The sequence below is a fragment of the Manihot esculenta genome, chromosome 12 (assembly GCF_001659605.2).
Source record: "Manihot esculenta cultivar AM560-2 chromosome 12, M.esculenta_v8, whole genome shotgun sequence".
Classification (NCBI taxonomy): Eukaryota; Viridiplantae; Streptophyta; class Magnoliopsida; order Malpighiales; family Euphorbiaceae; genus Manihot; species Manihot esculenta.
The window spans coordinates 3,327,178-3,428,980 of record NC_035172.2 but is presented as its reverse complement, the minus strand read 5'-3'; the positions used below and the strand labels follow the sequence as shown (position 1 = coordinate 3,428,980).

Genomic DNA, 101,803 nt, shown 5'->3' with positions numbered 1-101,803 from the left:
GGAGTGAAAAAAAAAATGATACGGTTATTTTAGTCCAACAAACATTATTAATGTGCATTTTACGAAATTTATTTTAAATTTTATTAAATTAATAGAAATTAATTTTAATTATAATTAATTTCATAAATTTTGATTTTTATTATCATAAATTTTGAGTCCCGGAGCCAATTCGGTCAAATTATTATTATTAAATAGATTAAAAAAATTAAATTCATCATAAAAAAAAAACCAACCAATTATATTAATTAGTTGGATAAGGAAGAAGAAAAAAAAAACTCTGAGAACGACATCGTTTAACAGCTAACATGAATAAAACGACAGCGTTAATATTGTTTACATCGATCTTCTCTGTTGGTGGTATACTAGTTCTTCGACAATCTTGCCATTTCCTGTAATTCGCGTTTCGAAATCAATCGCAAGCCTCTGCTCTCTCTTACCCGTACGGATTATCACTTCACCAACAGAGTCTAACAGCATCATCTTCCGCAGCAAATCTCAGTTTTCGTCTTCAATTTTATGTTTTTGGGTAGCTCTCTTGTCTCTGTTTCTATCTCCCTTATTTTCCCATTATTTCTTGCGTTTTCTGTGAGAATATTTTAGTCTGGAGTCGTTTCTTTAACTATGTGTTAGTTATATTTTCGCTACAAGTTTTGATGTTTCTTTATGTATAATATCTTGGAATCGCCATTTGGAAAGTTTCCTGTGTGAAGGGCTTGTGGGTTCTTGTTGTATTGAACTTCTGGTTCTTGGGATTTTTTTTTTTTTTGTGTAATTTAGTTCAAGCAATGATTAGTGACAATTTCGGGTTTTGGATTTTCTTTTTGGTTGGATAGATTCTTTCTTGTGTTGAGGTCTGTCCTGGAAAGTTGAGATTCCAACTTTTGACAGAAGATTGGTTGTGCATTTTTATTTACTACTGAAGTTGATAGCTTATGGAGAGCCTGGGAAATGGAATTTATGATCATGGAACGGGAGAAAGCTGATGAAAGCTCTGGTGAAAATAGTGTGGTAATGGAGAATTCAGCTACAATGATTGGCCCAAAAGGCATGATAAAACAGCATGAATTTGTAAGAGTTATAATTCAGAGCCTTTATTCCTTGGGTTACAGAAAGTCCGCTTCTTGTTTGGAATCAGAATCCGGGATTTCATACAAATCTGTGGATTTGGAGTTGCTGGAGTCACAAATACCTGAAGGAAATTGGAATATATGCATTGATACCCTTAATGGAATAAAGGAGTTGGTGGACGAGACACGAGCTTCAGCTTTGTTTCTTGTGTTCAAACAGTGTATGTTAGAGTGTCTGAGTTGTGGAGATGACTCTCTGGCACTGGCTGTTTTGCGGAAAAAGGTTCCTGCATTATTAGGGAGGGAGAATATATGCAATCTTGCTTATAGTCTCCTTAACTTGAAGAAGAAGGACTTGAGTAACTTGGATGAAAATTCCATATTTGAGCAGCGGAGAAGGTTGTTGACAGAGTTGGAAAAATTGCTTCCTCCTCCAACTGTGCTGCCGGAGAGAAGGTTGGAACATCTAGTTGAAACTGCTGTTACAGCTCAAATTGATTCATGTATGTATCACAATTCACAGGAGGAAGTTTCACTTTATGAGGATCATTGCTGTACAAGAGAACAAATACCCACAGAGACCATTCAGGTGTGCTCTTGTTGCCGCTGAAATTTTTATTTCTAAGACGTTGTGCATTTGTACTTTTCATATGAAAACTGAAGCAGCCAATCAATTTGAATATAGACTACAGTTTGTTTGAGTTATTTGGTGTTCTTACATGCAAAATATTTGGTTGCTCTAAGCTTGCATCCATTTCTTAGTTGAGCATTGGACTGTTTTCTGATGGTATCAAAATTTAACTTGTTGACTGACAGTGTTTATAGTTGTCATGGCGAAATAATAATGCTAAATTGCATTCCGTCAACTAAATGTGAAACACTAAAGTAAAATTGATTCATTTGTTCCTATATTTTTAGAATAGAAGTGAGATTGTGAATCTTCTTGAAGATCCATACTTGTTGCCTTAGCTTTTGCATTTGAATGACTGTGGTTCTACACTGCAATATAATTGCAGAAGGAACGCCTATGGATATTAATTGAAGTCAGTTAGTATGTGCTATTAGCTTAACGTTATTGTGGAAAGTGTGTCGACTTTCTCTTTTCCCATGTCTCAGTTTTTAGGTTAAAGGTGTCTTTGTTGTCGTTGAGAAGGAGATTATTGGTTCAGCCATGGGCATGGCAAGAGTAACTGACCAAGAACTTGTGCAGGCAAATTCTGCAGCTTTATTGCGTTCTCCCTGTATACATATGCATTTTTTCGTTACATACTACTAGGAGCTTTTATATGGTGTCAGAAGTTCATCAAGAATATCCTTTTAGCTTTCCTAGTAATGGGTGAGGAGTAACTTAGTAAAACTATATAAATAGATCCCACTCTCTAATGCTCTTCAGATTTTGGATTTTCCTTATTGACCTTTTAGTTTTACTTTGTTCTGATAACACAATTCACTTGTTTTCTGGATTCTTTACCTATGTTTTGCTATTTTATTTGATCAAGAGTTATATGGAGTCCTATTCCCTTTTTTTTTTTTGGCAGATTTTGACTGAGCATGAGAATGAAGTGTGGTTCGTACAATTCTCTAATAATGGAGAGTACTTGGCCTCTTCATCAAGTGATTGTACGGCCATCATATGGAAGGTATTTTTGATATTTATCACATTGAGCTGTATATTAGAAGTATTGGAACTAGTTTATGAATTTCTTTACTTTTACAAAGTTGTATTGCTAAAATAAAATTGAAATGCTGAAAACAATTGTTGCTGGAAATTTGAGTGGAGCTGTGTTCGGCAGTTTCAGAACAACTTGACAAAGTACTTTTGAAGTATCAATCAAGTTTCTAGTTGGTGATTTTGCCAGGAATATTCTCATTTAAAATGGGTGAGATGAAGGGGAGAAAAAGAAGGAAATTTTCACTTTATGAACCTTACTAATGGAAAGTTGATATTGCTATTAGTGTTAACGAGTGCAATGGACTTTGGCTGTACTCATGGACTCATGGCTAGTCTGTCACTAATCATTCTAGTGTTTTAACTTCATATGCTACATTTAATTAATGCTTTAGATTATGTGATTCACATGTTTGCTTATCTGAGTTCATGAATTCATTTGTGGGTGTATGCTTACAAATTTACTGGGGAATTTTAGCTGGTATTAGATTTAAATGATGCGTGAACCAACTTGAAAATTACTTGTTTCACTGTTCTAATTGTGTAACTTTGGATTTCTTTACTAGGTAATGGAAGGCGAGAGGCTAACTTTTAAGCGCACCTTGCGAAGCCACCAAAATCCAGTGTCCTTTGTGGCTTGGAGCCCTGATGATACGAAGTTACTAACATGTGGAAATGTGGAAGTTCTCAAGCTGTGGGACGTGGAAACAGGTACATGCAAGCATACATTTGGAGATCATGGCTTCATTGTCAGCTCATGTGCTTGGTTTCCCGATTCAAAGCGTCTTGTCTGTGGCAGTTCTGACCCTGAAAAAGGCATCTGCATGTATGACTGTGATGGGAATGAGATAAAAGCATGGAGGGGCACAAGGATGCCTAAGGTTTTGGATCTTGCTGTGACGCCAGATGGAGAACACCTTATCAGTGTATTTTCTGATAAGGACATTCGGATATTCAACTTGGTAACCAATGCTGAACGAGTCATATCTGAGGAGCACCCAATCACTTCCCTGTCAGTTTCCATTAACAGCAAGTTCTTTATTGTCAATCTTAATAGCCAAGAGATCCATTTGTGGGATGTTGCTGGAAAATGGGAGAAGGCATTAAGATATAAGGGCCACAAACAACACAAGTATGTCATACGATCCTGCTTTGGTGGGTTGAATAGCTCATTTATTGCCAGTGGCAGTGAGAATTCACAGGTATGCTTCCTTTCCCAGTTCACTGTCCACTGATGCACATCGATCTCATTGGCAGTGACAGAAGATTTTTTTCATTTTCAATCTACTCAAATCAAAACTTACATTAAGGTCAAATGTCTTAGCAGGTCTATATCTGGAATCGGCGAAACCCAAAGCCAATAGAGGTTTTATCTGGCCATTTAATGACAGTGAACTGTGTGAGTTGGAACCCTCGAAGGCATCAAATGCTAGCATCAGCAAGTGATGATCATACGATCCGTATATGGGGGCCAAGCCAATCCAAGAATATACAGCATGAGAAGCTCATTTGAAGGGGAAAAAAAGAAGAGTAATGAGCTTTTAAGCCTTGCATGTATAGCTTATGTTCTCATCAATTTGTTATTCTTTAATAGGCTTTGTAAAGTGGTGACATACTGTTGTCCCTTCTCAATTTTGGAGCACGTTATCCCCTGTAAATCTCCATTCCTTCCAGGTGTTTAGCAGCTTTTTAGTTCCACTAGAGGTTTTGAGAAGGTAGGTCATAAGTCTAATAAAAATTGTAGAACAGCTTGGGATTTGATATTGTTGCTTTTACATGCTATAATATCAAATGTTTTTTGTTCTAGCATTGAGAGACTGGTTGTTCTTGGCAACTTTCTGGTGTGAATCCTACACAGTTTTTCTGGCTAGTGGATAGCTTTCATGGTTGGTTTCTGATGTGAGGACGAACAGGCTGTGGCTTCAATGGATAGGCTTGTTAAAAGCGGAGCTATTATTGAAAATAATAATTTTTTAAATATATTAATTAGAAAATGTAAAAAATTAATTTAGAAATATTTGTTATATACTTTGTTTACGCTAACACAAAAATAACGAGTTCTGTTTTTCTTAACACTAATTTTCCCTTTTTTCCTTTTAAAAGTTACTATTTAATTTTATGGTATAGAAATATTTTAATTAGTCATTTAATTTTTAAAAAATATATTAAAATTTTTTTAAATATTTAATTAGTTTATCTATTAATTATTATTCAGTAATTCATTAATAATTAATTTTTTAATTTTAAAAAATATATTATAATGTCTAAAGTTTTTAAAAAGAAATACTACAAGAATATTTTAAATTTTAAATATTTAATATTTAATAATTAGAATTAATATAAAAATTATTAATATTATCATTAAGCTTACCTTCTAAGGCTAGAAATTAACCTGAGGATAATAACTGTATTATATCTGTATTTAAATTTGGAAGATTTTAAATTTTACTTATTAAATTTATCTTTTAATACGGTAAATAACGTGGTCATAAATAATGTAGAATTTCATTTATAATAATATACTTTTCTTTTTTCAAATTAACTTTTAAAATTGAATTAAACTTAATTTAAATTTAACGCATATATTATTTAAATTCATATTCTCCATTCATATTTTTCGCCACACTGATCAGTTTGTGATTAAACTCTTGAATTTGACATCAAGAGTCAATTTTCTTTTCTGAGATAGAGCTCATATTTATATTATTTATTAAAAGCCTAATAAAGAGGAAAAAATTCCAAATAAAATTCCAATAAAATAATCAATCAATTATCTACAAATGTACAATCATAAAACAATGTTAAAATTTTATTATTCACTTTTATTTTACTTTTATTTATGTGTATTTATAATATATTTCAATTTTTTATTTTAAATAAAATAATTTATTTGAATTATTTTTTAAAAAAATAATCATTTTAAATTAATTCATCTAGTTTTTTTCATTCTTTTGTTTAAAATAAAATTTTTTGTAAAAATTTAATTTAATTTATTTTTTTAATATTTTTTTATTTAAAATAAAAAAAAAAATATTTTGATTCGATGTTTTATTTGTAAGTAAAATTTTTATTTTTATCCGTATTTGTATTTATGTGATGAATTAAAAATTTATTAATATATTTTTATAATGAGATTTATTATAAATTTATTATATAATATTTTTTATTCGTTAGATATATAGTCTTCCTCCTATTATATGGCAATATTCTTTAAGAAAGATTTGAGAGTGTGAAATTGGGTTCAGGACGAGTAATCGATTGATTTAATTTAAAATTAAATTGAATAAATTAAAAATTAAAATTTTAAAATTTGTGAAGATGGAATTAATTTTAGATAAAATTCAATTTAAATCAAATCGATTTAATTTGGTTCAAATTGATTTAATTTTTTTAATAATTTTTTTTATTTTTTATATATTAAATTTAATATTTTAAAATTTAATTAAAATATTTTAATTTTAATTACAGCATAATCTCTATATTATAAAAATAATATATTATTATATTAATATTTTCTGATAAAATTAAATAGGAGTAATAAAAAATTTTAAAATTAAAAATTAAATTAAAATAAAAAAAATTAAATTAAAATTTTAAATTAATTAATTTAACTAATTTTTTTGATTTAATTGAATGCCGAAATCATCGTAAGGATTTTTTTTTCTAATTTCTCATTCTCTTTCCTTATTAAAATTTTATTTTAAACCTTATTATATCAAAATTTGAAACACGTTATTATTCAAATTAAAATTTTTTACCTTATAATATTTATATGAAAATGATTTTTTAATTAATATAAATTAATTATAGAGGTAAAGTTGATATATTTATTTTCTCTGACCTTTTAGTTGAATCGATAAAGACATTATGAATGTAGTGAATTTGACTTTTTAGTTAGTGATTGATATTTAATTTAAATAGAAAAAATCGAAGGAATCGAATTTTAAATTCATTTCGATTCGATTTGTTATTTTAAAAATTTCAGTTATTTCAATTTGATTCGATTTTAATTAAAAAAAATAATCAATTAGTGATAATAATATATTATTTTTAATAATATAGAGAAATTGTATCATATTAAAATTAAATATTTTAAAATATTAAAAATAAAGTGTAAAAATTTTTAAATCAATAAAATCGAAACGAATTTAATCAAACTGATTCGATTTCTAACTAAAATCAATTCGATTTGATTTTTATAAATTCTAAAATTTTAATTTTTAATTTATTCAGTTCGACCGAATGCTACTACTCCTCACTAACACAAACTTAACAATATGATTTATATATTCTTAAAAATTAAAAATATGTTATTAATAAAAATTATCAGCAGTCATATAAAAATATAAATAAACTTTATAATTTAAAATTTTTAACAATACTTTTATATTTATTTATAGCATTTTTATATATAATATTATTTATATAATTATTTATTACATTATATGTCATATTGATATCTAAAAATGTGGCGTTGATATTATTTATTATAGTAAAATTATGTAAAAAATAACATTAAAAATGTGTCTTAATTTGAAATCTAATTTTGTTTTAGTGCATCTCTCTCACACCTATGGAAAAAAAAAATATTTATTAAAAAGCTAAATAATAAGAATAAAAATTGGGCAAGAAAAGCACCGAATGCAGTTGGAAAAGTAGTTCCTTTTCCTTTCTTACACTATCATGAGACGAAAGCAACTGCTACTTTTATATATATAAAAAAATGATTTTACCTTTTTAATTTTATTTTTATTTCATAAAAAATAATTTTTCATAAACTAAATCAAATCAAACATTATTAAAAATTAAATTAAATTGATTGAATATTACTCTCTAATTTAGAGAATAACTATTATGAAATTTTTAAATTAAAAAAAGTTATTAATTTATTTTTATTTGAAAATTTATTTACAAATTAATTTTTTTAATTATTTTATTAAAAAAACTGTTAATTAATTTATCTTACTTTAATTAGAGAAATTAATAATATAAATATATACTTAAAATTATAATGATTATATAATATATAAATAAAATTACAGAAACTAAACAAATTAAATATTTTAGTTAATTAAAAAAATTTTAACCAGAGAATTAAAGAGTTTAATAACTAAAATTTTAAATGTGAATAAACAAATAAATTTTCAAAACTTTAAGAATCTTATAATAATTCTGATAAAAAAAAACTATTTTTTTATTTAATGTAAAGAAAATGGAGAATTGACCAGTCAAAGAAACATTAAAAGATTTATTTAAAAAGGAGAAAAATAAAAAAGAAAGATTAGTTTGAGGGTGACATGTATTGACTAATTGTTTTTCTTTGACCAGAACAGATGAAGACTGAAGAGAGAGAGATACAGGATGAAGAAGAAGAAGAAGAAATCTCAACAATACGATCAGAAAAAATAAAAAATAAATAATGGAGCTCTCTTTCTATAATCAAATTCCAAAGAATATATTGATTAATAGAGATTAAAATCAAGATTGATAAGAACACTAGCTACAGCTAAAAGTTAGCCATGAACTAACTACGAAGAGGAGGAGGAGGAAGAAGAAGGTGGCGGTGGCGGCGGCGGCAGCGAAGAAGAAGACTCAAATTTGTAGTATTTATCAACAGCAACAGAAACATCCCAAGTGCAACTGAGTCCTTTAGGAATGGTGACAAGATCTCCGGCGCCAAACTCCACAAATTCCGATGACCCTTTTGGGTATACTTTCACTTTCCCTTTCAAAAAATAGCATGTCTCTTCTGCATCAAACTTTAGCTGATATCTTCCTGGAGAGCATCCCCATCTTTTTTTTTTTTTTAAATAATTTTCCCCAACACACACCCAGAAAAATAAAATAGGTTAAAACTTTTTGGAAAGATTGAAAAATCCCATATTCTCAAAACCACAAAACCCACAAACATACAATAAAGAAATAGAGAAAGAGGGACTCACTTGGGCCAGCACTTGATGTTTAACTCAGTCAGTTTGGACTCGGATGGATTCTTTTCAACTATGATTCTTAGGTTTTCAGCCATGGTTCAGAAGAAGAAGAGAGGGTTAGAGTGAGGAAATGAAGAAACTGCAGAGCTACTTACAAAGGTTTTTGAGAGTTAATATATAGATAAAGGAGAAGGATTGATCCTCATTATTAACCATTGACTTAATGCTATCAATGCTCTGTCATTATCGCTATATAAGTTAAACCGACCACGCTTCTCCTAATATCTTATTGTTCACTTTTATTTGTGATTTAATATTTTTTTTAGACTGTGAATGTATTTAATATTTTTATATAGTAATTAAAAAAATTATATCACCTAAATTGTAGCAAAATAATATTTAATTTTTGTAATTTATAATATTATTTTGTCCTCATTAATCAAATTCCCATATATAGAGAAAACCATTAATCTACAAATTCCAAAATCATTTTGCAATTTTCGTATCTAAACATTGCAATTTCATATTAATTGTTTGAATATTGAACGGAAGGAAACTAATTATACCAAACGAGGGGAGAGGATTAAAACCCCCAGTCAAAGGGTTGACCGGATTAAAATCTGACAAGAAACAGGTGGCAAAGGGTAATTGGATAGAGAAAATGACAACGTTTGACCAGGTCATCATAACGGTCTTGAAGATACCGACATAGCAATGGCAGGCTTTTATCACTATGATGTTTTCTAAGAATGTCGCACGTGCATATACACGTGCGAAGATTGGATCAGATTTGTCATATCGTCTTCTTCCCATAAATGGTGAAGGATGTTTCATCATCTCTTTTAGTGCATGTGGTAGGTTTTCTTACTCTTATGCCTTATTCCTATTCCGATTATTGAGCTTTTTCTCCATTTAAAAAAAAAAAAAAACATTTAATTTAAAAAGATCAATATATAAAAAAAAATAAATTAAATTTTCATCTTTATTTACTATCAAATAAATTATTTCTAGATACAATTATTGATATAGAAAATGACTTGATGTGGATAGAGCATAATGGAATAATTAAATATCAAAATTAAATTCTAGCCAAAATTTATTATATGAAAAAGATAAATACGAGTTAAATTTTCTGTCAACGACAGAATCGTCTCAATAATTTGATTCTCTTAAAATATTATTTTAAATAAAATTAAAATTAATGATTTAAAATTTTCAGAAAAAATAAAATTTTTGTGTGCATTAAAAAGTTTAGTTTGGAGATGTCATACTTCCCTTTTTTATTCATTTTTTCTTTATTTTTTAGTGATATATAACTGTCACCACATTACAGTGTCACTTATCGCTGTCACACAGAGTCATACGTAGACATATTTATCTGTTCATCCTCATTATGCGGCTATTTAATTTCTTTTTGGTGTTCGTGCTAATAGAGTCACGACATAACTGAGTTTACTCTCATACTTCTTATTACGTCAAATGGCCTCATTTTTTGGGAAGTCCAGTCCCTCAGTCAGTCCAATCTGCCTTAATCGCAGATTGAATAGTTTGTTGATAAATTATTTTACGTAGTGGACTCTAATAAATTTTGGATCTATTTTTTCTTTCAGATCTCAACCTTATTCTGAATACCAGAGGCCTCACAGTCATAAAAATAATAAAAAAATTCAAGACGAATAAATCCTTAAAACATAAGATATATTTGGTAATACGTTCATATCCTTGTATATTATTAAAATTATAGGGTAATATTAAATCGATTTATTAAGAAAATGTTTAGTGTTGTTATTGGGAGGAAAAGTTGAGAAAATATATTTTTATGTGTAGAGTATAAACTAGTTAAAATCTATATATTAGTATCTATATTTTTAAAAATAAGTTATTTAGTTTTTATTATTTTTAAAATTTTTAAAAATTAGTTTTTGTTGTAAAAAGATATAATTAAATCATAATTGTCATATTATTTTTTAATGATTAATTTATTGCATATACTAAAATTATAGGTATTCAATTTTGGAATATATAAAATTTAAGAGATTAATTTTTGAATAGAATAAAGAATTAGTTTTTGTTTTGTAATTTTTCCTGTTTTTTTTTCAAACAATCATACAATAATTGCTATGCATATGAAAAAAAAAAAATCATATGGAACAACTTATTTGTTTATATTATTATTAAAAAAAGTCTTAACATTTAAAAAAATTAAAAAAAAAATCAGTTAAACAAATAAGCCGGCGTAGAATATATATATAAAGAAAAGAAAAGGAGTTTCATGTGTTTATTTTGCTCGTAAATTAATTAATGCAAATTAGGCAGCCAAAAATGTGGAAAAAATGGAGGAATTTCGGAATATATTGATCATTAAATAAGCAAAAGTCCATTGTTTCCAGATTATTTTATTTTACTTTTTTCCAAATCATCACCATCATTTTCCACGTCAACTTTTTACAAAATATAAACATGGGCAATGAATAATAAAATTTTTTAAATTTTTTATATTATTTATAAATTAAATTTATTGTTAATTAATTTAATGCACATGTATGTAATGGAATCGTATGTAATAAAATAAATGAACTACCTGTCGTATTTTCAAAGCATAATAATTAATAAAAATTAATTAAATTGAATTTTTATATATATATTTTTTATTATTGTGTTCATACAGAAATTAATTAATAATTTTTTTTAAATTTTAAAATATTTTTTAAAATTAAAAGATTTATATTATAAAAATTAAATTATGTAAGTAAATTTTAGAGATTTTCGAATCTACTCTATTACTAATTTTTATTTAAAAAGAAAGTTAAATTATTATTTTTTAATTATTATCAATATATGGGCCAGGTGGAAAGAAGCACCTTTCTGCTTGGGTTGAGGAAAGCCCAAAAGGAGCTAGTTAAAGCCCACTGAAGAGCAGAGTGTCAGAAGCCAACCCACCAGGCCGAAACGTTTCTGGTCATCTATCAACATCCACCGGAGAAAACAAGCACTCGACAACAGCTCGTGAAGCTCTCCTATGGACCCAGTCTAAATTCATCGTTTTCCAATATCGTCAATTGGCATTACCAATCCCGGCAACCAAAGTCTCACCATCTTCCGTTACACTCCTTATCTTTTCTCTCTCTTTCTCTTAATCTCTTTTTTCTCTTACCTTCTCATCCATGGCTACTCAGGGTCAGGTTATCACCTGTAAAGGTAATCCCTCTGTTTATGTATTTTGTTCGTCTTTTTTTTTTTTTTTTCTTTTTCTGTTTATAAAGCTCTTGAGATTTGACGAGTTTGATCTGTTTGGATTGCGAATGAAGCCGCGGTTGCTTGGGAGCCCAATAAGCCATTGGTCATAGAGGATGTGCAGGTAGCTCCGCCTCAAGCTGGTGAGGTCCGAATTAAGGTTCTCTTTACTGCTCTTTGTCATACCGATGCTTACACTTGGAGTGGCAAGGTATGGATACGCGTTTACTTACACTCTTTTTATATGTGAACGCTTTTTGTGTGGCTGTTCTTTTATTCTGATTCGTGATAGTGCGATAATATAATTTTATTTTTTACCAATTGAGTCATTTTACCAAGCAAACCTCGCAATGCACGATATGTTTTGATGATTTTATTTATATCTGATCATTGTTAATGATGATGCTGTGTGTGCATCATTGAAAGGAAAAAAGAAAAAGAAAATGGTCTTGAATGTTGATCTGCTGAGATGTCACCTTTGGTGCTAGCTTGAAATGCAATTAAGATAAAGATTTAGCAATTACTTTGCCCTTTGGACCCACTAAAAGCCTATTTCATTTCATTACGGTTTTAATTTTTGGAAAAATTATTACTTAGTTCCCATGGAATGAGAAAAATCACTGTTTAGTCCCTCAATTTTGAAAAATACATTAAAATATCTCTTACGTTTTAAAAAGTCTACTATTTAGTTTCTCCGTTAATTTTGTCGTTAAATATTTTATCATTTAGTTCCTATAGTTTTAAAAAACTTATTAGTTGATCTCTCAGATTTTTAAAATATTTATTAATTAGTCCCTCTATATTATGGACATTTTAGAGTTTTTTGTAATATTTAATGGCTAAAACTAAAGGAGGGGTAATTAGTAAACTTTTTAAAACGTTAGGACGTTTTATATACTTTTCAAAATTGATAGATTAACTAGTGAATTTCTTTATATTATAAGGACTAAATAGTAATTTTTTCTTAATTTTTTGTTAACTTTTTGATTCATTTGTGTTCTAGGATCCTGAGGGCCTCTTCCCCTGTATCCTTGGTCATGAGGCTGCTGGGTATGTGGACCATGTAAATCATTTGGGTATTATACACATTGTATGGCCTTTAGTTAAAAGGGATGTATGATTGAATTATTGTCTCAGGGTTGTAGAAAGCGTTGGTGAAGGGGTGACTGAGGTTCAACCGGGTGATCATGTCATCCCTTGTTACCAGGCGGAATGCAGAGAATGCAAATTTTGCAGATCAGGGAAGACAAACCTTTGTGGCAAGGTTCGTGCAGCTACTGGTGTTGGAGTCATGATGAATGATCGGAAGAGTCGGTTCTCGATAAATGGAAAGCCTATTTACCATTTCATGGGAACCTCAACATTCAGCCAGTACACGGTCGTGCATGATGTTAGTGTTGCAAAGATCGATCCAAAAGCTTCTCTCGAGAAAGTGTGCCTTCTTGGCTGTGGTGTTCCCACTGGTAAAGTTTTTCTGATACTCGCCTAGTTCAGTGAGGTTGTTCAACAACTGTGTTTGACATTCTCAATGGGTTACCAAAACAAACGTCTTTTGTCCTTTAGGTCTTGGAGCAGTTTGGAACACTGCAAAAGTAGAAGCAGGGTCTATTGTTGCTATATTTGGCCTTGGGACAGTTGGCCTAGCAGTAAGTTGTGAATGCGAGTGTCTTGCTTTCTCTTTCTCTATGTTTTGCATGTTTATGTCCGGATATAATAGAACTATCTAGACTTGTCACTGTAATTCAATAGGTTGCAGAGGGAGCAAAAGCAGCTGGTTCTTCACGAATAATTGGCATAGATATTGACAGTAAAAAGTTTGATAGAGGTATATTCTTGTTATTCTTTTCAGTTAATATTGTGCAGTGTTCACATGTAACAGACCTTCCTTTTATCTTAGTTCTTTCCATTATAAAAAGAAAGCGTGCTTGTATCTGCTGCATGCTTGATGTGAAACTTCATAATCCAAATTTATTTTTGAATGATGCTGTTCCTTATTCTGTTTTATTCATTTATTTCCTTTTGTGAGGAGGGTGATGGGGAAAGGTATGAGATTCAGGGAGGTTGCTTATTCAGAAATTCTAATTTATGTTATTTTGTATTGACTACTGATTTATGTAAATTTAACCGTGCAGCAAAGAATTTTGGAGTAACTGAATTTGTGAATCCGAAGGATCATGATAAACCAATTCAGCAGGTCATTATTGACCTCACAGATGGTGGTGTTGACTACAGTTTTGAGTGTATTGGAAATGTTTCTGTAATGAGGTCTGCTTTGGAATGTTGTCACAAGGTACGTAGTGTCTTAACTGGTGCCAACACCATGAGTGGATCTGTTGCACACTTTTGATACGCCTGGAAATTTTCAGGGCTGGGGCACTTCTGTTATTGTGGGTGTTGCAGCATCAGGTCAGGAGATTTCCACTCGTCCTTTCCAATTGGTGACTGGCCGTGTTTGGAAAGGAACTGCGTTTGGTGGTTTCAAGAGCCGTTCACAGGTGCCATGGCTTGTAGACAAATACATGAAAAAGGTGAGCCTGTCTTATGTTGACATAATATGTGTCATCATTCATTCAGATCTCCAACAATGTAGGTCAGAATTAACTACCATTCTGCATGTATTACAGGAAATTAAGGTGGATGAGTACATAACCCATAGTTTGACTCTTGGGGAGATCAACAAGGCATTTGATCTGATGCATGAAGGGGATTGCCTCCGGTGTGTGCTTGATATGCACGTCTGAGGTTATTATCTATCAAGGAATGCTTCAAATCCTTGTATATAAATATAATATGCATAATGTAATTATTGCCCATAAGTATCTTGGAATAAAGTTGGTGCTTTAACCTGTTGAAAAATTGACCTGATTTTGAGGTTTGGCATATGGATGAATCAGGAATAAGTCTATGAGATTTAACAAAATCCTTAAATTAGTAGATTTTTTAAAATATCACGGATGATTTAATACATTTTTTTAAAATTAATCTAACTTATAAAGTTTCTAGAAATTAAATAGTAAATTTTCCTTTTATTTTTTCCCTAGCTTCAATGTTCTCTCCAGTTTTCTCAATTTATTTGGTTGGTTTATGGAGCTACATTTTTTGACTTATTTAATGAAGCTTTATTAGAGACATTACTAGGTATTGAGATTCATTGGTTTTTTTTTTAATTTTTTATTTGGTGGGTATGAATTATATAGTTTTTCACTGGAAAACAAATATAAATGCTCATTTGAAGAGCAGAATGGAGAAGAGTGGCCCAACTTTATGTGATCTACAAGATTATTTCTGTTAAAAAATTTCTTTGACTTTTAGTTTGACTAATGGGAAACTGGAACAAAACTTAACAAAAGAACCCTTTTGTTTAATAAATTTAAAATTGAAGGACTTCATTGTCAATATAAAAATAAAGACTTAATGGTCAATATAAAAAAATAAAGACTTAATTGTCATTCAAACTTAAATGAAGGATTAATATATAGATTTATTAAAATTTAAGGACTTTATTATAAATTATCTTAATAATAATAAATGAATACTTAATAATTTTAATTGCAATTCTCACTAAAACATTTAAATTACTTAATTAAAATTATAATAAAATTTCATATATTTATACTACTGATAATTACTATAATAACAGATATTTTTAAATTACATACGATAAAAATTTTATCGATCAAATGCCCTTTTATTTTTTAATTATTGTTTAAATCATTCCATCTTAAATAAATAATTCTCTAAATTTTAAAAAAAAAAAATTCTAAAAATAAATCATACGATATTTAAGCCGCTCACACTGCAACAACATTCCTTTCAATCCCAAAGAAACAGTTATCAGTGCAAATTCAGAAAGAATTATACTAAGTCATGATTAGACGAGCGACTTCTCCTATTATTATTATTATTATTATTATTATTATTATTATTATTTTAAATTTCTTTTTAAGTCCCAACACTGGTTATCTTGATTAAGAAGGGAGCTGATTTGGTTTGTGGGTGGCTGATATAGTAGCTATGATTTTATTTATTTATCTTTTTATTCTTTTCTTGATTTGGTAATAATATGAAAATAATTGAAACTTGCCTCTTTTGTTTGAGCAGCTGGGATTTTGTTATGATAGATTCCTGCTGTGATATTTACATATTGTTATTCTTTTAATAAAATTAACTCTATTCAAGTCAAATTCAAAATCTCACAAGTTCAAAATACCATTAAATAGAAGAAAAGTATTTAAGACAATTATAAAACGAATAGAGAAAATTATAAAATTCAATGGTTTTAAATAGGCCAATTGTTGTATTTAAGTTGGAAAAGATTGCAATTCACAGGCAAATTAAAAAAGAAAATTCTTGATAAATAAATTAAAATTAATAATAGATTTCATTTAATCAAAATCTATTAACCGGGTCCATGTAATAAATATTTCAATTAAAATTTCCAATATTGAGAAAAATATATATATTTGGAAACTCTGCAATGAACTATTTTCCAGGAATGTGGACCGTAGATTCTTCTGACAACGAATGGATATAACGGCCAGTCTAAAGCCACCTAGAATCTCGTTCCCTATTTAATCAAATCCCACCAAGTTAGAATCTTGAAGGATTGTTTCCCTATGAAATATAAATCTCCACCACCTACCAACTAGCCTAGCTTGTTACGCCGGAGTGGCACTCCCCAAATCCCGATGGCCTCCACCCTCTCCTGCTCCGCCGCCGACCTCCTCCCCCTCCTGGGTCCCGCAGCAAATGCCTCTGCCGCTGCTGAGTTCATCTGCGGCCGCTTTGAGGCAGTTTCCAATAAGTTTGTTGATACAGGCTTTGCACTGGATACCACCTACCTTCTCTTTTCTACGTACTTGGTTTTCGCCATGCAGCTTGGTTTTGCAATGCTCTGTGCTGGCTCAGTCCGGGCAAAGAACACCATGAACATCATGCTCACCAACGTTCTTGACGCTGCCGCCGGTGGCTTCTTTTATTATACGTTTGGTTTTGCCTTTGCATTTGGATCGCCGTCTAATGGGTTCATCGGCCAACATTTCTTTGGGCTGAGTAAGTTCCCATCGCCATCTTTTGATTATAGCTATTTCCTGTTTCAATGGGCTTTTGCCATAGCAGCAGCTGGAATCACCAGCGGATCAATAGCAGAGAGAACCCAATTTATTGCATATTTGGTATACTCTTCTTTTCTGACCGGTTTGGTTTATCCGATTGTTTCCCATTGGTTCTGGTCTTCCAATGGGTGGGCTAGCCCTGGGAGATCAGAAAATCTATTGTTTGGCTCTGGGGTTATTGATTTTGCTGGTTCTGGCGTTGTCCATCTGGTTGGAGGCGTTGCCGGTTTGTGTGGTGCACTGATCGAAGGTCCTCGCATTGGCCGATTTGATGACTCTGGCCGTGCCGTGACGATGCGTGGACACAGTGGCACTTTGGTTGTATTGGGTACTTTCTTATTATGGTTTGGCTGGTATGGGTTCAATCCTGGTTCATTTGTTAATATTTTGAAGAGTTATAATGGAAGTGGTTCATATTATGGGCAATGGAGTGCCGTCGGTAGAACTGCCGTGACCACCACTCTAGCAGGTTGCACAGCTGCATTGACCACTCTCTTTGGGAGGAGGTTACTGGTTGGTCACTGGAATGTAACTGACGTTTGTAATGGTTTGCTTGGTGGGTTTGCAGCCATTACCGGTGGTTGCTCTGTTGTTGACCCGTGGGCTGCGGTGGTTTGTGGCTTTGTTGCTGCATGGGTCCTTATTGGATGCAATAAACTGGCAGAGAAGTTGCATTACGATGATCCATTGGAGGCTGCACAGCTTCATGGAGGCTGTGGTTCTTGGGGGATTATATTCACTGGATTGTTTGCAAAGAAGGCCTACGTAGAGGAGGTTTATCCGGGTCATCCAGGAAGACCGTACGGGTTGTTCATGGGAGGAGGTGGGAGACTATTGGCTGCAAATACTGTGCAGATTCTGGTGATAGTGGCGTGGGTGAGTGTGACTATGGGGACGTTGTTCTTGATTCTGCATAAATTGCAGCTGTTAAGGATCACACCAGAAGAGGAAACAGAAGGAATGGATCTTACAAGCCATGGTGGGCATGCTTATACACTTGCCGATGTTCTTGATGCTCAGAAACAAGCAGCGGCTGCTGCTGTTTGATTATCGAGTTCTTTTGTTGTGTGTTGCTTTGCTTCTTGTAATTTTAGGTTCTTATTATGTATCAAGTTTGATTAAATATGATTACTAATGAAGATCCTTAATGTGAAAAGAACTAGTTTGCTAATTTGTTAATTAGAAAGGTAGCTTGCAGCACAAACATCCATTTACCAGTAAGAGGTTGGACTTCAATACTTCACATTCCTGAACCATTATCTTCATCCATTTAAGCCAAATGTCAACCTCATTATTAATAAATAAAATTCACTTCCAATTGCCAAATACCACAATTTGAAGCGGCTGCCAAGTTGGGAAGAATAAGTTTCAACACTTGCCAAATCATATGTATGAGAACCATACCATAACCATTAGATCCATATAAATATAAGACCAAATAACAGCCATCATCTGTACAAAAATCATTTGCCTCATAATAATTTATACACCAGTGATCTAAGATGAGTGTACACTTTTTAAATCTCCCTTTTTTCAGTTCCTAATAGCAATTATTTTGTCCAATTGAAAAGAGCTGCAGAATAAACCAGCTTTAATACTTCTCAATAAGCGCAATTAGCAATTGTAGCTGCACAGGCCCCAGATCATTCAAAAGGCGTTAAAAATCAAAACAAAGCATACCCGCATCAAAACCAGAGAGCTCAGGAGAAAATGCGTTCAGATCAGCAGGCACACAACCAGCAGAGACCACTGCATCAGACTGACCTAACAACCAGCTCTCGTAATCATGATTCTTCTGGTGTAGGTCAGTGCTTCCAGTAAAATGGGTACTAAACTGCTTGACAGTTGTGGGCTCATTGTTGGACCCTGTACCATGAGGATGAATATTTTCAGCTGAAACTTGGTGATTGCTTTCACTCAAGTTGCTAAACCAATCAGACTCAAGATCAGGAAAAATTGAATTGACAAAATTTTGGCTTTGATTCTGATATATGTTTTCACCATCATTTGACTGCAGAGTAGGCTGACTGTACACATCAGGTTGAAGAGCCACTACGTTTGAAGTGACACTGCCCTGCGTAGGGCTCAGATAAGTGTATGAGTCTGAAGTCATGTACGGTTGATCATCCTGCCAACCAGAAGGATTTTTAGCATTTATCGCGGCCAGTGAAACATTATTCCTAGTGTAGTGAGATGCAGGGGCACAATTCTTGTTGTTTGCAATGCCATACATAGATTGGTTCCTTGAAAAAGGACCCCTGATGATTCCTGCCCTTTTAAACATTGTATTAGAGGATATAATTTGTTGGCCTCTATCTTGTGGAACAGCAGCATTATGTGCGCTGACTGCTTGTTGTGAAACAATGCGGGGCAAGAGTCTATTTCTACTCTGATCACATCCTGGTCGTCTGTTTCTGTTCCGACTTATAATATTTGGCAACCTGGCAGAGGAGCAAGCACGAACTGTAGCAGGCCTGGAAGGCTGACTTTGTGTCCCTAAGTTGGGTGGCAATTGTATAACATCAAAGGATGCAACTTGGTTTAGTTGGGGAAATGCCAAAGGAAGCTGAGCATCAGGAAGTTTTAAAACAGATACTGGAGCATTTTTCCCTAGCCGAAAACTTTCTCGCTGATTTTTCCATATCTCCTGTTTATCAGTGGCGTGACAATGGTCAACATTGGAGATACCTGTACCCCAGTGCACACATGGCGCAATTGAGTCACATACATAACAGTGGCACTGCAGTTCAGGAAAAGATGGAAAGAGTAGGACAATTATAACCATTGGATTGTAAGGAGCAAATGTTGTATGTTTAAGGACCAGGGTTGAAATAAGCAACATTACCAAGTCACAGTGTCTTTCATGTGGGGTTGAACTGAAAGGAAATTTAGCACACAGATGCCGTGGATGAGGATAGTCTCTACATGCAATCTACAACCAAAATAAAATACAATCAGAGTAAGCATCAGAAACATGATTACTATATTTTTCAATACCAAACAAAAGAAAGAAAGAAAGAAGGAACAATATAAAAGAAACTAATAATATAGCCTATGCGAAATAAGGAAAGGTTTAGCATCAATTGTTATAAATCAAAGCATTCATACGCAGTAAGTGCAGTGATTGACCAAGATTAATGTATCTCACCAGTTCAACCTCCACATGGCAATTTCCAATCCATTAAGCATATTACAACATGAATTAAAGTGAATTCTTATCCCTCTTTTTTTTTTTATTATTTTAAAATGATCTAAAGAGGACAAATGATCTAACTCAAGAAAATAGCAAGAAAAATTGCTTCGCAGGCCATATGATCTGCATTTCAAGGATTTATCCTTCCTGTTTGTCATCCAAACTGAACAATGCTACAATTCCACCTAAACAGGTTTAATTTGCCTAGTCACTGAAGAAAATCCAAGAATATTGATGAAACAAACCTGTCACAAGTAGCACCTCATAAATAATTGAATTGCATGGTGCAAATCAGACCATATACCACCATCGTTGCCAAGGAGCCAGATCTAGAAGTACCCAGCAAACCATGGAAACTGAAGGTTTAGCCAAATATCATCCTTGATATCTGGATGCACCATGCAATAGCACGTATGAATGTTGCGTTAAAAAAGGTTCAGGTAAATTAAAAACATCCTGTTTAATTCATTCTCCTACACAAAAAGAAGCAAGAAGTGATACTCAAAAGAAGAAGAAGAAGAGCTTCAGGTAGTAAAAAATTTTCTTGACAGGACACTCAAGGGATCACATTACCAAAAATCATGGAAGAGGACAGCATCAAAGTAGCAGAAATCAACAAGGAGTAGGCTTAACATCTAAACCAAGTTCTCTAACATACATTTCCTGATCTAGCCATACCGACTAATATGCACATGTCATATAGCATAAATAGGAAGATAGATACCCTAAATAACATTCTGAAACACTTCTCAGCAAAACATAGCAAAATCCATGCCAAACAAGCATCATGTTCTCATGCTAAGTTACTTGAAGTTTAAAAAAAATGTGGAAAGGGATGGAGACCTATAATTTGAAATAGAGTAAAGTAAATTACTAAAAGTTCCCTATTTCCCAATATAAATCAAATTTGTTTCTACTCTCTAATTATCTATCAACTAATATACCCGTGTATATAAAATAGACAGGAAGACATATATCCTGAATAGCATTCAGAAACACGCCTCAGCAAAACAAAGCAAAATCCATGCCAAACAAGCTTTACGTTCTCATGCTAAGTTACCTGAAATAGAAAGGTGAAAAGGGCCGGAGACCTATAACTCCACAGCAATCCATTAAAACGTGGCCTTACACTAAAGTTCTAAAAGTTTCCTTATTGCCCAATACAAACACACTTTGTTTCTACTCTGTAATTATCTATCGTCGTAATGAAAAGATGATCAACAAAGTTCAATTTTCCAGTAGTGCACTTTAAGCATCGAAGCTTAACAAAATTCAGTCAGGACAGAAAATGAGCACCACCCAAACACAAAATCGAACATGGTAAACATTTAAAATCCAGTTCATAACTGGCAAATACATACCTGTCCCTTTTGTCCAACAACAAGAACATCATCGCCATCGCTAGTCGCATCATCAACAACACCCACTGGGGTATCTGGGTCGCCATCCAAAACCACACAATCATCATCATCAACATCTTTCGATGGTTTGGAAGACTTAGACTTTGACTTGGGCTTCGGCGGATTATACTCGCCCACTACAACAACCTCATCGGAGTCGGCGGTTTCTCTATCAAAAGTCTGGAGGAGCTCAGTCAACCAATCATGGTCATCATCGCCGCTTCTGGGCTCATCAAATGCCGGCTCCTCATCGGAGCTGATATCAAAAATCACGGGATTCGACTCCATGAGAAATACATAAACCAACAAAGACACTCCAGCTTTATCATGCGGGTTTATGAAGCAGATGAATAATACAATCCCTCGAAAATGAGGAAATAAAATAGGAAATAAACAAGTCTTCAGCAGAAATTGAAGAGACTTTTATTCCGAGGAAAATTCTACAGATCAACAAAAAAAAATATTTCTACGGCTATTAAAAATTAGGGTTCCGAAATGGAAAATAAATTAGGGTCAGTGATGAGAAATTGAGGAGATGGGCGAGACAGTGAGAGCAGGGGCACTGCCCAAACAGGTCATTAATCAGCTGGCTACAGAAGGGATAAAAGTCGGGAAGGATGGGGATGGAATTGTGGAAGGGTATTGATGCTACGAGATCTAGAGGATAGAACTTTGTGTGTGTGAGCTTGATCCTTTTTAGGTACTTCTTTCCTTTTATTTTTGCCATATCTATGTCAGAGGGCATTTGCGCATATCTCCCATGTCTCCTTCTTGGGTGGACCTCTTTCGTATTGGAAAATTACTTTGTAGTCCCTGAGGTTTAACGTAATTAACATTTCTGTCCCTCTATTTTGACGACCCAACACTTAAGTCCCTCACTTTCTTTTCTGTCCAACTTCGTAGTCCTTCCGTCCAAAATAGCCGTTTGGGACACGTAAATTGACAAAATTAACCTTCTTCTTCTTCTTCTTCTTCTTCTTTCTTTTTCTGCAACTTTTTCTTCTTCTTCTTCTTCTTTCTTCTTCTTCTTCTTCTTCCTACTCTTTCTGCAGCAGCTTCTTCTTCTTCTTCTTCTTTCTTCTTCTTCTTCTTCTTCTTCTTCCTACTCTTTCTGCAGCAGCTTCTTCTTCTTCTTCTTCTTCTTCTTCTTCTTCTTCTGCAACTGGAGAGAGAAAGCATGAAAGAGAAAAAAAAAAGGAATTTCACATTAAGAGAAGGGTATTTCTGGAAAAAATTATCACCTCTCACTTTTGACTCTTTGACCAAACGGTTTAAATGGACGGAAGGACTACGAATTTGGACGGAAGAGAAAGTGAGGGACTTAAGTGTTGAGTCGCCAAAATAGAGGGACAGAAGTGTTAATTACGTTAAACTTCAGGGACTAAAAAGTAAATGACTCACAGATGACCCGATCTATCTTTCATATTAGATCTTAGGTTGGAAGCCACTGGGCAGGCCTGTCTAAGGGCGTTCCGAAATCAAGGCCTGATCTACTTTTGTGGGTCCTGATTCAGCCCAAAGGGAGTGCGAGACCCGACGGTTATCAAATGCCCCTTTACCTTCTCAGCAGTTATTACATGACTCATAAGGAGGTAAATATCAAGAACCCATTATGATTGCGTGGCCCGAGGACAGTTTCCATCAAAACGTCTTTTCTCCACTTTACTATTCTCAAAATTCAAATCCTCCCCATCTTCACAGAACCCTTACTCTCCTTTTGCTTTATGCGTGCTCCGTTCGTCCTACCCTTCTGCCTCAATCGTCTCTAAGATATGCTTTTCATCTTGCCATGGATAGCCCAAAACTTCCCAATATCATAAATCTAGAGTCTAATGTCACTCCTTCTTCCCTGGCGAGTTTCTTTTCTCGGGAGTACCTGAATACCCCTCTTTTTCGTATCCGGGCTCCCCTTCGCAACGAGAGAATCGTCCTTCCCAATCCTCCTCCTTTGGGTCTAATTGACCCCCAAAAAGACCGTAGCTTAATTTTTTTCGTCAAACAGCGTGAATATGGCTTAACTTTTCCCTTTTCCCCCTTCTTCGTTGAAGTTTTCCCATACTTCGGAATAACCCCTAGGATGCTCGCTCCCAACTCTATACTTTTCATGTGTTCCTTTGAGTCAATCTGCCTGAGCTGGGGCCTTACACCTATGGCTCGTTTATTTTTAACCTTTTTTTGACTGGTTCGAGCAGTCCAGTGCTTTTACTATTTTATCCCCCGCGGAGGGTTGTCCATCTTCTCGGGTCAGAAAGACTCAATCAAGGGCTAGACAGAGGGATTTGCTGTGGTGGAGCTGAAAGGGAGCTCTGGGGCGTCCTGGCAAGTGGACCTCCCTTGGAGGGAAGTGCCTCAGGGCTGCAATGACCTCCCTCAGCTATCCCTCTCCGAGTAGGTCGCGTTTCTCCGACTGACTTCCATTGAGCAGAAGTATGATGTCGAGAAATGTATGTTTGTGTCCAGTCTTCAAGACTGCAAGGACGCGGGTATTTTATTCCGCTTTTCGTCGCCTTATCCTTCTTTTTATTTTTGGGTTGAATGTTCTCCTGAACTGTTGGGTTTTATTTTTTTAGCTTCCAAGCATCCCATGGACAAGATTAAGCCTCCGAAGAACTTCGTTCTGTCTCGGGAGAGCATGAGGGCGGCTCTAGATGCTTTCCGAGCTGGCTAGTCGGTGGCTGATGTGACTCAGGAGGTCGCCCAAATTATCTCCCTCAGGTCGGCTGGACGGTCTATTCCCCTCGCTCCGGTCTCTTTTCGTGCCCCCCGGCCTAGCTCTAAGGACCCACACCCAAGGGTTTCCAAGTCCTCCATCCGCAGCAAGCCCAGCATTGCCCCTCCATCTCCTACAGCTTCCAGATCTAGGCAGTCCTCAGCTCCGAACTTCCCGGAGCTCACAGTTGTCGAAGAACCATTCGAGGTCGCACAACCTATAAGGACTGAGGTCATTCTAACTGAAAAGAAGACATTTGAGGGTGGAGGTGAAGTCGCTCTGGCAGGCGAGGGTGCCCTAGCTGTTGAAACTGAGGTAGCATCTATGGGTAAAGACACTTCCAAGGATAGGGTCAAGTCCAAGCCCACTGTGGCCCCTCGCCCCAAGAAGGCTGCTGCCAGTGGTGCTGTTGCTCCAAAGGGAGCTACTGGCAAGCGAGCTCTTCCTTCGGAGGTTCCTACTGCAGCTTCGACCTCAAAGAAGGCCCGTGGGTCTCAATAGCCTGCCCCTGCGCTCCCTCCTTTGGAGAAAGAGAAAGCGCCAGTAGGGCTTCTGTCCTCTGCTCTCGATAACGAAGTGCTGAACGCCAAGGAGATCACTCCCCAATCCACCGCAAGCATTGTCGCCGAGTTGCTGCGGGAGAGGATGTTTGGTGGGGTTACTGAAGCCTCGTACCCACGCCTGCTTGCTCTCACCGGTCTTCTGGCCTGCTCTACTTGGGAGCAGGTGGCCTTTCGCTCTCGGACTCAGGAGGAGCTCGGAGACACAATCAGGGAGATGCTCCTTATGGTGAGTTTTCACCTTCAGTTCTAGGTTGTACTTTATTCTCATTTTCTGTCTTGACAGTTTTTCTTTTCTTGTTAGGTGAGCAGGAGCTGAAGAGCCTGACTTTGACTACGGATGGACTGAATCTTCAGAATCAGCAACTTTGTTAGGAGATTAGGGTCTTAGAGGGGAGGTGCTTTGCCCTTCTCGAGGACGCTAAGTTAACTGAAGACAAGGTTCGACTGGCGTGTGAGGAACACCTGCGAGAGTACAAAGAGTCTGTTGAGCTGAAAGCAGAGATCGATCAGGCCTGCCAGAAGTGCTTGCAGGAATATAAGGGCTCTTCAGAGTTGAAGTCTGAGATCGAGCAAGCCTGTGAGGATCGTCTTCAACGTTACAAAGACTCCCCTGAGCTGAAAGCTAAAATTGAAGAGGCCTGTGAGGTGCGGCTTGCGGACTTCAAAGCTTCGGATGTGATGAAGCACGAAATATGGAGCAGAGGCTTCCGCATGTTCGCCTCCGGGTTCAATCAGGGTCTGAAAGAAGTTAAGGATGCCCCCTCCACCCCATTAGCTCGCCTCCGAGTTCCTGAGGTAGATTCTGATGGCGAGGAGGTGCGCTATGGGGAGGATGACAACCCTCTGTCTAAAGGAGCTTATCGCTCAGCAATCGGTCCTCCAGAGGAAGAGGTTGGGTCTGAAGGAGTAGATGGTGGGTCTCTGGGAGAGGGCGTTGTGCCTTTAGGGGGCGAGATCGTGCCCTACGTGGATACTGGGGGGTAGGAGTTGGGGAGTGCTGGGCTCCCAAGGGATGGGGTTACAGATGATGTAAATGATAATGTAATTACTGATATTAGCCCTCTGCGAACTATCTTCCCTCCTGTAATCATAGATGATTAAATAAAGTAGCCTTTTGTACCTTTTTCTATTCTTATTATGTCTTTGCCTTTCTCTTTAACTCTGCACTGTTTGTTAGCTTGAGCTTGTTTCCTAATCAATGTATGTGACTTTATTTCTGTTTGCCCTTTTGTTTATACTGTTCCTCTTTTGTCTTGCTGAGTTTGCCAATCTACTCGTACTTTCCAGTCATGGCCTACTTTATTCTGTTTCTATGCTGACTTGACTTAATCATGAAGACTCTAAACAAATCTCAAATTATTTAATTTTGTTTAACTAGTAATCAGAGTACCTGGGATTATGCTTAGAATTTTTTTTGGGTTGTGTGCTCCAACGAGATGATGGGCTCGGTCTCCTGGGTTCTTTTCTGATTTAGCTAATTGTATTTGGCCGCGAGTCTTCTTGTGTGGAAATCGTTCCTCTTTGGTTCACTTGGTCTTGTCTTGTTTAGTTTGCGTGTTTATGGGTCTGTCTTGTCCTCGGACTCCTTTATTTGGGGAGCTCGTGAGTTCGGTAGTCTTTGCTTCTTTTTGGTCTTACAATTGAGGTCGGACTTCAGCCCTCGTTTATCTTGTCTGTGGTCCTTTCTTTTTCCTCTAGCTCTGCTCTTTCTAGCATTTGATTTTCCCTAAGTTCGGTTTTATGTGGCTCGGCTCGGATTTTAGTTCTTTCAGGTTTGATTTATCTCTTCTGAGTTTTTATTCTTGTTTTGAGATTCAGTCATTTCTTCCTTACTGTGAGCCCGATCATCTACCTCACTGAGGTCTTGAACAAGACTCAGGCTCTTTGGCCTTACTGTCGCTTTGTTGTCCCAGCCGGTTTTGTGGTGCCGGGGTCATTTTGTGAGCCTGGTCACCTACCTCACTGAGGTCTTAAACAAGATTTAGGTTTTTTGGCCTTACTGTCGCTTCGTCATCCCAGCCGGTTTTTGTGGTGCCAGGGTAATTTTGTGAGCCCGGTCACCTACCTCACTGAGGTCTTGAACAGGATTCAAGCTCTTTGGCCTTACTGTCGCTTCGTCATCCCATCCGGTTTTGTGGTGCCGGGGTTATTTCGTGAGCCCGGTCATCTACCTCACTGAGGTCTTGAGCAGGATTCAGGCTCTTTGGTCTTACTGTCGCTTCGTCATCCCAGCCGATTTTGTGGTGCCGGGTTCATTTTGTGAGCCCGGTCACCTACCTTACTGAGGTCTTGAACAGGATTCAGGCTCTTTGGCCTTACTGTCGCTTCGTCATCCCAGCCGGTTTTGTGGTGTCGGGGTCATTTTGTGAGCCCGATCACCTACCTCACTGAGGTTTTGAACAGGATTCAGGCTCTTTGGCCTTACTGTCGCTTTGTCATCCCAGCCGGTTTTATGGTGCCGGGGTCATTTTGTGAGCCCGGTCACCTACCTCACTAAGGTCTTAAACAGGATTCAGGCTCTTTGACCTTACTGTCGCTTCGTTATCCCAGCCGGTTTTTGTGGTGTCGGGGTCATTTTGTGAGCCCGGTCACCTACCTCACTAAGGTCTTGAATAGGGATGTCAGGCGGGCGAGTTTTCACGGGTACTCGATTCGCCCAAACCCTATTAGGACGGATTTGGGTTTTTACAAAACGGATTTGGGCGGGTTTGGGTTTGAAAAATTTTACCCGTCTCGGATTCGGGTAGGGTTCGGGATTAGGTGATCGGATACCCGTTACCCGAACCCGATTAGCTATACTAACAAAACTAACCCTAATCCCTAATTCCTTTTTTCATTTTACTCGAGTCATACTGCTCTCTCTCTCCATCGGTGCCTCTCTCCCCCGCTTCCCTTCCCATAATTCCCAATCGACGCCTCTCTCCCCCACTTCACTGACGACTGCCAGTAGCCCAATCGGCACCGGCGATGTCTCCTTTCTCTCCCCAGCGACGATAAATCTTCTCTCTCCCCAATCAGTGATATCTCCTTCTCTCTCTCCAGTCAGTGACATCTCCCATAGTCCCACTTCGCCTCTCTCCCCCCACTTCACTGACGAGTGTCGGCAGCCCAGTTAGCACCGGCGACGTCTCATTTCTCTCCCCAGTCGACGATAAATCTTCTCTCTCCTGATATCTCCTTCTCTCTCTCCAGTGGCGACGTCTCCCACTTCCCAGTCGGAGACAACTCTTCCCTCTCCTCGGTCGGCATCGACGACATCTCCTTCTCTCTCCCCAGTCGGTGATATCTACTCTTTCCAATTGACGCTTCTCTCCCCCACTTCACTGATGACTGCTGGAGACAACCCTTGCCTCTCCCCAATCGGCGTCGGCGACATCTCCTTTGACTGGAACTCTCTTCAGGTTTGCAATCAAATTTTTTGATAATCAAGATCTTTTATGTGCATGTTGTTAAAGAATTTTTAGTTGCTATTAAAGATTTTTAGAATTTATGGACTATTAATTTGATTATTTGGATACTGTTAATGTAACGACCCGAAAACCGATACCCCTATGTAACGGCCCGAATCGCTATCGGCGCTAGGATCCAGATCGGCTTAAGGCCGCCGGGACCCGTAGCAAGCCAAACATACTTCCTATCACCTGGTCAAATCCCATACATGATCAAAACTTTAACATAAAAACTGTAATATAAGATGTATAGACCGAGCTTGACCTGCATGCGACATAACTGGAAACATAAAGAACCCCCCTACTAGAGCCCTCATCAAAACTCTAGTTGGGTCAACATAACATACATCAAGCTGGAATCACATCCAATGAACCAAAATCTAACTTGTGCATGCATCAAACCACAAACATAAGACCTCCACTAGGGTCCTCATCAAATACTCTAGCGTGGTAAACAACACATGCTACAAGTTTAGGTCAAATACAACTCAACACTAAACATAACATACATCATGTATTAAAAAGGGACTAACCAAGTCTTAGGGCCAAGCACAGTACTAATACATAACACAACTCTACTATACTTGCATTACATTACATTTCATTATCTTACAATCCATTATATCGATTTACAATACATGTCCACACTAAAGATGCTAACCTATTACATAACAAGACTTTAACTCTTGAGACTTTCCAATCTTCCTCAAACCTGCAACACTGGAGTTAGGGGAGAGGGGTGAGCTAAAAAGCCCAGTGAGTAGAAACAGAAAAACAGTTCATTAATTATATGCTTTCATGAAATGCGTTACAACACAAACAATTCACATAACGGATGGACATGACCACCAAAACTCCCTCTGTCTGTAACATATCATGGTGCCCGGCCCTTTGGGCTCCTCAGGACTTCATTATGCCCGGCCCTTCGGGCTCCTCAGGACTTCATTATGCCCGGCCCTCGGTGGGGCTCCTCAGGATTTCATTAACATAACATATCTAGGGCTATTGGGGTCGCCTTGGTCCATCCACATCAACAGTAAATAATGCAATGCGTCATATTCGTATGACTAGTGCAATCAACCTATTACATATAAACATGATGCATGAACATGCTTTAGGCATTTGATTTCGTAAAATAAAATATTAAGTTTAGTTCTACTCACCTCTGGCAGACGCTGGATTGACTCTGCAACAGCTAACACCGATGGCCTCCTCGGTCCCTCGGGTCCAATCCTACACAGGTGGACTCGAATGAGGTGCCAAACACACTCTAAACAACTCATAAACAACTCCCCAAAAACCTCTTAAAACATCCTCAAAACATGCATAGAAAATGCCCATGAAAGGGCTGGACAGGACACTTTCGGCAGCACTTTTGGCGGCCGAATGTCCCTTCCAGAGCCGAAAGCCATGCAGGTTCGGGGGCACCTTCGGCGGCCGAACCCTCTCTCTAGATCCGAAAGTCAGGCACTTTCGGCAGCCGAACATCACTTTCGGCGGCCGAAAGTCTACTCCAGATCTGAAACACAACTTTCGGGGGCAAGGTTAGGCGGCCAAACCATGCATCCACAGGCAGGTTCGGCGGCCGAAACTACCTTCGGCGGCCGAACCTGAGTTCATCAGAACTCAGCCTCTCGTGCATACCAGCCTCCAAAACCTTACCAAACACCCCCAAACAAGCACCCAACCTTAAAAAAACATGCATAAACCCTTAACCATGCACAAAGGAGCTTAAACAAGCTTAAACTCCAACAAAGAACATCATAAAGCATACATAAATAGCTTATGACCCACATAAGCCAAAATCATCAAAACTACTCAAAACCTCACTTGCTCTCTCCCAATCATGCATACACTCTCCCACATGCATAAAGGAGCATAAACTAACATAAATTCCTCAACACAAACATCACATAACATACATTGGGCATAAAACCCACATAAACCTAAAAATGCAAATCTACCCATACTCAACCATCAAAACATCATTAAACTTACTTAAAACTTCATTAAAACACAAGGAAAGCAAAGATCTACACTTACCTCTTGAAGATCGAAGGTTGGTGCGATCCCTAACTCGGAGGTGTGGAGGATCCAAGCTCCAAAAGCCTCCAAGCTCCCAAAACTCCTATTTAAGTTTCAAAACTTCAAAACAAGGGTAGAACTCATGAAAACTTGAGGGATGGGTAGAGAAAGCATGAAAACGACCAAAGGAGAGTATAAACTCACCTGAGCTCGAGAATGGGGAGAAAACTCGCCCATTTCTGATCTGAGGGCTCTTTATAGGTGGCCTGGTCAACGACCTTCGGCAGCCTAACGTGCCCCCTAAACTCATGCATGTTCGGCGGCCGAACTTGAGGTTCGGTGGCCGAACCCTGGTTCGTTCAAACAAAGCTTTCGGAGGCCAAAAGCGCTCCCAAAACCTTCCCATGTTCGGTGGCCGAACTTCATGTTCGGTGGCCGAACTTCATGTTCGGTGGCCGAACTTCACTTTCGGCGGCCGAACCTGTCAAATGCCTCCTTAGTTTTTTCTTTTCAAAACTCAATTCTTTTCTATTTAAAACCATGAAATCAGTAAAAACATTTTTGAAAATACATTTTACCCCTCTAGAAGCCTCTGGCATCTTCAGAATTCCTGATTCCAACGGAGATTCCGCCGGAAGGTAGGGATTCCGATGCCGGAATCTAGCCGGGTATTATGGTTAAAAAATCTAATTATTTGCTATTTAATTACTGTAACACTGTTGATTTTTAGAATTTATGGGCTATTAATATGATGTATGGACTAAAAGTTGCTATTAAAGATTTTTAGAATTTATGGACATTAATATGATTATCTGATTATTAATCTGATTATTTGCCATTTGGTCACTCTTAATATGATAATCAAGATCTTTTTAGTTACTGTTAAAGTATATTAATACTATCAGATCCCATGCTGTTTAAGAAAAATACGTGTTAATTTACTAGAATAATATTTGATGTAGTGAAGAGATTATAAAGCCTAAGTACCATCTATGTAATCCACCTGGTTCGTGTCATTGAGCATTTCTCTAATGTTTCTATTGCTAGGTTGTGCATATCTTATGGATAGTTTTAGTGAAAATTAAGGCAAGTTCTCAGACTTGATTTACAATCTATGTTTTAACTGTTGGTAGTTTATTTGTGAGTTAAATTATTGATATTATCGTTCTTTGTGATGAGTATGAGTGTGTTGACTTAAGTAGAGGTATCTTTGAGCAAATCTTTAGAATTAACTAGGTGAACTGGAGTAGTTATTTTAGTTTGTGGTTATGTATTGACTTAAATAAATTTATTTATTGATTAAGTTACTATATGTTATTTATTCTTATGGTTATGTATTATTTGCTAATACATGTTATTGTTCTTCATATTTATGATATTTAAAATGTCAACGTTTAATAGTTCCGAAGATGTAGCGAGTTGCAAAGCTACTACTGTTTCTCAACCTTCTTCAACCACTCAGCCCGTTAGTAGTTCCACCCATTCTCAATTGGAGCCATTGACACCAATCAATCCCTCTCATTCATTGCCAGCCACTACAAATCCAACTGGAAGTCTTCCTCTAATTAGCAATTTGGGAAAGAAAAGGAAGTTGACATCAACTGTTTGGGATCATTTTGAAAAAGTCCATCATAGTGGGGATGATTGGGTAATTTGTAATCATTGTAAGACAAGCCTCAAAGCTAATAGCAAAAATGGGACTAAGTATTTGCACAATCATATAGAGAAATGTGCAAAAAAAAGGCAATCAAGACATAGTCAAATGTCTAGAGAAGCAAAAGCAGATTTCTACGGATATAAGAAATGATGGAAAAGTGCATTTTGAAAAGTTTACATTTGATCAAGAAAAATCAAGAAGGGAGTTAGCATGTGCTATTATATTACATGAGTATCCACTTCGCATTACTGAACATGTGGGATTTAGAAAGTTTATTGCTAGCCTTCAACCACTCTTCAAAATGGTTTCTCGAAATATCATTAGGAAAGATATTTTGGATATCTAAGATCTTGAGTTCAATAAATTATACAAATCTTTGGGGAAACTCAAGAGTCGAATAGCAATCACCACTGATATGTGGACATCAAATCAAAAGAAAGGCTACACGTCTATCATAGCACATTATATTGATGACTCTTGGGTGCTACAAAATCGGATTTTGCGGTAAATTTCTTCTCTCTATCTTTGTTATTATGAAGATTTGTTTTCAATAAGATTTAACTTGATATTTTATTAATTTTTTCTTATTTTTATTATGTAGATTTGTGTATGTCCCAACACCTCATACTAAGGAGGAGCTTGCCAAATATCTAATGGAGGCTTTTAGCAAGTAGAATATAGAGACCAAAATTTCTACAATCACTGTAGACAATTGCTCTACTAATGATGGTATGGTTTCTATTGTTATTGATAAATTGTTTGGTGATCTTTTATATGATGGAGCTGTATGGCATATGAGGTGTTGTGCACATATTTTAAATCTTATTGTTAAGGATGGGTTAGCCACTATTGAGAGTTCACTTTCAAGGATTAGGGATAGTATAGTATTTTGGGTAGCTTCTCCTCAACGAGTAGAAAAATTTGAAGAAATGGTTAGACAATTAAAGATTACTTGTACAAAAAAGTTGAGTTTAGATTGTAAAACAATATGGAACTCAACATATCATATGCTTCAAACTGCAATTGAGTACAAAGATGTTTTTCCTAGATTGAAAATTAGGGAAAAAAGTTACAAGAATGTGCCTACTTATGATGATTGGGAAATGGCAAAAAGAATTGCAGAAAAATTAGAAACTTTTCACAGCATCACTGAAATATTTTCTGGGAGGAAATATCCAACTTCTAATTGTTTTTTCATTTCCATTTGCCAATTGCGAAATTCAATAGTGGAATGGATGAGTTCTGATGATGATGTTATAAAGTCAATGTCTGCTAGAATGTTTGAAAATTTTGAAAAACATTAGAGTGTGGTTCACATTGTTTTGGTTGTTGCTGTCATATTGGATCCACGATATAAGATAAAAGTGGTGGAATACTATTTTACAATGATTTATGGTGATGATGCATCGAATGAGATTGAGCAAGTTAAGGTTACTTGTTACAACTTACTTAATGATTACCAATCTCGAGCTTTCAAGCCAAAATCTCAAAGTTCATCTTCAGTTTCACCTATTTCAGTTTCAGAAAATTAAGGTTCTTTGAAGAAAGACTTTAGTAATCTAGTTGCATTTCTTAACTCTTCTTCCACTAGTGTTCATGTGAAATCTGAATTAGATCATTATCTTGAAGAGTCTGTTTTGCCATGGATGCAAGAATTTGATATTCTTAATTGGTGGAAGACAAATGGGATAAAATATCATACATTACAAATGATTGCTAGATATTTTTTTGCTGTACCTGTATCTTCAGTTGCATCTGAGTTTGCTTTTAGTACTGGAGGTAGAGTTGTTAGTATTCATAGAAGTAGACTCCATGAAGATACTTTGGAAGCATTGATGTGCTCACAAAATTGGTTATGGTCAGAAATTGAAGGTAATTACAACAATAAACTCTTATTTTTATTTTATTTTATTTTAATGTAAAGCTGATAAATGTTAATAATTTTTTCTATATTACTATATAGCTGGTTGTTCAAATGAGAGTATATCTTGTTTATGGGATGCTAAGGATGATGTGAATTAAATCATGCATTTCACAATTTTAATATGTAAGTTTGATTTTTATATATTTTTTTTATTCTATTATTTTTTATGATAACATGTATTATTTTACAACTCTGATATTCTAATTTTTCTGTATTTGTGTTTTTGAACCTTTTCAAACACAATTTGATATTGGAGATTGAAATGGCAAATTGAATATATTTTATATTTTAATAAACTTTTGGAACATTTTATTTGTTCAAAATTTTATGTTAGATAGATAATTGATTAATGGTTGTGTTATGATGAATTTGTAATATATTTATTTTATTTTAGTATATTTAAATTTTCTAATTCAGGTTTGTTATTTGGGTTATAATATCCAAATCTTTAAATTTTTTGTTATTGAATTGAATTAAAAAAAATTGGGTTTGGGTATTATGGGGGTATTGTTAAACGGATTTGGAACAGGTACGGATAATAAAATTAAAATACTAAACGGGTTTGGGACGGGTTCAGAAATTTTATATATAATCGGGTTCGGGTTTGGGTACTCTCAATTTTGCGAGTACCCTACCCGTTTACATCCCTAGTCTTGAATAGGATTCAGCCTCTTTGGCCTTACTGTCGCTTCGTCATCCTAGCCGATTTTGTGGTGCCGGGGTCATTTTGTGAGTCCGGTCACCTACCTCACTGAGGTCTTCTCTTTACCTTTTTAATGCATGTTCTGTTTTCTTTTAAGGAAAAATAAGGTAAGCAATGATAAAAATGACATGGTCTGATTCGAGTTGCATTTGTCTATTTCACTCACATTGTTTCAGAGTACAAGTATTCGTATTTACATTATCTATATTTCAGGGAAAGTACCTCTTCAGGTGCTGAATGTTCTACGCGTGAGACTCTGGATTTTCTTGCATATCTTCAATTCGATATACGCCTGGTTTGACTACTTTGATTATTCTGAAAGGGCCTTCCCAGGTTGGTGTTAGCTTTCCTATTGCAGCTCTCTTCCTAGTGGCCTCCAACTTTCTTAATGCCAAATCCCCTACCTTCAAGCTCCTCTCTCTGACTCTTTGGTTATAGTAGCAAGCTGCCCTCTGTTGATAGGCGGCGGTGCAAAGTTGGGCTTCTTCTCTGATTTCCTCTAGGGCATCCAAGTTGCTCCTCAGCTTTTCGTCATTGGTGTCTTCACTATTAAACTGTACTCGTTGGGAGAGGACTTGTAACTCGACAGAAACTACGGCTTCAGTGCCGAATGCCAATGCAAAAGATGTTTCCTTTGTTGGTGTCCGGGGAGTGGTCCGGAATGCCCACAAGATGCTGTTAAGTTCGTCCGCCCAATTTTTGCTTGCTCCATCCAGTCGCTTCTTCAGCCCCTATAGGATTGCCCGGTTTGTGACCTCTGTCTGCCCGTTGGTTTGAGTGTGGGCCACTGAGGATAATTTGTGTCATATGCCCATGTTTGTCGTGAACTCCTTGAAGGTCTTGCAGTCGAATTGCTTGTCATTGTCTGATATGAGCACTTGCGGTATCCCAAACCTACATATAATGTTGCCCCAAACAAAGTCTATCATTTTTCTTGCGGTGATGGTGGGGACTGCTTCAGCCTCTGGCCATTTAGAAAAATATTCCACAGTTACTATTACAAACTTCTTCTGGCTCGTAGTCTTGGGGAATGGTCCCAGGATATCAATACCCCATTGTGAGAACGGCCATGGGCTGGATATGCTGGATTGGGGGGTTGCTGGAATGTTGATTGCATTGGCAAATCTTTGGCATACGTCACATTTTTTGACAAGTTCTTCTGTCTCTTTCTTAACCGTGGGCCAGTAATAACCCTGCCTGAAAATTTTGTTCCCCAATGTCCCTGCTCCTTCATGGGCCCCACATATTCCTCGATGTATCTCTTCCATCACCTTGACTGCCTCGTCTGGGCTTACGCATCAGAGTCAGGGAGTGGATTTCCCCCTTCTGTACAAGGTTCCCCCCTTCTGTACAAGGTTCCCCTTCTGTACAAGGTTCCCCTTACTGCTTGGTAGTTGGCTGCTCGGGCTGCAATTTTCTTTGCTTCAGTTTTGTCTTCAGGGAGTTTTCCCTTTTCTAGATATTCCAGGTATGGGGTTATCCAGCTTTGCCCTTCTTCGACCTGCATTACAGTATCTGTTTTATCAAAAGCGGGTATGCTAATGTGTTGTATATATACCTCGTCCGGGAGTTGTTCCAATTCTTCTTCAGATAATCGGCTGAGCAGGTCTGCCTCCTCATTTTCTTCTCGAGGTATTCTCTGATACTTTACAGCAATTCCCTGTTCACCGAGTTCTGCCTCCACAACTTTTACCTTTGCTAGGTACTTTTGCATAGTAGGGTCCCTTGCTTGATATGTCCCTGTTATTTGGTTGACCACCAGCTGGGAGTCGCTATTTATTTCGAGGTCGGTTGCCCCTACCTCCATTGCTATCAGCATCTCATTTATCAGGGCTTCGTACTCTGCCACATTATTAGTAGCCTTGAACTCTAACCGTAAGGCATAACAAACTTTGAACCCTCCTGGTCCTTTTAGCATTACCCCAGCGCCGTTGCCCTTAACGCTGGATGCCCTATCTACGAACAGACTCCAGCTAAATTTTTGTGAGGGTTGTTCATCATTTCCTCCCTCCGTGGGCTCTGTTGGTTTTTCTCTGAATTTCGCTTGCTTCTCATTGAAGGAACACTCTGCGATGAAGTCGGCTAAGGCATGGGATTTGATGGCGGTCCGAGGTCGGTATTTCAGACAATACGGGCCAATCTCAACAGACCAAGTCATCATCTGCCCTGATGTTTCGGGCCTGTGAAGGATCTTCCTTAAAGGCTGGTCCGTCATCACTACTCCTTGATGGCCCTTCTATTTTTAAATACCTAACCTCAGCATCTTTGAGCACTTGCTAACATAAAATATTGGCTTCTGCTCTCCTCCTTCTCTTACTAACATAGCGCCGATGGCTTGTTCTGATGCTGACAAATAGATCAAGAGTTCTTCCCCGGCTAGTGGGCTGCTGAGTAGGTGTGGCGAACTAAGGTACTGTTTGAGCTCCTTGAAGGCTTACTGGCAGTCCTTAGTCCACTCGAAGTTTGAGACTTTCCTAAGTTTCTTGAAGAATGGTAGGCATCTTTTTGCGGATTTTGACATAAATCTATTAAGTGCTATTACTCTTCCTGTAAGTCTCTGCACATCTCTTACGCAAGTCGGTTCGGGCATTCTTAATATGGCTTCTACTTTCTCCGGATTTGGCTCGATTCCCTTTCCGCTGACTATGTATCCCAGGAATTTTCCCCCTCTGATGAAGAAAGCACATTTAGCCGGGTTTAGCCTCATTCTGTACTGTTCCAACACTCTGAATACTTCTTTTAGGTCTGCCATGTGCTGCTGAAAGGTCTGGCTTTTTACCACCATATCATCTATATATACCTCCACATTTTTCCCTGTCTGCCCTTTGAAAATTTTATTCATCAGTCTTTGATATGTTGCTCCAGCATTTTTTAGCCCAAAGGGCATAGCCTTGTAACAATAAGTTCCATCATTCGTTATGAACGAGATTTTCTCCTCATCTAACCTGTCCATGGGTATTTGGTGAAAATCATACATAGCATCTAAAGACGACATATAATCAAAACCGGCCGTGGAATCGACCATTTTATTAATGTCAGGGAGGGGGTAACAATCTTTGGGACAAGCCTGATTCAGGTCGGTGAAGTCTATACACATCCTATACTTGCCATTGGCTTTTTTCACTAGTACAGGATTTGCTAACCATTGTGGGTACATGACTTCCCTAATGAATCCTGCTTCTTCTAACTTCTGTACCTCCTCCCTGGTGGCCTGCTGCTTTTTTTTTCCCATCACTCTCTTCTTCTGTTTAACGGGTTTGGCTTCGGGGAAAACGTTTAGCTTATGGGTCATCACCTTAGGGTCTATTCCCAGCATATCTGATGGCTTCTAGACGAAGCTGGAGGCGTGGCTCCGGATTAAAGCCATTGCTGTCATTTTATGTTCTTCGGTCAGGCCGACATTAAGGTTGAAAACTTTGTCCGTCTCTTCATTTGATAAAGGGAAGGTTTCCAGCTCTCCCACGGGTTCCGTTCTTGCTTCCTTCTTCTCATCCCTTACCTTTATGATTTCTGAGTCGACTTCTTCACTTGTGGAGCCTGGTTCTGTCACAGGGCTAAGTACACTGCTCTTGCCTCCTCTTGGCGTCCCCGAACTACTCCTACACCTGCCTCAATTGGGAATTTCATGGTCAAGTACCTAATGCTGGTCACTGCCTCAAAGTCGTATAGCATTGGCCTTCCCAATATCGCGTTATAACTCAAAGGAAGCTTCACCACCAAGAATACCACATGGTGAGTTCGAGACAGGGGGGTTCTCCCAAGGTTAAAACTACTTTTACTTTCCCTTCCACGGCTGCCGAGGTTCCTTCGATTCCTTTCACAGGGGCTTTGTAACGACCCCAAAATGGACCGTCACCGGCGCTAGGATTCAGGTCGGCTTAAGGCCGCCAGAACCCGTAGCAAGCCTGCTATACTCTCTGTGTACCTGTAAATCTCATACATGATCATACATTTTCTGTGAAAATAAACACTCTTTTCTGAACCAAGGCTTAACCTGTGCATGCACTATCTCTGTACTCTGTACTCTGTACCCCTGACTAGAGCTTGCTCTAGATGGGTTAACTCATACCTGTTAAGCCTGGTATTGCACATACTCTGTAAAACATATACATATACAGATCATGTACATAACAACAGATTTACAACACAAACTACTAAGTCAAGCACATCTGTAATTGAAAACACAACTAGTACAGCTCTTTAATATTACATGTCCACTCTACACTATTACATTTCTCTTTACTCTTTCTATGCTCTGCTGACTTACCCTGTACACTGTATGCTGAACCTGCAAAACTGGGGTTAAGGGAGTGGGATGAGCTCTATAGCCCAGTGAGTAGAGCAGTAAAACAAGTCATTAAAATATGATCTCATGGAATGCGTCATAACACAGATAAACCACATCAAGAGTAAACCTGTCACCACATAGTCCCAGTAACTCTGTGCCAGGGCGTAGAATCGAGCACCTGGTCTTCCTGTCATATATGTATATGTGTATATAACACCTCTGTACTTACCATTGCCAGGGCGTAGTCAAAGGCTCCTGGTCTTTACTATAACTGCCAGGGCGTAGTCAAAGGCTCCTGGTCTTTACTATACCTGCCAGGGCGTAGTCAAAGGCTCCTGGACTTCCTGTCTGCGACTATTGGATCATTCAACATTTACTCACATCAACAACTAACTATGCAATGCAACATATTCGTGGATACTAATGCAATCAACCTATGGCATATTCATGATGCATGAGATATGCTAAAACATTCCATTGTGCAATTAAAAGAGTTAAGGTTAGTTCCACTCGCTTCTGGCTATCTGGACTGACTGACTCTGCAGGCTCTGTAAACTCTAGAGTAGTACTCACTGCTGCTCTCTCTGGTTCCTCTGGTCTGTACCTATACAGATGGACTTAAATGAGGGACCAAACTAGCTTATGAATAACTCTATTAACCTCCCCAAAAATCCCCTTAAACTCACTCAACTAGCCATGCAAAGCATGCAAGAGAAGGCTGGACAGAACACTTTCAGCGGCAGGTTCGGCGGCCGAAAGTCCTCTCCAGAGACGAAACTCAAGCACCTTCGGCGGCCGAACTTCCACTTTCGGCTGCTGAACCCTTTCGGGGGCAAGTTTCGGAGGCCAAAAGGCACTCCAGAGACGAAAGTCTCTAACCTTCGGCAGCACCTTCGGCGGCCGAACTTCCCTCCAGAGCCGAAAGTCCAAAAGCTCGGGGGCAAGCTTGGGCAGCCGAAGCCACCTCCTCACACCTCTTCAGGGGTTCGGCGGCCGAACCTGAGTTCATCAGCAGGGCAGAAACTTGCCCTGCCTCTTCGCCAAATGCACAAAACCCTCTCCAACTCAAACACCTCACTTCCTCCACTTGCATACACTCATGTATATGCTCAAAGGGGTCAAAATCTACCTAAAAACCCCAAACACACAACACAAACAACACAAAAACAAGCTTTATGCACAAAATCATCAAAACCTCTCTTTTTAACCTATTCATGCAACTCTCTCCATAAACCCCATAAAACCTTCAGAAAACATAAAAACAAGCTCAGGATCTTCACTTACCTCTTGAAAACAAGTAGATGAACGATCCTAACGTGGAGTTTTGGAGCAACTTGCCTTCAAACACTCCAAACTTCAAAACTTTGAGTGTTTAGCTTAAAACCTTCAAATAATCATGACAACTAATCAAATCTTTGCATGATTTAATGAAAACATGAAGAAATACTCACAAAGGGCAGAGTTTCACCTCAGCTAGTGAAAGAAACGATGCTCTGACCGCTTCAACCGACTGAGGGCCATTTATAGGTGGCTGGCCAGACCACCTTCGGCGGCCACACGTGAAACCGAAAGCCATGCATGTTCGGCGGCCGAACCTCAACTTCGGCGGCCGAACCTGGCTTTTCTGCCTTGGTTCATTTCACTCAAAAACTCATTTCCTTATGCATAAACCTTGATGAACATATCAAAACATTTAAGAAAAATATAATTCTAATCCTTCTAGAGACGTCCGACATCCCGGACTCCACCGGAAAGTAGAATTCCGATACCAGACTCTAACAGGGTATTACATTCTCCCCCCCTTAAGACCATTCGTCCTCGAATGTTCCTAAAATAAACAAACAAGTAACACATAAAAAAACAGAGGAAAACTAACCTCAAAACAAATATGGATACTGCTGGAGCATAGACTCCCGCGTCTCCCAGGTGCACTCTTTGAGATTATGGTGGTTCCACAGAATTTTCACCATCGGAATTTCCTTGTTCCTTAGCTGTCTGATCTGCGTGTCCAGAACCCGCACTGGCTGCTCTATATAGGTGAGATCTGTATGAATCTCTACCTCAGGCTCACTCAGAACCTGATTCGGATCTGACACAAACTGCCGTAGCATAGAAACATGAAATACCGGGTGAATTCTCTCCATAGAAGCAGGTAAAGCCAGCTTATACGACACATTCCCGATCCTCTGCAAGATCTCAAAGGGTCCAATGTACCGTGGAGCTAACTTACCCTTTTTTCCAAACCGAACCACTCCTTTCATTAGAGACACTTTCAGCAATACCATATTACCCTCCTGAAACTCTAACTGTTTTCTGCGAACGTCTGCATAACTTTTCTGTCTGCTCTACGCTGTTCTGATTCTCTCTCTGATCATGGGCACCACTCTACTGGTAATCTCTACTAAGTCTGGCCCTGCAAGAGCCTTCTCTCCTATCTCTTCCCAGCAAACAGGGGATCTGCACTTCCTCCCATACAAAGCTTCATAAGGAGCCATCCCTATGCTAGCATGATGGCTGTTATTGTAGGCAAACTCCACCAAAGGTAGATGCTGCCTCCAAGAACCGCCAAAGTCTAACACACACAGTCGAAGCATATCCTCGATGGTCTGGATGGTCCTCTCTGACTGTCCATCAGTCTGTGGGTGGAAAGCAGTGTTAAACTCTAATCTCGTGCCCATCGCACTCTGCAGACTTCGCCAAAATCTGGAGGTAAACTCAGGTCCTCTATCTGAAACTATCGACACTGGAACACCATGTAATCTCACTATCTCGTCCAGATAGACCTGTGCCAACTTATCCACAGAATAGTTACTCCGAACTGGAAGAAAATGAGTAGATTTCGTGAGTCTGTCCACAATCACCCATATAGAGTCTATCCGGTTGGACGTAGCTGGTAAACCCACTACAAAATCCATGGCTATGTTCTCCCATTTCCACTCTGGAATCGGTAATGGGTTAAGCATTCCGGCTGGTTTCTGATGCTCTAGTTTCACCCTCTGGCAAACCTCACAGGCTGTCACAAACTGCGCTACTTCTTTCTTCATGGCTGGCCACCAATACACTCTTTTCAGATCTTGATACATCTTGGTGGCTCCTGGGTGCACAAAAACAAGTAGATGAACGATCCTAACGTGGAGTTTTGGAGCAACTTGCCTTCAAACACTCCAAACTTCAAAACTTTGAGTGTTTAGCTTAAAACCTTCAAATAATCATGACAACTAATCAAATCTTTGCATGATTTAATGAAAACATGAAGAAATACTCATAAAGGGCAGAGTTTCACCTCAGCCAGTGAAAGAAACGATGCTCTGACCGCTTCAACCGACTGAGGGCCATTTATAGGTGGCTGGCCAGACCACCTTCGGCGGCCACACGTGAAACCGAAAGCCATGCATGTTCGGCGGCCGAACCTCAACTTCGGCGGCCGAACCTGGCTTTTCTGCCTTGGTTCATTTCACTCAAAAACTCATTTCCTTATGCATAAACCTTGATGAACATATCAAAACATTTAAGAAAAACATAATTCTAATCCTTCTAGAGACGTCCCACATCCTGGACTCCACCGGAAAGTAGAATTCCGATGCCGGACTCTAACAGGGTATTACAGGCTTGATCCTTCACCAATTGTTCTTTTGGTATCCCCATCTGCTGGAAAACCCTGTATGGCAGCAGATTTACCTTGCTTCTATCGTCGACTAGGATTTTTCAGACTCAAAAATTGTGGATGATGGCCTCAATGACAAGAGCGTCATCGTGAGGCATCTGAATGCCATGGGCATCTTCAGAGGAGAAAGATATGGTGGTAGAGGAGTGTTCTACCACCTGTAGAACGTCGCTGCTGCTCCTCTCCTCATCTATGCCCCTCTTTTTTCCTCTCTTGCTCATTCGTCCTCCAGTTCCTCCAACAATAATATTAATGGTTCCGCTGGAACCATCATTCACCTGTCTTGCTCCCAATCTCCGAGGCCTTTCTGCTACGAGATTCTGTTGAGGTCTCTCTCCTTTGGATTTTTTCACAAAGTTCCGGAGATGTCCTCTTTTTATTAGCCTTTCGATTTCATTGATCAGCTGGTAGCAATCATTGGTATCATGGCCATGGGTTCGGTGATATTGACAATACTTGTCAGGATCTCTTTGGCTTGCCTCCGCTCTCATGGGCTTGGGCCACTGGAGGAGCTCTTTATCTTGGACTGCGACGAGCACCTCGGCTCTGGAGGCATTGAGGGGTGTGATTGCTTCTGGGACCCAAGGTGGCGGTGGCCTTTGCTCCCTTCTATCCCAAGGTTGTTTGTATACCTCTGGAGCTCTCCCTCTGTCTGTTGCTTTTTTAGCAAACCTACTGGTTGTCAAGGCATCATCCTGCCTTGTATATTTTTCCGCTCTTTTCATCAGTTCTTGACAGTGCGGTTGTCGAAGCCGGTCAAAAATAACCTTCTTGGTTATCAACAATTTACAACTGCAGATAGTGGTGAAGGATCGAATCCACAGAGAATTAATTACCTATTTATTTTTCTCAATCAAGACCAAGAGAACTAATGGAAAACACAAGAGAAAACAAGTAAATCAAAAGTTGAATGAAAGTAAAGTGCAATAAAAGTAAAAAGGGGGGTTTTGAGATTGATTTGTCTAACAACTATTGAAAGCAATTAAAACAGCAAGTAATCAAAATAAAAGAGGAAATCAATATGAGAAAAGTCTAGTTAAAGATATGGATCCACTTTGGTTGTTTGGGGTTGATCATTGAAACTTAGGTTATCTTAATTGATTCAATAGATTAGTTATGGGGGTGAAAAACGCTTCTCACCACCATGTCTCTCCTTATGATTAAATCAATTAGAGAACGTCCTCTAATCAATTACTAATTAACAAATTGCCAAGGAACGTCCTTGGGCCTTAGGCATCAAAACAATTGTCAATTGCATAAAGAATGAGAGAGATCTAACCCTAGCTACTCAAACGCATGAGATGTTGCTAGATCATGCAATTCCCTAGTTTTTACACCAAGTGTTCTTAGGTCAGAATATTTCCAGCAATTACGGACTAACAAATATCCTAACCAACAATCAATTAACTTTGCAATCAAGAATCAAGTGGCCAATTTGATCAAAACAACAAAGCAATCTTAGAATTAAGCACAATTGCATGAATATTGAATAAACCAAAATCAAACACTTTATGTTTAGATCTCACAACCTTTTAAACAACCTTAGTTTCAACCAAACTTCAACTAGAATAAGGGTTTCAGCCACTCATGGCTGAACCAAAATAGAAAATAAAAGAAAAGAAAGCAAGAAGATGAAGAACTAAGGGAAAGAACCCTTGGAGAAGCCTTGCCAATTCCTTGGAGGAGAGGTGTATGAAATCTGCCTCTTCATGTCTTTTTGAGGCCTTTAAATAGATGTTGAGAGGCTGCCTAGGGTTTCTTGGGTGTCCATGCATCTTTGTAGAGATTGCCCAAAGTGCCCTTGAGTCTTCTATGTGTATGTGTGGAGTTGCAAGCCCTTTTTGGTCTTTTGATTGATGCCCAAGTGTGTTCAAGAAGCCTTCTTCACATTATTCATGCACTAAAGAGGAAGGTGGAGCCTTGATTTGAATTTTGAATGTGCATGACACTAAGTGGGAAACATGTGATCTTGGCTTCTTAAATAAGGAGGAGACTGTTCGGGGGCACTTTCGGCCGCCTAAGATGAGTTTCGGAGGCTGGACTTTCGGCTCTGGATGCAAGGTTCGACGGCCGAAGGTGGGTGACTTTCGCCTCTGGACTGGACTTTTGGCTTCCGAAAGTGCTTTCGAAAGTGGGTGACTTTCGGCTTCCGAAAGTGCTTCCGAAGGTGCTTCCGAAGGTGCTTGAGTTTCGGCTTCCAAAAGTGCTTCCGAAGGTGGTTAAGTTTTTGGCACTTTTTGGCATTTTTAAGAGCATTTTCTCCAAATTGTTCCTTTACACCTAATATCTGTAAAACATTATTAAAACTACAAAATTAGGTAGAATAGGTGCAAATAAACATCAATAAGATCATGATAATATGGGTTAAAATATGCTCTATCAGTTCTGCCAGGGAGGTTGGTGGCTTTCTGCATAGGGAACCAAAGAATTCCGGGGAAGTGGTCCCTTTCTGCATGGCTTCTACAGCCCGGCTCTCATCTAGCTCCGGGATCTACAAGGCCTTCGTGTTGAAACAGGCTACGTATTTTCTCAGGGACTCATTCCTCCTTTGTCTGACTGTCTCCAAGTAGCTGGTTTTTCTGTCAGCTGGTACCCCTGCTATGAACCGACTGACGAAGATGTTGGCCAGGTCACCAAAACTTTTGATGCTGTCTGCCTCTAGGTTGTTGAACCAAGCTCTTGCTGGGCATGTGAGCATCGTTGGGAATACCTTGCACATCAAGGCATTCGATAGGGTCTATAACTCCATAAAGGTTTGTAGTTGAGGATGTGCTCTCTCAGGTTTCCCACCCCATTATATGTCGCCATTGGGGACATCATGAATTTTTTAGGGATGGTTTCCTGCTGAATCCATCCCAAAAACGGTGACGATGAAGGCAGAAGAGTCTGGCCATGGTCTTTCGCCCCCAGCTCTGCAAGCAGCTGTTCTTTCATCCTCTGCAGCTTTTGATCTACGTCTTCCTCCTCCTGTCCAGGCCTTTTTTCCTGGCGATACCCTCCCCTCCATTCTTCACTTCTAGTTTTTCCGATTGTTCCCATAAAATAGCTTTCCGCTTCATCATTTTCTGTAAGCTCTCTCACCCTTCTTCCGTGAGCTCTGGCCATCGGTTCTCCTTCCCTATCGGCTCTTCTATCCCTTTCTCCTGTCTCCCTACTATTTTGCCGAGGGACTAGTTGGTTGAAAGTTAGTTGGGGTTCATTGGTTTGAATCCCTTCGACTATGGGTGACACGTTTGACGGGGTATTGAGACCCCTCTGCTGTATTATTTGCCCTAGCCATTGGGCAGTGTTTTGTAGCTGAAGAGCGAAGGTTTGAAGGTCTTGGTTAGACATGGCGGCTACAGGTGCATTCCCTGCCGAGCTTGGCGAGGGATTGAATAATATCGGTGGTTGATTTGTGGGGCTAGAGAAAGAGAACTACTGCCCTTCTTGAGCAGAGTTCAGGTCATTTGGGGCGTGGGTAGTGTAGTTTTCATTGTGGTTAGCCATTGTGGATCTTAGTGGGTGTAGTGAGAGTGGAACTTCGGCGACGAAAAGATCTCCTTCATTCCCACAGACTGCGCCAGTTGATGTTTTGAGATCCAGAGAATATGACTTTTGTGTGTGTGTAAGCTTGATCCTTTTAGGGGGGTACTCCTTTCCTTTTATTTCTTTCCTTCTTGCTTGGCAGTTGCGCCTAACGGCCTCTCTGCTACAGTGACGTCTGTCTTTGTCAGGCGGGCCCGTACCATCAGTTGTCATACTTATGTCAGGCGGTCATTTAATTTTTTCCAGTGCGCATGCGAATAGGGCTGCGAAAGGACGGGGCTTGCTCATTTCTCCCTATGTCTCCTTCTTGGGTCGGCCTCTTCCTTACTGGGCTTAGGCTCACAGACGACCCAGGATATCTATACTAGATCTTGGGTTGGAAGTCACTGGGCAAGCCTGCCTAAGGGCGTTTCGAACTCAAGACCTGGTTTATTTTTGTGGGCCCTGATTCAGCCCAAAGGGGTGCGAGACCCGACGATTATCAGGTATATAGGGAAAATTAGATGGGATGCTGGTGAGGAAGGAGGGAAAAGATACGTAATCAGGTAGGCGATAAGATACATGCTCACGGTGTACGACGGAAGAGAGACTCCTTGGGAGAAAGAGAGTAACTCGAAGGTAGATAGTCGCGTCTTTTTAGTTGGCGATTGGAAATCTCGATTTTCCCTTTTGCTCAATGTTGTCTAATTTTTTGTGTTCAGCCGGTCCTGTCTTGGAAGTCTAACTTTTGAATCTGAGATTGATTTTTTTGATTTGCCGTTCAATGGTGAGGTTTTTATTGAATTTTGATTTATGTTGTTTTAGTTTGTGTTTCTGGCTCCACTCATATTTGGCTGTACTCAATGGACACTGGTCGATAACTCTTCGACACTGAAATCTAGTAAGACTTTAATGGCTTTATGGCTATAACGTACTAAGCTATGGGCAAGCCGTTTCTCTTCGGATAGTTAACAGTGAAAACTTAGAGCCTTTAATCTCTGTCAGTAGAGGGTGGATTTGGCAGCTACATTTTCATACAACTAGTGCATATGAATTTTTGCTAGTTTGTTCTCTCCTCGTTGGTTGGGACTATTCTTATTGACTTCATTGTATTTGCTCTTAACTTACACGTCGACACGATTGGGTGAGTTGGTTGAAGCTATTCTTATGGACTTCATTGTATTTGCTCTTATCTTATACGTCAACACAACTGAGTGATTTGACAATGGTTATCGGATATCTTATAGATTTTTGAATCGTCGGCTGATCCATTCATCTTTTTTCGCGGAATACATGTTTTGGCGATGCTGAAATTCGCGGATGTCGGTCAATAAGTAATGCAGGAATTTGTGGCTGTCCAGAGTTCTCATTGAGCTTCATTAGGCTGGATTGAGCTTTGGATTGGTCTTTTGTCCCATGGTGCTATGGGCTAGTTGTGTGTTAGCTTTGTTTTCTTGTTTTCATCTACATATGAGTTGTAATCCAATAAACTTTTAAATGTAGATGACAAGTGACACTGATGGATCTTTTTCTAGCGCGAGATGACGGTTATAATAGTTATCGTTTTTATAATTTTGCGTGATGTAATATGATATATTCCTTTACTATGTATGGAATTATTAAAAAAAATTATAATTTACCGTAACTAATTAAACTATATCTAAAATTTTAAAGTTATATTAAAATATTTTCTTTTTATTTTATTAAGAAAAATAAGCATTTGATTTTTTTTTTTTTGAAATAGGAATTGGGGGAGTCGAACCTTAGACCTCTCAGATCTATCAGAATGCACTTTCTACCAGGTTAAGTCTCGGAGTGCAAAAATAAGTATTTGATTAATTTCTATTTTATAGTGTTGCTGTGTTCTGACTATTAAAATACCTCAAGAGTTTTAGATTTATATTAAAATATTGATATATTTTTATTGTATTAACCAAAAAAAATACTTTTTATTTTGTATTTATTTGTATGGTTAATTTATTAATTAAAATTAAAAAAAAAATTATATCTTTTCTCTCTATAACATACTCTCTCGTACATACTCTTGTATTTCACTCATTTTTCTCTTAAAAATTTATAACCAATAATAAAATATTGATAATATAAATGATCACGTTGATAAGGCTAGTAAATAGTAAGTTTTATTTAAATATAAATTTTGATTAATAGAAATTATCAAGTGGCTTTTTTAATTAATAAAATAAAAATATAATAATATTTTAATATAATTTTAAACTATATAATATCTTAATTAATTATGTCAAACTATATTGATATAATTTTATTTTTTTAAAAAAATATATACTAACAGTAAAATAAATAGAAATTAATAGATATTCTTTTTAATTGATAAAATAAAAATATAAAAATATTTTAAACTACATAGACATGTAGTAATTATTTTAAAAAAAAATTAAAAAATAATTATATTATGAATATTTATTATTTATTTTAATACTCTAATTTTGTTGAATATAGTTATTTTTTTTTTCAACAATCAATAATTTCATCATAAATCATTTTAACAGTAATATGAATAATCGTCATATTTAAAATAACGAAATATTTATATTCTCTTTTATTATAATAATAATAGTCATTAGTATTATAATTTTAACCATAGATTATGGTATCCTTATTATTAAGGATAATTTCCGATTACGTAGCTTTTTTATTATATGTTTTAATGATAACAGTAATAAGCATTCACACAGATTTAATCTGACGATAAGTATATTTAAATAAATTTAAAAGATATTAAATTTTATTTTTTCGATCTCTATTTAAAAATAAAAAAGAAATGAGCACAGTGATAAATAATAATAATCTTTTTTTTTCAATTAGATTTTAAATCGTAAAATATTATAATAATTCACTGAGTTTTTGTGAATGTAATCAAACTTCAGTTTTATTCCTCTTAAATTATTTAAAAAAATTTCAAAGTAATTTATCATCTAACTTATTAATATATACTTAAAAAATAAAATATATGCTAATTATATTATTTAATTTATGATATTTAATAAAAAAATTATATTTTTTAATATATGTGAAAAAATAAACTATACAAAAAATTATAAAAAATAATTACTTATTTACAAATGGTATAAAGTGTCATCATTAAATTTTTAATTTTATAAAAATGTAACAAAAAAGTTAGGGTAACAAAAAAGTTAGGGCGTGTCTAATTATGGTCATATATAAGTTAAATAAAGAATATACATATGGGTGGGATGATTTTTATTTAGAATTTTGTTTATTAATTTGAAATTTCTTATATTAAATTAATTTTTTATATTAATTTTTAATGAAAATATAAATGAGAGTACTCTTATTAAAAAATTATTAATATAAGTTATTTTTATTAAAAAAAAATTAAAGGTATATTTATAAAAAAAGCTATTTACATGAAAAATTAAAATTTTTTACTATTTTATAATTTAATTTAAAATTCTAAAAATTATTAAAATTGTTTAAAATTATAAATTTTATTACAATTATATCTAAATTTAAAACTTGGGAGAATATGTTTTGGTGAACTGATAAGATTATTTAGATTATTTTATTATACTCATATATCACGTAAATAAATGCTATTGATATAAAAAATTTTTAAATTTTTAATTATTTTATAATTTAATTTAAAAGTTTAAAAATTAGTATATTTCAACTTAAAATTTTTAAATTTATCTTTTTTTTAATATTAAATTTCTTGAATCCTATTATTATACTTAATTTCTATTTATTTAGTGCAAGAAATTATAACGAAACTTCTTTCTATTTTTTAATTTTAATTCTCTTAATTTAATTTAATTATATCTACTCTTATACAATATCTCTACTTATACCTTTAAATACTAGCTTATATTATTAGGCCGTAAAGAAATATTAATAGTATAATTATAAATAATAAGATTATAATTTTTATTTTTTATTATATTGATATAATTTTTTTATAATAAGTATAATAAAATTTATTATGACAGAATTTTAATAAGGTATTTAAAAAATAAAAAAATTAATAAATATGAGATTTATTATAATTTTTATTGAAATTAATAATAAATAAAAAATTAAAGTTATGATTTTTTATGAGAATAAAAATAAATAAATTTAGAAATTTTTAATCGAATTTAAAAATTTAAATTAAATTATAAAATAATTAAAAATTTTAAAATTTTTCATGGATAATATTTATTTATAAATATAATAAAATAATTCACTTGGACTCGTAAGAAACACGTTTCCATTTAAATTTTAAATTTAAATATAATTATAATAAAATTTAAATTTTAAATAATTTTATTAATTTTTAAAATTTTAAATTAATTTACAAAATAATTTTTTTTTAATTTTTTATATAAATAAACCTTATAAAAAATATAAAATTTAGAATTTTTATGTACATTTCTCCATGTATTAAGGATACTTTTGGAAGTACGGGAGAACATTTATTTTTGTGGAATTTATGTGAATCCCAAGAAGTTGGAGGAGAATAAGAATTTATTTATTTTATAAATCGTTGGGATGGACGCAAGAGAGACTATTTTTGAGGGAAAGCTGAGTTGTATTTTCCATTTTTCTGCTATGTTGAAAGGCAGAGTTTGCTCAAACACATCTCTCCTTTTATGCAACTTCCCACTCTCTTCTATTTTTAGCAACTCTCTCTCTATCTGCACAACACCCACAAAACATCCAAAAAGAAAGAGACCAAGACAAAGAACAAGAACAAGGTACCGCATATTATTGCCAGAATTTCAACAATTTCTTCTCTTATTTTGGCATTTCATTTCTCCAAATGTTTTCCAATGTTAATCTCGGTTATATTTTACCTTTTTGAATGATACGAGTTGTTGACTTGTTTAAAATTCTTGATTTGCCACCTTTACTTTCTGCATTTAATGTGTTTGTCTTTTGACCCTTTACACTATTTTTTTTTTCTAACAGGTGTTTATGCATGCATGTTAGAGCTATCATAATCAGATTTCGAAGTTTATGAATCAGATTTTGAAGCTTATGTGATAAAGATATTGCTTTTTTTTGGGTTTCCTGTTTTAATGATATAAACGTTTTGAACGTACAAATGATTCAAAATTTAAGGCTACAATAGAATTCGAGGAATCCCAGGAACGGTTAAGAGGAGACCCATTTCATATATCCGGTGTTATATACGTTAATCTTTGTTTGGATGTTGGGAATGGTGTGAATATGTAATTCTGCTTTGGAGCTTTTATTTGTTCTGGCTTAAAAGGTTGAAATGTACACGATGAGCTGAGTGTTTAAGGAGATGGACACAAAGGAAGATGCTGAATCTCAAGAGGATCGGTCACCAGAAGACCAGCCATCATCCCCAAATGCGGTGTCACAGAATGTATCTGGGATTATGGCTGGTGAGGCAGTGCATAATGCCTCCAAAGGCAATCCAACTCCTCAGTCATTGCCCCCTCTGTCACGGAATGTATCTGAGAACATTGTTGGTGAGGCAGTGCATAATGCCTCCAAAGGTAATCCAACGCCTCAGCCATTACCCCCTGTTCATAGACGATGTCAAAGTGAAATCGTAACCCCAGCACACGCACGTAACAGTAGTTTTCAGAGATTGAAATCTCAGATGCAAAAGGCATGGAGGTGGGGTGGCAATTCACGGGAACAAGATTACAGTTTCAATCCTGAGGTCTTGGCAAACCAGAAACGTCAGTGGTATCAGCTTCATTCCCAAACTCTGGTACTTTATCTATTCTTTTTTGGTTTCTTTGTATTTTTCCAGTTTAAAACTTAATCTATGTTATTGTGTTTAAAGCAATAATTTCCATGTGCAAGTCCTCAAAATAATGCATTTGCCCTTAAATTATTCAGAACATCTGCACTTTCCTGCAGCGTTTATTAGTTGTCAACTTTTCTAAAATGTGCATACCATAATCTTTTGGTTTGTACCAAAGCTAATAAGTGATTACATTAGATTATTTGAAGTTAAGATAGACAAAATAATGCATTCTATAGAAAAAGAAATTTAACTTTGAATTGGAGATAATTGTGTGCTATGTTGGACGAATATCATTAGTTCTCTATGTTTAATTGCAATGTGACTAGTCCTGAGTTGGTGAATCTACATGAATCTTCTTATTTATTTAATTTTAAAACCAGCTAGGTTGCAGTATATGATTTTTAATCACTGCCTACACGGAGGATGTTCATTCTTATGAGCCAAACAGTTCTGTGCTTTTTTTTATGCTTGTTTTTGACATACTTAACATTTCAAGATTCCAAATTAATCCATAATTTTGGACAAAATTTTCGAAGATTTCTGTTTATACTTTATACAAGTATTAATATGAAAAATTTATGGAAACCAAGTCCTGAAAGAATTTCAATGTTCCGTTAGTTTTTGGCTCTAGGATTAAGAGCATTCTTCAAGTAAAGCATCAGATGCTACTGACCTTTCATCCTAAGATGATTGCGTTTCTCTATGAGTAGTTACATCTTTTGACCAAAATTACAGCTGCCTATACTGTTAGATGGTGAGGAGGTAGGCATAACTTTAATATATTTTAGGGAGGTTAAGGGAGAATGCTAATTTTACAGATGTGATAAACTACAATATATGAATAGATCCAAGCATTTGATCACAGTATTTGGTTTCAGAAACAGAGGGCAATCACCAACCATATCATTTTATTTTCTTTATTGGCAATAAAATTTTTTTACCTGGATTGTCAATAACAGAACTTGACAGACACTCAATATTGTCCATTTTGTGCTTAACACTATAGGAGCAGGATGTCAGTATATTTTTTAGAAAAGGACTATAGTGTAAAGGTTTCAAATTACCATTATACATCATGGTTGTTACTGTTGCATAATAGCCTTTAATAAAGAAATTGATAGTCAGTCACACAGTGGCCAGTATGCTTTAATATGCCATTATCTGTATCACCTTTTTTCTGTTTTCCTCCCTGTAACTTTTTTTCTATACTCTTGCACAATACTATTGGTTCCATGTTCATTTTTATTTTATTATTTTTATGTTTAGTATTTGGTAAAGTTTGAACATAAAAGGGTTATGATATTTGAATAAAAAACCTCAGTAAAAGCATTTGTTTTTTAACGTTTGCTAATCTTCTTGCAAATTTTGGTGCATTAGATCCAATTTACTGGTCTAAAAGTAAAATTGTTTTCATGGTAACTGCAACTGCAATTGTTACTGAATTCTAAGTAGGCCTGTTTTTGCAACGATACTGAAAACAACCACATTTGTGATTAAAAACTTTGCTTTTTTTTTTTTTACGTTTATATGTTTAATCTGTATAATCTGTATCTTTCCTTACCACAAAAGAGCAAAGAAGTCCATTTTGTCCAATTTCTTATGGTTAGCAAGAAGAAAGCCATGTGAAGTTAAACCTTTATCACAAAATAGGAAGAAAAAAAACTGTAAGTTGTGTTAAAGCTAAAACATGTACTCGGCATGAATGTGAAGTTATATATATGTTTAACTAATGCAATGTCATTGCAAATTAGAAGTTTATTATGTGCTCTGCTGCAGTCTGACTTTGAAGTACACCTATTTGGAGGTCCTTCTACATTGTTAGTGAAGATTTTTGGAAGAATATTGAGTATTCTTGTATTTCCCTCTTGATTTGTACAATATGTCTACATGGCTATTTATACACAAAGAATCATATCTAAACAGGAAGCAAATAATCAAATAATAATTACAAAGATAATTAAGGATCCTAATCAAATCAAATCAAATCCCTAGAATCAATTAGGATTAGCAAATAAGTCAACACTCCCCCTCAAGTTGGTGCAAAGATGTCACACATGCCCAACTTGCAAATCAGATTATGATAGATCTTGTTGTTAAGCCCTTTAGTAAACACATCCGCAAGTTGCTCAGTAGAAGTCACATGAACTAGGCTCAAGACACCGTCTGTTAATTTTTCTTTAATGAAGTGCCGATCAATTTCAATGTGCTTCGTTCGGTCATGTTGGACTGGGTTTTGTGCTATACTTATAGCAGCTTTATTGTCACAATACAAGGTTATCTTGTCTCTCTCGGACAATCTCAACTCTTCCAATAACTTCTGCAACCATAAGAGTTCACACACTCCTTGGGCCATTGCTCTGTATTCTGCTTCCGCACTTGACCGAGCAACAACACTTTGTTTTTTGCTCCTCCAAGTGACAAGGTTTCCCCCCACAACTGTGCAGTAGCCAGATGTGGATCTCCTGTCATCGAGAGATCCTGCCCAATCTGCATCTGTAAAACTTTCAATTCGGAGATGACCATGTTTGGAATAAAGAAGCCCTTTCCCTGGCGCAGACTTTAGGTATCTCAAGATGCGAAGTACAGCTTGCATATGAGTCTCGCGAGGGTCATGCATGAATTGGCTGACTAAGCTAACAGCATAGGCTATATCCGGTCGAGTGTGTGAGAGATAAATCAACCTTCCTACCAATCTCTGATATCTTCCAATATCCACGGACTCACCAGTTCCTGCTTTCAGCTTGTGGTTACTTTCAATGGGAGATTCTGCTGGCTTACACCCCATCATACCAGTTTCTTTCAAAAGATCCAGAATGTACTTTCTTTGAGAGATGAAAATTCCTTTTTCTGATCTGGCCACCTCGATACCTAGAAAATATTGCAGTTTTCCCAAATCTTTGATTTCAAATTCCTGAGCTAACAACCTCTTTAGTTGAGCCATTTCCTCTTTGTCATCACCTGTCACCACTATATCATCAACATACACAATAAGAAGGGTGATCTTACCCTTATGATGTTTGATAAACAGAGTGTGATCAGCATTGCTTTGTTGGTAACCGAAGGACATCATGGCTCTGCTAAACCTGTCAAACCAAGCTCTGGGAGATTGTTTTAGCCCATACAAAGCCTTTTTTAACTTGCACACCTTTCCTTGTGTCTTCTCATCAGCGAACCCAGGAGGAATTTCCATGAATACTTCTTCCTCTAAATCTCCATGGAGGAAAGCATTCTTCACATCAAACTGTTGCAAGTCCCAGTCCAAGTTGGCCGCGCAAGATAACAGAACTCTGATTGAATTCATTTTTGCAACTGGGGCAAATGTCTCTTGATAATCCACTCCATAGGTTTGGGTGAAACCTTTAGCAACCAATCTGGCCTTAAATCGTTGAATTGTGCCATCAGCTTTATGTTTCACTGTGAATACCCATTTACAGCCAACGAGTTTCTTCTCAGGTGGAAGAGTGACAAGTTCCCAAGTTTCATTTTTAGCCAATGCTTTCATCTCTTCAATCATTGCTTTCTTCCATTTAGGATCTGCAAGAGCTTTCTTCCAATCCTGTGGAATAGACACAGAGGAAATAGACAAGGCAAAGGCTCTATAGGAAGGTGATAAAGATTCATAAGAAACAAAGTTAGAAATAGGGTGTTTAGTGCAAGATCTGACCCCTTTTCTTTGTGCAATAGGTTTATCTAAGTCATTGAAACATTCAAGAGTTGTGGGTAACTCACCAGAAGAAAGAGTTGTGGGTAACTCACCAGAAGAAGATTCATGACTAGGTAACTCACCAGGAGAAGATTCTTGACTCTGAGTAGACTGCATAATGGCTTCTTCTGCCTTGTCTCTCCTTGAATACCTTCTCAAATCTGGCTTGTCCAAACGACCAGTTCTCTCTCCCTGATTGGACATCTCCCCCTGTCTACTAGAACTCAAACTTTCTGGTTGAACCATATCACTCAAAATCACAGAATTCGGGATCACCTCTTCTTGCTCATTATTCTCCCCCTGAAGAGGTGAGGGGTTGGTACTGAAGTAGGGTTCAGTTTCTCGGAAGGTAACATCCATACTAACGAAGTATTTCCTAGAGGGAGGATGATAACACTTGTATCCTTTCTGTGTTGGAGAATATCCAACAAACACACATTTAAGGGCCTTGGGATCCAGTTTTCCTGCCGTCCTAGTATGGACAAAGCAAACACACCCAAATACTTTTGGTGGAACAACGTATGAATTCTTCCCTTGTAAAACCGCCAAAGGACTCATAAAGTCAAGGTTCTTGAGAGGCATTCTATTGATAAGATAAGCAGATGCAAGAATTGCATCTCCCCAATATGCTTTGGGTAGATTCATGGTGAACATAAGAGATCGAGCTACCTCCAATAGATGCCTATTTTTCCTCTCAGCAACGCCATTTTGAGCACTAGTATAAGGACAACTAGTCTAAGGACAACTAGTCTGGTGTATTATCCCATTATTCTCCAAATAAGCAGAAAAGCTACTATCCATGTATTCTCTTCCATTGTCAGTTCTCAAAATTTTCACCTTAGTATTAAATTGAGTACAAACCATCTTATGAAAGGATTGAAAACAAGAAAAGACATCACTTTTAGCTTTAATCAAATAGACCCAAGTCATTCGAGTACAACAATCAATAAAGGTGACAAACCATCGATTACCAGACAATGAGACAGTTTGAGTAGGCCCCCAAACATCAGAATGAATAGTCGCAAAAGGAATTTGACTTTTATTATGACTCAAAGGATAGGATGTTCTAGTGTGTTTAGCATACTCACAAGCATCACAAAATAGAGAATCAAACTGAGTTCTAGCAAACAAATTAGGATAAAGTTTTTCTAAGGCAAAGAATGATGGATGTCCTAACCGTCTGTGCCACTGTATTATTTCCTGATTGACATCTTTATTTTCTCCAAAACAGGCTTGAGATATCGAAGAACCTGGATCACCCTCCAACATATATAAGCCATCATGCAGTCTACCATTGCCAATCCTCTTTCCTGTGTGAAGATCCTGAATAACACAATGATCAGGAAAGAATTCAATTTTACAATTAAGGGCATTGGTGATAGCACTAACAGATAAAAGGTTGACAGGAAAGTGGGGAACATGGAGGACAGATGATAATTTAATATTGGATGTGCAAATAACAGAACCTGTTCCGGATATGGGAGTAAAAGAGTCATTAGCAATTTTGACACTATCTTTGGTTAGGGAAGGAAAATAATTGAGAAGGCCTTTAGACGAACCTGTCATGTGTCTATTCGCACCAGAATCGATAATCCATGGAATATTATGGAGAGATGAAGTATTACCTGACTTTACAACGTCAGATGTGGCACTAAAGAATGAGGAATCAGAGTTAGGAATCGAGATTCTTGTACCTTCTGCTATCGACACCCTTTTACCTTCTGCCATTGACACCCTTTTACCTTCTGTCATGGTAAAGGTTTATAAACGGTGACAGAATAGGAGGTATTCAAGGGTGTACACACAAGAGAGCCCAATCGATTCACCAAAAGGACCGGGTAGCAGCACGGGAAGGCCGGAAAGATGATCGGAATCGTCGCCGGAGTGATCGGAGCAGCAAAGCAGTGGCAGATGATGGGTCACGCGCCGGGAAGCGCCGGGTCACGCGCCGGGAAGAGGTGGCGCGTGAGCCTCACGCGCAAGCTTTTCCGGCGTCGGGGCTGGTCGATCGGCCGGCGGCAGTCCGGCGGTTCTTCTGGTGCCGGCGGTGAGAGAGTGAAGGGCTCCTAAATGGGTTAGTACAAAAAAAGTAAATTTAGGGTTTTGAAACCCTGAAGAGGAAAAATTGAATTTGAACCCAAAAAATCAGGAAAAAGGCTCTGATACCATGAAGATTTTTGGAAGAATATTGAGTATTCTTGTATTTCCCTCTTGATTTGTACAATATGTCTACATGGCTATTTATACACAAAGAATCATATCTAAACATGAAGCAAATAATCAAATAATAATTACAGAGATAATTAAGGATCCTAATCAAATCAAATCAAATCCCTAGAATCAATTAGGATTAGCAAATAAGTCAACAGTTAGAATATATCTTTTCGTCTGACTTGGAAGTACACCTATTTGGAGGTCCTTCTACATTGTTAGAATATGTGTTTTCAAACATTTGTTTCTTTTATATTTTACATGTTTGTTAGCTCCATCTATGTTTTCACAGAATTGCTTGAAATTTGTCAAGTGTTATTTGGTTGCAGTATATATTTTAAATAAGGCAATGTCAGTTTAATTCATGTTGAGCATCCTTGTAATTGGTCAACTACTATATTTTTCTCAGCATCTTCCCTGTTCCTTTCTGTTTTCCTTGATGTATCAGTGTGATTGTTATTGAAATAACATTGAGCCTTGTCTTTCCTCTAGCTATTTTCCTGTCTTGCAGGTTGATTGACTTGATTCTTGGAATAACCTTAATTAAGGAATTATAGAGAAGATAGTCAGAGGGATATGGTCTTGCTAGCTTTACTGTCTTTGCAATTTTGTTATCGATGAATTGCAAATTGATTATTTGTCCTTTTTTATATTTCTGAAACCTGAAGTTAATATTGATGGTCATTTTTAGTTGACATTTTCACATGTTCTTTTATATTTTATTTTTTTTAATGATGCTATTTTAATGAGATTATTTATCCGTCAAATTATAGTAAATGAGCAATGGAGGATGTTGTTGTAGGATCATACAAAATTTAAGGAGCCCACCGCACTATTTGAACACTTAGTCATTGTGGGGCTTCATCCTAATGCCAATCTTGAGGCTGTGGAGGATGTATTTGCAAGAAGGAAGAAATGGGAGAGAGAGGCAGCAAAATCTGATGTAACAGCATATAAAAGGATGCAGTGTTGGGGGCCTGCATATCCTTCAATGGATCCCCAGGTTAACTGACTGTTAGTTTAATAAAGCTCTTTTTTATTGTCAAGAGTATCATATGTTACTCCAATGCCAGTTGTATTTCTGCATAGGTTTACAAAAAGTGGCAGTTCTCTTCACTACCTTTTGGAGTTTTTAGTCTGTTCAGCTTTGCATTCTATATTGCTGCCTTGTCCTTGTCAATGATTAGGCATTTTGTGTTCTGCCATGACTCAGTCTTCATATTTTAGAGGGATATTGCCCGATTCCCATTTCAATAGTTGGGAATTTTTTGAGTGGCATAATAATAAAGACTTTAACCGCAATGGTAATTTGTTTTCTGTTTCTCACTTAAATCTTGTCCGCTTTCCATATTATCTGACATTATAACTGTTTTCTCTTCTGCAGATACTTTTTAAATATCCTCCTGGGAGGAGATTACCTATGCGCCTAAAGGATTTAGGTTCCTTCTGTTTTCCTGAAGGTGTTAAGGTTTGAAGCCATTGATTTTTGATAGTTTTATGTAGTTATTTAGAATTCAACTGCTATTTGTATAACAATGGGAGAGGATTTGTCTAAAGCAGTTTCCAATTCTGGTAATCATAAGTTACTCTACATTCCATTGGTTAGTTTCACAGATGTACTGTCAACTTATCATTTACAATACCTAAACTGTATAAAGAAAAATAAAAGTTTTATGATATCATTAGAAGCACATTATGGTTAACAGTTGCCTGATTTCTGACTTGGCAACTTACCTGATGTCAGCCTCATTGGAAGAGGGAGGAGAGAGGAAGTAGAGTTAGCTATGAATGGTCCATTTTCACATCTCTTGGTTTCTGTAAAATAGCTTTTGTAGACTGTCCAATCAGCACAGGGAGTTGTTGCTAGAATATGGCTCACTGAAATGAAATTATATTTTAGTATTGTTGGCACATATGAAGAATATTGCTGTATCTGAATTTTAGCACAATGTTTAAGGAATAGCTTTAATCCTAAGAAATTTAGTATCTCCTAATATATGATTGTACTTTAAATGGACTAGTGGCTATTACGTGTATTTTGAAAGAATTTTCTTCTATTTTTTTTTTTCAAATTTTAATTGAACTTCATGATAGGTTGATGAGGGCTTAACATACCCTGTGTTCTTATGGCTGTTTGAAAAGGCTGAAGAGGCTCTTTTTATTTGTGTTATATATGTTAATCACCTTTGAAAAAAAAATTGTATATCTATTATATACATGAAGGTGTTGACGTATATGTATGACTATGAAGGGTTCATTTGGTATGGACTGTTGGAGTTGATATGGAAGATTTTTCTACTACACCAAGGATTAGCGGCCTTTATCTTTTTGTTTTGGTGATGGATGAGTTTATGACACATCCAAGAGGATGCTCTGTGTATGACGTTTGCCAATAACATAGTTTTAGTAGGTGAAACACATCTTGATGTTAAAAAAAAGTTGGACCGGTAGAATCTCAAGTAAAAACTGAAGCAGAGTAGTATTTTGCTGCAGAAAAGATGGGGCATGTTTAGCCATAAGTTTAAAGTAGGATGGTAAAGTGGAGATGTGCAATAGGAAGTCCTATGTTCTCATAAACTACTTGAAAAGTTGAAGGTAAAGTTTTAGAGGAATGTGATTCGACGAGCTAAGGTATGATAACAAGGGTTGGATGGTATAGAAACAACACATTCTTAGGCTTGGAACGGAAGAAATGGGAATGATAAGGTGGATGTATAAAATACAAGGATAAAATAGATAAGAATGAATGTATTTGTAAGTAGGTGGAAGTGGCATGTATCAAGGAAAATTTGAAAGAAGATTAAGTTAATTATAGATTAGCAAATGCACTAGTATGGAAGGTAAAGCACGTTGAAGTTGTAAGAAATAGAAAGGGAGGGGTAAGTCTAGGTCCCTAGGATGACGCAGGAAAGTAGTGGGAAAGGATTAAGTGGCTGAGTGTAATGGTGGAAATGAATCAACATATGCCAACCTCAATTAGTTTGGGATTAGGGCTTAGTTGAGTTCCAGTTGAGAAATTTTACTATGTGGTTAATAGTTTGCATTTGCTAGTTGATATATTGAATATGTTCCACTTGTTAATGCTCTCAGTTCCTATTCTGGTTCCAATTATCATTCATGGTCTCATTTATGGACTTCCCATTTACAGACACGATTATTGGAGAGGACACCATCATTAAGTGAACTAAATGAACTCATTTATGGACAGGTATGTGAACTAAACTTTTCACTTTTCTGTCCTATGATACAAGTAATTTTTCTGTTTGGAGGATCTAATAATTCCTTTAGGCCTCTTCATTGTTAACAATTCTTATTGTTTGTGGGCTAGAGAGCTTATTCACTTTTTTTAATTATCCATGCTTGATGAGCTATCTAACTATGAGAAAATAACAAGTGGTTCAATAGTTGTATCATTTTTCTCTTTATTCTTTTTCATCTTCTTCTGTTGCATACACTAATCAACTCATTTCTCTGAGGGAAAGATGATTGTTTGCTAAATGGTACATAAACCAAAGAAGTCAAAGTTGCTAACGTTGTCAGGTTATAAGGAAGTGTAAAATGATTTGCCACGTTTAACAGCTTCAAACCTGCATATATATATATATATATATATATATATATATATATATATATATATATATATATATCATTTTCTTCGATAAGATTGTAGTACAAATGCATTGGTGGCTTGGTGGGGAACCAACCAATTTGCTAGTGCAGTCAACACTCGAGTCCCAATTCTACCTTGTCTGGATTTCAAAACACTGACTTCCCTGGATTTGTTAAATTTAGAATAATAAAAAAGAGAGGAGACAATAACACAAAAAAATTTACGTGGTTTGGCTACGAGAGCCTACATCCACGGACACAAAACCTCAAAGGACTAAATTTTTATTGAATTTAGTTATCTTATTAATACAAAAGGTTTCTTATTAAATAATAGAAGATCCAAGACATATATAGTATGATATTAATGAAGGGATTCTCCAACTATAATAGAAATATATCAAATGTCATAATCATAGGAATATATAGACATAATTATTCTATCTATTTAGGAATACAAATCCTATATTAAATAGATTTGTAACAAGATAAGGAATAATTGGGTAATTTCAGTATTTTTTTTCATTGAAGTAAGTGGTATATATACAGATTACAAGGCCTTGTTAAGACAACCTCTAATAATTTTCTATCAATCAATTAGCTTATGATTACGTAATCTCCTATAATTATGTACAGATTATGTTCACACTCTAACACTCCCCCTCGAGTTGGATCATAGATATTTATCATACCCAACTTGTTAGAAAGATATTCTATTCGAGGCCCATTTAAAGTTTTGGTAAGTAGATCACCCAGTTGCTCTCCTGTCTTCACATAATTGGTGGAGATTAAATTTACTTGAATCTTCTCACGAATGAAATGACAATCAACTTCAATATGTTTAGTCCGTTCATGGTATACTGGATTGGAAGCAATGTGAAGAGCAACCTGATTATCACACCAAAGTTTCGCGGGTGACACAACATCCATACCAACTTCCTTCAGCAGATGATTTATCCACATAATCTCATAAGTGGATTGAGCCATGGCCCTGTATTCTGACTCAGCACTGGATCTGGATACCACATTTTGCTTCTTACTTTTCCAAGACACTAGGTTTCCTCCAACAAATACGCAGTAGCCTGTAGTCGACCTTCTATCTCTTTTGGATTCTGCCCAGTCAGCATCAGAAAAACACTCAAGTGCAGTATGCCCATGATCTCTATAGAGTATACCGAGTCTAGGAGTCTCTTTTAGATAACATAGAATTTGTTCTAGAGCGGCCCAATGTATCATCGTAGGTGCAGACATGAACTGGCTTACAATGCTTACTGCAAAAGCAATATCTGGCCGAGTCATCACCATAAGGTAGTTCAGTTTTCCAACCAATCTCCTGTACCTCTCTGAATCATCATAAGGGTCTCCATCATCTTTTGTAAGACATATATTAGGAATCATTGGTGTGCTACATGGTTTAGCTCCCATCTTCCCAGTTTTTGCAAGTAAATCAAGGTTATACTTCATTTGAGACAGGAAAATGCCCTTTTTACTCCTCAAGACTTTGACTCTTAAGGAATACTTAAGCTGCCCCAAGTCTTTAGTATGCAAACTTACATGTAAGTAGTTTTTGAGAGAAGAGATCCCTGTACTATCATTTCCTGTAATGACAATATCATCAACATATACAACAAGGAGAATAATACTAGTATCTGAATTTCTATAGAAGACTAAATGGTCACACTTGCTTTTTTTCAACCCAAATTTTTGAACAACTTCACTGAACTTGCCAAACCATGCACAGGGACTCTACTTCAAACCATATAAAGATTTCTTCAAATGGCAGATTTTTCCATACTCCCCCTGAGCAACAAACCCTGGTGGTTGCTCCATATACACCTCCTCCTGGAGGTCACCATGTAAAAATGCATTCTTGATATCTAATTGGTATAAAGGCCAATGTTGAGAAGCAGCTAGGGAGTTGAATAAGCGAACTGAGGTCATTTTTGCCATAGGAGAAAAAGTGTTAGAATAGTCAACGCCATAGGATTAGGCATAACCTTTGGCGACAAGACGGGCCTTAAGCCTCACTATGGAGCCATTTGGATTGACTTTGATGGTAAAAACTCATTTACAGCCCACAACCTTCTTGCTAGAGGGTAAATCAACTAGTTCCCAAGTATGATTTTCATCTAGAGCCTTGATCTCCTCAAACATTGCATCACGCCATCTAGAATGAGTCAGGACCTCTTTAACTGTCTTAGGCAAAGAAATGGAATCTAGAGAGACAATTAAGGAGGTAGAAGAAGGAGACAGGTGATCATAAGATAGAAAATTAGCAACAGAATAGATAGATTTACATTGTCGTTTACCTTTACGAAAACTGATAGGATGGTCAAGGTCACTCGGTAGTGGATTTGATGACGAAGAAGATTTTGGTGCAGGACATGTATCATCAAGTAGGGGTGAGCAGTATTCGGTTCAAACCGAAAAAACCGACCGAACCGAACCGATTTGAAAATTTGGTTCGGTTTTTTATACATTTCGATTCGGTTCGATTTTTAATTTTAGAAATTTCGATTATTTCAGTTCGGTTTGGTTTTGATCAGAAAAAAACCGAACCGAACCAATTAGTGATAATAATATATTTTTTCAATAATATAGAGAAATTAAATCATATTAAAATTAAAATATTTTAATTAAAATTTAAAATATTAAAAATAAAGTGTAAAAAATAAAAAAATATTAAAAATCAAAATCGATCAAACCGAACCGAATCGAACCGAATCAGACCGGTTCGGGTCGATTCGGTTTCTGACCAAAATCGGTTCGGTTTTCATAAACACTAAAATTTCGATTTTCGGTTTATTCGGTTCGGTTCGATTTTGAACCGAACCGACCGAATGCTCACCCCTATCATCAAGTACTAGTCTCCGAGAGTAAACTTGAACAGATGACGGTTTAACAGGAGGCTGAGTATTAGGAGGAATGTTACTATCAGATTGTACATCAGAAGGCATACTCAAAGAGGTCCCACCATCAGATATGATTCTATAGATGAGCCACTCATCATCATCCTCTTGATCAGGAGAGGTTTGTGCAACAGGATAAAAAGGAACTTGCTCGGAAAAGACTACGTCTGTTGAGACCAGATACTTGTTGAGGTCTAGAGAGTAACACCGATACCCCTTCTGAATGCGAGAATATCCCAAGAAAACACACTTCAAAACTTTATGATCAAGTTTAGTTACATGAGGTCTGACATCCCGAACATAGCAAGTATTGCCAAACAGTCATGGTTCGAGAGGAAATAATAGCTTCTTAGAAAAGATGATATTATAAGGAGTATTGCCGTTTAGTACTGTGGAGGGCATGCAATTAATGAGAAAGCATGAAGTAGAGAGCATCAGCCCAAAATTGCTTAGGAACTTGCATTTGAAACAACAGAGCTCTAGCAGTCTCAAGGAGATGTCGATTCTTCCTTTCAGCTACCCCATTTTGAGCGGGTGTATCAACACATAATGATTGGTGAAGAATACCATATTGAGTCATATAAGCCTAGAATGATTCTGACATATATTCTTTAGCATTGTCGCTCCGCAAAATTTTCATAGAAACATTAAATTGAATCTTGATTTCAGCACAAAAGGCAAAAAAATGAGAAAACACTTCTGAACTATGCTTCATAAAATAAATACAAGTCATTCTAGAGTAACCATCCACAAAAGTAATAAAATATCTGAATCAGTCTTAGATCCAATTAGACATGGGCCCCAAACATCTGAATAAACTAATTCAAAAGTAGACTCAGCTCGTTTATTGACTCTAGGACTTAAAGAGGTTTGATGATGTTTTGCAAAATGACATGACTCACATTCCAGTAAAGATACCTCATGAAATTGAGGGCATAACTTCTTCAAAACCGGTAAAGAAGGGTGTCCCAACCGACAATGTGCTTCAAATAGAGACACGACATTGGAGCAAGCAACAGATTGAGATACTCATACATCCAAAATGTAGAGACCCCCAGATACATGTCCTTTACCAATAATCTGTTTCGTCACAAGATCCTGAATGAGACAATGATCAGGAAAAAAAAGAAACACAACAATTTAGGTTTTTAGTAAGTTTACTCACAAAGATTAAATTAAAGGCAATATTAGGTAAACTTAGCACAGATGACAGGGTAATAGAAGTAGTAGGTTTAACAGTCCCAGAATCCTCAACATTATTGGTTGACCCATCAGCTATAATAACAGGAGAAGGTGCTTTATGAGACCGAAAGCTAGTAAAAATATGAGGATTACCTGTCATGTGATCCGTAACATCAGAATCAATGACCCATTTATATGAAGAGGAAATAAGACTTGTTTTACTTGTCTCAGCCGCTACTGAAGACGTTGAGATAGTTTTAATAATATGGGTCTTACAGTCAAAAACCATTTCAACCAAAACTCTATACTCCTATACCTTCAAACGAATTAAAGGAAGATAACAAAACCTAATCCAGTGAACAATAAAAAAAAAAGCCTCCACCCTACACCCAAACGGCAAACAAACCACAGATCTGACAAGGAGGCTGCAAGGCAACTTCGGGGTCTTCCTTAGGTGGATGGTGAGAGACAAACATTACCCTAGATGGGTAGCACAAAAGAACAGGAGTTCTAAGTCTCCAAAAATTTAAAACTTGACGAGAGAGAAAACCAATTGAAATAGCCCAGCCCAAACTGACCCAAATAACTTTTGGACCCACTTTCCACTTGGCCCAAAATGGTTAATCCAAGTTATTTAGTAGTTTCGTGTTAGCTATTATATACAATTCGGATTTTCTGTAAACCGCCGATGTGGGACGCAGTACAAGCTGCTGAGTCTCACACTCTCCCATGCTAAATTTGCGACGTCCTCGTCGCAATTGAATCGGATATAATTGCTAAATCAGGACCGAACCTTTGGGTATTGTGGTTCACTAGTACCTCGGGCGGGTCCACCTCGTCTCACACGAATAGTCCTTTCCTCGCAGGTCCACTAGCTCCGCACAATTTTTCTGATCCAGGGTGGCTCTGATACCAATTGAAAATAGCTCGGCCCAAACTAACCCAAATAACTTTTGGACCCACTTTTCACTTGGCCCAAAATAGTTAACCCAAGTTATTAATTTCGTTCTAGCTATTATATACAATTTAGATTTTTCATAGTCCACCGATGTGGGATGGAAGCATATGAATATCACACTCTCCTCTGCTAAACTTATGACGAGGACGTCGCAACTGAATCGGGTATAATTGGTTTAATCGCAACTGAATCGGGTACAATTGCTAAACCAGGACTGAACCCCTCGGGTGTTGTGGTTCGCTAGTACCTCAGGCGGCTCCACCTCGTCTCACATGGGTAGCCCTTTCCTCACAAGTCCACTAGCTCTGCACAATTTTTCTTATCTAGGGTGGCTCTGATACCAAGTAACAAGATAAGGAATAATTGGGTAATTTCAGTATTTTTTTCCATTGAAGTAAGTGGGTATATATACAGATTACAAGGTCTTGTTAAGACAACCCCTAATAATCCCCTATCAATCAATTAGTCTATGATTACATAATCTCCTATAATTATGTACAAATTATGTTCACACTCTAACAAGATTCAACTTTCTAGAACATTCTCTCTTAATTATAGCTTGGAAGCTCATCAATTCTAACACTCCCTTGATGAGATTCTATGTAGATTGTAGAAGCTAAATTGGCTTCTAACCAGCATCTATGAGCACATTCAAAAATACTCGCACAAAAGCACTCGCACAAAATACCAAAATATAAAATAATCCTTAGAATTGCACTTTTGCAATACTAGCGAGGAAACCTCAACACAAAATCTCTCTCTAAAGGTAATACCGGCGAGAAAATATCACTACAAAACAACTCTTAGGATTGAACAAACCATACCAATCATGGTTTTAAATCACGGTCACGGTCGCAGTCGCGGGTAACAGAAATAGGCTTATAATGGCTGTAACGTAACGATAACGATATGGCACTACGCAAATTTTTCAAAAAAATTTGCAAAGTTCATAAATAAAATGATATTGATTAGATTTAATTCAGAACAATGTATACGAATGCATAATAAATATAAATATATAAAATATAGATTATTTAACTTAAGTTAAACATCTTGTAGTTTAAAATAAGCAAAACCAATATAATCTTTATAAATCGAGTAAATTAATAGCTCAAATACAATTTTAACACAAAAGTAACACTTTAATCCATCAAAATTTTTTTAAAAAACAGAAAAAATAACAACTAAAAACTAAGTTAAACATCATGTAGTTTAAAATAAGCAAAACCAATATAATCTTTATTCGAGTAAACTAATAGCTCAAAATACAATTTTAACACAAAACTAACACTTTAATCCACAAAAGTTTTTTAAAAAAGAGAAAAAATAACAACTAAAAACTAAAATAGATAAAATTTAACCAACTTTTTAGAAGAAATAAGTTTGAAAATAGAGTAGTTTATGATGGATTTAAGCTTATATGAGAAATATGCAAGAAAGATTGAAATTTGAAAGAGAAAGGTAAGAGAAAACTTTAAAAATATAGCTCTTGAAACTGCTAAAAAGTGTTATGTAAGGACTGTTACTTTGCAAATCAGGGGGCGTTATACAGGATAATGGGTAATGGCCCCCCAAAATCTGTTACATAACAGCCGTTATGTTACCATTATTTAAAACCATGGTACCAATCGAATACAAATATAGGTGTAAACAGTAAATAGTGCCTATAAACAGTGATGATGAACAATACTAATGAACCGTACCAAAATAAAAATTTCAAAAATTTGAAAACTCTAATATCATACTAAATTTAGAATAATAAAAGAGGGAGAAGATAATAACACAAGAAGGTTTACGTAATTCGGTTACGAGAGACTATATCTACGGACACAAAACCTCAAAGGGCTACATCTTTATTGAATTGGGTTATCTCACTAAAAGGTCTTTGTTTATAATGGAAGATCCAAGACATATATGATATGATACCATAAATGAAGAGATTCTCGAACTATAACAGGAATATATCAATTCCCATAATCATAGAAATATATAGACATAATTATTCTATCTATTTAGGAATACAAATCCTATATTAAATAGATTCAACTTTCTATAACATTCCCCTTAATTGTAGCTTGAAATCTCATCAATTCTAACTGGATTCCAGGGAGATAGCTTATGGTGAAGCTTCTTATTTCTTGGTAATGCTTACAACACTACTTGCTGACATTATGAGTCATAGTCTTTCACTTTATTCACCTCAGCACCTAATTAAAGATTGATTTCCATGTGCACCCCCTTAGTGTGTTTTCCTCAATTCAGAAAGCTTTTCTTTTTCACTTTCCATTGGATTGATTAAAGAGTACAATTATTAAACACAAATTTTGTTTTGATCTAAAAGGATGAAACAGGTTTTCTTTTATTTTTCTTGGTCAATAACTACAAAAATTAGAGATTCCAACTATAGATTTGATTGATTGATGAGAATTGCATCGCGACTTAATTTGGATTGAAAATCTATTAATATATCTTTGATTCTATCTATAATTATTTTGAAAAAAAAAATAAATTAGAAAGCCTTTTAGAGAAAGGATGAGACTAGTACAATAGTTGTAGATATATTAATTAATTTACAGCTCTTTGGGTAATGGGCTTTCAGCAACATTTTCAGTACTGCATATTTTTTGCAGGTGCATGTGGGCAGGGATGATCAAGCATTCACATTTTCACTTAAGGTAAATGTTCTTTTGTTTCTTCAACTCATGTACATTTCATATCCGTAATTCCATGTCTTCCTTTATAGAATGCTTTTGAGCTGGATTTTGTAGAGAATTGTATTGCTGATGTATTTCAATATAGAAGAACATTACATATTTATATACAAGAGTCATAACTAAAAAAGGAATATAAATTCCTAAAATCAAGCTTGAGATCGAGTCTAAGATCAAGCCTATGTATATACAATATCTACCATAGTTGAACATATTCTATTTTCTATAACAGATTTGAATCGCAATAAATGGAATTATAACTAATTGTGGTTTGATAAACTTATCCAAACTTGCAGTTTATCTTTAGATTCTAATATTAAGGAATTAATTTACTCTTTGCACATAATTGATGTTTGACTAAAATGTGGTTTGGCTTTGCAATCATTTTATCATAGATGAAAATTTTTGCAGTATTTCTGCTTCAAACAATATTTATTTAAACTTTTAAATTTAACATGGTTTGAGTGCTGTTTCCATCTTGGGTTCAGAGGAACACTGAAACAGAATGGTTTCATGTTCCTTCTTCAATTGGTCAGTCCTCTTCATTGATATTGCTTTTTCAAATTTCTGCGCTGTCTCCTCTGGTTGAACCCTGTCCGGTAGATTTTCTGTTTCACTAATCTCCCTGATCAGTTGTTGGATCAGGATGAAATTACCTAGGCTTCTATGAATAATAATAAATTGTTTATTATCCAATTACTTTTAAATTCGGCTCCTAATTAAAATAAATAATTTGGAACAATGTGCTTGGAGACCATAAAAAAACAACACCATTTGGACGAAGGTGCAAGTTTGTGTGGTGGTGACCATCCATCCTGTCCCATCTTGATTCAACTCTATTTGTATGTTGTCAACCATGTTAGTTTCACGTGAGTTCCTGATCTGACCTTGTTCTTCCTTTCATGAATGGATGCATGTTTAATGCCAAGGCCCATTGGCTAAATTCTCTTTCAAGCTATCTTCTGTTTCTCTTTGCTGTGAACTGTTGTGCCCCTCCTTTTGGAATTTTCAACCTCTCCCGTACCAGAGCGCCCTAAAAATTGATTACCCATTTTTTTAACTAAGAGAAGCTTAAGCCACTTTATGTATCTGAATTTTTTCATACATGAATTTCTTTGTCTAATTTCTTTCATTTTTCATCTGTTTTTAAATGAAATTTCTCAGCAATAGAAGTGTTTATGCTCTCCACTTCTTTGCATGACTTCCATTTAAATTTTTGTAATTACAAAAATGGATCTCTAATCTTATTTGTATATTGGAATTTTCTCTCTGAGATTCAAGAAGTAGAGTAATACTCAATGAATATTCTATTGTTCCCTTGATCAGGTTGCAGATAATGACACACTTTATGGGGTTTGCTTACATGTAACAGAAATTGTTCAAAGGCCACCTGGTATTTTAGGCTCCATGTCGCCCCTTTCACGATTGTCTGGACGGTGCTCCCGCTTTTTGGTTTCTGCACCTCGCTGCTACTGTGTGCTGACTAGAGTTCCTTTCTTTGAGTTACATTATGAGATGCTGAACAGGTTAATTTTAGTTTTGTTCAACTTGTAAAAATCAGTAGTTTCTCAATTGCGGAGGGGAAAATTTTGATGTTTTAAGCATTGCTCCAGTAAAATTTACTGTGTTTATTTGCTTGGATGCAGTATCATTGCACAAGAGCGTTTGAATCGGATAACACAATTTGTTACTGAAGTATCACTGAGTAGTGTACCTTCAACATCCAAACAACATGATAGGGAGTGTGATGTTGATTGGATGGCTTCAGCAATACCTGTTGACAGTGCAGTGGCCCTTACTGCTGCTGCTGCTGGAATTATATCAGATGATGAGATCCGAACCTCATCACCAAAGACATGGGAATCTCATTCTCCTGAAAGTGGTAGGGCTAGTGAGGCTTCAGATTCGAGTCATGTAAGGGAAGTTGATAGGGATGGTAGGAAGAATTTTGATGATTGTGCTTCTGAATCATCAGAAACTCATTCTGATGCTGCAGAAAGAATTAATGAGAGCTGTGAACATGGTCAATCCTCTCCTGAGATTGGGACATTTAAAGGTTCCAGGAGCCATGGCTTGCAATTGCGAGAAAGTTTTGATACCCTACGCAGGTAGTAGACTTGCAATTGTCATATGTTTAACTTAGTCTTCATTGCTCAGTTCTGTATATGAAAATTTTTAAAGTTTGGTTTGATAAATATAAATTTTGCAGTCTTTATATAAAATTTCCTGCTCTTCATTCACTCAGTTTCAGTTAACTTGATAGTTGTCATCTCTACACCATACAATGCCCTCTTCTGTGGTACATTCAATAATATATTGTTATCTTTTGGCAGTTCAGTTAGAAGCATGACATTAGAGGATGAGGATGATGAACTTTTTGCAAATTGTGAAAAAGATTTTGATGACGACTTAATAATGGAATGGGCTAGGGTTAGTTTATTTTCTTTTTTCCTGGACATCTATTATTTTACATATGTGATGCTTTAACTACCATTGAATCAATCTTCTTTTGGGTGTGAATCTTGGATAGGAACACAAAAATGATTTGCTGCAGATAGTTTGTAGTTATCATTCCTTGCCTCTTCCGCAACGAGGAAGTAAAATAGTTTTTAAGCCTCTTGAGCACTTACAAGCTATCGAGTATAGGCGGCCTTCAGCTTCTGACCTCGGCTTTTCTGAAATTTATCTGGCTATATCTGAAGCTCCTGTGGTATCTCTTTCTTCACTAACAGTTCTTCAGCTATGATCATTGATTAATGCATTTGCTTACATCTACTAATATTGTAAAAGGTCAATGCAAAGTTAGCTGCTGCTGAAGAAGCCCTTTCACTATCAATCTGGACAACTGGAACCATATGTCGAGTTCTGTCGCTTGAAAGTGTAATATTCTTGGCATGCAAAGTTGCATGGGATTGATTTCAGCAGTGTTTAGTACATCAATTTCCTGAAAGTTGTTCTTGATATGCAAAGTCGCATCGTGCTGTTTTTTTTGGGCCGTTTGTTACTCTGTTTTCTCGAATTTTCATTTTAATTAATTATTGTTTGTTTATCAATTTCTTTAGTTTCACATTATCAGTCATAGTGGGCATGGACTTGTGCAATGGTAAATTCTTGGTCATGAAATTAGGAATGCAAGTTTGAGGTTTCAAAGTAGCCTCTTTTAAGGATCCTACTTCAGAGGGATCTCGTTTGGGCAGTAGTCTACCTTGTTGGGGTACCCTGCTGTAGGATCTTGCAGCTTTAGATCTTTTTGAAAATGTAGGCTTAATCTGAAAAAGGGTCATATATATTCCCAACTAGTTTAGGATAAAGGTTTCATTGAATTAAGTCATCCTCACTGGAATAAATATGCAGAAGAAGAATACATGAAGTAATTAGAATTGAAAGCTACTGAATTCCAAGCGATTAAAGAATATTTATAGAGTTCTAATTCCCCTAAACAGGATAGGAATAGAACTCTACAAATAGTAAGTCTAACCACATTTAGTTTGAAATATAGGAACAGACTAGCCCTAACTAAACTAGGATTACAGATTACCAAATAGCTTCCTAAATAAAACAAAAGAGATTAAAAACTAAATTAGAAATAATACAAAGCTAAGTAGGAAGTTTAAATGAAGTAGGGGAGCTTAGGAGACAAATCTGGGGAAAGCAGCATTAAATGCTTCCCAGACTGGTGATTTTCACGCACCAAGTGGCGTGCTGCAGGTATCTTTCAGCAAACAATTTGAGCACTTTGGATCCTTTCCCTTCCTCAAAGGCTTCCCTTGTTTCTGGTTCTCCACATCAGATATAAAATTGTTTTGAAGCCTTTCTGTGGATCAACAAAGTGTTTTCTGCAACTGCAAACTCTCTGCTCCTCTTGTTCTCTACTTTTTTCTCTAATTTGTTTACAGAACGGTAGATGTTTGTAACCTTTGGTTGGTGCTTACTTATGAAGTTCTGGAGTGGGATAGATTATTTATAGAGTTTTATCAATTCTACATTCATATTTCATTCCTTATTTCAGCATCCAGTGTTGTTCACTGTCATCTGAGATTATACTTTACTGTTTTGTTGAGAGGTGTGAGGGGTGGACTCCAAGTTATAGGCAAGATTCCTTTTTCTTTGGTTCCTCTTTACTACAACTCCAACCCCCTTTTTGCACCTTATATTTGATTTCATCTCTGAAATTCTTGAACACTGTTTATAGGGATCTGAATTTGATGCTTTCCTACACAACTTTACATTTTGTAGATATGAATTTAGTGCTAGTTCATTGATGTGTCTTCTAGCTTGTCCTTTGTAGAGGTTGTGCCATGAGTGAACAAAAATATTTCATGTCAAACACACAGTAAGTATATATATATAAGCTGTTCGTTAACTTTGTAATTTAGATGAATCTCTTTTTCACTTCATCTATTTGAGGTTCCCATTTAATGTGTCTAGCCTACATCCATCTTCCAGGTTTTGATGCTAATTACAGGAGTATTACTGGAAAAACAAGTGGTGATAGTATGTCCAAACCTGGTGAGTTGAAACTGTTATCATACTGACCCACATGAGGATTTTTTTTTTCCTTTTAAATGTTTCTCAGTTTCTTATTTGCAGTTTTTGAGAATTCTTGTTGCTTAGTAATGGCTAGGCTTTTGGTTATGACTTTAGTTTCAACCAATGCAGGGTGTTCTGTCTGCTATAGTGTTATCTCTTGTTCCCATGATTCGTCCATTTCAATGGCAGAGTTTATTTCTTCCAGTAAGTTGAATAGTAGTTTGAAAGGTTTCTATTTAGAGTCAGCAAAAAACATTATGGTTTTGTCTAAAATTTTTTCCCAATTATCAAATAATAAGAATTATAGAAGGTATAGCTACTTGTGCAACTCTTGATGACTTTAAAATATACATGAGAGATGGGAGTGTTCAGTGGTCAGTTTGGATCAAATTTAGATCCAAACTGACCTCATCCACCATGAAGACTATTTATTTGCCAATTCAATTTATATTGATTATTGGTTGATCATCAGTTTTCAACTACAAACCATTTAATTGATGAGGTTTTAATTGCTCTAAACCTCATCCAACCATTTTTAATATTATGAATGTGAAATTAACTATAAACACAAATAATCAGCCATTCAAGTCTCAACAACCATTAAGAATTAATTTGTAAAATATAAGGACTTATTTGTAAGTATATTATTTAGGATCAACTTATAAAATTTTAGGTACTTATTTAGTTCTTGAATAGAAGTACAAGAGTTTAATTTGATTTATATCCATCTAATTAAACTTGAGGGATTTTATTGTTTTAGATGAAAACATATTCTGGAGAGGCATTCTGATCATTTTTAATAGATTTAACAGTAAGTTAACTATGATTTTGATGGCAGTGACAGAATTATAGGTTTTTTTTCAAATATCAATGACTCAATGGTAGAATTTTAAAAATTGAGGACTAAATCTTACATTTCACTAAAATATAGGGACTAAACTGAAGTTTACCTAAAAAGCATTATAAAGATTAAATAAAAATAAAAATAATTTAATTGAGATATTATATATTACATTCCTAATAATAGAAACACAAAAAAGATTTAATTAATACTTTGTCCCATAATTTTTATCCAATTTATTTTTTCACAAATATAATTTTTTTTTAACTTTTCAATTATTCTCATCTTAAATACATTAATTTTATTAAATACTAAAAAATATTTTGGGAGGTTTCTTAGAAATATGACAAAATTAAATAGGTATATAATAGCCAATTTATATGATATTATAATATAAAAAAAGAAAGTGGACAATAATTTTAGAATAATTAAAAAAAAAGATAGAAAAAAATTATGGGACAGAGAGTGTATTATATTATATCTAAATCAATGAAAAACACAAAAAGGGAAAACAAAGTTAGAGCTAGAATGTGAAAATTGGATATAAAATGGTTGCTTTTTTTTCAAACCAACAAAAAACTAAAGAAATTGAATTAAATATCCAAACCAATGCAATATTACATCTTTATGTAGTTGACCCTTGGTCTAGAAGAACTTGAAATTTGTGGTATCTGTTGCTCATGCCGTTAGCAGGTATTAGTATAACTGGCATAGTTGACACTCAGCTAAATTCTTTATTGATCTTCTACAGGTTCTTCCCGGGAGGATGCTTGATTTTCTTGATGCTCCAGTTCCCTTTATTGTGAGTTACACTAGTTTTGCCATTTTCGTCAACAAGATTCATGTAATTGTGATAGTTGTGTCAGTTAACCTCTTTTCTTTGCCATATGATTCATTATTAGAACCTCCACAAACTAGAACTCTCGTTTTTTTTTGCCAAACTTCAGGATGTCGTAACATAAGAACTTAAGTTCAGAAACTTAAAACAGCAATGTGTTATGAACTTGTCAGCTGAGTGATATTACTTACTGAATATGAATCATATTCTTTTTTCTGCTCCAATATGTCGTAGCCATCGAATAAGAGTTAAATAAGAGGAGAAAAGGTGAAGACAGCATATGTTCAATTAGGTGTTAGTATTAGCCTTATATGAAGCTCTTTATTATGTGTTGGTGATCTGGTTAGCTTATAACGTTGCAATGCCTTGTAAATTAGAAGGTTCAATTTGATGTGGTTTCCATGGTTAATTAATCTTGAAATGAAGTGCTTGTTTGCTAAGATTTCAAGTTCTTTGTAGATAAAAAACACACACCAATAGGTCTTTTAATGAAAATCTGCAGTTTGGAACTTGCATAAAGTTGGCATTGTTTTGATATAGCCTACTTTGTTTTGCAGGTTGGCATACAACAAAAACCAGCAGACTTGAAGATGAAAACATCTAGTTTCATACATGTTAATGTCGTCAAGGATCAGGTTTTTTAGGATTTTTTATTTCATTTTAGTTTCTTACGCTATAATTTGTTGAAAACACATAATGCTGGTCATCCTTGAAACTTGTTACGAACTTCTTGTCCTTATAATCCTGCACATCAGCTTTGAGCTCGAGGCACTGAAAACCTCTTCATAAAAATACTATTCTGTCATAACAAAGCACCAACATCTCCTAGTAGAAATTTTAAATTTCTAATAGTCCAGCCATGTTATGAGTGATTTATTGTTCATACTGCTGTCTATTTTCCCTTATTTTTCTTTGTGATTTTCAGGTCAAAGTGTGTCGCTTGCCGACACTTCCACACTATAAAGAGCTTTTTTCTGAACTTGCACCATATCACGCTAAACTATCGTCTCAAAAATCGATTGCTAAAAAGCATCCTGTATATAGGTGCAACGAAATTCAGGTAGTATTTATTGGAATGAGAACTTTGCAGCTTCTATGACTAATTATCTTAGTACCAGAAATTTCTATCTCCCCAAAATCATTAAATTGCATGATAAACATGAATCAAAACTTATCCATGCTAATACAAATACCATATGATTCTCATATGAATATGAAGCACATGTTTTGGTTATCGGATGAAGTTTTAGTAATCAATTATAGGATATAAATTTTTTGGTTCTGAGGCCCGTTAATGGCTTTATACTTGCAACTATTATCAGTTGATGTCTTCTGATAATTTGTCTATATTCACTGATTCTCAGGCTGACGCTGCAATCAAATTTTTGAAGATCATGAGACACTACTTGGAATCTATTTGTTCAGATCTGAGGTCCCATACAATAACTAATGTACAATCAAACGACAGGGTTAGACAAACTGAAGTTATGATTTCTATTTTCGTTCTATTAATAGGGGGAAAAGCAGTTACCAAAAACAAAGAGACTATAGGGGGGAAAAAACCTTGTAATCATCAAGTCATAGCTTTGCATACTTATCTAACAGTATCTTTGTCTTCCTTTACAGGTTTGCTTACTTCTTAAAGACAGCTTCATTGATTCCTTTCCCAATAAGGACCGAACATTTATAAAGGTAATTTCAGTTTGGTTTAAAAAATGTACCAACTTATTTTACAATTGTTTGTTCCTACATTTGATATTGGCTCCGATTGATTCACATAAAATATTTTCTGGGCAAAAACTTTTGGATACTAAAAAAAAATTAGTCAAAGGAATATATGTTCTTAGTTAAAGGAAAATTAACTCACTTTTAGAAAAAATGACTTATTCTTTTCAAAAAAGGAAGTCATTTTTCAGATTATGAGAACCACCACACTTTCTATATATGAATCTTCCATCACTCTTGCTGCTGAGTTAATACTTGTGATTAACTGAAGCACGTATCCTGAAGATTTTGATATGTTACTTGTTGAGCCTTTGCAGTATGCACTCTTCTCAATTCTCAATTTTCTTGAATGGATTAGTCATAGAACTTTTAATTGCTCATGTGTTCTTCTATGTATTTTGCAGCTATTTGTAGACACACAATTATTTGCTGTTCTATCAGATCATCGTATGTCAAGCTTTGAGCATGGAAGCCCCTAACTTAACCCTTTTACAAGTTGCACACATCAGATCGAAACTGCAAAATGCAAATTAAAGCACTAATCAGTGCAGTAGAAGAATAATGGCTTCTGTCACTAACACGGCTGCAAATTACGATGATCTATTCACTTTTCGAGCCATAGAATATGAAAACTGAGAAACAGCTGAGAGGTTGCAAAAAGAAATTTTGTAACATAGCAATATAGCAATAATCGCAGATGCGTAACAAGTAACACGAAGGATATGCTTATTGAATTGCCTACGGTAACAAATGGAAGTGATCAGTATTCCAAGTTCCAACCGTCTGAGGTGATTTATAGTTTTGGGCTCATCAAAGGTTTTTCTCACTTTAAGCTCTTGTAAATGTCAATAGTATAATGAAACATTTTCTCAGGGGCTTTTTATTCCCAGGTTGTATGTTTATTAGATTCACCTCATATTATTATTATTATGGGAAGATTTTCATGTGTCGTTTTGAGTAAGAGGTGCTAGTTACTGCTATGTAATTCTTGTACGAAAGGAAAGTTTCTCTGTAAGTTGGATATGAATGAAATTACGAGATTCTTGATTCCTTTTTCTTCTAATTATTTCTGGCTCTGTTTCTTTCCTCCTTTCTGGATCTTCTTTCTTGTCCTTTATTTTGTTATTCAAGTTAGGTTCACATCGATGGTGTCAGAGCTGATGATCCTTGGCTATGGGTTCTGCTGCTAATTTTACTTCTCTTCCGCATCTAGGGGTTCCTCCTCCTTTGATTCAAAAATTCTCTCCTCTCTCTCTGTTCTATTTCTTCCGTTATTCTCTTTCACAGTCTTGGTTGTATCAAAATTCATCTCCTTTTCCTCTCATTATATCCCAAAATTATTAGTTACCCATCAAATTGCACAACATTTCGGCCATGAGTTGTGTTCATCTCTTAATATCTATGAACTTGTCAGCTAAGAACTTGTTTGGTTGCAAGTAAATAAACTAAAATGGCAAAAATCTCCATTGTTAGTTTTGCTACGAAATTAACTTCCTATGAAATAGAGCACTTTACTTACTCTCTGCGGAAATAACTTTCCAAATTGGAACTTGGTCTAAATGAAAGAAGGAAAGTAGTCTTGGTCTCTAATGTGAGGAAATGTACACATTGGATCATATTTATCATCAGAAACAAAGATGGGTTACCATCATAATTCATGTTGAAGATGAGGAAATTATTGATGTTGTTGAATAATTCTCCTCTTGGTCCTATGAAGAGAAACAAAAAATTGAAGGAACTTCAGATGAAATAAAAGGAAGTGATGAGGAAGAAATTGGGGAAGAACATCAAGTATTTTCATTTGGATGAAATTGCTATTGAAGAACTTGCCTCAGTTGAATTAAACTTCAGCAACTTTTATGAGTTCATGTTTAGCAGTAAACAACTTTGGATCCATTTTAATTTTTTAGACTAAAAAAGCCTACAACTGTAGATTTAAGTTTAGAAACCAGTCGTTTCATAAAAAGTCAAGGTATAGCTTCCTCTTTTCTTTAATGCCACAGTTTTACAATTTTAGAAACCAGTTCATAGAAATGTTACCTGAATGGAGTTCACCACGACATGTGATATGGCTTCTATGGAACTCTTCATGGTGGCCTTGTAGGACGAAGAGAGAGAAGGGAAACCATTGGACTTGTCGGCGGAGGTGTTCCGGAGAGGGGGAGGAGGAGTAAGGCGGCTGGTGGCGTTGCGATTTGTTCGAGAGGGGTTTGGGGGATTGTTCTTCATTCTCTTCTTTTAAGAATAATTGCAGGTAGAGAAATATTTATTTTCAATGGTCCTGAGATATTTTATGATATGAATAAAGTTAAGAGCATAAAGTTATTTTAAAAAATTTTGAAAAGATTAAATAAGTATTAGAAAATTAAAAAATTTTATTTTTAATTTGTATATCTTTATCACTTATGGTAGTAATAAAAATAATTTAGTTATATAAAAAGTTTAAATGAATGAAAATATTAGTTTTTTAATAATTGTTATGGCCATTAAAATAAAAAAATTAAAAATAATAAAAAATATGAAAAAATTGCATATTTTATTATGAAAGATTGATGTGTTTTAATATATCAAATATGAAGTATTTAAGTGTTTATAACTAATTAAATTTTATATCCAGAAAATTGTTTAAATTATTTTAGATAGGAATGTATGTTTTAGTGTATAAAGAGAGAAGGGATTAAATATTATATAATTAATTAAATTTTGTATTAATAAAAAAATGATAAAATATTTAAAAAAATATAAATTTTATTTTTAGAGACCAATGTGTTTTAACTTATAAAAATAAAAAATTTTAACAGTTTAAAATTACTTGAATTTTGAAATAAATGAAATTAGAAATCAAAGCAAATTTGAGAAAATTTTAAATATTATTTTTATGAACTAATGTGTATTAATATATAAAAATAAAATGACAAATGTTTAAAATTAGTTAAATTTTAATATTAAAAAAATTAAAATAATAATAAATTTGAAAAAAAAAAATTTTTTTTGAAATAGAAAAAATGTATAATTTTACTTTTGAAAATCGATGTGTTTTCATATATAAAAAGTGAAGATTTAAATGTAAAGGTTTTCATTAAGTAGAAAAAGGTAATTTCAGAAAGAAATTTTTTTTTTAATAAATATTTCACAAACTATCCAACAAAATGAAAATAGAAAGAATTTAAATGTTTAATTTTAAAATATATAATTTAATTCATTAATTACATTAAATTAAATTAAAATGTTATTTATTCTTAAAATATAAATCTTAAATAACATCTACTTTATTATTATTTTAATCACCTACTCCTATTAGAGTTTAAACAGATCAGAAATTCTATGCATTTTTCTAATTAATTAATTTAAATATATAATTTCTTTTTACCATACAAATATATTACATTTTTATTATAAAAAAATTAAAAACATATGTATTTATATAAATATTTTTTTAATTATTAATTATATATGAGATATTCAATATAAAATTGATATTATTATTATATACACGCGATATTATTATTATTAACTAATTTATTATTAAGTCTTAGCATTTGATTTTATTAAAAAAAATTTACTATTTACTCTATATATTATAAAAAAAATTATTAATTAACATCTCCGTTTTAAAAAATATATTAAAATATTTTTAATATTTAAAAAATTTATTAATTAGTTCTATATTATTTTTATCTATTACGTATTATAAAAAAATTTAAAATATTTTCGATATGAAAAAATAAATTATTAGACTTTTTATAAAATTAAGAGATTTACTAATAATTTTTTTAAAAAAAATAAAAATTAAATAGTAAAATAACTAATGATAAAAATTATCGAAAATACTAATTACTATATTTTTTAAAATATAAAAGATATTTTAATATATTTTTAAAATTAAAAATTTAGTTATTAAATTTTTTCATAACATCAAAATTAAGTAATAAATTTCCTTTTTATCAATGGCATTAAGTTACATGACATTATTTTTCTACTGAAAAAGACAGTTCCTTTTTTTGAAACGAGAAAAAAAGTTTGTCTATTTAACGATAATATTAATAAAAAATATTTTTTAAATATAAATTATTTTAAATAAACAAATGGAAACTTATTGTTTGAATGTTAATATGATAATGCGTGATACTATATCTTAATTATAATATTAAATTAAAGTTTGTGATTTATTTTATATTAAAATAATATTTCGTGGTAAATATTTTTATCATTTTTAATTAAATTTATAGAGCGAAAATTTTTTCTAATTATTGTTTTTAGCTAAAAAAATCACTTTGTAAAAATTAAAATACTTACAGTGACTAAATTGTAATTTGGCTAAAAACTTCATCTACTTTCTTACGAAGAGCCCTAGCTGCCTCATGCTGTGCAGCAGCTCATTTGACGACTAGCCAACTGCCCATGCCACCAAATGCAAAAGACTGCGCAATTCTTATGCTTCCCGATCCTTTACGTTTTGACACTGGCAATCCTTTGTCAATAGAATCAAGAAGACAATCCTCACATTTTCGCCAATCTGCCGCCTGTGTCTTGTCGACAGCACCACCTAATTTCACCGGATTCATCAATGACGGCGATGCGACAATTGTGAGACGCATCGCATTCCATATCGTCGGTCATAACTGATCGGAGTCATAGTGCCATGCGGTTGGGATTTTCAAACTCTTCTTTTTTAAATTAATAAAATTATATTTAATTTAAAACCATTTTAATATAATTTCAGAACAGCAATTTGAAAAAATATTTTAGAAAAACTTTATTAATTAAAAATAATAAAAATATTTATCACATCAATAATATTTAAAGGTGTCAAAATTTTATCGCTATTTATTATTAGAGATAAATCACAAAATATTATTTTAATATAAAATAAATCACAAAATCCGAAATTAAAATAGTAAAATTACATTATATATTTTTTATATTTAAATTATTTCACAATTTAAAAATTATACGGATAAATAAGATAAACTTAAAGTTAAAATATAAAATAACTTTTATGAGTAAATTACATATTTAATTTTTAAATTTTTTTATTATAAATATAAAATTATAAATGTAATATTATTTATTTTATTATTAATAATAAATTAAAAAAATAAACGATATAAAAAAAAGGAATTGGTGTGATATATGATAGGTCTAGCCAAGGCCAGTTCAGATCAATTTTGATTCAGAATCAACAATTTAATTTGATTTATAAATTAAATTAAAATAGTTTTAAACGGTTATGATTTCTAATTTTTAAAATTTTAATTAAATTTAAATTTTAAATGGTAAATCTGATTTTGATTAAAAAATTTTGAAAGCCAAAAATTTAGAGACAATTAAATAAAAAATAATTAAAATGAAACATAAATATTAAATATTATTAAGTGAATAAATTGTACTTTAGACTTACATAATATAAAAATAAAATAATATCACATTTAATTAAAAACAATATTTTTTATGAATAATTTATAATGTAATATTTAAAATTTAGTAAAATTCATAATTTAATTTTTAAAATTTTATTTTATTTATAAAATAGTATTTTCGTTAAAATTTACTATAAAACTATAATAATTTTATCATTCAGATTTTGTTTTTATAATAATTTAATTTTTGAATTGTAATGATATGTAATAATTTAATTTTTATAATTTTAATATTTATAATAATTTATATCTTTTTAATTTGAATTATTTATATTATTTTTTAATAAAATAAAATTTTAAAAATTAAATTATTTATCATTAAATAAGTAAAGACTAAAGTATAAATTTTACTAAATTTTAAGGATTATACAATAAATTATCCATATTTTACAAATAGGGACCGACTTTGTAATTCACCCAAAGATATTAGCGTCAAAGCAGTGGAGAATAGTGAAGCGCTCAACAAATATTTTCCTTCTTCATTCCCATATATGCCAAAAGACATTGATTTCTCCGTTTAAAGCCCTCTTAAGCAGCACAATACCTACTCTTCTTCTTTCGCTAGAACAATCAATCCTTTGCTTCCATTTACCACCAAAAAATGTAAGTCCCAGTGCTCAATGATGCACATTTTCATGAAAATGGTTACATTTCGAGGTTGTCATGCGTTAATCTTCTGTTTTGTTTCATAAGTTTGCATTTTATCAATGTTTAGGGAAGGGGAGTTGAGACCCATGGACGCTGAGCAACTCAGAGAGTATGGACATCAGATGGTTGATTTTATTGCTGATTACTATAAAACCATTGAGAATTTCCCTGTTCTCAGCCAAGTGGAGGTACGTTATAAATCTACAATCTTTTCCTTGGTTTACTCCCACTTTTACTCCTTTTTTTTTCGGTTTTTATATGATTATTGATTGTTTTTAATTGGTTATGCAGCCTGGGTATCTTCATAAGCTTCTGCCAGATTCTGCACCAAATCAACCTGAGGCATTGCAGAATGTTCTTGATGGTGAAGTTACTTGGCACTTAAATTATTGAAAAAAAAAAAAAGAAAAGATAGTAAGGTTTTCACTGCTTGCTTGAGCATGTTAATAAAATTCCTAATTGTATTTATAAAAAAAGGTAATATGGATTTTGGCTATATTTCTATTATCTAATTATAAAGTATCTGAGTTTTTTTTGTTTCAACTGTGTTTTGGGTTTTGGGGGGTGGGGATGTTATACCTGAAATTTGTGGATGCAGATGTTAGAGTAAAGATTTTACCAGGAGTGACCCATTGGCAAAGCCCAAACTATTTTGCATATTATCCTTCTAACAGTAGTGTTGCCGGATTTTTGGGAGAAATGCTTAGTGCTGGTATCAATATGATTGGTTTCAGCTGGATAACTTCTCCTGCTGCAACAGAGCTTGAAATGATCGTTCTAGACTGGCTTGGAAAAATGCTCAAGCTCCCTGAAGAATTTCTCTCTTCAGGTAAGAGATGTGGTGCGTGAGTTCTCTGAAATTAAATCTATTGGGGAAATGTAGATTTAATTTGAAAAGAAAAATGCATCAATTCATTCTATTTGATTTAGCAAAAATCTTTTATATCCAGTCCCTTCCATACAAGTACTTTTCCTCACTTTCTACAATGCTTTAAATGGCTGTTTGAAGGTATCATTGAGTAAAGAACACCTGCTCAGGCAGTTTACTTGCAGTTAGATGGTATAAAGGTAAAATTTGGTAGTGCTCTCCTGATGCGCCCTTAGTTTTGCTTACCCAGCTCATGTGAATTCCAGATTGATTATTTATCTGAACATGGAGGCTGTTGGCAGCATATTTGATATTGAACCATAGAATATCTGCCTTATCTTCTGTGCTTACAATAATTCTCAGCAGTACAATATGCAAGTATCAAAACTACAGGGATTCCTACCGCTGAACTTATGACTTATGTTCTAAAAATTGAATTGTTACTGTAGGGAGTGAAAACTTATAACAAGTTACAAAGAATTTGCACATTGTCCTCAAATTGAAATGATCTCATTTGCATGTCTGAGTTTGCAGACTTTTTTGAAGTATTCAAGAGTTTATTTTGGTGATATTAGTATTAGTATAGGTGTGCAATTATCTAAGACCCGTGGAATCATATTGCAGGACAAGGAGGTGGAGTAATACAGGGTACTGCTAGTGAAGCTGTTCTAGTTGTACTACTAGCTGCCCGAGACAAGGTCTTGACAAGGGTTGGAAAAGATTCCCTTAAAAAGCTTGTGGTTTATGGATCTGATCAAACACATTCAGCTTTGCAAAAGGCCTGCCAGGTACATTTCTGAATGTGCACGTATAGATTTTCAATTATCATAATCACAATTTATACGAGTGACATTATAAAATTACTAAAGTACTATATCAGTTGTGCATTATGACTTACAACTCTCTCCTTTTCATATATTCTAGCCGTTTGTAGTTCATTGCTTGTTGGCAAAGTTTTCTCATTTTCTTTATTTAAAGGGAAAAAATCATGTCACCAGATGTCTTCCTAATAATGACATTCAGCATGTGATGGCAAATAAGATAGTGCAGTTCTAAAACCAGTGTTCCAATAACCAAACTGACTTGCAGGTTTTAGAACAACTGGTTTGATCATTATCCAGAACTAGACAGTGCTCGCTAGGGCTGTTCGGTTCCGGTTCTGGTATGTTCTTGCTAAGAACCAGAACCGGAACCAAATCTCCGGTTCTTTCATTTTTAGGAACCATACTTGGAACTAAATTTCGGTACCGGTATGGTTCTAAGCAATTTTGGTACAGTTTCGATTCACTTCGGTTCTTATTTTGGTTTTTTTTACTTTAATTTTAATTTTAATTTCAATTCAAATCTTGATTTTTGCAAATAAAATTATAATATTATTATATTTATTTTAAAATAATAAATAATTAATATAAAAATAATAATACTAATATTTAAACAATAATATTATCAATATTAATGTATATTCTATATAATTCTCAGTAAAAATATTATATTATTTTATATATAATTATTAATTATATATTTTTAATATAAAAATACATGTGTAATTAATCTATAAAGATATATTATATTATTAATATGTGATTCACTCATAAGGTATAATTAAAAACTATAAAGTGATTAATATATTTATAGTTGAAATAATAAATATATACATATATATATAACCTATTTAGATAGAATAAACTATGATTAACTAATTAAATCATTTAAATCATATTGTTAGAAATTTGTAATAACTAATTAGATTATATGATTATTTTACAATATTTTTAATAACTATTTAGTAGTTAAAAGAGAGAATCATATTTAAATTATATGAATAATTTAATTTATAAAAGTAGTTAGGTAGTATTAAATATAAAACTAATAAAAAAGAGTGTATATACACACACAAGGAACTAAACTTTTATTAAGTTTGGAATAACTCTCAAATAACTATTTTGTTTATACCTTTACTTATTTATAATTTTTATATTATTTAACAATTTATAAAATTTAAATTTAAATTCATTAAATAGAATCCTATAATTAATATAAATTATAAGATTATATTAAAAATATATAAGATATAAAATATATTACTGAAATTACATAATATAACTATAATATTACTATAATATTACTAAAATCATTTTAAAAACATATATATAATATCGGTGCTTCGGTTCGATATAATTTCGGTACGGTTCTTGACAAGGAACTAGAATCAAAACCAAATAGCTAAATAAATTCGGTTCGATACGATTCGGTTCAGTTCCTGCAACATCGGTTCTTTTTCGGTTTCGGTGCAGTTTGGTATGGTTTTTCGGTTCAATTTGGGACTCCAAGAACCATGCACAACTCACAACTCTAGTGCTCGCGTGTTCTGCGGATATTTTTTATTTTTAAACTTATTAAATAAAAAAATAATAAAAGTTATAGTATATAAATTTAGGAAATATTAAAATATAAGAATTGAAATTTAAGAATTTGCCTCAATATATTTTTGTGAATAACTCTGGTTCATTATCACCTGATAATGGTTGTTTATAATAACTCTACATTTATTTACACTTTCTTTTACTATTAAAAATTTGTAGATTTTTATTTTTAATCGTAATTTTCTTGATGTTTATTCATATTTCTATACTTATGATTGTTGCTTTTTATATGTCACTCTTATGTTTATTAATTATTTTTGTACTTGTCATTGGCTTGTCTATCTTTCTATTACAAATTAATAATTTAATTTTATAATATTTATGTAGGTATAAATTTATATTACTGTTATATTAAAATAATTAAAAAATTGAATAGTTTTACTAATAAATATTTTCTGATGAAAATTTGAACATAAATTTAGTAAGAAACCCATATATAAATAAATTGAGAAGTCACATATTAATTAACAGTACTAGTAAAACTAATGAATTTTATTAAATATATAAATGTTTCTTTTTATTATTGTTATTAACAATGAGCATATATATTTTAACAATTATAATTTGTAAACTATGGATGTATATTAATTTTATGTTAAGTATTAAGAAACTAAAATGCCACTTAGTAATTATTGGTAATGATAGTACTAATCAATTTTTTATTTAATATATAAATATTAATTGTTATACATATAAAGTCACATATTAATTAATAGAGCCATCATTAAAACTCAAGGGGATGAATAAGGGAGAGAGAGAGGTGTATACGGGCTTAGATGCCACTTGGCAAAAGAATACGATAAACACTTGGCGGTATTGTGCTAATCTATTTCTAAACTCCAGTTTTATAATATTATATAGATATATAGATTCCATATTGTCCAACCCTACCTTTTGAGCTTTTCATTCAGCTACCATAATGCTCTCATTTTTTTTTTCTAAAAGAAAATTTCCTAAATTATGTGGGTCATTCATTCTTCATTTTCTATTGCTTCAACAATTTCTTTTCACTTTTGTTTGATATTGTTGGTCCATTGGCAGATAGCAGGAGTTCATCTGGATAATTGCAGGCTGCTAAAGACAGACTCTTCCAAAAACTATGCTCTTTCCCCAGATATACTTTGTGATGCAATTTCGCAAGACATGTCCAATGGATTGATTCCCTTCTTTTTATGTGCTACTGTAAGAAGAACCCTCTCCCACCCCCCACACACACAAAAAAAAAAAAAGGAAAAAGAAAAAGAAAAAGAAAAGAAGCGTTTTTTATCCTAATTTCCATCAATGCTTCTTCCAAAATACTACTTGTTATGACTGCTGTTATGTTTGTTTTTCCTTTTCTTTTACAACGTACCAGTGGGGAAAAGTTATATAGCAGAGTTCTTGGATATGGCAGTTGAAAATGCTAAACTTGTTACTTGGTTTTGTATGCGTGCTAGCACAATTAGGCCTCTTGTAGTGGCAGTGATGATTGTAAAATATAGGACTCTTAGCTGAAACCGACATCGATTGTCTTATTATTGTTGGAATAAACTAAAAATTCATTTGATTTGATAAACTTTTATATCATTAACATAACAAGAAAACCCCAGCACTTTCCTGGAGTCCTAGATCTTATCATTTGTGAGAATAGGATTCTTCATGATGTTATTTGACCTTGGACAAATGCAAGAACTAGATGTCAGTAACCTTGGATCATCAAGTGTTTCATTTAAAGCAAGGAGGGTATTTGGCAATTATCATATTGGTGGAATAAATTTAGATGTTAATGCATATATGAAAGCCACCAATCTGCCATTCGATAATACTCTTGTTGAAGCAAGATTCTGGAAAAGGAGAACATCTAGAGATTTTCCTATTCCCGTGATGTGACCGTTTTACATCAAGTGGTTGCTGTGAGGGCTAGAAAATATGCACTTCTGACTTCCAAACCAAGATTTTGCAATTACACTAAACAATGGCCCTTTAATGTTGAAGCATAAATAGATGACTGCAACCAATGACAGAAGGAGTTGGCAGCCCCTGAAGTTCTAATTTTTAAATGGGAGTAGATTGAATATGAGTTTGTTTTTAATAGACTGCCACATTCAGCCCCCATATTAAAAAGAATAAAATTAAAGTTTGTTTTTTATCGGCGTAACTAAATGAAAATTTAATGAGTTCAAGTTTAATAGATTAGAATCATATTTTTATATAATGCTACTTAAATTAGAATTAGCTTAGTATAATTATATTGAATTGAAATTTGTTAAGTGTGTAGTTTCCTTTGCTCCCCTCCCCTCCAAAAAAAAAAGCCAATGTTACATGTGTCACTAAGTCTGCAGCATGATAAAGATGTTACAATAGCATTGTAATTGTAGTAAAGTTTATAAGAAGGTATTCTAATAGTAAATAATTTACACGCCACAAAATTTGGGCTGGGCCAATGAACAGATTCTGTTTTGTCAGTGATTGTATATGTGAAGCCTTGTCATGCTTATATAATGTGATACTGTAGTTAGAATTTTGATTACCAAAGAACCTCACATGTACTTGCAGGTTGGCACTACTTCATCAGCAACTGTTGATCCATTGCTTGCACTAGGAAAGATTGCTAAGGTGACCTTTGATTCAGTTGTTCAGAGAAATAAGAATGAAATAATTTGAGCTGCATAAATTTCTACATTATTTTGTTGTTCAGACTGGACTGCAATTACTACTTACCTTTCACAAATTAGTTTTTTATCACCCAATATCTTCAGAAAATAAGAGGAAGGAAAGGCTAGATAACTAGCATAAGCCTAACTGGAAGGATACCTGCCTACTTGTTTAAAAAAAAAAAGCATTCACTAATTACATAATCTTGTTTCACTGGATGCACCACCGTCTTAAAAATTGAGAACAAATAAAACTAAAATACAAGCAACGCTATGGGTAAACATGAAATATTCTCTTCTTTCTATGCTAAGGATGTCAATTGATACTCATACTAATGTCTAGGTTCCTGATCTTTCAAAACTTAAAAAAAAAAAATAATGAAGTGAGACCTCTTCTATAGAATTCTTTATTTTAACATTTGTGAAGGCTAAAGAGATCATATATAGCCATGATCATGATGCTTGTGTGAGTGGCTTCTTGGCAGAAATATGGAATGTGGTTTCATGTGGATGCCGCCTATGCTGGAAGTGCTTGTATATGCCCAGAGTACCGCTGTTACATTGATGGTGTTGAGGAAGCTGACTCTTTTAACATGAATGCGCATAAATGGTTCCTAACAAACTTTGATTGCTCAGCCCTTTGGGTGAAGGTATGCCATGTTCCCTGCTGTATATTTTTCTTAACCACCATGTGTGAGATTCTTTTGCTCGGACATTTTTACAGTTGGGTATGTTTTGTATTTTCTTTGTGATAAGTCCTGAACACCTGTGATCTTTCTCCCTCTCAGAGACACTTGTGTGCATATTTGGATCCTTTTTGTGCACTTGCAGTGTTGCTTCATTATTTGGAGAGGTGGGATGACTTCTTGTAGGATTTGAGGTTGAGCTTTTTTGTTAGGGAGTCATATTCATTATTTCATATCAAATTAAAAATAGAGTCTGCAAGGTTAACATAAATTAGTAGCCTCCTTTATTCCTTCAGGACTTATTTACAAGGAAATGGTACTGCCATCATTTTTTTTTTTAATTTTGCTGGCTAAAACTATTTTGGAGTTCTTAATAGGTGAATAGTATCACAGTCAACTTGGGAATTACCACGTTCAAACTTCTTCTTCATACTAGACATATTTTGTATGTATTTTTGGTTTATCTGCAAAAGTTGCTCATCTAGTATTCATTCAGTTTATGAATTCAGGGCTGTTGGAACTTTTTGTGTAAGTTAACATGGTGATTTGGATTTTACTGTATGGTATGATCTAGTTATATGGCATGGTAGAACGTCCGTAGTGCATGCTATTGTCACCAACAGCAATGATAACTTGCTGCATGAACAATTTACAGTCTCTTGAGTGTTCACATGTCACTTCAGGTAAAGATGCTTTCATAATAACAAGTGACTATCTTTTAGGTTCTTAGTGTCTTACAATCACAAAAGATAGCAAATTTACTGAGAATAAATATTGTTGCCATTAAGGGGTTTTGAACCTTTTCTTTCTTCCGATTTGATAGCCTCATGCATTTATTGTATAATATCTTAGTTTGTTTGTTCTTGAATAATTTCTTTTATTGTGCGTAGGCAATAAATGCTTGTTTATTATGCTGACAGGATAGGAATGCTCTTATTCAGTCACTTTCTACAAATCCAGAGTTTCTAAAAAACAAAGTAAGCTCCCCTTCCACATTCCTTTGGTCTATTTTTTGTACAATGTCCTATAAAATATTAGATCCCATTTTGCTAGTGTTGTGTCACATATAGAAGGAGATATAAAAGGCAGAATCTCGTGAGTCGTGAAGGAGAGTAGTTGTGACAACTGTCTCAGTTAGTTAGACAGTTATGAGAAGAGCTCATTAGCTCAGCTAATAAATGGAGAAGGGAGAATCTGCTGTTTTCATTCAGAAGATCAATAATGAAATACTCTCTCTATTCTCTCTCTCAATTCTCTCTTCCTCACTTCTAATTCTCTTCTTCTTCTTCTCCTCTTCTTCTTCTTCTTCTTCTCCTCTTTCTCCAATTCTCTCATCTCTTCTTCCTTACTTCTCTAATTCTTAACCTTCCTGACGCGGTAAGGACAGAACCCTAACATGTTGTTCAGATACAATTTTGTAGTGTCCTATAAAATATCATATCTCGTTTTACTAGTATTGTTCAGATACAATTTTAAGTACATTGTTTATGTATTGCCAACATTATAATTTACCAATGATTTACTTACCTAAAGGTTCTTGATTTAAAAAGGAATCAAGAGTGGTGATATTCTGTTCTCAACTAGGGATCAAGGAGAGCTAAATTATCATGGACGCGTAGATGTGTCGACTGGAACTCAGAAATATTCCAACTTAGCTAAACTTGATTGACAATTGAACATGCTAATCTACTAACAATCAAGGAAATTATTTATGATTTGGCAATTGGGAGATTTTATTTGTTTGGGATTTTTCAAGTACTGAATACTTTATATTAGGTAAATTAGTTTATACGTTGCGTTAATGTATGATAATATAACAAGTTGCTCTTATCAGAGGATTGATTTATCAAATGTTATCTGCATATTGTTGATAGTTGTTTATCACATCTACATTTTAAAATTTCATATCATACTGAAATTGCAGGCTTCCCAAGCAAACATGGTTGTGGATTACAAAGATTGGCAAATTCCTCTTGGACGTCGATTTAGGTACCCCTTGACTTAATGCTATGTCTGGTGGGACACATTCAAAACTGTAACAGAATCACAATTGCATGATAATTAAACCGTGTCACTAATTATACTTTGATTAATGTAGTGCATGAATCGTGTTCATTGCTAATTCACCACCTAGAAGTATAGCCGTCATCACCCCACTGCCACTACCACCACCCGGCAACCTCCAAGTGGTTACCACCAATTGGCAGTGCCATCACCACCTTACAGCTACCACCCTACCACCACAGGCACCTTCGCTACTACAATCGTCATTGCCCCACTGCTGCCAGAACCATGCCAATTGCTAGTTATTACTGCCATAAATAAACTAAATGTTGAAACAAAAATTATTGTTATATAAAATGCATTTTATTTTTTTTGCAAACAAACCTGAGATAGTTACATGGTTGATTATATTACATTGTATCCTACCAAGTGTAGCCTATTTTTTTTTCCTCCAAGAGAATTAGGATCTAAACAAGAGGCTATTCAACTGAAACTATATTACTTGAAATGCACAGCCCACGTATGCTTATGAGATTTTTCCTAAAATGCACTTTTTGAGTACTGAAGACATTTTTACCTGCTAACCTAAAGCTGCCTCCCAGGTCGTTGAAACTGTGGATGGTATTACGATTATATGGTGTGGCAAATCTACAGCGCTACATCAGAAATCATATTAACTTGGCTAAATATTTTGAAGGGCTTGTTACTGGAGACAGTAGGTTTGAGGTAATTACTCTTTTCACAATTATTTTAAGGTATTGTTTGTATAGGTTGTAGAAGCTTCTATTTTTAGTATTATCTTTCTTACTTTTTTCTTTCATACCTAAATGTCATTTTCTTGTATATTAATGCATTTTGTTTCTTGAATCTGTGGCATAGGACTGAATTAACTGTCTCTCTTTTTGCATCTCTTAACAATTAACTTCATCTGGTGCTCAAAAAAAAAAAAAGCATTATGAAAGAAAAATAATCAGGAGCCGTTCCATTTGATAGAAGATAATGAGGAGTTTGATACTATCCAAGAGGCTTGAACTGCTCAATGTTTAGGTGAGACTATGAGGACAGAATAGGCAATGGGAATGGAAAATACTGCAGCCAGGCGATTTGTGGAGCTTACAGTTCTTAAAGATATTTAATGATTTCAGTCTTGACAGAAAACTGGTAGGGCCAACATTTTTTACAAGCCCCCTATCCGTGATCCATATATCTAGGCATCACCTTATTAGTTTAAGGATATAATTGTGGCTGTATACTTGATGTTACGATTTCATGTTTGGGGGAAGCAATTACTTCAGTAAGCAACTTGAAGTTCAACTAGCATTCGTTGGTATTACAACTTGTTAACTTGAGAGGATAGCTGATGCCAGAAAACCAATCCACGTCGACTCTGGTGATAGTTATCATGCTGCAACACTAGAATTGGTATTGCTGGAAAGATGGATGAATTGATTTCGAATGACTATCTTATTATTTGACTGTAATTGGATGAATAATGCCCCTTCAGCCAGTGCTGCCTTTTGGAATTAGCTGTTATTGGATTTAACACAGTGAAGTATGCTTGTCTAACATACTAACTCAACTGGATTGACTAACAAATTGCCTCAAAAGGTTGTAAAATAGGAATTATGGGTAGGTTTAGCAGCCTGCCTTCATGCTAGAACAGGACAGTAGCTTCCACTCTGAAATTCTCTTTCTGTACAAGGCTACAATGGTATGCTATAGTTCTTGTATGGCAGTGCTTGTGATGAAAATGACTTCATAAATTCATAGTGGACTGGAAGGTTGAAAAATGATGCTACAGAACTAGTTGTTTTAAGTTATAGATGTAGTATGCTTCATGTTTATACACGTGATATTTTTAGATTCTGCATGGCTGTGGTTTTTTCCTTAAATGGTTTTGTCTAGCAAACAGCTTCAATCATTGGCATACTTCATGTGGTCAGGTTGTTGCCCCTCGGTTATTTTCGTTGGTTTGTTTTCGCCTTTTACCTCCAGACAACGATGAAAATCATGGCAACAAATTGAATCATGACCTATTAGATGCAGCAAACTCTACTGGGAAAATTTTTATATCTCATACAGTAAGTCATGACTGATTACCGTTCTCTTTGCTTTCATCTCTTTTCTCTCTTTCCAAACATTTACATTTTATTTTAGTTGCTGCTGGTGTCCAAGTTAACTTTCTCGTTGGCAATCATCTTATCAGGTTCTGTCTGGCAAGTATATATTACGATTTGCAGTAGGGGCGCCATTGACTGAAGAGAGACATGTAACTGCAGCATGGAAGGTTTTGCAAGATGAGGCCTCTGCTTTGCTAGGGAGTCTATGATAATTCATTGCTTCTAGTACCGTCTATGATAAATGTATGTTTCTTTGCCTTTGAATATGCATTTATGTTGAAGAATATTACACTCCCCTTTATCTCACAAGTTTTGTCGATCTTTCTATTTTGAGACAATTAGTTGTCTCAAAGTATTATCCATTTTTTTTATATTGTGATTAATAGAGAAATTGACTATTATTACATATTTAATTTTATATTATTTTTAATATAATCTCTCATTAATCATTTATTTTTCCATATGAGAATTCAAATCACCTCTTAGAATTTAGTTTAAATTATATGTTATTTCAATAAAATTTAATAGGGTGAGATTAAAAAAAAAATACATTAGTTTTTATACATGGTAATAAGCGACAGTATTATTTATTATTTTAAATTTATTCATCTCCATACATAGTTGAAAAATTAATGTTCATGCTTTCTTTAATTTCTCTCAATTTAATATGCTCATTTTATAATTGAAAAATTAATAAAAAAATATTTATTTTTTAATAAAAATAATTATATTTTTTAAAAATAAAGTGAATAAAAATTATAAAAAAAAAAGAATATTATACTATGCGGCATCATATCATCATACCAATTGAAATCTTTTTCACAAACAATAGAAAAAGCAATCTGATTGTGTTGTAAATTAAAATAAAAAAATTATTTTATTTGTCCTAAATATTTTTCGATTCTATTAATAATCGTATAAGAATTTCTTAAAATTATTTGAATTTTGAATTGTTTCATCAATACATTGAACAATTTTTTTTTTTTTATAAATTTTGCACCAATGATTCTACTATTATTAGTGAAAAATAATGGAAAAATTCCTTCTAATTGTCACAGCTGAACTCTATTACAGAGTTTGAGGCTCACACGAGTATAAATGCTGGTAGCCTGTGCAAGTCATTGGATAATAGTCCACTATGAATATTGATGAAGCCTTGAACCTCAGCCTTCACAAATAGGGTTCCACTTGGTTGGTCTTAGCTAAATATCTTTTTTTAGAAAAACAGAGAAAAACGAAAAAAAAAAGACCCCATTTTTCTTTTTGTTTTAGCTTTAATAGAAAAAATAAGAGTATATATTTTGGTATATTTTATGAGAATATTATTTTTTTTAGCATATTCTAAAGGTAAAAGTATATGTGGAATGTATTCTTTTAAGTTAAATATTTTACATGTCAAATAATTTAAATTAAATTGTGGCTTGTACTATTCTTCCTTTGTGGATGAAGAAAAAGATAAACAAAATCTAAATTGGATTGAATCAGAATGTGCTCAAGTTGATACCAATATTCAACCTAAAATGCAGCTAGTTGGTGTTATGCCTTTGGAAATTCCTACAAGGGCCTTTACTGTCTCAAATTTTTAGAGAAATGTTCTTCAGTAATGATTCCTCCTTGATGATCAATGCTTTTTTTCACATATAACCTTAAATTGATATGCAATTATGCATTCCTTGGAATTTGGACAACTTGTTTTAGCTTTACTTTAGCTTAGCTTGCATATATTCTTGTTAAGGTACTAATCCAATACCCAGAATCAATTCAAAATTTTGCAGGCTCATGTGATGAATATTTACAAAGAAATGCTTTTGGCAATTTCCTCCCAACTTCTGTGGAGTGGTTTTGGAAAACAGTGAGAATTAGATTCCAAATTTTCTCAAGAATATTCAAATCTTTTTTGGTAGCGAGGAATTTTTCTACAAATATTATTGTTCCTGTTCCCTTTTGCTGAATATTTTATCTGTCTCCTTTTCCATTAAGCTTTGTTTTTTCCACAAAATAAATGTTTTTTATTTATGGGAACAGTTGGTTCCCAATTTTCTCAAGAATATTCAAATCTTGTTTGGTAGCAAGAAATTTTTCTACAAATATTACTGTTTCTGGGGCTTTTTGCAAAATTAGGGTCGGGGCTACTTTTATTTATGGATTTGGGGTTGGGGAGATTTTATTTGCGATTTTGGGGTTCGGCTGCCACGTGACAGCCGAAAAGGACGCATGACGCCTCTTTGACAAGCGCTAGAGCCTGACGCGCCGGGCTTTTTCTTTTTTTCTTAAAGTGGTCTGGCGCCACTTAAAAGTGGTCTGGCGCCACTTAAAAGTGGTCTGGCGCCACTTAAAAGTGGTTTGGCGCCAGACATTTGTTTTTAAATTAATTTTTTTTTAATTATTAATATATTATAATAAAATATTTATATTATATTAATTTTTTTTATTATATTTTTATAATAATAAATATTTTTATAATTTTAATATATTAATATTTAAAAAATTTTATTATTAATATTTAAATAAACAATTACTGAAATTATATTTTAAAATTATAAAATTGATATTATGTTGCGATTAGATGGATAAATTTTTTTATTATTTTAATATATTAATACAGTAATTCTGTAATTAAATAGTATCAATATTTTTATACACATTTAATGTTATTTCATAATTTTACAAAATACTAAGACTAGTTATAAATAATTATTATATTTTATAAAAATATTTTTAATATGTAAGAATACTATAAAAATTAATAGTAAAGTGATTCCACACAAAAATATTTAGAATTATAATATTATATTGCTATTAAATCTGTATAAGATAGCTTTATTGAATTAATTACTTAATTTAGTTATTTTTTATTTTTAATAAATTATAAACAATTCATATAAAATATTTAAAATTATTATATTATCTAATTATTAAATGTTATACGATAACTGAATTATTTATAATTTATCAAAAAAAATAAATAAATTAGATCTATTATATTTAATAAATTATAAATAATCAAGTGATCGTATATAATATTTAATTATTATTTTTTATTAATTATTTAAGTTACATTATTATTTATAATTATAAAAATAAATAAATAAATATTAATATTTAAAATTATAAAAATTAAATTTACTTTTTATTAACTGCTATTTAGAATTATAGAATATTATTATAGGCCACTTAAATATTGCATGCGATCACCTGATTGTTTATAATTTATCAAATATAATAAATTTAATTAATTTACTTTGAATTAGATTAATTAATTATTTTTTTAATAAATTATAAATAACTCAATTCTCGTATAACATCTAATAGTAAGATAATATAATAATTATTTATAACTACGCTTAGTATTTTGTAAAGTTATAAAATAACATTAAACATGTACAAAATATTTATACTATTTAATTGCAAAATTAATATATTAATATATTAAAATAATAATAAAATTTATCACTCGATTAATATATACGATATGATTGAATTATTTTTATATATCTAATCGCAACATAATATCAATTTTATAATTCTGAAATATAATTTTAGTAAATTTTTATTTAAATATTAATAATAAAATTTTTTAAATATTAATATATTAAAATTATAAAAAATATTTATTATTATAAAAATATAATATAAATAAAAAAATTAATATAATATAAATATTTTATTATAATATATTAATAATTAAAAAATTAAAAAAAAATTTAAAAAAAAATGTCTAGTGCCACTTTAAGTGGCGCCAAACCACTTTAAAAAAAAAAAAAAAAAGCTTGGCGCCACTTAAAGTGGCGCCAGGTTTTGGCGTCTGTCAAATAGGCGCCAGGCGTCCTTTTCGGCTGCCACGTGGCAGCCGAACTCCAAAATCGCAAATAAAATCTCTCCAACCCCAAATCTGCAAATAAAAGTAGCTCCGACCCTAATTTTATAAAAAGATTATGTTCCCTTTTGCTGAATATTTTATCTGTCTCCTTTTCCATTAAGCTTTTTTTTTCCACAAAATAAATGTTTTTTATTTATGGAAACAGTTGGGATAAAAAATTATAGATTATATAATCGGAAAATAACCATTTTCTTATACACAGTAATAAATATGAAAATAAATAGCTGGTGATGACCGCTGAGCCACTGACACTCAAATAGTAGTTGAGTTCTCGTAGAAGAGTCAGACCCAAAATTCATCAGACCCCAATATGAAAATAAATAGCCGGTGATGACCGCTGAGCCACTGACATTCATATAGTAGTTGAATTCTCGTAGAAGAGTCAGACCCAAAATCCATCAGAACTCAATTCACTACGTAAACTGCCCCATTAGTATGCAATTCAGTCCACAGTCAAGTAGGCCAAGCTGACCGGGACTGGACTCATCAAAGAGAAACCTAGCTCATTTGATGTGATGGGACAATAGGGGAACAGACCCAGCTGCACCACGACCCTATTAGCACAAGCACCGGAAAGAAATTAAATTGCCGCCTTACGATGGTGAGTTTGCAGGATAAGCGAAAAAGGAATAAAAGAGGAAGGTGTGAACTATTCAGCCTAGACTTATTCATATCAAAATTCTAAGTTTTTCTGAATTTGGGATCAAGAAATGCCTAAATTTATTTCCGTTATTTTTCGTATCTTAAAAATAAAGAAAGAGTAATTGAATTTTTCTCGATTAACTAAAATTTAGGTATTAATGTTAATATGTTAAAAGGTGAATCTAATTCTTCATAGGCATTATTCCAACCATTTGTTGATATGCATACTTGGTTTTGGTTACATCAGAGATTTTGAAGCAGAATGAATGGATATTCAAATGAACTATGCTTTCAATCCAATTGTAATGCTGAAAAGCAAAGGGGAAATTGGAAATTTTCAGCATATCCATTTCTTGATGCTAGCCTAAATTATTGTTGCTTTCATCTTAATTATGACTACTTTTGAAATATCAACCAATTTCAAAAGCCTAACATTCAAGATATTTTCTTTGTTGTTGTTGTATAATTTCCCAACACTAATATAAATATTTTTCATAATATAATTAAAAAGAAAAAAATTATTATTTAGTTTACATTCATATAAAAAAATTTATTAATTAATTTTCTTAATTTTTAAACATATTAAACAATTTTTAAATTTTAAAAATCTATAATTTTAACTGTTAATTAATCTTTTTGTTAAATAGGCGACTAAAAATACATTAGTTAACTATTAAACTATTATTAATTTTTAATAATAATTCAACAATAAATTTAAAAATATAATAATAAATTTTAATTTTTTAGATATTATAATATATATATATATATTTTTAAAAGAAGAGATAAAACACTTTAATTTATTATATGATCATGAAAAATATTCATACAGTCAACAATGAAAAGGAGTTTAATACTAAATGAGGCAAATTAATAAAATTCATACAAAAAATTCCACCATACTTACTATCCACAAGATAATTGCTACCATATCAACTTTTCCATATAATTTTGATGTAAATTTGAATTTTTTACTAAATAAAATTTTGCACCGTGAAAAGAGATAAGTAAATGTTAAAGAAGTTTCTAGTAAGAGCAGGCAGCCAAAGAAGGCGCTGATGTGACAAAGTTGGAGAGGTGCACGTGCACCCACCTATCAGTCACCATCATAATGTATCATTTTGAAATTTTCTACCTTCAATTTTGATTGTTAGTTGAAAAAAAAAAATAAAAGAATCGGTTGTTAGATGTTCATTTCATCCCAATCTTATCATGCTGACTAGTTTTATTTCATTTTTAAAAAATTAAAAATGTTTATTCTATGATCCGTTAATTTTTATGTTATTAATAATTAAAATAATCATTTTTTAAAATTTATTATTAATTAATTTAAATTAAACAAATTAATATATTATAAATATTAAAACTTTTATTAATTATTAAAATATCTTTTAATATTTAATAAAATTTAATATTTTTAAAATATATATAATTAAAAAATTTTAAAAAAATATTATTTTTAATATATGTAAAATATAAAATAAATAAAAATTATAGAATAAAAATGATGACGGCCGGTCCTCTACATTTGAAGACAAGGCCGGATTTTAAAAAAATACAGATTCAAAAATTCATCAGGTTTTTTTTAAGGTAAATCGATTCAATATTGCGTGTCTCAGTTCATTCAGAAAGATCAGATCGGACAGACCTTACACGCGAGTCCATCTAACCTAGTGACGTGACAAGAGAAAGGAGAACAGGTCAAGTCACCTCGCAGTCCTGTGCGTATACGCGTCGCGCCGAGAAAATTAAATAGTCTCTTGCGGTGAAGAGGGGTTCTGATATATTCATATCTACGGATTTAAGTAATACAATCAAGTTAATAAATAAGCGATTATACGTTACTAATTGATAAAAGAAAAATGATAAAAGAGATGTATATTTTTTTTTCTATCTAAATTTACACGATCAACATAAATTATATCTTCCGAATAATTTAATATATTGTGTATTGAATGGAGATTTTTTATAATTCCTTTTATTCAATAATTTTAGCATATTTTTTGTGTGAATATTCAATCTCAACTACTAAAATAAGGTGAAAAACATCATTTAAGTTAATTATTTTTTTAATTTTTCAAAAATATGACATATTTAATTAAAAAAATGTGTAAAAAATATTGAAACAAATAAAAGATATTAAAATTATAGCAGAGGATCCCACAAATTAGAGCATATAAAAAATAAATTTAGGATGATTTGAGTGAGGGAATGGGAAAAATTAAGGACTCTAATTAATGCATATTTTGAAAAAAAATATATAATTTAAAATCAAGTAGAGTGAAGAATATTGGTTATATAGCCAATATCAGATAGTATAATCTCAGTATTTGTTGATTAATTTAATTTTCAACTGAAACATTCCCACCAATCAAAAATTTAGCCAAAAAATATAATTCATTATGATATTTATATAAATTAATTTTATATAATTAAATCGAATTGAATAAAATGAAATTGTTAAGATTTAAAATTAAATAGAATTAAATTTTAAAATCAAATCAAATTTTAAATTACATTGATTAGATTTTTTTATCGATTTGATTTATTTTTTTAATAAAAATTAAAAATTAAAAAAAATAAAATTTTTTAAATTTATTCAAATGCTCTTGTTATCATATTAATTTTGTGAGTGTAATTTCATTCGTTCTAAAAATTTTATAATTTAATATTTTTAATATTTTTATAAATAAATTATTATTAAAAATTTAATTAATTAATTAAATTTAAATAAGATTAAACTGCGTAACGCATATTTTGAAATTATTATAAATAATGAATTAGACATTTTAATTATATTTTAAAATTAAAATTGAACTGAAATATAAAAGCAAAATTGAATTGGAGGATGAGATTTAATATTTAAAGGAATTATTTTAAGCTTTGTTGGGGCCCTCCACCCATCTAATTTGATATTGAGAGAGGTGTGACAGACATGTGATGAACCCTTGGAGAATAATGTGACCTCAAAAAGCTCACCATTTCATCATCTCAATTGGATTCCACCACATTCCATGACACCTTTATTATTAGTTTTTTAATGGCTAAATAAATATTTATACATTTTTATTAATTAAAATTAATGTATTAAATATATAAAATAAAATTACGATTTATTTAAATTTTTTATTTAATTTTAATAATTAAATGACTTATCTGGCTTATTTAGATTTAAAAGATATTTGAGAGAATTATATAATTATTTATCAATATTTAAACAATAAAATATACCTTCACTGTAAGTTTTAGTACTAGGTGAGTTTGGCAAGAAAAGAAATAAAATTAGGTGAGATAAAATTTAATGTTTTGATATTAGAAGAAAATAGGATTTTAACGGTGTATAATCGTCACTCTATTATTGTGGTATTTATTTTTATTACATAATTTCATACATATAAATATAT

The 101,803-nt window shown here is 34.1% G+C and overlaps 8 protein-coding genes and 1 long non-coding RNA gene across 17 annotated transcripts; 5 read left to right on the top strand and 4 right to left on the bottom strand.

Moving 5' to 3' along the window:
* Window positions 1–346: 346 nt before the first annotated feature.
* Window positions 347–4,606, top strand: LOC110628623 (WD repeat-containing protein WDS homolog). 2 transcript variants are annotated; one of them, XM_021775397.2, is made up of 5 exons: window positions 347–526; window positions 834–1,656; window positions 2,606–2,707; window positions 3,303–3,938; window positions 4,064–4,545. In XM_021775397.2, exons 2-5 carry the CDS (start codon window positions 949–951, stop codon window positions 4,247–4,249), a joined length of 1,632 nt encoding a protein of 543 aa, XP_021631089.1. In that variant the 5' UTR covers window positions 347–526; window positions 834–948; the 3' UTR covers window positions 4,250–4,545. The 2 variants fall into 2 exon arrangements, with proteins under 2 accessions (XP_021631089.1, XP_043805047.1); XM_043949112.1 differs by lacking the exon at window positions 2,606–2,707 and having other exon boundaries at window positions 4,064–4,606.
* Window positions 4,607–8,129: 3,523 nt separating this feature from the next.
* Window positions 8,130–8,877, bottom strand: LOC110628603. The gene is made up of 2 exons (XM_021775363.2): window positions 8,679–8,877; window positions 8,130–8,529 (listed from the first exon to the last, which is right to left on the bottom strand). The coding sequence occupies exons 1-2, from the start codon at window positions 8,759–8,761 to the stop codon at window positions 8,265–8,267; spliced, it is 348 nt and encodes a 115-aa protein (XP_021631055.1). The 5' UTR covers window positions 8,762–8,877; the 3' UTR covers window positions 8,130–8,264.
* Window positions 8,878–11,656: 2,779 nt separating this feature from the next.
* On the top strand, window positions 11,657–14,756 carry LOC110627351 (alcohol dehydrogenase class-3). The gene is made up of 9 exons (XM_021773628.2): window positions 11,657–11,864; window positions 11,975–12,111; window positions 12,904–12,950; window positions 13,038–13,363; window positions 13,464–13,546; window positions 13,650–13,725; window positions 14,033–14,190; window positions 14,267–14,428; window positions 14,525–14,756. Exons 1-9 carry the CDS (start codon window positions 11,831–11,833, stop codon window positions 14,639–14,641), a joined length of 1,140 nt encoding a protein of 379 aa, XP_021629320.1. The 5' UTR covers window positions 11,657–11,830; the 3' UTR covers window positions 14,642–14,756.
* A 1,574-nt stretch (window positions 14,757–16,330) lies between these two features.
* Window positions 16,331–18,185, top strand: LOC110628253 (ammonium transporter 1 member 4). The gene has a single exon (XM_021774824.2). The coding sequence runs from the start codon at window positions 16,589–16,591 to the stop codon at window positions 18,059–18,061; it is 1,473 nt and encodes a 490-aa protein (XP_021630516.1). The 5' UTR covers window positions 16,331–16,588; the 3' UTR covers window positions 18,062–18,185.
* Window positions 18,186–18,404: 219 nt separating this feature from the next.
* On the bottom strand, window positions 18,405–22,343 carry LOC110628252. Its single transcript, XM_021774823.2, has 3 exons — window positions 21,569–22,343; window positions 19,860–19,946; window positions 18,405–19,754 (listed from the first exon to the last, which is right to left on the bottom strand). The coding sequence occupies exons 1-3, from the start codon at window positions 21,893–21,895 to the stop codon at window positions 18,672–18,674; spliced, it is 1,497 nt and encodes a 498-aa protein (XP_021630515.1). The 5' UTR covers window positions 21,896–22,343; the 3' UTR covers window positions 18,405–18,671.
* A 20,294-nt stretch (window positions 22,344–42,637) lies between these two features.
* Window positions 42,638–43,315, bottom strand: LOC110628402. Its single transcript, XM_021775047.1, has one exon. The coding sequence runs from the start codon at window positions 43,313–43,315 to the stop codon at window positions 42,638–42,640; it is 678 nt and encodes a 225-aa protein (XP_021630739.1).
* A 7,305-nt stretch (window positions 43,316–50,620) lies between these two features.
* Window positions 50,621–78,135, top strand: LOC110627696. 5 transcript variants are annotated; one of them, XM_043948873.1, is made up of 19 exons: window positions 50,621–50,830; window positions 51,045–51,822; window positions 58,578–58,778; window positions 59,160–59,243; window positions 60,924–60,983; window positions 69,061–69,105; window positions 70,468–70,667; window positions 70,788–71,023; window positions 71,117–71,249; window positions 71,475–71,571; window positions 71,672–71,851; window positions 71,932–72,021; window positions 73,588–73,650; window positions 73,801–73,875; window positions 75,264–75,314; window positions 75,908–75,985; window positions 76,276–76,410; window positions 76,715–76,819; window positions 76,977–77,201. In XM_043948873.1, exons 2-19 carry the CDS (start codon window positions 51,385–51,387, stop codon window positions 77,199–77,201), a joined length of 2,496 nt encoding a protein of 831 aa, XP_043804808.1. In that variant the 5' UTR covers window positions 50,621–50,830; window positions 51,045–51,384. The 5 variants fall into 5 exon arrangements, with proteins under 5 accessions (XP_043804808.1, XP_021629737.1, XP_043804807.1 ...); XM_043948874.1 differs by adding an exon at window positions 77,480–77,615 and having other exon boundaries at window positions 50,623–50,830; window positions 70,788–71,249; window positions 76,715–76,835; window positions 76,977–77,042; XM_021774046.2 differs by adding an exon at window positions 77,480–78,135 and having other exon boundaries at window positions 50,624–50,830; window positions 70,788–71,249; window positions 76,977–77,042.
* Window positions 77,161–79,350, bottom strand: LOC110627698. Its single transcript, XR_006348003.1, has 2 exons — window positions 79,116–79,350; window positions 77,161–77,591 (listed from the first exon to the last, which is right to left on the bottom strand). It is a non-coding gene; the product is annotated as an uncharacterized LOC110627698 (long non-coding RNA).
* Window positions 79,351–82,934: 3,584 nt separating this feature from the next.
* On the top strand, window positions 82,935–94,338 carry LOC110628599 (tyrosine decarboxylase 2). Of its 4 annotated transcripts, XM_021775354.2 has the most exons (13): window positions 82,936–83,098; window positions 83,211–83,331; window positions 83,435–83,507; window positions 83,742–83,972; window positions 84,636–84,799; window positions 87,476–87,616; window positions 88,970–89,029; window positions 89,553–89,717; window positions 90,674–90,730; window positions 91,678–91,742; window positions 92,360–92,483; window positions 93,701–93,838; window positions 93,964–94,338. In XM_021775354.2, coding segments are annotated over exons 1-13 (1,464 nt in total). In that variant the 5' UTR covers window positions 82,936–83,096; the 3' UTR covers window positions 94,087–94,338. The 4 variants fall into 4 exon arrangements, with proteins under 4 accessions (XP_021631047.2, XP_021631049.1, XP_021631046.2 ...); XM_021775355.2 differs by lacking the exons at window positions 93,701–93,838; window positions 93,964–94,338 and adding an exon at window positions 92,754–93,657 and having other exon boundaries at window positions 82,935–83,098; XM_021775353.2 differs by lacking the exon at window positions 82,936–83,098 and having other exon boundaries at window positions 83,203–83,331.
* The last annotated feature ends 7,465 nt before the right edge of the window (window positions 94,339–101,803 follow it).

Coding starts and splice junctions, on each gene's coding strand:
- LOC110628623 (XM_021775397.2), top strand. CDS start 949: ATGGAATTTATGATCATGGAACGGGAGAAAGCTGATGAAAGCTCTGGT. Junction 1,657..2,605: donor TACCCACAGAGACCATTCAG/GTGTGCTCTTGT, acceptor TTTTTTTGGCAG/ATTTTGACTGAGCATGAGAA. Junction 2,708..3,302: donor GTACGGCCATCATATGGAAG/GTATTTTTGATA, acceptor TTTCTTTACTAG/GTAATGGAAGGCGAGAGGCT.
- LOC110628603 (XM_021775363.2), bottom strand. CDS start 8,761: ATGGCTGAAAACCTAAGAATCATAGTTGAAAAGAATCCATCCGAGTCC. Junction 8,530..8,678: donor AACATCAAGTGCTGGCCCAA/GTGAGTCCCTCT, acceptor AAAAAAAAAAAG/ATGGGGATGCTCTCCAGGAA.
- LOC110627351 (XM_021773628.2), top strand. CDS start 11,831: ATGGCTACTCAGGGTCAGGTTATCACCTGTAAAG. Junction 12,112..12,903: donor CTTACACTTGGAGTGGCAAG/GTATGGATACGC, acceptor TTTGTGTTCTAG/GATCCTGAGGGCCTCTTCCC. Junction 14,191..14,266: donor CTTTGGAATGTTGTCACAAG/GTACGTAGTGTC, acceptor GGAAATTTTCAG/GGCTGGGGCACTTCTGTTAT.
- LOC110628253 (XM_021774824.2), top strand. CDS start 16,589: ATGGCCTCCACCCTCTCCTGCTCCGCCGCCGACCTCCTCCCCCTCCTG.
- LOC110628252 (XM_021774823.2), bottom strand. CDS start 21,895: ATGGAGTCGAATCCCGTGATTTTTGATATCAGCTCCGATGAGGAGCCG. Junction 19,947..21,568: donor TTGTTGGACAAAAGGGACAG/GTATGTATTTGC, acceptor TTTTGGTTGTAG/ATTGCATGTAGAGACTATCC. Junction 19,755..19,859: donor ATGAAAGACACTGTGACTTG/GTAATGTTGCTT, acceptor CCTGAACTGCAG/TGCCACTGTTATGTATGTGA.
- LOC110628402 (XM_021775047.1), bottom strand. CDS start 43,315: ATGAAAAGAGCGGAAAAATATACAAGGCAGGATGATGCCTTGACAACC.
- LOC110627696 (XM_043948872.1), top strand. CDS start 51,385: ATGGACACAAAGGAAGATGCTGAATCTCAAGAGGATCGGTCACCAGAA. Junction 69,106..70,467: donor CATTCACATTTTCACTTAAG/GTAAATGTTCTT, acceptor TCCCTTGATCAG/GTTGCAGATAATGACACACT. Junction 75,986..76,275: donor TTAATGTCGTCAAGGATCAG/GTTTTTTAGGAT, acceptor TGTGATTTTCAG/GTCAAAGTGTGTCGCTTGCC.
- LOC110628599 (XM_021775353.2), top strand. CDS start 83,203: ATGTTTAGGGAAGGGGAGTTGAGACCCATGGACGCTGAGCAACTCAGA. Junction 83,973..84,635: donor TGAAGAATTTCTCTCTTCAG/GTAAGAGATGTG, acceptor ATCATATTGCAG/GACAAGGAGGTGGAGTAATA. Junction 87,617..88,969: donor CCTTCTTTTTATGTGCTACT/GTAAGAAGAACC, acceptor ATGTACTTGCAG/GTTGGCACTACTTCATCAGC.